At 44.4% G+C, this 144179-nt stretch overlaps 3 protein-coding genes across 10 annotated transcripts; 1 reads left to right on the top strand and 2 right to left on the bottom strand.

Annotated features, from left to right (window-relative positions):
* Window positions 1–7305: 7305 nt before the first annotated feature.
* Nek2 (NIMA related kinase 2) lies at window positions 7306–24375 on the bottom strand. 6 transcript variants are annotated; one of them, XM_021265550.2, is made up of 8 exons: window positions 24085–24375; window positions 23264–23481; window positions 22591–22831; window positions 13780–13862; window positions 12820–12946; window positions 12019–12208; window positions 10271–10396; window positions 7306–8590 (listed from the first exon to the last, which is right to left on the bottom strand). In XM_021265550.2, exons 1-8 carry the CDS (start codon window positions 24178–24180, stop codon window positions 8358–8360), a joined length of 1314 nt encoding a protein of 437 aa, XP_021121209.1. In that variant the 5' UTR covers window positions 24181–24375; the 3' UTR covers window positions 7306–8357. The 6 variants fall into 6 exon arrangements, with proteins under 6 accessions (XP_021121209.1, XP_012930790.1, XP_004853584.1 ...); XM_013075336.3 differs by having other exon boundaries at window positions 11969–12208; window positions 24085–24305; XM_004853527.3 differs by having other exon boundaries at window positions 11980–12208; window positions 24085–24305.
* A 37350-nt stretch (window positions 24376–61725) lies between these two features.
* On the bottom strand, window positions 61726–124406 carry Lpgat1 (lysophosphatidylglycerol acyltransferase 1). 3 transcript variants are annotated; one of them, XM_087194254.1, is made up of 9 exons: window positions 123999–124131; window positions 123006–123270; window positions 90469–90587; window positions 86457–86552; window positions 82977–83250; window positions 79605–79731; window positions 67892–67998; window positions 65997–66191; window positions 61726–64631 (listed from the first exon to the last, which is right to left on the bottom strand). In XM_087194254.1, the coding sequence occupies exons 2-8, from the start codon at window positions 123241–123243 to the stop codon at window positions 66040–66042; spliced, it is 1113 nt and encodes a 370-aa protein (XP_087050380.1). In that variant the 5' UTR covers window positions 123244–123270; window positions 123999–124131; the 3' UTR covers window positions 61726–64631; window positions 65997–66039. The 3 variants fall into 3 exon arrangements, with proteins under 3 accessions (XP_087050380.1, XP_004853586.2, XP_021121211.1); XM_004853529.4 differs by lacking the exon at window positions 123999–124131 and adding an exon at window positions 124273–124406 and having other exon boundaries at window positions 61726–66191; XM_021265552.2 differs by having other exon boundaries at window positions 61726–66191.
* LOC110350929 (uncharacterized) lies at window positions 123584–134193 on the top strand. The gene is made up of 5 exons (XM_087194225.1): window positions 123584–123698; window positions 123743–125225; window positions 125525–129202; window positions 133253–133318; window positions 133427–134193. Exons 1-2 carry the CDS (start codon window positions 123584–123586, stop codon window positions 124747–124749), a joined length of 1122 nt encoding a protein of 373 aa, XP_087050351.1. The 3' UTR covers window positions 124750–125225; window positions 125525–129202; window positions 133253–133318; window positions 133427–134193.
* The last annotated feature ends 9986 nt before the right edge of the window (window positions 134194–144179 follow it).

Raw genomic sequence — 144179 nt, 5'->3', positions numbered from 1 at the left:
TGCTGGGCAAGCACTCTGCCACTGGGCTGGTCCCGGCCCTGTCCCTGAGGCCCTGAGAGGTCATCAGGAAACATCCAGGTGTGAGCTCTGTCAGTAGCAACAGGACCGTCCATTGAGAGGGGAGATTTGCCCTGACACCTGCCTTTAAGAGCACTCATGGCTCCAAGTGCTGATACAAAGTCCCCTTGAGTCCCAGTCTTCATGATTCCCATTGTGCGGCAGGAGAGGCTGCCGAGGGTAAATTAACTGGCCAGCTGAGGTGAATGTTCACTGGATCCAAAGTTCACCTCTGAGGAGCCACCCACCCTCCCAGGCTCTCTAGAGAGCTGGGGAGGCCATACAGGGGGCTGGGCTCCCCCTTTCCTGTCCAAGGCCCACAGGGCACCCACCAGGAGGGCAAATTCTCCAGCCCGAGCTGGACCTGCTCATGTGGGGTCTGCATTTTGTCCAGATGCCCAGGGGACCCTGGGCACATTAAGCTCCTTCCAAGCAGCAGCACCGGCTTATATCACATCCCGGGGCTTTGTCCCTTCCTTCCCTCAGCACTGAGCTGTGCTCCTACAGGTTCCTTGGTGTAAGGATTCCAGCCTGTGTGTGGCTTATCATCTTCCTTTTATTTCTTTTCATGGTTTTTTGTTTTGTTTTTTCTTTTGAGATAAGGTCTTGCTATGTAGCCCAGGCTGGCCTGGAACTCACTGCAATCCTCCCGCTTCAGCTTCCCAAATGGAGTGCTGGGATGGCAGGCCATGTGCAACCACACCTGGCCTCCTTATTTTTAGCATATGCCTTTGGCCATGACCTGTGTGCTCCGGGAAGCCGCTTTAAATCCCTCCTGAAGTGAGGAAGAGGAAGTTCATGGGCAGGGAGTGTCCGAGGTCTGGGAATACAATGGATTCCACTCCCTCCTTTCCAGGGTCCCTGCCCAGTCTCACGGGCCAGGAATTCAAAGCTCAGAGGCTGAGCAAACAGGCCACCCCCAGGGCCCCTTTGGGGTGTCCCAGTTGGGGGTCTCAGCACCTTCAAACAGCGTCCACAGCCAGCAGGAGCCTCCTGGACACTGTCCTGGGACCAGCAGCGACCACTGTGCTGAGGGACCAGGACTCGGAACTCGGGCATCGAGGCGGGTGGGGATCCTTTCTCTCTCTCTCTCTCTCTCTCTCTCTCTTTTCCTTTTTTTTGGTACCGGAGATCGAACTTGGGACCTTCTGCTTGTGAGGCAGGTGGCGGCACCACTAAGCTAAGTCCCCGGTCTTTCTTTTTTGTCTGTTTGTCTGTCTGCCTGTGACAAGGCCTCGGGATATAAACCAACAAATGAACTCAGGCACAGACACAGACGGGCACACATAACTCTTCACACACAGACACCGCGCCCCTGTGCGCTGGAAAAGCTTCAGGTCTCCGGAACAGTGAGATATAGCTTCTAGACTGGAAATTAAAATTTTTTTGGCCCAATGATCACAAAAACATACATATCTTTATTTAGTGTGTTTATTCACCACTGTTGTACCTGGGACTGAACTCGGGTCCTTGCACTTGTGCAGCAGGTGGCGAAACCACTGAGCTAAATTCCCAGCCCTCACCATTGTTATAATTAAAACAGGACATTAGATTTCTTATTGGAAAACCAAGGAGGAGTCCGAACACTCTTAAACTACCTATTATATTTGAGTAGACACTTCAAAATACGTAGAAGTTCATATTAAAGAAAAAAGGCTTAATCCCAGCACGTGGGAAGCTGAGACAGGAGGATGCTGTAAGTTCAAGGCCAGCCTGGGCCACGTAGTGAGTTCAAGGCCAGCCCGAACTGCACACACACACATGCGCGCACACACAAAGATGGAAGGCTTGTACCAAATGCTGCCTAATTCTGTCTGAATTCAACAACTTTTTGAGTTACAAGAATTGTACTTTTGAGTTTCAGCTTCTGCTGATATAACATGGTCAGAAGATGAAGCTCATGTGTCAAAGACTCGCTAATGTCCTTGTCTTCTTTTCCCAAGTGTCACAAGATGGTGCCTCAGCAAACCACAAAGCCAACCTTCCCTTGTACCCTCTGGGTTAGGCGGGATGGCTTGGGGTCCCTCGCTGGGCAGGGTCAGTGCCCTCTCCCCTGCCCCCTCCCCTCTCCCCCCAAGCAGTATAAGAAGATGAATCGTTGGCCTTTCTGCACCCTTAAGGATAAGGGACCAAAGTCTGTGAGTGAGGTGAGTTAGGACAGAAGAAATAAAAACAGGTACAAAGGAGACAAGGAAAATCATAACTGAAAACTTGTACTTTTTTTTTTTGCGATATCAGGAATTGAACTCAGGACCTTGCACTTGCCAGGCAGGTGCAGTGCCACTGAGCCACATCCCTGGCCCCTGTATTTTTTTCTTTTGAGATAAGTTAAGATAAGTTCACTGGAAGCAAGGAGAGGAATAGTTTCTGAACATGAACTAATAAAGAAAATGATCTGAAAAAATAAAAAAGAAGAAAAATAGCTCCTGGATTTCCATAGGTGTCCTGAGTGGGTCGCCACACACGCCCTCAATCCACAGCTTTTTTTCTTTAGCAGTGGCAAAGTTTATTTGAAAAAGTAAAAGTGAAGAATGAGGGAGAAACTGGCAATGCAGAGTGAGCTTGGGCCGAGAAAAGAGGAAAAACAAAATAAGAGAACATCGTGGAGAAAGCAGGGCAGCCGCTCTGGGGCGTCCTGTAGCAAAGTGGAGCACAGGACTCTTCTCTGCTCCGGGGCCGCCTGGCAAGGTGGCTCTGGGTTTAGAATGACAGCTGGAACCCAGGCTCTCTAACACTGTTACTCGGCACACAGGGTTTAAAGGAACTTGGGACTTGAAAGAAAAACCGGTTATTTTACATTTTAAATTCTTCAAAACTTAGGAACTGAGTAGCGAGGGGCTACAATTCCCTTTAGTAGGGAAGGGATATTATTACTTTCAAGACTGCCTAGCCGGGGATGGTAGCACACACCTGAATTCCAGAACTCGGGAGGCTGAGGCAGGTGGATCGCCGTGAGTTCAAGGCCAGCCTGCACTGCATAGTGAGAGCCTGTCTCAAACAAGAAAAGACTACAACTCCGGGACACAAAGTAACCTGGTGTTACCTATATCAGTATTGCTAAGTTAGTTTATGTTTCTTTTCTTGTAGCCCCATCACACCCCAAACCCAGTAAAGACTAAATTCATAAATTACCTTAGTTGGTAAATGAGAGGGCAGAACCTGATCTTAAGCAAAAGGAACAGACTGAGACTTCAAACAATGTTTTTAGGCAAAATTTCTTAGATCACCCATCTTTAAAAAAAATGGTGGGGCTCATGCCTTTCACCTGTAAAACGGGCCATTCTCTTCCTGTGGGCGATCATCCTTTTCCTGTAGACCAAGATGGAACTTCCTATATGAGGGATTCCCAACACCACACACAACATTCCCAGCTCCAAACTGTAACGCACCTCTGTCTCGAGGGCCTGCACTCTTTCTTTGAGTGTGTACAGTGCTTTTAAATTGCTGCCTCAGCTGGGCATGGTGGCACATGCCTATAATCCCAGCACTCGGAGGCTGAGGCAGGAGGATCTCTGTGTTTGAGGCCAGCCTGGGCTACATAGAGAGTTCAAGGCCAACTTGCACTACAAAGTGAGACCCCGTTTCAAGAAACAAAACAAAACAAAAACTGCTGCCTAGGAAATCTCTGTATGCCTCTTTAAGAAAAAGGTCTGGAAAGAAATATTAAACACCAAATTGTTAACAGCTCCTTCTGAAAGAGAAAGAAAGTGGAATTATGGGTGAGGGAATGTTTACTTTTGAATTTTCATATCATATACCTCCATATTGTTAGAATTTTTACAATGATATTATCATTTCATAATTTGTTTTATCATTTCATAATTTCCCTTTTCTTATCATTTCATAATTTAAAGACTGATGCTAAAATATTTATAGTAAGTTATAAAAGACAAAATGTTTTTTGAGATAGGGTCGCTATGTAGCCCAGGCTGGCCTTGAACTCCTAGTGATCCTCCTGCCTCAGCCTCCTGAGTGCTGCGATTACAGGTGCACACCACCATGTCTGGCTAAAAAAGAGAGAAATTTTAAAGAAAAAAATATATAGTAAGTAAAACCAGGTGCCAGGAACATTTCCCGAGAACCTGTGACTGAGATTCCAGGGCACTGTGGCCAGCAGAGGGGCCGGCTTCCTGGCGGGTGGTCGCGGTGGGTCAGGCGGGGTCCGCCTGGGCCTGGGCTTGCTTTCAGGGGCCGTGAGCTCCCCGCTGTCCCTCTGGCAGGCCTGGTGCACGCCCTCCGGCGGAGAAGTCCATCCACCCGAGGGGATCTCTCTTTTCCCAACCAAAAGTCTCAGGACCGAGAAGCCTTCCCTGTCGGGAGTGCACATTCTCTTCAGTCCTTTTTTTTCTAACGCCTGGGTCGCCAGCTCAACCCCAGCTGTGCCTCCGGCCTCCGTGTAAAGGTTGACGGGAGCGCTGCCTCGGTCACAGGCGCATGGTGGCTCCGACGTCAACCAGCGCTTGCCCGAGTCTGCAAACCTTTGCGCTGCCGGCGGGCGCGGGACCACAGCGCCACCTCGCGGTCCATGTCTGTCAGAACATCTGGCGAATCCGGAGACTTCAGGCCCTGCCCGGTAGCGCTCGGTTAAACTCACAGTTCAAACTGCACATTGTCCTCCCGGCCCTGCCCCACCCCAGTCAGCCTGTCCTTTCTCCACCACCCCAATCTCCTCTTGACAGCTCCTCCTCTTCCCGCTGCACCCCTAAGCGCCACCTCTTCTAAAGTTGCAACCCCTATTCCCTGTCCCCTCTCCTGCTTTAATCTGCTCCAGAGCTCACCGCGAGGACGCCCCGTCCCTGCGGACTTGTCTCGATCTCACCCCATCTGGACCGGCAGGAATAGAGCCAGGGACTGAGTGTCTCCTAGTTGCTGTATCTGCACCCCCTTAAACAGTGTTGCCTTGGAATCGGTGCTCCTTAACTGTTTGTTGATTGGATGAAGACAGAGGCTGAAATGCAGAACACGGAATGCTATCCAGGATGCAACAGATTTCCAAAGGAAATGAACTCCGGGGGGCGGTGGTGCATTCCTATGACCCTGGCACCGAGGAGGCTGAGGCAGGAGGATCACTGTGAGTTTGAGGCCAGCATAGACTGCATAAAGAATTCAAGGCCAGAATGAACTACACAGCATGACCCCATCTGCAAAAACAAGCAAAAAAAAAGAGAAAAAAGGCATTTCCTGAAGACAAGACTGGCTCAAGGGACGAGGGACCGCTGCAGCCACACAGCCATGAGCCCAAAGGACCTGGCACTCAGAAGAGCCTGGCACAGGCTGGTGTCTGTGGCCGCTGTCCTGAAGTCTTTAATAGCTGGATCTCGGAACTTGCATTCTGCAAGGAAACCTGGTGGACAGCGCTGCTTCTGTGGGGTGTAGCACCTTAGCTCACACACAGTCCTCCTTCCTGAACCCCCCAGCCCCTGGGCTCCCCATTTTGCCTCTCAGCAGGCTCCAGGCTAGGTGCCTGGGCCACAGAGCATCTTAGGGCAGGGCATGGCGGCACCGTCCAGTGAGCAGCGGCAAGGGTCACCCAGGACCCTGGCCTAAGACAGAGTCCCTGCCTGGGGGTGTAAGGAGCAGCGGCCAAGGGGGAGAAGATGCCTGGATGGACCTCTCCAGGCCTGGGGTGAGGAAGCAGAATGGACTGAGCCATTACAGGTCCCCAGAGGCCTGAGGCTGGGTGTCTGTCCCTTCTGGCTGGCTGGAGGTACCCCCAGGGACAAGCCACAGAATAGGAATTGTGTAATTCCACACATGAGCTAAATGGTCTGGAATTTGCACTTAAACTGACATTGCACAAGATAAAGATGAACGGTAAGATTCATGCTAATAATTTAAATTTTCTTTTTTTTTTGTTTCGGTGTTTCGAAACAGTGTTGCTATGTAGTTCAGCCTTTCCTCAAACTCCTGGCAATCCTGTCTCAGCCTCCAAAGTGCTGGGAAAATAGCCATCTGCCACCATATCTAGCAATTTTTCTTTACTTAGAACATTAAATAGCAAATACCACATTAAGCAGAGAGAGACCTTAGAGGAAATTAAAAAGCTTTAGGCGTAGTTTTGTGGGTTTTTTGGTACAGGGGATCGAACTCAGGACCTTGCACTTGGGAGGCAGGCATGGCGCCACTGAGTTAAATCCCCAACTAGATGTACCTTTAATGGTACTCATTTCCAACTTTCTGAACAAGAGGCCCACATTTTCATTTTGGACTGGGCCTTGCCAGTTATATAGCTGGCCAGGATTTAAACTCAACATTTATGTCAGAATGGTCCCCTTAGGATTCATCTCTGGATACACCATCTCTGGTACTCTCCCATCGCTGATACACAAGCCTGAAACCCACAAGTTAAAAGAGAGGTTTACTTGGGCTCACAGTTTGTAGAGGTTTTAGTCCAAAGTCAGCTGGCTCCAAGGTGGGACGGCATGGTAGAGGAGAAACAGCTCATGGCAGGTCAGCAGGAGGCAGAGAGATCAAGGGAGGAGGAAGATAGACCCTTCCTGGCTATGCCCCCAGGGACCTCCTCCAACCAGGCTCTACCTCCCAACATCACATTCAGCTGTAAACTCATCAGTGGACATAGATGAGTATCCCACCACCAGAATCCAGCACCCCCCAAAGCCTCACCTGAGTGCATGAGGCTTCGGGGAACATCAAATATAAACAACATTCCCTAACGGCCTGGTCATCAGTTGCTGATTGTGTTTGGCTAGCATCATTCTTTTTCTGTTGGTGAAAACTACATTACCAACTCCACGACAGATCTGTACATGTGCAGGACAAAGTTCCTCTTGTTTATTATATACCCGTAATAATTTGGTCTTATTTCATTACACTGAAAGGATAGCACAGAACTGGGTGTGGTGACACATGCCTATAACCCCAGCATTCCGGAACTCTGGAGGATGAAGCAGGAGAATCACTGCAGGTTCAAGGCCAACCTGAACTACATGAGACCCTGTCTCAAAATAAAAAGTCAGGCACACTTGCAATCCCAGGGTTCAGGAGTCTGAGGCAGGATTGCAGAGTTCAAGGCCAACCTGAACTACACAGCAAGATCCTATCTCAAAAGAACAAACAAATGACTATCAAAAATGTCTCCAGACACTGCCAAATGTCCCCTGGGAAGCAAAGTCACCCATTTCAGGGGCACTGGCTTTCATGAATTAGTGAGGGGGGTTAAGGTGCCAGTACAGAGTAGCAGCAGGACACAGCCCTCCAACCAAGAGGCTGCAAATCAAGAGCCAGAAATACAGGAAAACTAAAGAATTCTTTTATTTAGTGGGAAAGGGGTGGGGAAATGACAGCCAGTTTAGACACGATTAAATAGAGTAACAAGGAATAAAAGAGTACAGACAACACAGTGGTGGATTCCCACCACTGTCACAGATTTGCACTGCAGTGGAGTATTTACAAACAAGAGGTCTTGGGGTGACCAATTTATATCTGAAGGACCCTAGTTAGCAAAACAGACTCCATATTGCTGAATGACCCACCTGCCAGCCCTTTAGATGAACTTAGAAGGAGGAAGCTTAGAAACCTCCTCCCCTTAGAAAGTCTTTTAGAAACAACAATTAATCAATTATTGTTTTACAAATGTTCTAACGGCAGGACTTTCCGCTTCTGTACCTTCTGCTTGCTTTGCTAGTTCTATCCCATGGGGGCGCCTAGAAACTGTTGGCCTCAAAGGTGTATAAAACATGTTTGTCTCCCTGCAGTTGGGGCTCAAGTCCGATGCTCGGCTCGGGTCTCGGCCGGTAAAAAACTCCTGCATCGATTTAATATCGGTCTCTGGTTGTTTCTCTCTCACTGGGTGTAACAATATCCAATCTGGTTTTCCAAAGAAGTTCAAGAACATTTAAAACCTCAGATTCTGACTCTAAAGCTGGACATGACAGTTGGAAACACACAACTCAGTCATTTGAAACTTCCCGGGAAGAGCTGCTCCTTTGTGAATATTTTTTCCCTAACATTTCCCCCCCAATATGTAGAATATCGGATCTCATATTCCTAGTAGTAAAAACACACAGGATTAACACCCCAACCAACCCAGAAAGCAACATTCCTTCCATAAAATATTCTTAAAAGAAGAAAAATTTAAATGTGGACATCTGCTACAACAGCTGCCAAAAATAGCAAAAGCAATTCCAAAATATCAAGCTCACTATACAGAAAGGTGAAGCACAGGAACCAGGGGTAGAAAGCCACAGCAGTTAACACCCATCTCTGAAGGACAGCTGCACTAAACGCTGTGCCCGACCCGCGGCCCCCGCGGCTCCCCAGGCGCCCCCGCGGCTCCCTGGCTAGCGCATGCCCAGGATCTGCCTGCTCTTGAGCTGGTAGTTCTTCTCCAGATCCGACAGCGCCTGCGCCCGCAGTTGCACAGCGTGGAGCCTCTTCTTCAGGTCCTTGCACTTGGCCTTGGGAGTGAGCTGACTCTCCGAGTTCTCATTCCTCACCATGTTCTCTTTGCTGTCCCTGTTGAAGTGAACTTTCTTCTTAATTGTTGAGGAGGAAGATGGCAGATCAAGAAGTTCTTTAGGGAGAAAAAGAAAAAGGGTTTTGAGTTACATGGATAGGAGTTCAACTCCTATATCCTTTTTTTCATTGGCACATTTCGGATACACATAATGATCACACGCATCATAGGGAACTTGTATCTGTACACGGTACACCTTGCTTCTTTCTTCCCATTCTCCCTTCCCTTCAATCTCTCTTCCCTTCCTTATTTATAAAAGCTGTTTCCATTTTTTCCCTCTTCTATTCTTTTTTTTCCTCATCTTTCCTTCTCATACTTAGCAAAAATAATCACTCTTTCGGTTCCCATGTGGAATCTAGGTACTAGGGGTGGGGTTGGGATGTGGGACTGGCAGAAATCAATCAGACATTTAGTCTGTACCACTGAAAACAAAGCTCTAGAGTACGCCAAACATCTGGAAACATGTTTTATTCTCTTAACAGCCAACTTTGCTCTTAAAGTTAAATGCACTGAGCACATCACCACAATGCAAGACTTCTGGAAATCAGTTCTATTATCTGTATTCTTTTTTTTTTCCTTGCAGTACTAGGGGTTGAACCCAGGGCCTTTGCACTGTGCTACTGCCAAAGCCCAATTTTTGTCTTTTGTTTTGAGACAGGGCCTTGCTAAGTCCCAAGGTTGTCCAGGCCATGCTCAAATTTGGCAATCCTCCCACCTCAGCCTCCCACAGTGCTGGGATTACAAGCGTGTGCAACCACACCCCACTTTATTCTTGAAAACAAGTATATAGGGCACTTTACTACCAGAGGGCACAGAGGCAGAGGCCCTTTCCCGTGAGCATTTACTTTTGTTCGCTTGCTCATAACACTAGAGACCTGTTTTAAGCAGAGCCTGTGTGATGCCTTGTGGGAGGGTGACTCAGGTAGGAAACGTGGATGGCTCAATTCCATTTTCTCCAGCACATACACCTCTGTTCCTGAGAATCCCTGGGTGCATTTGCGAACCAGCCCTGTCCGCTGCTGGGTGCTTCGACAGCGCATAAGCAGCATCCCTCCCGGGGTGGAGAAGAAAGTCTTACTAGGCAGACTCAGGATGGCCTTGAAGAGGCCTCAGGAGACCCAGGGCTGCCTGCCCAGACAGGGAAGGGACATCTCTGACTCTGAGATTGTGCTGTCCATTCCTGTCCTGCCCTGTGTTTGAGGTGCTCAGTACCTCAAGGCTTAGTCCTCTCACATGACTCAAGCCCAGGGAGACTGGATTCCCACTCCGTTCACAGCGAGATTCCTGTGCCGATCTCTGTCCATCCACTCAAAGCCTGAAGGCGAGGGGAACAGAACTCTGACAGAATGAATCACTACAAGGGTCTTAGAGGAGTCTCTGGGGCTGGAGGCACAAAACCCACACAAAGAAGTATTTCTCCCTGCTTTATTCATCATCCTAAACAGTATTTAAACCTATTTTGTCTTTCTGGATGGCAGTGTGGGATCTAACAAGGGTGAAATGAGTCTTATAAGAATACAGAAACTGGGGGGGGGGGGGTTGCACACCTGTAATCCTAGCACTCAGGAGGCTGAGGCAGGAGAACTGCTGGGAGGCCGAGGGCAGCCTGGGCTACATAGCGAGCTGAAGGTCAGCCTGAAGTACAGAGTGAGATCCTGTCTCAAAAAAACAGGGCAACACTGACATGCATTTTCTCAGACCTGCGACACAGCCCCTCGAAGCTCGCTGACCCTGTACCTGAAGCACTGGCCAGAGACAGCAGCCTCTGCTCCCTCAGCAGCCCGAAGCTCTTGAGCAGCCCCTCGGCTCGGGCCAGCTTGTCCTCAGCCAGCCTCTCCCGCACACACAGCTCACGTTCCTTCTCTAAAGATGAGTGGAAAAAGAAAACAATGAGCAGGCGGTGTGGGCTCTGACACGGTGACCTCGTCACTTTCCTGTCACTTGGCCCGAATGCTGACTGCAGGACAGAGATGTCCCGTGAAAGGGCTCCTTGTGGTCACCTGCTCAACTGGCTCTGCTGGGTTTTATTTACTTATTTTTGGTTTTTTGAGACAGGGTCTCGCTTTGTAGTGCAGGCTGGCCTTGAACTTGTGGTGGTCCTCCTGCCTCAGTCAACAAAGTGCTGGGATTATAGGGCGTGTGGCACCACACCCAGCTACAATGTTTCATTATCAGGAAGTAAAATATCAATGAATACACTGGATGCTTTATAAACACATTTAAATAGACAAAGTTTACTTACTATGGTTTTTGCTTTCTAGAAAAACAGTGAAAGTCCACATTGGGCATAAGGCCACAGAAGCAAAATCAAAGGAGTTGTAAGGGTGGTGGGGGACACACAACCCCTCTGGTCTCTGAATATCACCATGGCGAAAAGTCTTGCTCCTATTTCCACTCTGCACAATCCCCATCCTTGGTATCAGCTCATCCCAGTAGTGTAGACAAGCTTTTCAATGCCAAATGCTGATTAGCATGGAATCAATTACAGACAATCCTCCCTTAGTGACCTAAGACCTGTTGACCACTGTGTGGACGTGCCACAGTCTGTACATATTGTGTGTGGAGCCTCGATGCCCTTTTTATATCGTTCACCTGGTTTACACAGCTGTGGTTTCTGCTGATTGTACGGCACACCACTGTGGTTTCAGGTTCCGGTATACATTACGGCACTGCATGTAAGAGTTGGGACAAATAAAAGCAAAGTCCTCGAGTTGGAGTTTCCTTTGACCATTTCTTTGTTCTGAAAACTGGAAGGTGCATACAATGTGCAGCTCCTCATGTAGTGAGTAGGTTGCAGGAGCAGAGCCAGGTGTTGGAGGAGGAGTGTGCCCGCTCAGCCCCAGGGCACCTTTGCCGGCCACCTGCACACACCACGGACAGCATCTTAGACCTGGCCTGGGCTGCAGATGGGTTTTATGCTGGAAGACAGCACATTTGAACCCCTTCCTGTACACCAGAAACATATCATGTTCAGAATGGGAAAGGAACAAGTCACTGTACATAAAGAGTAACAGCTACTGTGTTGGGGCCAACACACTTTATGCCAATAATATATCCTGGCTGAGATCTGATTCCAGAGAAAGAATTCCAGTGTGAATTGCCAGCTTGTCTACAATGTTTTGGCTTGGCAAGTGTTTATAAGAAGGTTCTAGGCCATGGGGCCGGGGATTTATCGCAGTGGTTCTGCCACCTGCCTGGAAAGCGCAAGGACCTGAGTTCTATCCCCGGTACCAAAAATAAAAAGAAGGCTCTAGGCCAGGCACAGTGGCACACACCCATCATCCCAGCACTCAGGAGGCTGAGGCAGGAGGATTCCTTAGGGTTCAAGGCCAGCCTGGGCTACATGGTGAGTTTGAGACCTGAACTACAGAGCAAGACCCTGTGTCAAAAAAAACAAGAATGAAGGCTCTAAGGAGGACCCGAAGGGCTCCGCACCCTCGACTCACGCTCCAGCATGTCCTCCCGCGCCTTGAGGGCCTGCTCACGCTCCTGCAGCTGCAGCTCCTTCCGCCGCAGCTCGCTCAGTGCAGGGCTGGAGTCCTCTGGCTTCTCAGGCTCGCCAGCGCTGGCCCCTCTGCGCCCTCGCCGCTCCAGCTGTCCCCTCTGCTCTTCTGTGACCATGTCAGCTATCAAAGGGTTCTCAAGAATTTCCTCCACAGAGGGCCGGTGGTAATCCTGGGAGACAGACCACAAAACACAATGTGCATCCAAAGACAGAGTTACTCTACAGGGCAAGGACTCCCCCGCTGAGGAGAGGCGCCTCCATGGAGAGGTCGTAAACATCTGGGAAAATAAGTTTACTGGTCATCACCTCAGCCCCTTTTTATTTTGAGTTGCCCAGGCTGGGTTCAAACTTGAGTTCCTCCTGCCTCAGCCTCACAGAGTGCTGGGCTTACAAATGTATGCCACTGATTTTCCCTCTTTCTACTCTTCTCTGGTCTCCAGTTTCTCAATTCAAGCTAAAGGTAGGTAAAAAAAATCCTTTTGGCCCCTCCCTCGCCACCTGCCACCTGAGGTGGTGAGGACAAAGGGAAGCCGGATCTGGGTCCCTGGCCACAGCCTTCTGTGAGGATGGCAGGGAGTGGCAGGGACTGGCAGGGACATGAACAAGGCACGGAAGGTGAGGCTGGCGAAGATGAGCACCTTCCTTGTGTTAACAGAATATACTTAGCTAAGGAAATGGACTTCATGATTCTTCAGTCTCTACTGCTCTACAAGAGAACACGGTACGAGCTCCAAAATGTAATTGAGGAGAAAGAGGCGACGGAGAAGCCCATGCCCTTCACCTTTAAATGTAACATCCTCGTAATGAGGTCATTCAGCTCATCAGAGAAACGGTACGGAATCCGCCGGAATTTGCCTTCCCTGATCTTCCCAGCTAGTTCTTTCTGGTTGAAAGCTGTAAATGGAGGCCTGGGGTGAAAGGAAGAGAGAAAGAAAGAATTTTGTAATTGTAAAAATGAAAATATATAACAGGAACTGAACCTAAAGCCCCGATCTGATTTCTGGTTCCCCTTCTGGAATGTTCTTCTGTAGCTAAGTTTCAGTTTCCTGGCCCTGCTGCCATCTTGGGTTGAGCAAGTCTTGCTGCTGAGCTCCGGGTCACTGAAGGCCAGCGGCTCTCTCTAGTTGTGAAACTAACAGAATCTCCAGACACTGCTTCCTCCCCGTCCTGGGGAACCACCTGACCTCAGAAGAGAGGGGAAAGAGGTGGAAGAGAAAAGGGAAAGCCCAGGTTCCTTCCTGTTCTCAGATGCCCGTCCTTCTGGTGGCTTCACTGTCCCTCTGTGACCTCTGAACCCTTCCCTCTACCTTAGCTATAAATTCCCTTGTACACCTGGAGGGGTGAGATGTGATCTGAGGCAAATGAGGCCTCCATCTCCTCGGACTTAGTTTTGAATAAAATCTTTTTTGGGGGCACTGGGGATCAAACTTGGGACCTTGTGCTCACAAGGCAGGTGGCAGAACCACTGAGCTAAATCCCCAACCCCTTTATTGTTTTGTTTTGTTTTTTTGAGACAGGGCCTCACTACATATCTCAGGCTGGCCTTGAACTCACTGTGTGTGTCCCAGGATGGCCTCAAACTTGTGGGAATCCTCCTGCCTCAGCCTCCCAAGTGCTGGGATTATAGGCATGCGTCACCATGCCCAGCTCCATTTTCCTTTTCCCCAAAAATAAATGGCCTCCTTTGGTTTGGTCAGGGGCAAGCAAAAGGCCCCATGCTGCCGGTCACAGTCACACTTACATTAGTGCACACAGTTCATACAGCAAACAACCCAGTGACCAGATGTCTGACTTCTCATTGTAGGACATGTGATTCATTTGTTCCTAGGAGGGCGAAAGGTAAGAAAGCATGAGGTGAGTTTAAGACTTCTAAAGCTTTTAGGGCTGGAGATTTAGCTCAGTTGTGCCGCACCTGCCTGGCAAGCACAAGGTCCTAAATTCAATTCCTGGCACCAAAAAAAAAAAAACTTAAAAAGCTTCAAAAAAATTATACCTAAGATAAAAATGGAATCTCAAAGTTTAGTAATGCTTACTCGAGAAAAAGAAGAAAGAAATTTGTAACAAATCTAGATATTTTATATCGTAACAAAAATTTCAAACACAAAAGGCTAATTCTGCTTATACTGCAATAACAAAAGATGGTACTTTGTAGTTTATCTTCAAATTTATAATTAAACAGCAGGGATGTGACTCAGTGCTAGAGCACGTGCCTAGGATGAGTGAGGGGCCTGGGGTCAATGCCTAGTACTGAAAACACACACACACACACACACACATATATACAATAGAAAAAGAGCAACAATTTTGCTTCAATATACTTATCATATATAAACTCATCCGCTTATTTTTCAATCACAAATGAAAATGTTGAATGCAGGCTAGATACTGACAATTCAAAGGTGAATCTGAATTTACCCTCAGGACATTCATAATCTAGAAACTCCATTTGATTTTATTGGAGATTTTACTGGGCTAGGTTGCCCAAACTGCTTTCAAATTCCTGGGCTTAAGCAATCTTCTGCTTCAGCCTCCTGAGTAGCTAGGACTACAGGAGCATGTCACCAAATCCAAATAAAAACTTTTTTTTTTTTTGAGACAGAGTCTCACTATGTAGCTTGAGCTGCCCTTGAACTGGTGATGATCCCCCTGCCTCAGCCTCCCTAGTGCTGGGATTACAGGCATGCGGTACCACATCCGGCTATTTTAAAAAGAAAAGAGAGGGCTGGGGATTTAGCTCAGTGGTTCCGGCACCTGCCTCGAAAGCACAAGTTCCTGAGTTCAATCCCCAGTACCAAAAAAAAAAGAGAAAACTCCAGAATAACCCAAATATGCATCTGGGCCATATCTAAATGGATACAAACAGAAACAGCTAGTTAACTGGATTATGATCCACTGTAGGACCTTGGCAGTGGCTGAGATGCTCATTGCCTATGTGAACTCTTTGCCTTTATCCCTCTGCACACCTGCAGCAACTCAGTCTACTGGAGCACTTATTCTCAGAGGGGCCAGGCGAGTACCAAACCCCGCATGGAGTCTGCTTAGAAGCCTGGAGCCCAGCAGGTACGTCTGACCCCACTCCTTGGCAATCAATGCTCAGGAAAACTGAACTCATCTAATTACAAGGGCAGAGGGGAAAAGGAACAAAGAATTGCACAGATTTCAAGTTTTCCAAGAACCACTTATAAATAATTTCCCTTTATGTTAAAGGCTTTCTATTTAGAATTTGATACAGTAGAAAATGACACTGTTCTGGCCATGTCTAATCTTAGGCAAAAATAAATCGTAAATTTGCAAAGTTTTATGCTGTAGTCAGATATGTTGACATGCTTTATAAAGATCTGAAAAATCCTAGAAATGTTTGTGAACTACTAAAAAACAAACTGGGTGGTGGCACAGGCCTGTGATTCCAGCACTCTGCGCGTGGGAGCTGAGGTGGGAGGATTCCAAGTTTGTCCCCAGCCTGAGCAAGACCATCACAAAATAAAAAATTAAAAAGGCTACACAGAAATGACACAAACTAACCCATGTCTCTCCATCTGTATCTGGCCAGATATCACACACTGACACACGAGTGCTGTCCCTCATTGACCATCAGACCAGCACCTCAGGAATATCATGCCGTGATCACATGCCCTACCGAGGTCCCGAGTCACGCAGAACACGTCGAATCAGCCCACTGCAGACAGGCAGGTCTGCGGATGCCCTACCGAGGTCCTGAGTCACTTGGAACATGCCGAATCAGCCTGCGCCCAGCAACAATCCACTGGACACCCCGCCACCCTGCTCCTCTGTACAGCCACCTGGTTCCACACTACAAACATGCAGAGGACACTGGACCACCAGACCACGGTACTGAGTCCCACCGCTCCCGGCCCAGAGGTAGGGGCTTCTGAGCCACCTTCCCACTGCTCCTGGTCCAGAGGAAGGGGCTTCCCGGCCACCATCCCTCCTGCTGCTCCCAGCCCAGAGGAAAGGGCTTTTGGGTCACCATCCCTACTGCTGCTCCCGGCCCCGTCCCATCTCTCCCAGCTCAGAGGAGGTAATCCATGCAGCAGCCAACAGCACACCCACCCCCCAGTCAAAATGAGAAAACACGTAAATAAGTCTCAAAACCAGACTTCCAGATCACCTACAGCAACCCCAAAGGGAAATGAGATGGAACACTCTGATACTCAACCACCTGGAGCCACTGAACTGGCAACAAAAGGGGATCTGGGAAAAATAAAATCAGAAATAATTTCTCAGAAAACATGAGAAATTGTGCTCCTAGTGCAAGACATGATTAATAAATCTAGAGAGGAGCTGAGGAACATGATGGAATCCCAACATAGGAAACAAATGGAATCCATAAAACAGATGCAAATAGATTTCCAGGAGATAAAAAAACTCCATTGAAAGTCTACACAGCAGAATGAGCCAATGTGAGGACAGAATTTCAGATATAGAAGATAAGACTGCAATTAATGACCTGGAAAAGAAAAATTGCTTTAAAATTATAAGGGAACATGAGAAATCAATCCAGCAGCTGCTAGACGATGCAAAGAAGAATAACCTAAGACTGATCAGAGTCAATGAAGAAACAGGAGAGAGTGCAGATGACATAAAAAAACTCTTCACAGAAGTAATGGCAGAAAACTTCCCAAGCAGGGGAAAAGAATTTCACATACAGATAAGTGAGGCATATAGGACTCCAAATAACCTTGATCAAAAAAAATCTACACATAGGCATATAATTGTTAAGATTCCATAAACTCAACAGAAGAACAAAGTTCTACAAGCAGTTAGAGAAAAGAAACAAATCACATACAAAGGAAAGCCCATCAGGATCACAGCAGACTTCTCAATGCAAACCCTCAAGGCAAGAAGAGCTTGGAGTGACACATTCCAAGCCCTAAAAGAAAACAGCCTCCAACCCAGATTGAGGTACCCTGCAAAACTAGCTTTCAAAATTGATGGAGAAATAAGATACTTTCATGACAAAGAGCACCTTAGGAACTTCGTGAATACCAAACCAGCACTCTAAAGAATTTTACACAATATCCTAGGAACAGACATTGAGGATCACAACCCCGGGAAGCAAAGCAGCATGAACCCATCTGGCACGACAAGAAATTAAATGTAAAGGGGGAGAACCAAACAGAAAGAAAAAGTCACGGCAATGACAAGTCAATATGTTTCAGTTATAACCATCAACGTTAATGGTCTCAATTCAACAATCAAAAGAAATAGACTGGCAGAATGGGTCAAGAAGCAAAATCTAACAATATGCTGCATACAAAAAACACACTTAATTGAAAATGAAACTCATAGACTGAAAGTTAAAGGGTGGAAAACAATACTCCATGCGACGGGAACCCGAAAAAAAGCAGGAGTAGCTATCCTCTTTGCAGATCAAATAGATTTCAAACCAACTCTGATTAAGAGAGATGAAGAAGGACACTACATCCTTGTAAAGGGAAGAATCCAAGAGGAAGAGATGACAATCATAAATATCTATGCACCAAACACTAGTGCACCCAACTATATAAAACAAATACTAACGGACATGAAAAGTCATATATGCACTAATAAAATTGTAGTGGGGGACCTCAACACCCCACTGTCACAAATAGATAGATCAACTAGACTAAAAATAAGTAATGAAATACTAGAACTCAATCAAACTCTTGAACAAATGAACTTAACAGATGTTTACAGGGTCTTCCACCCCACAAAATCAGAATACACATTCTTCTCAGCTGCACATGGGTCATTCTCCAAAATAGACCACATACTCACACATAGAACATGTTTAAGTAAGTGCAAAGGAATTGAAGTTATCCCCTGTATATTACCAGACCATAGTGCGCTGAAACTGGAGATCCATAGCAAAAGAAACTCAAAAAATTTCATAAACACGTGGAAATTGAACAACACACTTCTGAATAACCAATGGGTCACAGAGGAAATTAAAGAAGAAATCAGACAGTTCCTTCAATTAAATGACAATGACAATACAACATATTGGAATCTATGGGACACAATGAAAGCTGTCTTACGAGGGAAATTCATAGCAGTGAATTGCATATTAGGAAAACAGAACGAGCCCAATTAAACAACCTGATGCTGAACCTCAAGCTTCTAGAAAAAGAAGAGCAGGACAACCCCAAAGCTCATACAAGGGAGGAAATTATAAAGATCAGAGGAGAAATCAATGCAATGGAGACTAAGAGAGCGATACAAAAAATCAATGAAGCCAAGAGTTGGTTCTTGGAAAGAATCAACAAAATTGACAAACCTTTAGCCAACCTTGTCAGAAAAAGGAAAGAAAAGGCCCAGATCCATGCAATTAGGAATGAAAAGGGTGAAACTACAACAGACCCAGCAGAAATACAGAGGATCATCCATACCTACTTCCAGAACCTATGCACCAATAAGATGGACAACACAGAAGAAATGGACAGATTCCTAGATACATATGAATTACCAAAGTTGAACGAAGAAGACCTAAAAATTCTGAACAACCCAATATCAACCAATGAAATTGAAAATGTAATTAAAAACGTATCAACTAAGAAAAGCCTGGGCCCTGATGGCTTCACTGCTGAATTCTACAAGACATTTAGAGAGGAACTGCTGCCACTACTGTTTAAACTCTTCAATGAAATTGAAAGGGAAGCAATATTCCCAAATTCAATTCCTGGAAGCAAGCATCATCTTGATCCCCAAAGCAGAGAAAGACCCAACCGAAAAGGAGAACTATAGGCCAATCTCACTAATGAACATAGATGCAAAAATCCTTAATAAGATACTGGCAAACAGAATGCAGAAGATCATCAAGAAGATCATACACCCTGATCAAGCAGGATTCATCCCAGGGATGCAGGGATGGTTCAATATACACAAATCAATCAATGTAATACATTATATCAATAGAGCCAAGGACAAAAAACATATGATTATCTCCATAGACACAGAAAAAGCATTTGACAAAATCCAACATGCATTTATGATAAAAACCCTACAAAAAATTGGAATACATGGTCTCTACCTCAAACTGATAGAAGCCATCTATGAAAAACCAACAGCCAATGTCATACTAAATGGTCAAAAACTGAAATCCTTCACAGTAAAATCAGGAACAAGACAAGGATGTCCACTATCACCACTCTTGTTCAATATAGTTCTGGAAACATTAGCCACGGCAATTAGACAAGAGAAAGAAATAAAAGGAATAAAGATAGGAAATGAAGAAGTCAAACTGTCATTATTTGCAGATGACATGATACTCTATATAGAAAACTCCAAGAACTCCACCAAAAGTCTTCTAGACTTAATAACCAAATTCAGTCAAGTAGCTGGTTACAAGGTCAACACACAAAAATCAATAGCTTTCCTCTACACAAATGACAGAGAATAGGGCAATGAGAGAGAAATAGGGCAAATAATTCCTTTCACAATAGCATCCAAAAAACTGAAATACCTAGGAATCAACCTAACAAAAGAAATCAAAGACCTCTTCTCTGAAAACTATGGCACTCTGAAAAGAGAGATTGAAGATGATATCAGAAAATAGACGTCCCCTGCTGCTGGGTAGGAAGGATTAATATAGTGAAAATGGCCATACTTCCAAAACCACTGTATAGATTTAATGCAATCCCAATTGCGATCCCAGCAGCATACTTCATGGACCTTGAGAAAACAATCTAAAAATTCATTTGGAACAAGCAGAGACCCAGAACATCAAAAGCAATTCTAGGTAACAGAGACATGGCAGGGGTTACCACAATCCCCAACCTGCAACTATACTACAAAGCTACTGTGATAAAAACAGCATGGTACTGGCAAAGAAACAGACTTGAGGACCAGTGGAATAGATTAGAAGATGCAGAAACAACGACAGACACACTCAGCCATCTCATCTTTGATAAAGGAGCCAAACACCCTCACTGGAGGAAAGATAGCCTCTTTAATAAATGGTGCTGGAAAAATTGGGCTTCAACTTGCCAAAGGTTAAAACTAGACCTATATCTCTCGCCATGCACTAAACTAAAATCAAAATGGATTAAAGATCTAAATATTAAAATAGAAACTCTGAACCAGTTGGAACAGAGGTTAGGTAGAACTCTTAAAGACATCGGTGTAGGAAAAGATTTTATGAACAAAACCTCAGTTGCCCGTGAACTAGCACAAACAATCAACAAGTGGGATCTCTTCTTATTAAAAAGCTTCTGCACAGCAAGAGAAACCACCAGCAGTGTGAAGGCACAACCCACAATGTGGGAAAAAATCTTCACCTGCTCTTCCTCAGACAAAGGTCTACTATCTTGAATCTATAAAGAACTTAAAAAGATCAGACCTCCCAAATTTAAAGACCCAATCCAAAAATGGGCATCTGAAATGAACAGACATTTCTCAGACAAAGAAGTAGAGATAGCAAATAAATACATGAAAAAATGTTCAACATCACTGGTCATTCAAGAGATGCAAATGAAAACAACACTGAGATTCCACCTCACTCCAGAAAGAATGGCTGCTATCATGAAATCAACCAATAACCAATGCTGGTGGGGCTGTGCGGAAAGAGGAACCCTGCTCCACTGCTGGTGGGAGTGTAGACTGGTGCAACCACTGTGGAAATCAGTATGGAGATACCTCAGAGAACTAGGACTGGAAGTCCCATTTGACCCTGCTTTTCGACTGCTAGGGATTTTCCCCAAAGAATTAAAAGTATCATACCACAGTGATATATGTGCGCCCATGTTCATAGCAGCAGTTTGTGATAGCTAAAACTTGGAAACAGCTCAAATGCCCATCAACTGGAGACTGGATAAAGAAAATGTGGGGTTTTTTAATAAAATGGAGTACTACTCAGCCATAAAAAATGAGAAATTAGAGACATTTATAGCTAAGTGGATGAACATTCAGGTGATGCTCTTAAGTGAAATAAATAGGACACACATGTGTAAATACCGAATAGTTTCTCTGGTGTGAGAAACTGAAAGTGTAAATAAGGACTCAAATGTATAATAGGTAATGTGAAATAGGAAGAAGAGGGGCAAAGGGGAAGGAAGCGGGAGGGCTAGGGGAAAGGATAGAAGGGAATGGGATTAATATAAGAAAATGGAAAAATAGGAACAAAATCTTTGTAAATAGGGAGGAATGGAGGGGTTGGAGGGCTGGGCAAGGGTGAAAAATAAGAACCAAGAGAGACTATGTAAAGGTGTAAATTTCCAATGATGAATGTCATTATATTGTATACCTAAAATGTACCAATGATTAGAATGAATAATCAATAATGCAAAATAGGAAGAAAAGGTCCAAAGGGGTAGGGGTAGTGGGAGGGGCAGGGGAAAGGAAAGAAGGGAAAGGAAAAATGCTGAGAAATGGAAAAAATGGAAATAAAGTCTTTGTAAATAGGGAAGGGTGGAGGGGGTGAAGGGAGGGGTAGGAATGGAGAAAAAATAAGAACCAAGATGCATTATGTAAAGGTCCAATTCCCAATGAGAAATGTAATTGTGTTGTATACCTACAATGTACCAATAAAAGAATTAAAAAAAAAAAAATATCATGCCGCGATTGACGCTGCAAGGAAGTAACAGAGGAAGGAAGGCTGGACAGATGTGCACAGCAGCTTCCCAGAGCAAGGAGCAGTTCTGGAAACACATCCAGCCATGAGGCAGTGGATATGCAGAGTGGGTGCATCTCAGGAGAGGGCAATCGAAAAGCAGGGACATGCATGAGAGCTAACATTGTATAAGTGCGCGTCTTTGAGTGAGTTCAGTCTCCAAGCTCAAGAGTCTAGAGAAATCCAAGTGCCAGGGAGGCAGAGGCAGGAGGATCTCTCAAATTCAAGGCCAGCCTGAACTATACAGGAAGACCCTGTCTCAAAAGATCAATAAATAAATACGCTAAGTTGCTAAGTTGCCCAGGCAGGGCTCACATTTGCACTCCTCCTGCCTTAGCCTCCCAGTGCTGGGATTACAGGGGTGCACACCATACCCAGTTAGACTGCATTTTAACCACTTAGCAGTCCAATCATTTAAATACAGGATGACCAAAAATTGCGTATTTTTAAAATTTTTATAAGATAATAGGAAATATAAAAAAAGATAATTTTATCAAATTTATTTAATACAAGAATGGACTGGTTGAAATGAACCTGCCCGAGCGACACTTGTGGTAGTCAGTATGTGAACAAATGCTCGGCCTGAGTGGCACTTGGGGTAAACTGTTAGGTGGTTAAACAAACACTCCAAGTAAGTGTGATGCTGGTGTGTCTGGGAAGCACTTGGGAAACGCTGCTGCAGTTGAAGCAGAGACAAAACCCATGTGATCCTTGTAATTCCAGAGTTTGTCACACAGTAGTCACTCAAAAGCTCGGGCTGAACTGCTGAGACAGAGGAACGTAATGAGCAGTGGTCCACTTGGAAAAATACAAACATAAAATGAAACAGTATGTATTCTTAATTCTTGACTATTGGATTTACTAACCAACAAACCAACAAAAATCCAATCCCCTCCCATTTGAATGCTTAGCGTTAAGACGCTGAGAAGTACCTGAAACACTTACAGGAGACATGTAGTAAGGTGTGCCAACAAATGTTTTCGCAAAACTTGTATCGTGGTTTAATATTCTCGCTAGCCCGAAGTCTCCGAGCTTGACATTTTGCTTGCCATCCAAGAAAACGTTGGCTGGTTTCAGGTCCCGGTGCAGCACAGTGTGGCCACTGTCGCTTCGCCTGTGACATTCCTTCAGTGCCAGCGTCAACTGAGTCATCACCCGAAGAACGAATTCTTCGTCTAAGTACTGCCTGAAGTGAGAAGCAGTCACATAGCATAAAACTTCCAAGTAAAATCCCCGGAGATATGGGATGAGGTGAACTACCCAGTTTTTCAAGTATTCAAATAGAGAATTAAATTATGTGGATATAAAATATGGGTATTGACTTACCAGTGATTTTTCTGAATGCTACTGACCCACCGAACAAATACGGCATACACTTCCACATCACTAAGAACTCATCCCTGATCCTAACACAAAATACTTAACAGGAACAAAATGACAGCCGTTTTCAGCTTACATTTAAAAGACTGCCTGTACACCTGTAATCCCAGCACTCAGGAGGCTGAGGCAGGAAGATTGCTGCGAGGACATCCCTTGATACATAGTGAATTTAGGGCCAGCCTGAACTACATCGGGAGGCCCTGTCTCAAAAGAAATAAAATAAAATGACTGCCTTTACCTTTCCCTGGTTCCCTTCGTAATTACACTAGCCAGGTCTCCGCCTTCACAATATTCCATCACAATGTACAGTGTTGTGTTGGTTCGGTCAATGATTCGATCGTAGTAGCGGACGATGTTCGGATGTTTCAGCTCACGGAGCAGATTCACTTCGGAAACAAGCATCTGTTTCTCGGCCTCTATCATGGAGCCATAGTCAAGCTCTTTCCAAACGAGTATCTGAAATAAGGTATGAGCAAACTGGTGACACTCAAAAACAAAGAATCAAAGTTCCTGAGTTTAAAAAGTTACCTCCCTTTTAAATACATAACTTAGTTCAATAAGCATCAAGAGCCCGGAGTTTATCGCCACAATCTTCCTTTAATTTTTAAGCAGTAAAGGACGCTGTGGAGGAAGGAGCAGAGGGTGCCTACTCTCAGGGTCCCCGGATGCGGGAGCTCAGTCAAGATCCCTGGTCAGCAGCCAGCAGCTTCCGCTCCACTGTTTCTTCCGTACCGGGTCCACCCGCACCCTGGGAAACAGGAATCCAAGGCTTGGGGCTCTGCTGGTCCCGCCCTCCTCGGGTGTCAGGGCTGCTAGCGTTTCCTAACAATATCTCAGCGTCTGCCCCCTGTCACCAACTGGAGACCCTAGGCGAGGAAATACAGGGGAGATGGAGGGAACGGGAAAGAAACAAATACCTCCTCGATGCCGACCTAGGAGAGGCCCGAGGCTTCAGGCACCCACACCACAGGCCTGGCGGTTCCCCGGCGGGCGCGGAGCGCTCGCCCCGGCTGAGGCCTCCCCGGTGGGGGCGGGGACAGGGGAAGGGCTAGCGCTCACCTTGCCGTCGATCTTCCTCCGGATCTTCTGGCAGCGGCCGTAGGAGCCCGTGCCGATGGTGTACAGCACTTCATAGTCCTCCACCCGGGACGGCATGGCCAGGCCGCGCCGCGCTGCCTCCGCAGAGCCGCAGCAGCCCTAGATCGGTCGCCCCAGAGCGCACTGCCTGGCCGCCGGCCTAGCAGCGTTTAACCGCCGCGCACTCTGCCCTTGCAATCTATTGGCCGACGGCGAGGCCACCTTGCTTCTCTGATTGGCTAAGAAAAACACAACACCCTAGGCATCCTGGGAAAAGCGTGTCGCTAGGCAACCTCGTCGGCGTCCGGGTCTTTGGTGCCGCTCGACCTCTAGGGAGAAGAGGGCGGAGCTAAATTAAAAATTGAGCGGGAAAGAAAGCCGTAGCGGGTGGTTCTTGTCAATTGTATCCTTAAACTGAGGTCGCCAAGGGAGCTGAGGTCAGGGGATCTGTTTTAAGACTCTTTGGTAACCGGAACCTGGGCGAGGCCTCGTGGAAGACTTGGTGAGAGAGAGCAAGGAAAAATACAGCGCTTCTCCAGGAACACTAACCTATACTGCAGGAAATAGCGTTATTGTTATTTCTCACGAGGAAATGGAAGCACAGAAAGGTTAAATCATTTATTTAGGTTCAGCAGCCAAAAAGAGCAGACTTGATGCAAAAGTAGTGGATACTCATAGCAAAGATTTAAGATTAGACATGACTTTAGAGCACAGCCGTCGGAGATTGTATTTCTGAACACCAAACTTAGAGGCCTGCTCAGAATACAAAGGCAGTGTGCAACAACCCGGAACAGAATATGGAAGTCCCTGATGTTTGAGAACATTCAGGAGAAACTGGCCCTAAGATAGGAACAGCCGTTTTTCCCTTAGGACTTCTACCAAACAAGTTATCTGTACTGCCGAGCACATCTTTCATTGATAGTACTTTATTGAAAGTGGTCTCAAAGCCAAGCGCAGGACGATTGCTGCAAGTCTGAGGCCAGTCTGGGCTACATAGTGAGTTCAAAGCCAGTCTAAACTACGTAGGGCACCCTGGCTCAAAAAACAACAACAACAACAACAAAAAGAAAGTAGCCTCTTTTAGGTGCCCACAGAAACCAACGTTTTAAGCTCACCTAGAATAGAACAGCTTCATTTTACCTGGGGGAGGGGACCCGAGCCCTTCCTCTAGGGCTCCTTGGAAGAATGTGTGGATTCTTACCAGAAAGCTAATAATTTGGCGGTGCATAAATAGATCAATTTTCTTTAAATATCTTTTCAAGTCGGGCGTGGCACACACCTGTAATCCCAGCACTCAGGAGGCTGAGGCAGCAGAATCATTGTGAATTTGAGGCTAGCTGGGCTACACAATGAGCGAGACCCCGTCTTAACCAAAAAATAAAATAAATAATAATAATTAATAAGTAAAATCTGTTCAGCAAGGGATTGAAAAGAACCTGGTTTTCTGTTAATAAGAATTACAGCTAGGCATGGTGGCACACACCTGTAATCCCAGCACTTGGAAGGATGAGGCAGAAGCTTCGCCTCGAGTTCCAGGGCAGCCTGGGCTATATAGTTCAGGGCCAGCCTGAATTACAAAGGGAGACCTTGTCTAAAAAAAATCCAAAACAAACAAAGAATTACAAACCTCTCTACATTAAAAATAATTTGTTACATGCACTGAATATAGCCTAAAATAATTTGTTTTGGTTTTGGTTTTTTTGAGACAGTTTTTTTTGGTACCTGGGATCGAACTCAGAACCTTGCACTTTCAAGGCAGGTGGCAGCACCACTGAGCTAAATCAATGGCCAGCATAAAATAATTGGAACTGCAAGCCAGGAGGATTTTTAAATTAACATTCAAGGGCACTGTTTTGTGTCAAAGGAATAGGACCAACTCAGGTTTCAGAAGTTATGGAAGGAGCCACAAAAACTCGAGACCATTGGCTACACACACACACACACACACACACACACACGTGTGTGTGTGTGTGTGTGTGTGCCTCTTGCAGATTGGTACAGTGGACCTTTGAGTTATGACCCACCTGACATACAACTTGAGTTATGACTGGAATTTTAGTTTTAACTTACAACCAAAGTCTTGAGTTATGACCAGAATGCTGGCTGCTTGTGCTGCCGGATGGTCTCCGATACAGATTTCACCCCTAAAGAGTTCTGGAAAGAACCTTACAACATCCTTTCCTGTGTGGGGTTAACTGAGAAATTCTGGGCCAGTGTCTCTCTAAGGACACTGAGATCCGCCTGTGTACAGGGAGAGACTGTGAAGGCTGTGCTGCTGTCCCCTGCTCTGCTTCCCAGGCACCATGAACTGAGCAGCTTTGCTCTGCCACACCCTCTGCCATGTTTCTGCTTGGAGCCAGCTGACCATGGACTGAAACCTCAGGAACTGTGAGCCAAATTACACCTCTCCTCCTTTAACTGGTAGGTGTTGGGTATTTGGTATCAGGGACCAGAAACCTGGCCATAGAGCCTTCAAGCACTCAGTTTTAAAATGCATCCAGCTCTGGAGTGGAGACTAAATATCTGAGCAGGAGCCATCCCAAGAATGTGGCAAGCAGTTTCTGGGCTATGTATTCATCCAGCAAATATTTACTGAGCGCTTACTAGAGCCAGGTGTAATGATAGGCATTGATGGGCTGGGTGTTCATTAAGAGAGAGACAATGGAGCTGCGATGGCCTTGATAATGAACAGAGTGGCAAAGGATGGCATAACAAACCCTAATTACTGGCCAGATGAGCCCACATGATTGGGGGAGGGTTGGGGAGGGCAGCCTGCAGAGAGCATGGGACACAGGGGCAGATAGTGGTGGCCGAAGAGCACTTGGAGTCAACTGGGGACTGGTTCCTGGAAACTCCTTCACGGCATTTCCTCCCTGCTTCCTGCAGAGCTCGTTCATTGTTTCAGACTCAGCTCCAGACCAGTTCCTTCTTTGAAAATGTCCCCGAGTAGCTGGGTGTGGTGGCACATACCTGTAATCCCAGCACTCTGGGAGGCTACGGCAGGAGGATCACAAATTTGAGGCCAGCACAGGCAACTTAGTGACTTACCAACATATTGTCTCAAAATAAAGAATAAAAAAGACCCATGGATGTGGCTCAGCATGACGGCCCTGGGTTCAGTCCTCAGAACCTCCAAATTTTTTTTTTCCCTGACTGATTTCAACCCGCTGTGATCTCCTGATTGCTCCCAAGTGTGTCTGACTGCTCTACACTTTCGTAGAATTTTCCAGAGACTGGGCTCTCACCCGACCCTCCTGTGTATCCTCCATCCAGTCTTCGTCATTAAGTCAGAATCTCAGAATCCAACAAATACACACCGAGGCCGAGCCGGGTGCTGGGTGCCCAGTGCCAAGGCCCTGGCAGTGAGGAGACGCTCAGTGCTGCAGGTGGGGGAGATGTAAGTGAGGCCAAAGAGGAGGAATCCGGCCACTAGGAATGGTGGGGAGGACTGAGAAGGAAGGAGAGCTGAGACATTGCAGTGGGGCCGGTGGACCCAGCCCTGGGGCCCTTCCATGGCTGCTCCCACACACAGCGGGGTCACCGTTCGTACATTGCTTACTACAGGCACTGCTGTTATCGGGTTTTTTCTCTTGTTTTTGTCAGTACTGAGGATTGAACCCAGGACCTTTGTACTGAGCTACATCCCCAGCCCTTTCATTATTTTTAATTTTGAGACAGGGTCTCGCTACATCACTAAGTTCCCCAGGCTGGGCTTCAACTTGCAATTCTCCTGCCTCAGCCTCTCAGAGTGTGCCACCACTCTTGTTGTTGTTGTTGAACAGAGTCTCTGTGTGTGTAGTTCAGGCTGGCCCCATTCTTATGATTCTCCTGACCCAGCCTCCTGAATGCTGGAATTACAGGTATGAGCTACCATGTCTGGCTCTTGTTTTCCGTTTTTACTGAGATTTGGTGAAATCTCAAAGGAGAGATTATTTGTGCTTTGTATTTGCTGTCCACAAGGGCTCTGCTCAGAAGACTAATGAGCATCTCAAACTTAAGAGGTCCCAAATCAAGCTTGTGATTTCTTTTTTTTTTTTCTTTTTTTGGTACCAGGGATCGAACTGGGGACCTTGTGCTTGCGAGCCAGGTGGGCTTGTGATCTTTTTTTTTTTTTGAGGCAGGTTCTCGCTAGGTAGTTCAGCCTGAACTGGAACTCACTGTGGAGCCCAGGCTGGCCTCGGACTCCCTGAGATCCTCCTGCCTCAGCTTCCTGAGGGCAGGGATTATAGGTGTGTGCCACCACGCCGGGCTCCAGTTTGTGATTTATGCTATTTGGCTTCTCTGTCTTAAGTTACTAATGTGCATGGTTTTGTTCGTGTTTGTTCTGTTCCCGTCAGTGTCCCCAGCACCTAAAGTGTGGCAGGCCCTGCGAGCATTTGCACCCTGAATGATCAGAGGCCCGTTGTTCTCAGCATCCTTTTTTACATTACACTAGAGACCCACTAGAGGGCTGCAAACCACTTGGAATCAGCCAGGAGCTCCCAAGCTTTACAGAGTCAAAGATTTAAAACAACACACCTTTCACCAAGTCTTATCTCCACAGTTTGCAGCAGATTGAAGTCAGGGAATACAGAAATTGTTTAAAATGCTTCGGAAAGAAAAATAAAAGAGATCCCTTGTAACAATCAGACCCTAGGAGATGTTTAAAAGCAAAAGGTGGCCCGGGATTTAGCTCAGTGGCACCTGGCCTGCCTCGCAAGCGCAAGGTCCTGAGCTTGATCCCCGGTACCGGAAGGAAGAAAAAAAAAAAAAAGCAAAAGATGCATGATGTAGTAGGCACTCAATAAATCTAACTGCGTTCTAGAAGGAGGAATGGGGCGCGAGGGGCACAGGTCCCAAGAGCAGCGCACCGGTGGATGGGGACAGAACAGGACGCGCGGACTGAGAGACAGCTTCCGGCAGCTGGCGGAAGAATACAGCGGAAAGACATTGATCATAGCCCGGTTACACTGATCAGGCAGAGTTTCAAAGTGGCACCCAAAGGTGCAAATTAGGGAAAAACAGATTTCCGTTCAATGCAATGACAAACCTTTAGACAAACAGCCATTCACAAGTTGTACGTGGTTTTTCGAGTTATCTGTACATTGCGGTTATTTGTTATCTCCAAGAATATTAATCACACCGCATTAGATAAGCGTGTTTTAAAGCAAACACCTCCCCAGCTGGCCTGGCTCGTCGCGTGGCTCTGAATCCTGACCTGGGTGGCTTCTCACATCCACATCTGAGGGCATTCAAGGGTGTCCTTCTTCCTCCAGCTGAACAAGACAAGTGGAGGGAGGCCGAAGCAGGAATGTTCCCTGGTAGTTTGAAATCTATTTCCCCACGGAAGAACAGGTACAAACGGCTCCCAAGTGCCGGCGTTCAGGGAGGGTGAGGCAGGAGTGTTCTCCTTCTTCCTCTCTTTCAGGAGACATCTGGAGCTCATGGTGTCGCCTCCTCCCCTGCTCTCCACCCTGCACAGCCTCCGGGGCGAACCTAGGCGCAGAGGCCCGGGGAGCACCTGGTCCTCGCGCTGGTTCCTCCTTCCTGGAATCGGAGGGTGTCGCAGTGCGCAGCCGGCGGGCCCAGGCCACTGTTCCATGCCGTGGAGGCGGCTCAGGTACCACTCCCCAGGCTTGGGGTTCAGCTGGGCGATCTCCGGGGGGGTCCCCCAGGGACCCGCGGGGGGCTGTCCCAAGCCCGTCCGGGTGCGCGCCTCACCCTGCGCGGCCCGCGTGTGCACACGCGTGTTGGTCCGCAGCGAGAGTGCGGTGCCGCCTTGACCGACGGCAAAGGCTGAGCTGGAGCGCTGGGCACTGGCTGCCCGGGGAGGGAAGCTGGATGAGCGAGGCCGCAACCATCCCGGCCGCCCCGCCAGTGCTACGCTCCCTCCCATACGCCGAGCACGGGGGAGGCCCTGGGCTCACTCCCCAGCACCCAAATGAACAAATAATCTATTAAAAGCCAAAGAAAGAAATTGCTCTCTGAACTCTCTGAACTGAGACATGTCTGTAACCAAATGCGACATCTACCGCGGCATCTTGCAGCTTCCGGTTGCTAATAACACGCTCCTGACAGTGATGTTTGGTTTGGTTTGCGGTACTGGGGGTTGAACCCTGAGCCTTCTCGCTGAGCTACACCCTCAGCCCTTTTTTATTTTGAGACAAGTTCTTGCTAAGTGGCTACATTGTCCAGGCTGAGCTCCAGGATCTGAACCCTGGAATCCTCCTGACTCAGCCTCCCAGATTGCTGGGAACTCAGGCACACCCCACCATGCCCAGCTTCAGTGGCTCTGTAATAGGAGGCCCAGAGGGCTCCTGCCTGGGGACCCTCCTCCTGCTGTTGTGAGATGTGACAGTAATGCTCATGTGGCCCCTATATTGGGCACAGCTGGCGAAGAGGAGGGCACACGTGGACAGGTGTGGACTGGCCCCTTCCTGCCCACATCACCCACAGGGCAGTGTGGACACAGGGCCCAATCCCGACCAGAGCTGTGGTCACCAGGTGAGGCCATTAGACCCGGCATCCAGGGAGAGGTGCTAGAGGCCACTGGCCAGGGAAGCCGGGGTCATCTATGCCTAGGCCCTGGGCACAAGGAACAGAGAGAGACCTAACAGGGTCAGGCTGTGCGGCTTGTGTAGAGCATTGTCTAGTGTGGGTGGCGTCCTGGGTTCATCCTCAGCCCTAGAAAAAAAAAAGTGGCCTAAAATGAATAGAAGGATTTCATACAGCCAGGTATGGAGGTGCACGCCGGTCACCCCAGCACCCAGCAGGCTGAGGCAGGAGGATTGCTGGGAGTTTGGGCCCAGCCTGGGCGACAGAGTGAGCTCAAGGTCAGGCCACTCCAATGTGCAATATAAACACACCAGCACACACTTGACTGTGATTGGAGTGGTCTGGGGAGTCCTGATGCCTCAGATGGAGCGCCCCCCGAAATCAGTGCTGACCAGAGGTAGCGAGTGCAGCAGCAGAAGCCCGGGGCTCCCGGCTTCATTTCCCTCCTGGCCACTCAAGCTCAGGAATGAGGAGCCCACTTCATGATGACCACAAGCCCCCAGGACTGCTGCACCCCTTTCTCATCAGTCCTCACAGGCCACAGAGGTGGCAGTGTGTGCGCCTCCCTGCTCATGTCCGGGAGAGCATTAAGGAGCCATTCCCGGATTTTCTCAAGACTTTACCTCAGCTCCTGGTCCAGGACGAGGCTGTGCTCAGGATGCCGGGCGGACCTGGCCGAGTCTGACCCAAGTTGCCACAGTGAACCTTTGCAAATCGGCAACCCCCGGACCGGGACCACGCAGGACAGCTGGTCACCTCAGCTGTAGAGCCTCTGCTATGCAAGTGGCCAGTCCGGTCACAGCGAGAGCAGCGTGAAAGAGAGGGGCCAGGCCTCCACAGTGGTCTCCACCCACCCTGTCCTGCCCCCACACACCGCAAGCGGAATCCGCACTGGGATCGCAGCAGCCTCCTGACCAAGGGGTTTCAGGAGGTGACTAGGAACCGATGAGGTCATCAGAATGGGGCCCCATGTGGAACCCTGGTGGCTTTATAAGAGGGAGCAATCCGAGCGCACACACACACACACACACACACACACACACACACATGCACACGCACGCACACACGTACACGCACGCACACACGTAGGCACATGCGCACTCCTGTCTTCTGCCTCTTTTGAGGCCCTGCACTCATGAGCAACTTTGCCAGCAAGAAGCCACCACCACGTGCAGCTCCTCAGCCTTGAACTAGAACTGCGAGCCAGAATTAACTCCTGCAAGAGCTTTTCCAGTCTGGTGTTGTGTGATGAGCAGCAGCAGGTGGGCTAAGAGGGTCCTTGAGTGGCTCCTCCGCTGGCCTAGGAAGCAGATTGAGGCAAGACAGATTATCAGGAGAAATACAATCCCCGATTGGAAAAAGGAAGAGGGAAAAAAGGGAGGAAGGGAGGAAAGACATTTGTATACAAGGATCCCCCTAAGAGAGCTAAGATGCAAAGAAATGGACAAAGCAGAAAGTGTTCAAACTTTTACACAGAGAATAGTAAGTTTCGAGACACAGTGGTAGACAGAAGGGACTGGGCTAGGGACAGAGCGGTCCAGGGTGTCCCTGGGAGGCATGGGGTTGTGGGGCTTCAACAGGGCGCCTCCCACTGTTGGGACGAGGGCTGGGCTTCTCCCGGGGACTTTATGGCTCACCCGCCCTCGGAGGAGGGACAGGTTCCTTAGCCCTTTCCATACTGTGGTTTCTCAGGTCCTCCCGGCTGGAAGTGACAGTACACCAATCTGTCACACTTTGGAGTGGCTTGTCCTCAACTCCTGCAGTGACACCGGAGTACCTGGGAGCTGTAGGCATCAATCCCAGGGCCCCCCACCCCCCTGATTCAGTACCTGCTCCTTGGCCTGTCCTGGGGGCTCCCCCAAAGGTCGTCTGCTCTGAGGGGTGACTTCAAGGCCAGCCCGAACCACACACTGAGACTCTGTCTCAGAAAAACCAAAACATTAAAGAAAGAATAAAATACATGAGTGATTCCCAAACTAGTGATTTTAAGAGTAGGAAAGGTGAGCCCAATTGGATTTTAATGGTTTTTAAATGCTATGATAAGCCCAACACTTGGGAGGCTGAGGCAGGAGGATCTCAGCAAGTTGGGAGCCAGCCTGGGCTCCATAGTGAGTTCAAGGCCACCCTGAACCATATAAATAAATGAATAAATGAATAAATAAAGGCAATGACAAGCACTCAAGCTAATCACCAGTAGCTGCAGTGAGTTTAGTGCACCCAGAAGGGAGAGGATGAGACCAGTGCACTTGCTATGGGTCCCCCACAGGGCCGTCACTCTGTGCCCGGAGAGTGGAATAAGGGGCTGGTGCAGGCCAAGGGGGCCCGGGCAGCACCCCCACAGGCGGGATCTTGGGGCAGGGTCTGCTTCAACTCAGTAAGAACCTCCTTTCTTTATACGGGGAATGTACCACGCCCTGGGCGCATCCCAGGCCAAGTGTATGCTGCCACCGGGCTCTTAGACGCCCCGGCCAACAGCACCAAAGGCAGGATAGACTTCTGTTCTTCAGAAATTACCTGGCCCCAGGTTAGGGTAACAGAAGACGGACTATGCAGTTTTTGAAGACAAATGAAAACCATTCTTAGAAGCTTCCAGACAAATGTCCCCTGAATCTCATTGGCCAGGATTGTATCACAACCCTTGCCTACCCCAATCACTGGTGATGGGCATGGCTGGCCTACGCCAATCAGAGCTTAGCCTGGAGTCCCATGGGGGAGGGATGGAGCCTGAAATCACATCAGAGTTCAGTTAGGGAGGAAGACGTACTAGAGGAACAGGAAAAGCCCTCGGTAGAGAACTGACACCATTTGCTACAATAACTTTCTTAATTTTTGTGTAACTTTGGTTCTTAATTTAATTTTGTGGGCTATCCTCTTCTTCCTATGGCCCCTTCCTATAGGAGATGGGGTGGGACAGACATACTTGGTCCTTGGTTAGCATCTTTCTACTTGTTTTTGTTTTCATTGTGGTAAGAAAAAAACATGTAACATAAAATGCATCATCTTACACATTTTTAAGTGTGTGCATCAGTACTACTCGGTATATTTTTACTATTGTGAAACAAATCTCCAGAACTTTCCACTATGCAAACTGAAACTCCGCCCTCATTAAACAACATTTCCTTGGTTTTCATGGCTGAATAATATTCCATTGTATGTTGACCATTGATTTTCCTTTCTCCACCTATCTGTGGACATTTGACTGGCTTCTACTTGTTGACTGTTATGAGTCATGCTATACTGAACAAGGGTGTACACCTGTGTGTGTGTGTGTCTGTGTCTGTGTCTGTCTGTCACTGGAGGGTGAACCCAGGAGATGGTGAGTTACATGCCCAGCCCCTTGCTAAATTGCCTAAGCTGATTGGAATTTAAAATCCTTCTGCCCCAGGCTCCTGAGCTACACCAGTAAGCCTGGCTGCCCATGGTTCATTGGGATCCTGCTTTTGATTTGAATATATACCCACAAACAGAATCGCTGGATCATATGGTATATTTCAAAATTTATTGTGTTATGTGGTACCAGGGATTGAACCCAGGGCCTTCACACTGAGCTAGCCATTTTTTTTATTTTTAATTTTTATTTATTTATTTTTTGGTACCGGGGATCAAACTCGGGGTCTTGCGCTTGCCAGGCAGGCGCTGGAACCACTGAGCTAAATCTCCGGCCCCATTTTTAAATTTTTTATATCAAGACAGGGTCTTACTGAGTTGGTAAGTCACCCAGGGTAGGCCCACACCTACAATCCTCCTGCCTCAGCCTCCCAGAGTGCTGACATTACAGGTATGTGTCACTGTGCCCAGCTTTATTTTTTGCAGTACTGGGGATTGAACAAACCACAGGCGCAATGCCACTGAGCTAAGTCCTCGGCCCTTGTTTGTAATTTTTTGGAAGAACCCCTATAATGTTTGTCAGAGTAGCCACCCCATTTTACATTCTCACATACAGAGCACAAGCTTTCTAATTTCTCCAGTCCTTGCCAACACCTGGCATTTCCTGTGGTGTTGATAGTGGCCGCCGGGAGTGGGTGAGGCGGTAACAGGTTGTAGTTTTGTTTTGTTTGCATTTGATTTGACTGAGCATCTTTCCAGAGGCTTTGGGCCCTTCCTATATCTCCCTTGGAGAAACGTCTGTTTAAGGCCTTTGTCATTTCCCCCAGCAATTCATAATGGTTTCTACTGAGCACAGGGGAGGAAGAATGGCTCTGAACAGTCACTCTGCTCATCCCGCTGTCTTGCAGCGGTGGTGTGTTAACTCTGCATTGGGTACCCAGTCGCACTGTGCAGGCCTTGTGTCACAGAGCATGGGGAAGGCAGGTGTATGTGCAAAATGCGGGTGGGTTATTGCCTGGATCCCAGGGACCAGTCAGCCTGGGGGGACAACCCCAACCTCGCCACCCAGGGCCAAGGCCCCACCCTAGACTCCGTCCCTGCAATATTCACAGATACAACGACTAAAAATAGGAAGGAATCTACACATGAAAATTTTAAAAATTAACCCGAAAATTTACAAAAAGCTCCTGAATACCAAATCAATATATGAAATTGCGTTTCTAGACACCAGCAATTTTCTCAAATTTTATTTTCAAAAGATATAATTTCCAACAGTACCCAAAATATGAAGGATTTTGGAAAAATCTGGTCTCCATGACATTCACTTTAAAGAGAGATTCACAGATTTCTTCTGCAGTCCCGGCTCCAGGCAGCTCTGCGGATCCTCCTGGGCTCTCTCGCAGATCTCTTTTTCTCCCGAATTTTTGTAGCTATTTCTCATAAATCTTGCAGGCCTGGTCAGACGGTGCCCCCCCCCCCCCAACATGAGCATCGCGTCTGTATTTCCCTCGGCGTTGGCCAGAGCCTCCAGGGGCGCAGATTCCCGTGCTTCCGGTGGGCGTGGCGTGGGCCTCGAAGGTCCGGGTGACCTGGAGGTGAGATCTGACCCGGCGTCCCCGGGGTGAGGACTCAGCTGGGCGGGGGTGAGGCACAGTTCGGGCCGGGGCCGGGGCCCCGGGGATTCCTGAGAGCTGCAGGGGCACCTGGCCTGGCGCAGCTTCCAGCCCGGCTACCGGGTCTAATTTGAACAGCGAGCTCATTAATAATAAAATCCCGGTTATGGAAGCTTTCAGGTACATATATGCGCAAAGGTGGACAGAACTCAAGGACTCTACATTGTTTATTGCAATAGGATTTCATCTCCAATTTAATGAAAATTTAGTATTTATTAGAATGTATAAACACTCTGTGTACGTGTAAAATGGATTACAGGCGTCGATAATGAACAGCAGTCTTTCCCCTCTCGCAAATATCTCACAGGGACAGTCAGAAGCGCTGCTCCAACTTCGCGACGCGTTCTAGGCTCTCCGTGCCTCTGCCGTCCACTAAGGCACGGTAGAAACTAAGCCCCTCGCTGCCCCACTGTGCCCCCTAGAGGTCAGCGCCACCTTGTTGGAATCTATTTTGATGGCTCCAAAGAAGACAGGGGGGCCTTTGACTTGAGTCTTTTGTCTCTCCTTGTCAGGTGTTCCAGGGCTTTTATTGGGAGAGAGAGAGGGGGGAGTTCATAACGAGATAGACAAGGAAATGTTGACGTTATTTCACCCCCTGGCCATGCTCGGCTCCCTCCCTTCCTCGCTTGTGGAAATGCCCTCACTCCCTTCAGAGCCGCTGCAGGTTTTCTGACAGAGGCGGTGGTTTCCTTGTCCAGGAGAGGAGGGACATGGCTACACTCTGCACGTTAGGAAGTTGGAGATGCAGCTTATATGTAGAAGAACAAAATCCTGATTTTTAAAGACCCCTTTTACTCTCTCAGTTACAAGAGGATGGGGCCCAACTTATCCTCCCATCAGGAGCCCACTCCCGTGACAACAGCGCTCTCCAGTCAGGACAGCGGAGCCCTCAGGACTCCGACATTGCTTCATGGGCCCCTCTTGATCCCTTCGCAGTGACGATGACTTTTCCACGTGAGCTGTGCAGGGGACGTTCAAACCATAGCACAGGCCAATTGTGTGACTGGGCTCATAGACTGCCAAGTGTTTGTCCACTGAGCACATCTCAGACTGGGGTCCCCCAACCTGGAGTTAAGCTCAGGTCCCCAAAGTTGAGGGCTCAAGCCTACAAGATGGGCTCCATTTTAGATGCCGGTCAAAAGTCTGTGCTGGGAAGGGAGCCATGCACGGAGGGAGGAGAGGGGAGATGAGAAAGAACTGAGATGTGTTATGGACAGTACCAACTGCCCAGGGAGAATCTGAACATTATGTACTGCAAACAGGTACTAATAAAATATCAGAGTTGAGAAAGAAAGTTCTTGGTAGAGCTGTAGACATGTTTTAGGATGAAAATCAGTGTGGCAGATTGTCTAATGGTCAACTTGTAACACCCAGCTGAACTGAATCAGCGTGGTCTGAGTTTGGAGGATCCGGGATCCCTAAAGATTGTTACCAATGGCCATAGAGAGAGAACTGAAGGGGAAGATCGTGGCCTGTTGATTTGCTAAGAGAACCTTGTTGCGGATGGTTTGCCTGATGCAAACTAGGCTGTTCTCATTGGAGGAGGAGCTCAGGTCCTCACTGTCGCTGGGAATGGCTGCTGTTTTCATGGGGGGAGCTCTGGTCTTCACCATGAGCATCACTTCCTGCTCCAGTGTGGATCCCTCAGCTTGGTGGCACAAATCCTTCAGCTCACCAGCACAGGTTTTCTGGCTTCCACCACTGGCCTTTGGGCCTTCCGGGTGCAGATCCTCAATACGGACAAGCATGAGACATTGCCGTGGGCTCTAGGCCACTGGCTGGACTCAAGGAGGACATGGCCTTGAACTCTAGGCCTTCAGCTGGACTGGTGTGGGAAACTGCTGGGATCTAGGCCCTCAGTTGAATCCTTTGGGCTTCTAGTGTGCGGTTAATTTCTTCCAGTCCTTTGGATTTGACTCTTTAATTATCATAAAATAACCTTATAAGTTATGTGTCCTGTATTTAATGTATTCCCTTGCCAAATCCTGCTGACTACAACACTCAGTGTTGCTGAAGTCCAGAAAGATTAAAGATTCTTTATTTTCATATGAAAGCCCATTTGGAAAATGTCTGGAAAGATTGACTGTAAAGAGATCAGTTTCTTCCCAGAGATTTTGGAAATAATTTCATTTTTAATTAACAAAATAAAATTTCCATGTGTTCCATCCTATGAATTTTAATGCATGTATAGATTTGTGTAGCCGCCACCACCATCTGGATGCAGAACAGTTCTGTTACCCATAAATCCTTCTGCATGCAACCCCTTTGCAGTTGTACCCTCCTGCCACTTTCCACCCCTGGCAACCAGTGATCAGCTGTCATTGCATTCCTGTCTTTTCTGTGTTGTTATATAAATGGAACCATACAATTAAAAAACAAAACAAAACAGTCTGATCTTCCTGTGTTTTGACCAACCCAGTATAAACTGGAAGTTCCCAGTCCCCTCCTTGGGCTTGATGGTTTGCTAGTGAGCTCACCAACCTCAAGGAAGCGCTACTTACACCTGTGGATTATCACAGGCAGGGTCAGACGGAAGAGGTGCATAGGATGAAGCCGGGGCAGGGCTGGCTGTCGGGGTGGAACAGAGCTCCCAGCCCCTGCTGGGCTGCCATCTGGTCAGCAGCCCCAACATCAGCCAAAGTGAGGTGAACAGAGGGTCACGGGCAGACAGACATCAGCCGAAAGCTCATCAGATCCCACTGCTCGATCCCATTTTATAGGCTGTAACCTTCTCTTCCCAGAGGCCTGCAGGGCTGTGGGGCAGAGAGTCCCGGCCCTGTAATCCCTGGTCTTTCTGGTTCCCAGGCCTGGCCTGAGGTCACCTGGCCCCCACCTCGTCCCCTCCTCATTAACTTAAACTCCACTGTGATCCAAAGGAGCGCTTGTGGGGAGCAGAACCCACCCCTGCTGCTCAGGAGTCTCCAAGGGTCTTGGGAGTCTCGTGCCAGGACTGCAGTAGAGACCGTGCGTATTTCTTAGATGGCACTGGGGACAGCGTCACAGCACCGAGATCTGGGGAGCCAGGGGTGTGGGAAGAAGCTACTGGAGCAAGCAGCTGACCCGGGAGAAGCCCTGGATCATCACCAAGGACATAGCGATTCATCCCGAGGAGGACAGGGAGCTGGTGAGGGGTTCTCAGCAAGGGGTGCGGCTGCGGTCAGAGGGACAAGACACGGGGACGACAGCGGTGTCCAGGGGGACAAGTGGCTAACAGTACAGTGCAACATTGTTCTTCGCGGGCAGCAGAACAGTGAGAACCTTTCCCCATGGTAGCAGATGTGGGCACAGAGGTGGATGCCATCAAGGCACAGGGAGAAGGCAGAGTACCCAGGACATGAGGAAGGAGGTGTCGGGGCTGAGGCTTGGGTTCCCTGAATGGTGGCACCCGGTATGACAGGTCTAGGAGGAGGTCTCGGTCTCCTGGAGCCCACAGGTGGCGGATCTGGAAGGAGAGACACAGAGACCTGGGGTCCCAGAAGGGAGATGGCAGAGGAGGCCACAGAGGTGGGCAGGGACGACGTGGCCGCAGGAGTGGGTGGAGGGGAGCACAGGGTGCCGGGGACGGCCAGCCCGGCAGGGTATGGGGACGGAAGCTTCTGTGTTCTCTCCCTGCCTCTGCGGGCTCCAGCCCAGAGCAGCCTCCCTTCCTTCCTGTGCCACCGGAAGGAGGGGGGGCAGCGGTTGTTGGGATTTGCACCCATGACAGAGGCTCCAGAAAGGGGAGTCTGAAAGCACAGCATGAGCCATTCCCTGGAGACAGTGCCCTGAGGTGGCCCCGGGAGACAGCGGCGCCCAGAACCTGGATCCCCAGCCGAGGGCTTCACCCCAGCTCCTCGGGCCCCAGGCCTTCTCTACCCATCCAAAGCAGCAGCTGCAAATGATCCCTGGGTTGCTGGGGTCCCCCCGAGGGTGATGTGGGCCCCTGTCCCCCATGGCCACCTGCTCAGCAGGCCGCCTCAGGGTCTTCCTTTTGCCTGGCTTCCAGCACGGTTTCCTCACCAGCTCAAAACACCTGTCAACAGATGAGCCCCACAAAAGAATGAAAAGGACCTACTTTTATGAATTGTGCCGGGAAGCATGACTGCTTATCATTCCTGTTAGACGTTGAACTGTGTCCCTGTCAGCTCCCAAAAGATATGGGAGTCCTAACCCCAGTACCTCTGAATATGACCATATTCGCAAATAAGGTCATTGCAGGTTTATTTAATGAAGACTTGGTCATTTTGAGGGGTCTCTAATCCAATATGACTAATGTCCTTAATCCCATATTACGGGAAGCTGAGGCAGGAGCATTTCAATTCAAGCCCCACCTGGGCAATGTAGTGACTTAGGGAGACCTTTTCTCTGAATGAAAAACAAAAAACGGCTGGGATGCAGCTCAGTGCTCAGGCCCTGGGTTCAATCCCCAGTACTGCAAAAAACAGAACAAAACAAAAAAATCAGGGGAGTCGGAGACAGGTGAACACACAGGGACAGCCACGTGCAGGTGAAGGTGAAGGTTGGAGGGATGTGGCCACAAGCCCTGGACGGCCAGAGGTCACCAGCACAGTGATCCCAGAAGCTCGGAGAGCAGCCAGGGCGGGTTCTCCTCACAGCTGTCATGACCCCTGCTGCCACCTCGATCCCCCAAACTGTGAGGCAGCGGGTTTCTGTTCCGTAAGCCACTTGGGTCCTTTGTGAGAGCAGCGACAGAGACCAAGGACACCTCTGTCAGATGCTCCAGGGTGGGACCTGCGTCTGCACAGAGGTGGCCGTTTCAGAGGGAGCAGGGTGGCTGCGCTGCCCGGAGCCTTTCTCCTGGTGTCTCTGCAGCCAGGTATTCTGGCTCCTCAAGTCCCAGTGTCCTGGCTCCAGGGTCTGTCCAGGATTCTGTTTGTCCATCTGTCCCTTTGGAGTGTTGTATCACCTTGCCCTGTGTTCCGGGTGCAGTTCTAGGTGCTGGGCAGTGGGGACAGGGAAGACAAGGACGGGCCTTGTCCCCGGGGAGCGGTCATCACCATGGGAGGAGACGGCATCGGCTAAGCAATGCCGAGGTCAGCGTGAAAGGGCGGCAGTGCTCAGGGCTGCTGTAACAGATGCAGGAACCGAGGGCTGCCAGCCGGGGGTCACATGGCCCTGTGAGCCCCGACACTGGCCCCAGCCTTCTCTTGTGGTTCTGCATCCCCGTCCTAAGCTGTGCATCCTGTGCACAGCTGTGGGCATCGGCGCCTCAGCAGCCCTGCTTTGCAGGGAACCAAGGCCGAGGGACACTCTGACCAAGGTGACAGAGCACGTCACTCCTTGGTAGCTGGATGACTTGGATAAAGGCAGAGAGGTGACGATGGCAGCAGGCTGTGAGTGGCCTGCAGGAAGTTTGGGGCCGTGGGCACAGTGCAGGGCCAGGCTCCTCAGAGGTGAGCTGAGAAATGCAGATTTCCAGCCAGGCCCAGCATAAGGCCTCAACATGCCCTCCAGGGGGCGCTGGTGCCCGGGGAGCTGAGGATGCTCTGAAGCACACAAGCCTGGTTTTGGGGACAGACTCTGCTCTGACACCCGGCCTCTGGTTTAAGGAGGCTTAGTTCTCTTACATTTAATAAGAGGGTAAAAAGAGCACTTAGCTTTTAATACTGACTTCTAAAGTGTGAGGATTACGTGGAGTGCCAGCACCCCAGTGCAAGTGCCGTAAACGTTAGCTCACTGTTCCTGTGTCATAAGGCGCCCCCCCTGAGGCTTTGCTCCCTGCTCCAGCCCTGCAGCACTTGCCAGACAGTTGTCTGGAGCCCTGGCGCAGCAGGAGTCCTCTCAGGGCGGCAGGCAGGCTGGCCCTGGGCTCTCTCCTGCTGGGGCTGGCCACACTGCCTGGCTCGGTGCCCCCCTGGATCTGATAGCTTGTGGGACAAAGGTTGTCAGGAATCTGGGTCTTAACTTGCTCCAGGAACTGCAGCTGTGGATCACATTACCTCTGCAAACCGTCACCCCAAGGAAGGGTGTTGGCACTGGGAACACCAGAGCTGGAGGTGATAAATAGGTGTGGGTGAAAGGGAAGGCTGCATGGTTTCCCGAAAAAGAGCCCAGTGCCAGGGCTGCCTGTGCAAGGAGAGCCGCTGAGCTATGCCAAGCACAGCGAGGGCAGGCTTGGTGCTCATGTTACTGCTTTTACTAGTTCATCCCTTCAAATGCCCTCAATTGTCCACCCTGACCAGAGGTGGCTCTAAACTGTAATAAAGCTCTTGAGTTGGAGTCAGCTCTGGTAGCACCCTGGGAGCTGCACTCTCTCAGGTCAGAAAACCTAAGAGAAAGCCAGAGTCCTAGAACTCAGGAGTCCAAGGCAGGAGGATGGCAAGGAGTTCAAAGCAAGACTGGGCTACATAGTGATTTCAAGGCCAGCCTGAACTACATAGGGAAGCCCTGTCTCAACAAAACAAAACAAAACAAGAAAGAAAGAAAGAAAGAAAGAAAGAAAGAAAGAAAGAAAGAAAGAGAAAGAAAGAAAAAGGAAGGGAGGCCAAGGGCGATCGGCAAACACTGGCTGATTTCTGAACTTGCACATCCTGCCTCTCTCCTCTGCCATGATGTTTCAGTGGGTGACAGTGGGGCCTCCCTTGTCATCAAGAGGCCCAGGGCTGGCTGTATTACAGGAGGCCAGAACCATGGCTCCTCCTTCTGGAGGAGGGAGAGGTAGGTTTTCCTCCCCTCCTTCCAAGAATTCCCCGGGAGGTGGTTGAGTCACAGGTATTGGTCAGCTTTCTGTCACTGTGACAAGATACCTGAGGGAAACAAGAAAGGGAAGGTTGATTTTGGCTCACGGTCTCAGAGGTTTCAGTCCGGCATCTCCTGGCCCCATTGTTTCTGGGCCTGTGGTGAGGCCAGAACATAATGGTGGAAGCTGTGCTGGAGAAGGCCACTCACCTCATGGCAGCCAGGAAGGAGAGTGGTGGGGTGAGGTGGGGGACAGGAGAGGGAGAAAGAGAAACTAGAGACGTGAGTTGGGCTTCTTTCTTCTGCTTTCCTTCCAGCTGCACCCTAGCCGGGCCCCCTTCAGTTTGCTGTCCCCTCACTGACGCCTCGCCCGTGTGCCTCACTAATCTCCTAGGCGTTTCTCAGTCCAGTCAAGCTGACAGCCGATATTAACCGCCCCACTGGTCAGCGCCCAAGGGGCCCCATTTCCCAGAAGTCACGGCTCTTGTCTGCTTTTCTTGTTTCTCTTCCTTCTTCTGTCCCTGCCCACAGAAAGAGGGTCATGTGCCACTTGGGGACAGTGCTCTCCCTCGGCCCCTTTGCTCCCCAGGGATCCCCCACAAAGGGAAAGATGTGGCCTTCTCCTCTTGGCACAGATCTTCACATGAGCTCTGAAACCCTCCTGGGGGCAAGGGGTCGTCCTGGGCACAGGGCCCTCGGCAGCCTCAGGCCTCTGGGCTGTCTTTCCTCTTCTAATATCTACCACAGTGTAAATGCCATGTAAACAGTCATTATACTGCATTGTTTAAGGACTAATGACAAGAAAGCTGGACATGCTCCATACCTACCTAACCACCATAGGCCCAACTATGTGGCACACACTCGCAACGGTGACATTAAACATGTTTCAGTGGAATGTTGGTTGGATCCATGGGTGTCATGGTAGGGAAGGCCCAGCCCAGCAAGGAAGATGATTGGTCCAGGAACCCACTGTTTGGGCTTGAATCTGCCACTCACTTATTGTATTTGTCTGGGGAAATCATCTCATTTGGTATTGTTGTTTTAACGTTGTGGTAAAATCCATCACACAAAATTAGCCATTTTAATTACTTTTAGGTGTTTGGTGTGGTGGTGATAAGAACACTCACAATGCTGTCAAATTGCCACTCTCCATCCAGAGAACCCTTGTCACCTTGCAAAACTGACACTCAGAAATGTTGACACACACAGACCTTGAGAAACTACATTAAAAGAGCCAGTCACAAAAAAAACTAAATTAAATTAAAAAAAAAAAAAAGAGCCAGTCACAAAAAGGCAAGTATTACAGGATACAAAATCAGCATCTAAAAAGCAATGACTTTTCTGGAAACCAATAATGAACGAGCTGAGAAAGAGATCAGGAAAACAGTTCCCGATAGCTTCAAAAAGTGAAAATCACAGAACACTGAGGAAACTGATGAAGACTCTAGAAGATGGAAAGAACTCCCCTGTTCATGGATCAGAGAATCAATATTGATAAAGGGACGTATGACTAAAAGCAACCTATGGATTCAATCACCATCAAAATTCCAATGACATTTTTCTCAGAATTAGAAAACATCTTAAAATTCATATGGAAACACAAAAGATCCAGAATAGCCAAGCAATCCTAGCCAAAAAGAGCAAAGCTGGAGGCATCGCAATACCTGACCTCAAATAATACTGTAACGCCATAGTAAGAAGAAGAGCATACTACCAGCCCATAGACATGTAGGCCAGTGGAATAGAATAGAGGACACAGAAACAAACCCATGCAACTACAGCCATCTGGAACTGGCAAAGGGGCACAAACATATGTTGGAGAAAGGACAGGCTCTTTAACAAATGGGGCTGGGGAAACTGGATATCCATATGTGCTAGACCCTTAATTGAACTAGGCCCTTACCTTACCTGTACAAAAGTTGATTCAAAATGGATTTGAAACTGCTGGAAGAAAGCACAAGGGAAATACTTGAAGCCATAGGCACAGGTGGACTTCTTGAATAGGACTCCAACATCACAGGAAATAATAGCAAGAGTCAACAAATGGGACCACATCAAACTAAAATGCTTCTGCACAGCAAGGGAAACCAACAGAGTGAAGAGGCATCCTACCAAATGGGAAAAAATCTGTGCCAGCTGTTCTCTGACAGAAGATTCACATCTAAAGTTTATAAAGAACTCGAAAAACTTAACACCAAAAAAACCAAATAGCACAATCCATAAATGGGCGAATGAATTGAACACTTTTCCACAGAAGCACAAATGGCCAATAAATACGTGAAAAAATGTGTAATATCTTTAGCCATTAGGAAAATGCAAACCAAAACTACATTAAAATTTCATTTCACCATAGTTGGAATTGCTATTATCAAGAATACAAAAACCAGGGCCGGGGGTTTAACTCAGTGGTTCCACCGCCTGCCCCGAAAGCGCAAGGACCGGAGTTCAATCCCCAGTACTAAAACAAACAAACAAACAAACAAGAACACAAAAACCAGTAAATGCTGGTGAGGGCATAGAGAAAAAGGAACCCTTCTACAGTGCTGGTGGGAATGTAAATTAATAGAGCCACTATGGAAATCAGTATGGAATTTCCTCAAAAAACTAAAAACTATGATTGTGACCTGGTTCTACCACTCCTTGGAATAACCTTGAAAATTAAAGTCAGCATATTGTAGGGATACTTGCATACCCATGTTTACCATGGCACAATTCACAATAGCCAAACCATGGAACCAGCCTAGGTGCCCATCAGCAGATGAATGGGTCCCCAAGGAACTGTGGTATATGTACACAGTGGAGTATTATTCAGCCATAAAGAAGAATGAAATTATGTCACTTGCAGGAAAACAGGTGAATCTGGAGATCATCATCATGTTGAGTGAAATAAGCAATAAACAATATCACATGTTTTCTCTAATATGTGAAATCTAAAAAAGGTGATGTGAGTGTGGAAGGGAGACTATTAACAGACAAGAGGGAGAAACTAATGGGGGAGGGGAAGGAGGTAAGGAAGGGTGATGGAGGATGATATGATTAAAATATATGCATATACTGTATGAAAATATCACTTTGAAACCCAATATTTTCTAAAAATTAATAAGCACTAATAAAAATATATATTTAAAAAGACATATATGACTCCACTTTTATGAGGTACATAGCGTCATCAAATTCATAGAAAAGGAAGAAAAATGGTGGCTGCTAGGTGTCTTAGTTACTTCCCTCATAGCTGGAACAAAATATCCAACATCCACATGAAGGAGGAGAGGTTTATTTTGGTTCATAGTTGTAGAGGTTTCAGTCCATGGTCCTCTGGCTCCAAGGCGGGTGGCATGGCGGAGGGGATGGCGGAGGAGAGCTGCTCGGGGCATGGCGGCAGGGGAAGCAGAGCCAGGGAGGTAGATGAACCCTTCTGGGCCAGGCCCACAGGGTCCAGCTCTGGAGACCAGACCAGGACTCCTAAGAGCAAGCCAGTCACCTTCCGAAAGGGCCTGCCTGTGAGCGCATCAGGCTTTCCAGGGACATCCAGATCTAAACTGTGACGCTAGGGCCTGGGCAGAGGGGCCTGGAAAGATGCTGTTTAATGGGTACAGAGTTTCTACTGGGGAAGATGAAAATATTTTGGAGACTGGATACCCAATAGTCTGAATGTAACACTACTGAATTTTACACTTAACATGATGAAGACGATAAATTGTACCATATGTGTATTTTTCCACAATTAAAAAATTTTAAGGGCTGAGGCTGTGGCTCTGTCACCGTCCTACTCTAACATGTGCAAGGCCATGGCTCCATCTCCAGCCCCACAGAAACAAAAGCCCTGATACTCCACATCCTTCCCTCAACTTCCTCCTTTGGAAAAAGGAATAGCCAGACCATTTCCCCTGCAAGGTCATAGCTCACCCTGGTGCCCGGCCGCCTCAGCAGCCTCACCCCTGCTATTATTGCTGTGAACGTCTCCTGTCACGCAGGCCAGGGCGGGGGGACAGGGTGACAGGGTCCCCCGAGGAGGAACTGTGTCCAGAAGTGTGTTCATGCTCGGCTTCTGAGTCTCTGTTCTACAGAACAGCTGCTCGGGGCCCCAGTTACTTCGACTCTAATTTTTGAATTTGTGGTCATTTGTTCACCGCAGGCTGGAGTTTCTGAGTCTTTGGCAGGGCCAAAGAGAGGAAGCTGAACTCGTATTTTAACACAAACAAGGTAGATTGAGCACAGGGGAGATTTCAAAATTTCTGAAGGGAGTAAACTGCCTCTAAGACTTTTCACAAGGGCTTCCAGGAATGCAATTGCAAATTGTTTCGCCTTCTGCTCATAGCGGTATTTTTCTTAATTCATTCCTTAATTTTTTTTTTTAATTTTCAATTTTGGTAAAATCTACATAATATAAAATTTACTCTCTTAATCATTTTAAGCATATGGTTCAGTACTGTCAAGTACATTCACAGCGTGCAATTTTTAAAAATGTACTTATAAAAGTCTCACAAAAATATGAAATATAATCACATCTTATTAAAAATATTGATAGAAAGAAAAAAAATCCCTCTTGAAAATCTGGGCAGTGAGTGCTGTGATAGAGCCGGGTTCTGGCATCCTGAAGCCCAGGCCCAGGCTCCCTGTTCCTCCCAGCCCCCTCCACGGCTGAGAGGGACAGAGGCTGAGCAGAGTCCCCACGGAGAGCTCCAGCCCTACATGGGCAGGAGAGGGAAGCTAAGCAGAGCAAGATCGCTGTGAGGGATCTGATAGCGGGACCAACAGTGTGCCGATATTTGTCCTAACTCCCTCGGGGTCATGTGCAGAGGACTCCAGCAGCCTCATTTCCCCCCAGCTGACCCTCAGGCAAACGCAGGGCTCAGTCTCCCAAGCCCTGTGGCAGGGGGTGAGGCTGGACCAGGCTGCCCCCTGCCCCATCAGCCCTGAGTGACCCTGTGGGCCAGCGCCCAGGGCTGCCTGGCACAGAGACCTGGGTCGAGAGCCGGAAGCCCCTCAGGCCACTCCCGCTGGGAACGCTGGACATTGGCTTTTCTTTCATCTTTTTTTTTTTTATAGCTTTATTGAGGTAGAATTGACATACAATATACTGCACATGGTTAAAGTACATACTTCGATTAAGTCTGGAATCTGTATAAATCTGTGAAACTGGGACAGGAGAGAAGGGCCCGTCGCTCCCCCAGATGGACTTTTTATTTCTCTTTTGCACCTGCTCCAAATCCCTGAAGCCAGCGCTGTGGCATCAGAACCCCATGGCCCAGCTGGGATATGTTTGCTCTGATGGCCATGGGCTCCGGTCTCCAATGACTCCACCCTGCATCTTGTCCAGATGACCTCCCTCCCTGTCCCGAATCAAAAAGCCTGTGCCTGGGACACCAAGCCTGTGCTGGGGCGGAGGAGCCTTTTCTCCCTAAGCAAGTAGCTCCCATGTCCTTAGCACCGCAGTCCATGAAGTGCTTGCTCCATGCTAGAGCACACGTTCTTATAAAGTCTCTTGTGGGGGCACATTTCTGCCCATTTGATTTCTATCACAAGTGGAGCATGCTGAGCTGGAACAGTAGGAGCTGGCAACCCCAAAGCCCACCGGTGCCTAGAGCAGCCAGCAGCTGAGGCTGACGTCACTGAAGGCAGCTGGCAGCAGAGAACGACAGAGAACAATGAAAAATAGCAGGCAGCCACCATCTCTGGTGCTGAGAGGATTCCCAAGGCCTGCTGGGAGCTGCCTACTCTGAGGGGCCAGGAGGGCCACTAACACCAAGAGCTGAGACCTGCGGGCCAGAGCTCAGGGCTGTGCACACTCGGGAAGCTGCACGTCGCCTGTTCCTGATTTCTACACGAATTAAGTAAAAGAACCCCTCGGGTGATGGGCGACATCTCGGTGGCTGGCCCCGGGACCCGTGCCTTTAGCGGGCCCTGAGAAGAAGGCAGATGACGATGATGGTCGTCGGCAGTGGAGAAGCAGCTGGAGACCTACCTAGCCCGTGTCTGATTTCCAGCTTACGTTTGGCCGCGGACCCTGTCAGCCAGTGACACAACTGTCACCGCAAACCGTGAACATATCTTCCCCAAAGTCTCCTCTGTAATTCTTTCCTCCTCTGTGCCTCTCATCCCCTCACTTCTACTCAAGCAACCACGTATCTGCTTTTTTTGTTTTTTCGGTACCAGGGATCAAACTCAGGACCTTGCACTTTTGGGGCGGGGTGGGGGGGTACCAGGGATCAAACTCGGGTCTTTGTGCTTGGGCAGCAGGTGGCAAAACCACTGAGCTAAATCCCCGGCCCAAGGATCTTGCACTTTTGAGGCAGGTGCAGGGCCACTGAGCTAAAACCCTGGCCTCTGCTTTTTGTCAGTGTAGATTCACTTCATTTTACAGAATTTTGTGTATATGGAATGGCACAGTGTGTGTGTGTGTGTGTGTGTGTGTGTGTGTGTGTGTGTGTAGCTGGGGATTAAACCCAAGACCTTGCACATGCTAGGCAAGCTCTCTACCCTGGAGCTCTATCCCAGCCCAGCAATTATGTACTTTTTATGGTCCGGAGTTTCTTTCACTGAGGCCTGGTTTTCCTGAGACTCACCCATTGCTGCTGTATCAAGCCCTTGCTTTTATAGACGCCGAGTATTCCACGGTATTAATTTGCCATAACGCAGGATCTCTGCCAAGGAAACTTGCTGAAGAGTGTTGAGCTGAAGAAAGTTGGGATGCTAAAGCTCTTTCTGCTCTTTTCTCTGCTTGCTTAAAGGCAGAACACAAATCCTCCTGTACAGGAGGTCGCTTAACAGCCCGCAGCAGTTGCCAGCAGACGCCAAGATGCCAAAGACAACAGCTTTCCCGCCTTTGGAAAGTGTGCGCGTCAGCCTGGTGTGGTGGCACACACTTGCACTCCCAGAACTCTCGGAGGCCGAGGCAGGAGATTGCCAGTTGGAGCCCGACCTGGGCCATTTACCAAGCTTCTGTCTCCAAACAAGGAAAAGGCTGGGGATGTAGCTCATTGCAAAGGCCCTGGATTCTGTCTGACAGTCTCGGCTTCATCTTACCGTTCCTCGAAAATCCGTGCTTCTTTGTTAAATACTGATTGAGCAAGGCTGCCGAGTCTCTGTGAGGGAGAATTACTTCCCTCAGGATGGGCACTGTGTGTGGGTAACAAAGGAGCAAACTCGTTCCCCCCATGGACCCATCTCCTCGGCTGGTGCTGTCCATCTAAGAAACTGCCCCCTTGTTCTCCAGAGTCTTTGCGCCACTCCACGTGGCCACAGCGGTGGGCGGCCTAGGCTCTAGCACCCTGCCAGCCTGTGGCAGTGCCAGCCTTCACTTTAGACCTTCTCACTGGGTTGCCGTATCTTACTGTGGCTTTGATTTGCATTTCCCTAACGACTAGTAATTTTGAGCCTCTTTTTGGGGTGTCTTTGCCATGTAACCCGTGACTTGTCCTTTTGTTCTCTTAATAGTATCTCATGAAAAGCAGAAGCGTTTTAAGAAGTCCAGTTTGTCTTTTTTATTGTATTGATCATGCTCATGTCTAAGAAATCTTTGCTTAACATAAGAGCATCAAGGTTTTTTCTTTTTCCTTCTTCCTTCCTTCCTTCCCTTCCTTCCTTCCTCCCCCCCTTTCTTTCTTTCTTTCTTTCTTTCTTCCTTTCTCTCTCTCTCTCTCTCTCTCTCTCTCTCTCTCTCTCTCTCTCTCTCTCTCTCTCTTTCTTTCTTTCAGACAAGGCCTCACTGGATACTTTAGACTGGCCCTGAACTCACTATGTAGTTTAGGCTGGCCTGGAACTTGAGGTGATCCTCCTGCCTCAGCCTCCCAAGTGCTGGGATTACAGGTGTGCATTACCATGCCCAGATCAAGGTTTTTTCTTTTTTTTTTGGTACCAGGGATCGAACTCGGGTCCTTGCGCTTGCAAGGCAGGCGGCGGAACCACTGAGCTAAATCCCTGGCCCCTTCAAGGTTTTTTCTTATGAATTCTAATGGACTTTGAGTTAATTTTTGCATATGCTAAAACGTGTACATAAAATTTATTTATTTGCACATGTATATCTAATTACTCAACATCATTTTTCAAAAAGGCTTTCTTCTCCACTGAATTGCTTTATACTTTTGTCAACAGTCAGTTTTGCATTGTCCTCTTTCCTAGGGACACCATAACAAGTGAGCAGAAACTCAAACTTAGTGGCTTAAGACAAGAGGAATTTATTAGGCTGGGGGCACAAACCCACTGACTAGTGCTCCTGTCCATGGTATTCTGAACTCTTTTTACCGTACCCTTGATCCGATTGTCCGATTTGCAGCACCACATTGTCTCGGTTCCCATAGCTTTCTATTAAGTCTTGAATCAGGTAGTACAGATCCCATCATTGTTCTTTTTCAAAGTTGCTAGGTCCTTTGTATTTCTGTCAAATACAACAATCAGTGTGTCAATTTCCAAAAAGAGACTTGGATTCGTGTCGAATGTACTCGGGGAGAATGAACAAATTAACATGGTAACAATACAGAGTGGAGGCTGCCTCTGCTTTTATAAGGCCGCTCCTAGTCCATGTTCAGTCGCTTCTCCTGTTTTTTGAATCCCACCTTAGCTCTTTTCCTCCTTTGGTGAAAGTGTGAGATTTATAGGATTTAAAGAGAAACCAGAGTACCGTTCCCTCCCTTTGGGACTTGGTGTCCTGCAGAGTGAGGCTGCAGTGTGGACCCGAGGGAACAGTCTGGCCCCTCCTCACTCTCCCAGGGGATGGAAGCTGTTCCACGGCTCACCTGTCACAGTTCTATGCCGCCTTCCAGGCCGGGCAAATAGGCCCCACTGATGTCTTCCTGATTGGACAGCCAGGCATGCAGAGGAAGCTGTGAGGTACACACACACACACACACACACACACACACACACACACACACGCGCGCGCGCGCTGGCTCAGCAGCCTCTGTGGTCCAAGGAACACAACCTAATGCAACAGCAGGTGTGAAAGGGCCTAGGCCAGAGCCTGGGGGAACCCTCCAGCCGCCTCCTGGTGACCAGAGTCAGGGCCCCGAGAGGTTTCCTGGCTGATGGTGACCCTGCAGTGGACTCAGGGCAGCAGACAAGCGAGGGCCTCGCTGCCACGGCCTCCAGCTCAGACCTGCGTGACCCGCGAGGGAGCCCCGCAGTGGAACTCTGCGGGTCCCAGGCCTTGTTCTGTTGCGACAATGAGTGGGTTCTCCCGCCTCCCCCGCCCCCCACCGGGAAGCCCCGCTGCACAGGGCGCCCCTCACTGCTCTGGGACCTAGGGCTCGGGTTTCAATCCCCAGGCCCAGGGCTCGCTGTGCAATCCCAGCCTGCAGCCCCGGGGGTTGAGCCTCTTGGGTTTCTTGCTTACGGGAATTGTGAGGAAATTGTGGAGAATCTGAGATTTCCTCACTAATTTACACCCACGGCTCCCCTTGCAGGATCGCATGGCCCTGAACAAAGGCAGGGAACCTAACCGTGGGAACCCGATCCCTGAGGTCCGGTGACACCACACCGAGGAACAAACAGCACCGAGGTCACCGAGAGCTGCTCCCAGCGAGGAGGAGGAAGCTGAAGGCTTTGAGCGGAGGCCCAAGCCGCGCAGCCGGTGGGGGCCTGGGGTTGCCAACACCTGGGAGCACCTTTGCAGTCCCCTCCCTGGAGCTGTCTACTCCGGTTTCTTTTCCTCCCACTGCTTTCCAGCCCCATCCCCGGCTGCCCAGGCTCCCTGTTAGTTCTCCGCCTTTTCACCCTTGCTCCCCGCTGGCTCCTTCCCTCAACCTAGAAACACTCAGGTCTTTGCAATTGTATGATAAAGCCTCCTTCTGCCCCTCTGGTCATTGGTCTACTTCTATTTTGTTTGTTTGGTTTTGGTTTTTTTGGAGACAAGGTCTCGCTCTATAGTCCAGGCTGGCCTTGAATTCATGGCAATCCTCCTGCCTCAGCCTCCTGTGTGCTAGAATTCTAGGTGTGTACCACCACGCCCAGCTCCCCAGCTTCTGGATTTTCACATCCCCTGTTATCATTCCCATTTTCCCAGGAAACCTTCATTCCCTCGAATCCCACCGCAGGCCTGGCACCCTCTGTCCCCACCCCTCGGAAGACTCTGTCCAGGTCCTCAACCAGCAGCTTGTTTCTTCTCCTTTTTTTTCTTTTTATTTTTTTGAGACAGGGTCTCACTATGTAGTTCACACTGGTCTTTAACTCACTATGTAGCTCAGGCTGGCCTCGGACTTGGGGCGATCCTCCTGCCTCAGCCTCCCGAGTACTGGGGTTACAGGGGTGTGGCACCACACCTGGCTGCCTGCTTCTTGTAATCCAAGTTTCGGCTCAGGTGTCACCTCCTCAGAGAGACCCCTTGATCACTCCCCTTCCAGTCACACTCCCATCCTTCTGTTTCCCTGTTTGATTCCTCCATGGCCATCATCGAAAAATCAGTCATTATTTGCAGTGGTTAGGTTCCATAGTCACCCGGATTTGTTTCACTAGCATATGGTCTCAAGACGCATCGATTTTCCTATGAATGACACCAGTGTATCCTTCTTTATAGCACAGTAGTACTCCACTGTGTATAAATTATCAGATACACAAGATTAATTACACATGGCATGGACTCTCTTACAAGAGAATACGAGAAGCCCAAAGTAATAAAGAGCAAAGTATAAAGACTTGTTCTGTGAGTTTCTGCTTGCAGACGCCGCACTGAATACCTACAGCTGCCTCGGCCCACAGCGCTGCGGCTCCTGCGGGAGCTTAGGGAGCGGCGTTCGCGGGGCCTTCACAGCCTCCTGGGCATCTGACGGGGGAGGGCGCGAGGGGGCGCTGCAAGCGGCGAAATCCCTGACACAAAGCACAGAAACGCTAGAAACGCAAGACCCTCGCCCGGCTCCGCGGCCCTGCCCCCCAGGTCCTCCCGCTGGGGTCTGGGCCTCCAGGAGGCCCCGCCCTGCGGGCCACAGGCTGCTTCCGGCCCTCAGGCTCCCGCCCTGCCCTGCACCCTCCCGCTCCACCTGATGCCGCCCCAACTGGGCCCCCAGCCCAGAGCCTGCAGCCTGCAGTCCTCACAGCAGGGCGCTGTCTGGCTTTCCATTTCTGGCCAGGAGAATTTGCTGCTGGGATCCTGTCTCTCCCTGACTGGGAGGTGCACTGGGCCCAGCACCGCCGGAAACCCTGACTATGGCAGAGGATCCACCACCACGTAGCTGTGTGGCCTCGGTTTCCTCATCGGTTCTAAAAAGAGAAGGCCCGGGCGTGGTGGTGCACGCCTGTGATCCCAGCACTCGGGAGGCAGAGGCAGGAGGATCGCTGAGAGTTCCAGGACAGCCTGGGCTCCATAGTGAGTTCAAGGCCAGCCTGAACCACATAGCGAGGTCCTGTCTCCAAAAAACCAAAAATAAATAAGAAGAGGGTAAGATCACTGTCTTCTATTATGTTGTCAAACAATGGAATATAAAAGTGCTTTGCAAACTGTACAGTTCTCTTCCAAGGCAGTTGTTATTTTATTCCCGGTTCCCTTGGGAATGGAGTAGTACCTGTGTCACGGCTCACACCCTGCGGCCTTCCTTTGGCAGCGTGACGGAAGTCTAGACTCTGCTTTAGCGTTCCCAAGCCACTCTGGGCTTTATGTACTAATTTGTTACTTATTTGCAGTCCTAAGGACTGAACCCAGGGCCTTTGCACTGAGCTACGTCCCCAGGCTTTTTTGAGACAGGATCTTGCTAAGTCACTAAGTTGCCCGGCTTGGGACTGAATTTGTGATCCTCCCGGCTCAGCCTCCCAGGGTTGTGGGCTCACAGGGGTGAGCCATCTTCTGTTCCTCCGGATGGCTGCAGCTGCTCCAGGGCCCAGCTTCACAGCTGAGCTTTAATTGAAACGGGAAGGTGTCGGAGGTGGGGCGCTGGTTAGCAGGGTGCACCTGGGGGAGCAGCTGATGCCCACAAGGAACTTTTCCCCAGAAGCTATTGGTTGGTTGACTCTCCCTGGATTCTATTGGCCAGGCTGCATCACTGATCCGCCAATCACTGGCTCAGGAGAGCGAGTGTAGGCCAATCAGGGTTCATCTGTGGTTGAGCACTGAGCAAAACTGGGGCTCTGGCACCAAGGCAGGCAGGACCACAAGGCCACCGCCCTCCTGCTGCTGTGTCCCCACCCCTGGCCCCGCGGCCCCTGCCCCCCATGATAATACCTCACGTTTGGGAGACGGGTCCCCATGCCGCTGCCTGCCTGCTAGCCGGGGCGCAGACGGGGCGGGCTCGGGAGAGTCCAGGCCCTTGGCCCGAGCCAGGGTGCGCCCGACTCGGCTGGAGGGAGGATTTCTGGCTCGCGCCCCGGATCCGGTGGCCCTCGCAGCCCTGACCCGACTTGCAACCGGCTAGTTTCGGTGCCAGACAAGCAAGGGTTTGCCAAGCTTGCAAGTTCCAAAGACGAAGCCCTCGCGTGTGCCAGGAGGCAAGCGGAGGAGCCAGGTGCCCGGCCACGGCCGAGCCCGGGTGTGCTGGCCCCCTCGCAGCATCCTGTGTCTCGTGTCTCGGCGGCCCTGCAAACTGGGGAAACTGAGGAAAGGGCAACAGCATCCTGGGCCGGGTGACACGCGGCCCCCACGAGCTTCTCCTCTGCTGGCTGCAGGTTCCGGCTGCACCGCTGGAGAAACCGGAACCCCGTGGGGCAGCTAGGCCAGGAGAGCAGTTCCCGGGAAGGGCATCGAGCGGGCCCTGGGGCCAGAGGGCTTGGCCCGAGGCCCGGAGCAGCCCGCAGCACCCGCACAGGGAGAGGCCCCGCCCCGCAGGGGATCTGAGGGATCGATCGCATCTCCTCCCTGCCCCCTCCCACCCACTCAGCAAACAGCCCGCCATCCTGGTTCTGTGGCCGAGGTGCAGCTCACAGGATGGACAACTGTGGGCCACGAGGGAGGTAGGAGACAGGAGCTCACAGAACGGGCGAAAGATGTTTGAATTTTTGATGGGTTTCTTTTTGGGGGGTGCACCAGGGATCGAACTCAGGTCCTTACACCTGTGGTGGAACCACTGAGCTAAATCCCCAGCCCTGTTCTTTTAATTTTTGAAGCAGGGTCTCGCTATGTAGTTTTCCTTGAATTCACTATCTAGTTCAGGCTGGCCTTGAACTCACGGCAATCCCCCTGCCTCAGCCTCCCAAGTGCTAGGTCCGAATTTTCATTTTGCACCAGGTCTCACTAGTGACACAGCCGTCCTGCCGGGTGTTTTACTGCAATGCCAGGGAAATGAAGCCAGTCCTCTGGCCTGGCCCAGCTCCTTGCTTCTTCCTCCTTGGAGCCCAGCAGACCATGCAGGGCAGCAGGTGCTTGTGTCAGGGGTCAGGGTCCCTGTGACAAGGGCTAGGGGCCCAGCACCCCTGGCCCAGGCTGGCCGAGACTGTCCTCATGTGGGGACTGAGTGCTGTGTCGCTGTGAATTCTGTATCCTGCCCTTCACTGGGCCACCTCCTGACGATGTGATGCTGTTTGCTGCTTTTTAGGTGCACTTCACTTTCAATAATAGTCCCAACGTGGCTGAGCCCAAGTAGCTTTTTTTCTTGCATGTGGTTCAGGCTAGCCTTAAGCTCACTGTGTGGCCCAGGCTGGCCTCGAATCTGCAGTGATCCTCCTGCCTCAGCCTCCTGAGTGCTGGGATCACAGGGGTGCACCACCTCGTGGGGCCAGAGCGGCTTTTTCATACATTCATTTTAAATGTCTTAAGTGTATTCAACCTCTGCTTATAGGGGCCAGAATAAAGCAGTTACCTCAAAACCTCCCTTCCCTATTCAAAGCAATAAGCATTAATTTACAGAAGCAGCAAAACCGCTTCCAGCAGCCAGTCACCAGTTCATCACCCTGTGAGACTCCCCAGACCAGGAAACCTCGATAGTGGCCTCTCACCCCAGAGCAAAATGTCCACTGCAGCAGCCCCAGGCCGGTCCCTCCGCTGCCCTCCAGGTCCTAGGTGAGTGCAGGTCCCCGGACTGCTGGGGAAGGCAGCCCTGGCCTGCTGCTTGCCAGGTGGGAAGCGGGGTGGGCACTGCTTCTCTGACCTCAAAGATTTTGCTTGCTGCTAAGATATATCAGATAAGGTCTTAGCAGGGTGTGCTTGTCTGCAATCTCCAACACTTCAGGAGGCTGAGGCAGGAGGATTGCAAGTTCAAGCCCAGTCTGGGCAATTTAGTGACTTAGTGAGACTCTGTTTTTAAATTAAAAAAAAAAAAGGTCTAAGAAAGTAGCCCACTGCAAAGGCCTCAGTTCAATCTCCAGTACCTAAAAGAAAACAGCGGGATGAACCTGATGGTGTGGGTTCAGGAGCTTGGCTATGCACTGGCAGGCAGCAGGCAAGGCAGGGGCGGCTCATCACGCGGAAGCCGTGGGCACAGGGCCCTGGCTGAGGCAGCTGCCCAGCTCCTCAGCGCACACCCGGCTCTGCAAACCCGCAGCGGTGCAGGCCCTGGTTTCCTTCCGGTCCGTGAGGCTGCTGTGTGGTGTCTGCCCTGGAGAGGAGGCCCTGTCACAAGGTCCTTGGAGAGCAAGTCAGAGTCTTGAGCTGCAGCACCGAGCTGGCGGCTGCTCCACCTCTGCCTCCCAGAAAAACTTACAAACCCACAGCTGAGAACTGGCCTGTCCCTGGGCCCTGTCCAGTGCCCTCAGGGCAGATAAGCCAGGGCCTCCTCCCTGGAAGCCAGCCCGGGATGCCCTTGGTCGTGGTGCCCAGCAGACGCCTGCGTCTGGAGCGGCCACTCCTGTCCCCATGGGGGTGGTTGAGGTCCTCCCAGACCCTGCACACCCTCGCCTCTCGCTCCGCGCTTTCCTGCCCTCTGCCCCATTACTCTGCCAAAGTTCTGTGAAGGACCGGCTGGGCAGCTTGTGTGGCATCAGGGTGACAAATCTTAAGAGGCTTGGAAACATATTGTCCTCATCTGTCCCCTCCCACCCCCCAGCACACCTGCCAACCCAGCTCTGCCTTTGCAGTCTAGCATGACACTTCAGTACCCACAAGCAGGCTTTGACTCTCTGGTACCCCAACTCATAAGAGTTGAGCACCCAGCATTTATCACAGGAAGAAAAAATGTCAATTCTCAAAATATGAACTTTAAAGCCAGGCACAGTGGCACACATACCCGTAATCCCAGCACTCAGGAGGCTGAAGCAGGAGGATTGCTGGGAGCTTGAGGCCAGCCTGGGATATATGGTGAGTTTAAGTGTAAGCTACACAGCAAGAGTTTGTGTCAAAGAAAACCAAAACAAAAATCTAAAACAAAACAAAAAGATAAAGACTTTGGAGATTTCTATAACTAGCAAGGAAAAACCTTTGGAGTATTACTTTCACCTTCCTGAGTGCTTTCAATGCCAAGTTTTATATTTAGAATCACATGAATTATGCAGAGCCATGCACTGGTGGACAGCTTCCAAACGCTAGAAATTACATTTCCCTCCCTTTGGATAACGAAGTTCAAGGTCTTCCCCACAAGTGACATCATGTCTCAGAAGCAGAAACCAGTCCCCACAGAGGCCGTCTCGGTCTCTTCAGGGCCCCTCGCCTCACCCTCCTAGCCGCTTCTCCTTGCTGCATCTGTCCGATTCTGAGACTCAGAGGCCCCGGGCAGGTGAACGCTGGTGGGGCTGACAGCACCGGATGCAGTTTGATTCAGGGAACGGGTGCTGGAGTTCAGGCCGAGGATGAGGACTGGGAGAGTTTCCACTGCCTGTTACACTGGCGGGAGTGGGAGTGGGAAGAAAGCAATGAGCTCTTACTCGTCTTAAGTGCCTCACCTCCCGAGTTAGCTTACTCAGTACTGTCACGGCAGAGTAGAGTGAGGTTGAGAGGCTGAGGAATCTGCCAAAGGGCAGAGTTGAGATTCAAGCTCAGGGGCTTCACCTCGGGCTCCACTGTGGGCTCCTAGTTGGACAAAACCTTGACAGCCTCCCCCGCCCTTGGTGCTGGGGATGGAGCCCAGGGCCTCAGGCAAGATAGACAAGCTCCCACCACCTTGGACTGTGTTTTTGAGGCAGCATCTTGCTGAAGTGCCCAGGCTGGCCTCCAACTTGGGGTGATCTTCCTGCCTCAGCCTCCTGAGTAGCTGGGATTATAGGTGGTACCATCATGTCAGCCAAGACCTCGAATTTAATGGTGCCATGATGGAAGGATACTTGGGCACTAGATGTAATCATAGCCTAGGATTTTAGCCGCTCCCAGTTTCCTATCTGGGACTCGGGAAAAAAAGAAACATGATTGAAATCTTGACTCTCTCCAATCTGAAATGAAAGCATTCTCTTCATCTACTACCGCCTAGGGCAGAACAAAATGTATTTCACTTCTCTATCCAAAAAGATTTTTAAAAATCATGGATTTTAGATTTTCAGTGGTTAACTATCTCCCCAACAACCAAGAGGAACACACAAAAGTGCCTTTTAGTGTTGGGATTATTGTGTTTACTTTAAAAGAGGAAGAGGACATCGGGGCAACTTTAACCCTTTAACAAGTGTATTTAATCCTTGATATTTAACTCTTATTTACCCAAAACAAAAACCTGAACAGAGGGAGTTTGCTGGTTTGGGGAAACACTGAATGGGAACCAAGAGCTGCTTTTAGTCCTTGTAATTCTATGGAGCAGCACAGCTGTCATCCCAGCACTCAGGAGGCTGAGACAGGAGGATCACCCCAAGCTGAAGGCCAGCCTGGGCCAGTGTATTCAAGGCCAGCCTGAACTACATAGTAAGACCCTGTCTCACCACCCCAATCCCCAATAATAATACAGAGACCACTGCAAACAAAACTTGTTTTTAGGTAGGTGACCTACATGAGTGACAGTATGAGATCCAATCCTCTTAAAGTATTGGGAAACTCAAAACATTTCCAATTAGTAGGAATTGTGGGCAAACTTGTTAAAGCGCGAGGGCTCTTCTGGACCTAACTCGGGGACTGTCTCGCTGTGACAGCTCCTAACCAGCCACACCTGTTGAGACCACATGCGGGATCCAGACTGGCCCTGTGACTCGCTGTAACCAAACCAACACAGCACCACAGTGGCCTGTGCCAGGCCAGGCCACTGCCGAGTCTTGTTTAACTCAGACTCCTGTGCTGTGGGAGGCCCTCACTGTTTCACACAACATCTAAGAATCAGTGGATCCTCCACCATCCTGTCCTGCCTGGAACAGGTGTGGAAAGGCAAAAGCCCTACCGTGGTCTACAGACACCTGGATCAGAAGCAGCACTGGGGCCATGTCCCAGCTGGGCATCCTGGAGGAGGCCCCCTGGTGGCTGAGAGGTGTCCCCTTTCTCCTGCCTTAAATGGGGGTCCTCACGGGGTATTCAGGGTGGCTCTTGGGACAGTGCACATGACAGTCTCGGCGAAGGCTGCAGACAGGGGCGTCTGCACCGGTTTTGCTCCTGTCTCCCGCCACTCCCTCCCCAGCGCTCAGGCTCCTCTCCCTCAGCTGTCCAGCCATGAGCTAGCCCTATACTCTGCTGCTGTGGAAAGCTGCAGCTAAGGCTCTTCAGAGACTCTGATCAGAAATGAACCAAAGGGATGAAGACAGCACTACAGGTTGTAGGCCTGGTGTCACCAGGATGACTGTGCCCTCTTTCAGAAGGTGGTCAGCAGCAGGACAGTCACCATCTCCGTGTCCTGGGTCCATCCCAAGCCTGACAGGGAGCCAGGACCCCTGAGGGGAGGTCACATCTGGGCCAGGCTCCTCACCTGACAGCAGAAGCTGGGGTTCTGGGTCTTCTGATTGCAAAACGGGTCTGTCTCATTCCAGGCTCCTCCCGAGTTCCCTGTGTCTGTTCCCGCGAGACCACTGTGGAGATTTAGTTTGCTTCTCAAGCCTCTAAGAGTTAAGAACAAGGTGACCCAAATCCTGAGAGGTAAAAATGTATTGATTTTTATCACATCAGCATGTTATGATATGGTCACACCTGCTCATATAGCTGACTTCTGAGAGCCAAAAGATGATTTTCTTTTTTCTTTAAAAATACAGTTTTCAGTAGGAAGAGACATTTTAAAAACATACATTTTCACACTGAGGGGGAATTATAAACAGTGGCTTCCCCCAACTCATGAGGAGCAGGGCTGGTCAGCAACAGATCTCTGAGGGCTTCGATTTGTTTTCCGGCCTTGGCCCCATCTGTTCTGTCCTCCACAGAAAGTACTTCCGGGGAACAGAGCCTCACTACCACAGCAGCCTACATCCAGGGAGAGAAAGAGGTAGACTGAACTGGAATGAGTTAAATTATTTGGCAGAGTGTGCAAGGTAAATTAACACATTTAAAAATTTCCATGGGATCAAACATACTTGACAATCAGGTAACTAAACACTCAATGCTTGAAATTCGTAAAACAAAATCTTAGTGATGCTTAGACCATGGTTGCTTAGCTTTGAAAGATGAAAACATAAAAGCCAACTTTAGAAACCATAATCTTCCCTTGTACTTTAGGAAAGCTTGTTCTTGTCAGATTTCTTCAAAATCAAAAGATCACTCGGTAGGTAGGATGGATCTTAATCCTTTTCCCACCCCTTAAAGTTCCCACCAACGTCAATAATAGAGGTTTTCGCAGACCTATGGCTAAACTGTGAGTTTATTCAACATTAATAATTAAACAGCTTAAAACAAAATAAAAAGAACCAGGGCAGTGGTATGCTGGAGACAGCTACTCCTGGCTCCTAGGAGCCAGTCATTCATTTTGTAATTTTCCAGCAGCTGTCAAACAATTGTTATTAAATTATATTAACTTGAATTACTGCTGAAGCTAAAAAGTGGTTTTGTTTTGTTTTTGGTACCGGGGATCAAACTCAGGACCTTGTGCTTGCGAGGCAGGTGCCGGAACCACTGAGCTAAATCCCCAGCCCTAAAAAGTGGTTTTGTACAAGAGTAAGAAGAGCTTGGGACTGGGGACATAGCTCAGTGGTAGAGCTAGTGTACGTGAAGCCCCAGGTACAATCCCCAGCCCCAAGAAACACAGCTTAAAAGATCATGTATTAGACTGACAGTGAGTTCACCGGGAGATGAGTGAGTGGATTAGGAGGTGACACCGTCATTCAAATCATGGTTGAAATACAACCAAAGGTCAGCTGTAAGGTTCAGAAAAAAGAATCAGGTATCTGAGGAGAATCAACTGGCTATGTGGAATTTACAATAAAATATTTATATTTTATTATTGTTAATTGTGTTACACAACCTTATCAGGAAGATTTGTAACAACCTCATGTGCATGTGTACACACAGCTTCTTCCAGGCCAGCGGACGGCTAAGCGCTGCACACCGCGGGCAGGGAGGGTGAGGGCGGGGAGGAAACCCTTCTGCACACAGAGCCCGAGTTTCTGCCCCTGCAGCACCCGCCGCTTGGCAACCCACTGCTCGGGGCCGAACCGCGTGCTCCCAGCTGTTGACGTCCAAAGAGCTCCATACAACACAGACACCCTGGCCCCTTAAGGAGAAGTAAAAGCACTGTACTTGAAAAAAATCAACTTTATTTTCTCAAGGTTAAAAAAAAATAGAACCAGCTATCTATTTTTTGCTTTTGGTTCACATCTAAATATCTGAAAAGGTGATCTTGGTTTCCTAAAACCATCCCAAATGCATCCACAAACCAGACCACATGTAACCAGCCCTTTACAACATCAGTTACAGTTCCACAGCCTTTACACGCGCCCCTACCACACATTACAACATGCAGATACACAGAAAGGTCAGCAAGCAGAAGTAAACATTACAGCATCAGGAACATGAACATCCATCTGTATAAAATAAATACAACCTTGTAATAACTGTAAAGAAAATGAAAGCACTTAATAAAAATAATGGCAATTGAATGTCTAACTGTGTCATTACCTAATCGTAAAACAAGTTCTTGTAAAATGCATAGACTCTTTACATGGAAAGAATTTGTGCACCATAGTCATGTGTCAACAGTTTTACACATAAAATAAAGCAATTCAAAACATGTGCATATTCTGCAACTAGAATACACTGAAAAATTTTTTGCTCTTTAAAGCATTTAAAAAATATTCAATGTAAAAATCCTCAGATGGAAATTTTGCAGAAAACCCCACATTTTCTCTTCCATATGGCTACAGTCGCCCTTCCCCAACAGGTCGGCACCCTCAGCCTATTGCAGGTCCAGCTTCTAACTGCTGGGGACTGGTACAAAATGATTCCAATAAAGCACCAACCAACGACTGCTGCAAAGTATGCTCGGCCCTTCTGTGATCGAGAAATTTCCAACTTAGGTGGTTTTGGTCCCAAACATATTAGTCTCTACTTCCCATAAAATGAACCATTCGCCTGCTGCCCAGTGCTCCCCTGGACTCTGGCCTGCATGTTGACAGGGGGAAGGCCCACAGCACTGCGGTCCAGATGCACACATATGGTCTACCATTTCTATCCAGCCCCTGTGGACCAGAGCTGAACCTACATGCAATGGTAACTCTGGGGTGAGTCCTGGGTAGTGACCTCAAAACAAGAACAAAGAAAACAGTTAACTCTCCCTATTCAGTAGTGCAAATAAAACATTTTCCTTTTAAATATAAAAGAATACAAGAAGACTACCCATTATTAAAGACTACTATGATTATAGCCAGGACCAACTAGCTCAGAAGAGTCTTTAGCGAAGTGATTGTCAAGAACATCACCCAGACAAATCTGCAAGAGGTGAGCATTGTGAGCGAAGACCGAGTGGCTTCTCCACACCTGTCCAGACAGAGGACACCAGAGTGACCTTTTAGGCGACAGTGGGGGACCTAAGGTGTCAATTCCTGATGATCCAGGGATGCCTTTTCCAGCCATGGACTGCTCGGCTGTGTTTCCATGCCCTTTTTCTACTCAATAACACAATCATAAATACACAGGCAAAGGAAATTAATGAACAAGTCATATCAGTTTTTAAAATTAGTAAGCATCCTAGAAGGAAAAGAAGTCTGATGAGAGAAGAAATTCAAACTCCTACATACTACTGAATTTTTGGCTTCCCTATGATTTAGCCTCCATTTGCCAAGTAGATAATTATGCCATAATTAAGAAACTGGAAAAATAAGGACTGATTGTAATATTAATAACTACTTAATAATATGACAAATATGAACTCACAGCTACCTTTAAAAATCTATTTAAATTCTCAACTGACTCGTTTGTCCTCCAAGCCTCATTTTCCACTGTGGTTTTTCCTCCATTGCTTGTCGGTATCCCTGTGACATGTGTATCTCAACACCAGCAACTCTTTCTGAAGCTAAGGGCGAGTCACCGGGCCTGCTGGGGCCAGGCAAGTGCTCAGACACAGTCACTCATTGACACCAGGATGCCAACAGCAGGTGCGCGACCCAGGCTGCCCGCTGGGCCCAGAAGCCTGAGACCCTAGCCGGCCACCTCCGTGAACTGGGAACTGTTTTCTCTTCTTTCGCCCTGACAAGATGTAACACCCCCTTTATAAAGAAAGTGCAGGTAGGAATCTTACTCAGCTCTGCACAGTGCCATCGTGCTGCTTCCCTGAAGGCCATAAAAGATCACCGATTCTCTCCACATTCCCAGTGCAAGAGGATGAACTCCAGTGAATCAGGAAAGCACAACCAATGTTCTCAAATAATGTTTTGAGAACGGGAGAGACAGGACATGTTCAGAAAGAATGGAAGAGGGTTAGGGCGGATCCAATACACACCTGTTCACAACTCACAGATCTATGTTCAAAAATCGGCTCACACAGGTGTAGGTGTTTGTCACTACGGAAATGACACTGCACTGGAAGAGCAAAGCGTCTTACAGGAGAGTTTAATGCATACAGTGTATAACAAAGTCATGGTTCTTTGGAGCACAGCAATGACAAAGTAGCCCAGGCCACCTGTACCTGTGCATGGATGCAGCTTGGGGACAAGACTGGCCACTCTGCCTGTGGCTGGCTTTGCACTGAGGACAGGTCTGGTAGCTAGGACCGTGCACGCTTGCATGTCAGGGAGCAAATTCTCCGCTGAGGGCCAACTGATGCCTCCAATGAACAATTCCAGTTCATCCTGAAACTGACTGGTATTTGCTGGGCCTCAAACAGAAGTGTCGGACAGCTTCTCTTTGGCTTTCTGCCATTTGGTGAGACTGGCTTCACCTACTGTCACTGCAGAACACAATGCATTACTTGAGTTTTGAAAACACTGCCTTCTATAACAACTGTTACCAGGCCATTCATCTTAACACTGTCGCCTGCAGTTTAGCAGCAGTAAATATTCCATGAGGTATTTCAGTTAACACATCCTGCTCTTCTATGTATGCTCCAAGTTACCCTAAAGACGAAGCTGCTGTGGGGTTTTATTTGGTGTTGCTCCACCTTTCCCATGTAACTGGGCAAAATTCACATCCTTTCAGTTTTTTTGGTTTACCTGAAAACAGAAAGCATTAGCCTTTATTTTTGTTTTACAGCCTACTTCTCAGGATTATTATCTGTGAAATTAGTGACAAGGGGAGTCTACAGTGCTCTTATCACAGAAAACTACCACCAACAGACAGATCTCGACAGCTTCACAGTCCTCAGCCAAAAGACATCTTCGATCTCCACTCTACTGCAGTGCCAGCACTTTCTAGGAGTTTGGTTCTCCAGTGAGGTAAAGCAGATGAATATAGTGACAAATAAAGTAAAAGTTTCCTGGAAAGAACTGAAACTTGACTTTATCCTCTTCAACAGCAGCTGGCAGAGGCCAGAAGCCCCTGCACTGCTCTCTCCAGGCTGTGCCTGCGTGGAGGGGCGGGCACAGATGCAGTGACTGACACATGGGATTGGCCAGGGCCAGTGGCTGTGGCTTGAGAACTCGTCACAGCTCCAGGCCAATGCTTGGTGCTAGCTCAGTTTCCTAATAAACTAATCTTTTCTCCATAAGCTGACCAGTAAATGTTTTGCATTAATTTGTGTCAACCATCCCCAAATGCATCTGGTGCTACATCAAAATGGGGAGGGCTCTCACTACGACTGGTGTTGTAGCAGGAAGGGTGCGGGTCAGGGCGGCAATGGACAGGCCTGTGGGCGAGTGGGCAGTGGCAGGGGAGCCTCCAGGAGCCAGCTCGCTGCTGAGGCTCACTTGTGTTTTCAGGGTTCATTACTATCCTCGGCTACATCTGCATCTGATAAAAGTGCATTCTGTAAAATACAATGATCCATCTACGATATGCCTTCTACCCAGGAGAAAACAAAGGGAAAGCACGAGCACATGTAAACATGGCACTGGGCTGCACTGGTTCCGGAGCACAGCCCGTGCCAGGAGGTGCGTGGTGGACACTGCTGCCCGCCAGGGAAGGGGCTGGGCCGGGACTTTGTCTCTGCCAACGGCAGGGAAGCTGCTCTTCTGCAGGTGGCCCAGCTCTGCGCACTGTGACAGCGATGGCCACAGGTGGGTGTGGGCCAGGCCCTGCGAGCCCAGCTCTAGAGAATGTGACCCGGGAGGGGCAGACACAACCCCTGAGCTGGAGCCCAATGACCAAGGGTATCTGGTGGCAACAGAGTTTCTTTCCATCTTCGAGGATGGTTTTATGATTTCCACTTCTCCAGATGTGATGTTTGCTTAAATATGTGGTACAGCATATCGCTTTAAAACAAGAAAAGTTCTTAAAATATATTAGCAGGTCATTCTATTACTGATCCTCATTTTAGTAGAGTTTTAAAATATCCCAAAGGGGGATACATATTCATCCATCCATTGAATTTCCTTTGTTTTATATATTCTGATTTGCACGTGTAAATAATGTACACTTACGAAAGTGTGAACTCCTATGGTGACCTTAAGTCCAAGTCAATATCTAAAACAGGCAATGGTAAAAATACTGAATGATGCTGTACCACAGATAGCCTGACAAAAATGCCCAACACTGGATGAGGAATATCCACACGTTGCTGAGGGTCATCTCCCGGGAAACAGCTTCCTTATGGCCCTTGGGAGGTGGAAAGGCTCCTGCAAGACAAGACAGAAATATTTCCCTGTGGGGACAGGTCTCCTGGAATACAAGGTGGATTTTAATGTAACTAGTGTTACAGTTTCAAAGGCCTCTCTTTGTGGCTTCCCAATGCTCCTGATGAGGTCTCCTGTGGAACACGGTTTCTAGTGCCCAGCCTCCGCCTTCTCCCCAGAGCAGGCTTATTTCCTCCCCTCTTCACACTTATTTCCTTCCCAGAACTTTCCCCACTCCTCACTCTGCCATCCTCCTGCTGAGCCACCCTGCTGCTCACGGATGCTCTAGCAGTTTCCACAGGGCCCGACCTGCGATGGGTGACAGACACCAAACCCCTTCTGAAATAGCAGAATTTATAGTAATTCCTTTACTGACAAGTTGCTTTTTTGCCACAGAAAGTGGTCATGTTATACTGACATTACTTTCAAAAGGCAGAACGGTTATGAAATATATCAACAATAAAAAGAGAAATACAAAGTAAACAGATGCCTCCACATTTTCTCCTAAAAAGCCAGCTTCCAAGCAATACTGCCCGAGGTCATCTCTACTCTCTCTGCAGTCCCTGCCCTCTGCATAATCCCGGGTAATCTGCTCCAGAGGGGATTTGCTACTCACAGGCATCCAGAGTGCACTTTCAAGTTTCAAGGTCTAACATGCAAATAGCTTTCTTAAAAAGAGGTTTCTGTTATTGTTGCTACAATGCAGGCCAAACAGCCTGAGTGAGAGAGGAGGTAGGAAAGGAGAGGGTTGGTGTGGGCCTCTTGGCCCTGAGTCTTCTCAGCCTTTGCTTAGTCTAAAACCCCACAGCCACCCTCGGACCCAGGCTGCTGGTGTTTACACCTCTTCTCCCTGTTTAGGTGCCAAAAAACAGCAATTCATGAAAGCACTTTGACCGTGCCAGTCATTCTACCAATATGTTAGCTTCCTTCTTCCCTCTCTCCTCTTTCCCTTTCTTTATTTTTCTTGCTGCATTATAGAAATTTTGTTTTGTTTTGTGGTATGGGGGATTGATCCCAGGATTCCACCTCCCCAGCCCTTTATATCAAAATTTTGAGACAAGGTCTCACTATGCAGCCCAGGCTAACTTCCGATATGTCATCCTCCTGCGCCAGCTTCCCAAGTAGCTGGGATGACAGGTGTGTACCACCACGCCTGGGGCATTTTATAGAATTTTTATTTTTTATAGAATGTAGATAATATTAAAAACAGAAGGGAGCTTAGGAAATAGACTTTTTTATTCAAAGGAGAAAAGACTAAGTTTCTATCCATGAAAACTTAAAAAGTGAACACTCACATAAAGAAAAGAATACACCTGTAAAAACGTAGTTTAAAAAGACCTCAAATGACTAATATATTATTAAAACAATCAAGCGCAATGTCAAAACATGAATGTTCCTTGCTATTTCCTAAAAATTCCCACAGTTGTACACGCGTGACTGTGGTCATTCACAGACTGGGCCATGGACTCTCCAGCCGCATCACTCCTGTGGTCTCCTATTGTCCTGCGATCCTTGTAACAGGATGACTCGGGAGTCAATGCTTCTAACACACACTGGTCGTTAGAAGCATTCTAAACTGAAATTCTTAGATACAGAGATGCTCATTTCTTTAGGTTACCAAAAATAACGGTTCTCTTCCCTAAAGCAAGCCTTTGGAATTTCCAGTAAATTCAGAAGTGCATACAACAGAAGAGACTGTGTACCTGTTTCATAAAAATGGGCTAAGAGGTCTTCTTTTTCAATAAATCGTTGATAGAGCCAGTTGGTAAGATCATCAGTCTCCAGGGGCACATCCTTAATTGGAAAAATCCTATTAAGAGTTAGGGAAAAAAAAAGACAAACACAACTTTAATTTAGCAGTGAATGTCACTAGGATCACAACATAGCTTTGGTGATGAAAAGCCAAATAAACTTACCAAACAACCTTTTGCTTTTGGAAGAATTGGCTTGGTTTTTAAAAAGGCCTGTTGGCTTTTTTAAACTGTTGATTATGCAGTAGAATTCATTTATGCACTCATTCAAACATTCACTAGCTTATTATGTGTTAGGTCCTGTTTTAGATGCTAAAGATAAACTTTGTTTTTTTGTTTTTTCCTGTACTGGGATTGAACTCGGGACCTTGTGCTTGCGAGGCAGGTGTGGCGCCCCTGAGCTAAATCCCCAGCCCCTGAAGATAAACTTTGAAACTGTTCTGTATAAGTGAATAATTACTGAGAAAAATTATGTCTTTCTATGTTCATGGGTTTAAGTGGGAACAGTGAATGTGTGGAACATCCGGATGAAGTTTAAAATGTAGCTAAATCAGAACCCGTTCAGTCGTTTAGTCAAATGCTAGGCAGTATAATGTACCTTCACAATGTTCTCTGGTGGGAAAGTCCGGGAGCTGGACCGAATCTGCCAACATCGGTGGCTTTTCACTAGTCAGATCAGACACTCGTTTCATGAGCAGGGGCAACTTTAACTGAAGAGGCTACAGGATGGCTATTCTAACATGCAGGGTCCACGTCTGAGCCAACAGGAAATGAAACTGGCATGACTGGTGACACCCATGGAGGTGAGAGAGAAAGGGCAGCATAAAGACTGTGTTGGGCGCTTTTCTCTCCTTGCTGAGACAAAATACCCGACACTCAAAGTTAAAGGAGGAAAGGTTTATTTGGCTTATAGTTTGTAGAGGTTTCAGTCCATAATCTGGCTCCAAGGTAGGGTGGCAGAGGGGCAAAAGCAACAAGGGAAACATTTCTGCTCTTTTTACCTTATTCAGACTACCAAGGGCAGGCAGCACACACAGCCTTAATCCTAGTGCCCTCGGGGCTAGCACTGCACCTTGAATCACACGCTCCAGATGCAGTCACCTCTGAAAAAGCCCCACCTAAGACCACATGAGGCTTGGGTGAACATCTAGACCCAAGCCATAATAAAGACTACGACCTTGAAAAGTGTCTACAGATTTCCAGTGTATTTCTTTGTCAAAGGTGTAAAAGGTACACAGCTTAAATCCTACGCTAGGTTTGTATAAAATTGTCAGCCCTGTCTCTCTCCCTTTGTTTCTCCCTCCCCACAGGCATCAATGTTCATCTCTAGTAGCCAATCACTTGGCATTTATCACTGAGTTTCTTCTTCAGTTGCAGCCTTAGCTATTGTCTTCCTGTTCGCACCACACACGCACACCCTTCCCACCGTTCCAATGGAGGTATACAGTACACTCAATGCTATACTATAATCCCGTCTGCCCATGTGGTAAATCGTGGCTACTTTTCCCTTCTTGCTCCATTTTTATTAACCAATTACACTGCTGTTCATCTGCCTAATGTTCTGTGTATATGTACCTAATTCAAGCTCTTGGCCAACTGTCTAGATCAACTCTTCAGACTGTCTCACATCTTTTTGTAAAAGGCCAGGTAGAAAGTATTCTAGGTGTGGTAGGTTAACTGGTCTCTGCCCCAGCTACTCAGTTGGGCCTTACAGTGTGCAAGCCGCCAGAAACAGACACAAGCGTGCAGAGCCATGTTCAAACAAAACTTCATTTAAAACTTCACCCAGACTCTAGCTTTGACAGCTGTAATTCTCATTCTATGAAGTCCCTTCTCTGTCATCCTCGTGATGGCCTGGACTCCTAAACTGGAGTTGTGATCCTCACACGGCCCGTCCTTCCTTCTTACTTTCATGGAGCACGACTCCAGCAGCTTCCTGAGAAAGGCTGCTGGAAATCTCACACGCCTGCCACTGTCTTCTCTCTGCCTTGCTGCGGTTGGGATCTTAAGTGCCTCCAAAGAGGATGAGGCTTGGTGCCCAGGGGGTGCTGTCTGGGGTCCTTCACTCTCTGGGGATGGCCTCAAGGGAACTGTGGGGCCTTGGCTGCCTCCTCTGCTTTCCTTTGCTTCCTGGCCATGAGGTGACTGGCTTGGCTTTGCCGAGTGTTCCTGCCAGGGTGTGGGCCCCAAAGCAATGGAGCCAACCAATCCTGGACCAGAACCCTCAAGTCAGTGAGCCAAAATAACCCTGAGGTGATCGCCTCAGCTCAGGTATTCAGTTCTGGTGTTGAAAGCTCACAAACACATGCTTCAAACTTGGCTGATAATTTGATTAGACAGAAGACTCATCTGAGCTTAGAAACCAACTTCTCATCTATCCTCCTTTCTAGGAATTTCTTTTTTTTGGTACCGGAGATCGAACTTGGGACCTTGAGGCTTGTGAGGCAGGCGCCAGAACCACTGGGCTAAATCCCCGGCCCCTCTAGGAATCTCTTATACTGAGTTTTTATTTATTTTATTGTACTTTTAATTTCTAGAGCTCTTATATTGGTCTGTGTTCCTTTTTTATTATGTTATTGTTGCAACATCTTATTGTTGTAAGAAGTTCAAAACATTATAATGAAAAATTTTATTCATGAAAGTTAATATTTAAATATCAAAGTGGGGATATGCAACACCCAAATTAATTGCTAATGAGAAAAAAGGAAACAAGGAAGGGGTGTATCTTGGTTCCTTGGCTACAAAAAGCCAAACTCTGTATCACCTCCAAGTGAAGGGGATTTGGAGGAGAAATGATTGAAGACTAGAAAGACAGTTTTGAGAAGCTCCCTTTCTTAGGGTCTTTGCTTCTCTAAGGAGCCTGTTGATCTAGATGTCTTCGTTCATATATAAGAGGCTGTTTAAGTCAGGGAATGGGTGAGTCTGTACCTGCCAAGTAACAGTAGAGCCTCACTTTGAAAGTAGGAAGACAAACTAACACAACTGTAGTCAAACCTGTTTTCACCTTTCCTGTGTATACACTTTGTTTTTTCTTGCCTACAGCCCCAATCAGGTCCCTTCACACAATGCTGAAGAGCAGCAGCAATAAGCAGCATCTTCACCACTCATTCTTAATCCTTTGGGGGAAACATCAAATAGTTCACTAGTATGGTATCTGCTGGAGATTTTTTTTTATGCACCGTTAATCAGATTAAATAAATCCCTTTCTACTCCCAGTTTGCTAAAAGTGTTTTTTTTAATCATGAGTTTCATTTGGTCAAAAAAAATTTCCACCCATTGAAATGCATAAGTTTCCTTTTTAATTCTGTTAATAAGATCAATTACACTGATTTTAAATTTTAAACCGAAATTTCATTCCTGGAATGTATTCTTTTGCTATATAACATGTATTTTTATATAATGCTGGGCTTAGTTTTATATCTATAATCACATAAGAGGTTTGCTTGTAAAATGGTTCAGATTTTGGTATTAACATCATGCTGGCCTCGTGAAACAAGGTAGGAAATATTCCTCCTTTTGGAAGAGCTGCACTTCATGTCTTTTTATTGCTTTTTAATAACGATAGAAGCTGCAATGGAATCCCTTTTCATTCCCTATACTGGTAATACAGGCTTTCTTCTTTTGTTGATCAAAATGACAAAGGTGATCTATTTCATTGTTTTCAAAAACTAATTTTTGGTATTATTATTTTATTATCTGTTTTCTGTCTCATTAAGTTATTTTTCCTGCTTTATATCTTAAAATTTAATTTGTTTTCTAACTTTTTGAGATGAATATTTAGATCACAAATTTTCATTCTTCTTCTTAATATAGGCATATAAATTTATAAAGTATGCATCTTGTATGGACAGACTAAATTATCTCTCACAAGATTTGACAAATATTTTCATTATCATTCTGTTAAAAATAATTTCTAATTTTCATTGTAATCTTTTACTACATGGTAAACATTAAATTCTGTAATACATGGCAAACACCAATATACGGTAAACATTATATAGTTTTTCATCTATTATTATTATAAGCACTGTGGCAATGGAAAATATCAAATAAATGCCCACTTATGTGTGTATAAATTTATATATGGAATAAATTCTAAAGGTGAAAGCATGACTCAAAAGGTAAATGCATTAGGGCTGGTCGGGGATTTAGCTCAGTGGTTCCGCCACCTGCTTCTAAAGCACAAGGTCCTGAGTTCGATCCCCGGTACCAAAAAAAAAGGTAAATGCATTAGTAATTTTGAAAGATACTGCTATATTATCTCCATAAAAATTTTACCAATGGTTATTTTCAAAACTGGCTAAGAGAGCTTCTCAACTAGGTTATGCCATTTGGAGACCATATTCTTGGGGTTCCATCCATGAGTCCTCCTCATTCTCTTTTAAGAATAAAGCTATGTTAGACTGGGGATGGTGGTACATGCCTGTAATCCCAGCTATTCTGGAGGCAGTGGCAAGACAATCTGCAAGTTCCAGCCTGGTCAATTTAGCAAGACTCTGCCTCAAAATAAAATTTAAAGGGCTGGAAGTTTTGCTCAGTGGTACAGTGTTTGAACCCCGGGTTCAATCCCCAGCATCACAAGGAGAAAAAAAGCATATAACCAACTTATGTTTTCACTCTAATATTAGTCTTAATTTAATAAAAAAAAAACCCTCTGAATCATAAACATCTTGCAATTAAGCACTGCAAGGTGATTCTGGTGCCTGTGCCTGCACCATTTCGGCACAGTGCAGCGCGCCACCCTCAGGGTACAGCCTGAAGTCAGAGACTGAGCTGTACTTGACTTCTGATTCCGTTACAATAAATCCAGACCAGTTCTGCCTTGAGGGATGGCACAGGGGTTCCCAGGTAACAATTAGGGGATGTGGAAAAGCCGGCTGAGCCTGGAGGAGTCAACCTCGGGAGGTGGGATGGCACACAGCTTTTCATCTGAAACTCATCCCAGTTAGTGCCACGCAGGGACGCTAAAACCGACACAAAAATACACGTAAATATCACAGGTTGAAGGATCAGAAGACAGAGATCAGGGTGCCCAAGCAGCTGGACGGTGTGGCGTTCCCAAAGGAGCGTGGGGGCCCCAGCCCAACTGTAAGCCCCGAGACTTCCGCTGGCTTGGGGTGCACGGGCATCGGGCAGAACCTGGGTGGGAGCCCCTGGGTCCTCAGCCCTACTGGGCGTGCAGCACATCTCACCCAGCGCATCTCACCCGCGGTTCCCTTTTCTTTCCCTTGGTTTAACTTTTGCTCTAAATGTCCTTAAAAAGTCAGCTAACTTCATTCTGATACGAAAGGGATGTCTTAGAACTAGAAGGTTAAAACTGAAAAATCAGACTATTTTTAAAGAGAGTGGCATAAAAAATTCCTGAGTTCTTACTTTCAGGTACTTTTTTTCCCTTAAATTCTTTTACTAATACATTTTAGGTATTCAATACGTTTACATTTATCATTGGGTGCTTGTACCTGTACATGATGTATCTTGGTTCTTATTTTTTCCTCATTACCTATGCACCTTTCACCCCCTCCACTCTTTCCTATTTACAAAGACTTCGTTTCCATTTTGTTTCTTTTCTCATAATTTTTCCTTTCCCTTCCTTCCTTTCCCCCTTCCCCTCCTACCACCCCTACCCCTTTGGACCTTTTCTTCCTATTTCAAATTATCAATTATTCATTTTAATCATTTTAATCCTTATTTACACTTTCAGTTTCTCATACTAGAGAAACTATTCAGTATTTACATGTGTGTCCTATTTATTCCACTTAAGAGTATGGCCTCAATATGCATCCATTTAGTTATAACTGTCTCTAGTTTCTCATTCTTTATGGCTGAGTAGTACTCCATTTTATAAAAAAACCACATCTTCTTTATCCAGTTTCCAGTTGATGGGCACTTGGGCTGTTTCCAAGCTTTAGCTATTACAAACTGTGCCGCTATGAACATGGGTGCACATGTATCACTGTGGTATGATTCTTTTAATTCTTTTGGGAAGATACCCAGCAGGACAATAGCTGGGTCAAATGGGACCTCTAGCCCTAGTTCTTTGAGGTATCTCCATACTGATTTCCACAGTGGTTGCACCAGTCTACACTCCCACCAACAATGGAGAAAGGTTCCTTTCACTCCATTTTTTTTTTTTGGTACCGGGGATTGAACTTGGGTCCTTGCGCTTGCCCAGCAGGCGGTGAAACCACTGAGCTAAATCCCCGGCAACAACAGCCATTCTTTCTGGAGTGAGGTGGAATCTCAGTGTTGTTTTCATCTGCATCTCTCAAATGACCACTGATGTTGAACATTTTTTCATATATTTATTTGCTGCTTTTACTTCTTTGTCTGAGAAATGTCTGTTCATTTTCTGAATTGGGTCTTTGAATTTGGGGGGGTCTGATTGTTTTCAGTTCTTTATATATTCTAGTAGCCCTTTGTCTGAGGTCCAGCTGCTAGAATTTTTTTCCCACATTGTAGGTTGTCTCTTAGCTCTGTTGGTGGTTTCTCTTGCAGTGTAGAAGCTTTTTAATAATCTGATGCTATTCAATCATACATGAATTAGCAAAGAAATCTAGATCTGGATTTTCTACATTGGCTTAGGCCTGCCTCTATATTAAAATATTTTAATTATCCTAAGTTTTGATATCTGGTAGGAAGAATTCCTCTGTTTTGTTCATCTTCAAAACTATTTTAGCTTTTCATTTATCTTTACTCTCAAATGAATTTTAGAACTATTTCATCAAGTTTCCTGTAAATCCCGGATTCTGACTAGAATTACATTTACAGATTTATTTGAAAGAAATATTATCTTTATAATTTTGAGTTTTTCCCTCTATGAACACAGTACCTCTTTCCAAGTCTTTTATGCTTTTTCATTCTAGAGAATATACCATGAAATTTTCATAAATGAAATGAGAAATGCTTCCAGAGTATCTATTAAGGTCTAGGAAAAAATAATATTGACCACAATTGATAATTGTTGGAGGGGTGTTAAGGGCACATGGGGTTCTATTTATAGGTTTGAAATTTTTTGTGAAAAAAGTTTTGGAGAGAATAACTATTTCTGAAATTATAGCCACTACAACTTTTATTGTAATCTTAAAATTTTGTTATTTTGTGGAATAAAGGTAAAAGCAGAAGGGAAAACCAAAATGATATATTAATCATACACACACACACACACACACACACACACAGATTTAGGCATATAATTATATGTATCTTATTATAAGATATATATAGGTCTAGACATAGGATTACTAAATCTTATACTGCTTTTGAATATTGTAATTTTTCTCATAACAAGGTTTTCCCTCATCCTTTTGATAATAACTCTCACTATTCAGATATAATTTTAATAATGCTCTCCAAATTAAGATAGGGAACTGCTAAATCATAATAAAGTCTGTGCTTTTCCTACATGTATGTCAAAGTCTTCATCTAATTTTTGCAAATCTGACTGGATTAAATGGCACATAATTTCTTTTGTTAATTAAAAAGCCCTGAAGCAAATATGACAGAATATCAATATCTGTATACTCTTGCTAGTGAGCATTTTTGTCTTAAAATCAGAAGTATCCATTTTCTGAATTAATCTACCCCAAACTGAAAATCTTACCCAAAGTCCCGAATTGAATGCCTCTCCAAAGTACCCAATGCCCTAGTCAGATGAAACACAAAAGCAACATACCTCTGCTTCTAATAACCTATGCCACTACATGTGGGTTACATTTTTCAAGATTTTAAAAATGAAGCATATGCTACTTCTGCACAAGAGGATCATCACCTCTAACTCACTGTCCTAATCTGGAGTGAAGCAGACAATTAATTACATCATCCCATAAAAGCTCTATGCCTGTAACTGAAGTCCAATCATGCTTACTTTCCCTGCTATCCATCAGACAGTGCTGTGCTCACTATGTGTTCAATAGGAATAAGCAGCCTTCTAGTCTGACAAGAAAATGGAGGGGGGGATTTTTAACCTCAAATATTTCCCAGAGTTAAACCTTAGTTGTTGTTGTTTTTTTAAAGCTTTACTTTTGTAAAAGTTCAATAATACAGATGTAAGCCAAATAATAAAATATAAGTAACACTGGGAAGGAATAAATAAGAAAAGACATCTTTTGTAAGTAGCTGAGATCCAACATATTGAATGTTGATTGATAAAGGCTGGATTATCAATAATCTCTAGAAACTTACATATCGTAGTAAGACTTCATATCTGTTACAGTGATTTGTAGTTTAAAACACTCTTTTCCCCAGAATATCAGTCGGTGCTCACAACAATGTCTTCATGCAAGTCAGGGCAACCTCTAGGCACCAAAGTCCAAGACAGGTGCTGAGGAGCCCCGTACACACAGCTGGTTCACATGGAGCCCGGTGCTTAGTCCCCATTTGCCCCAAGTTTTCCACAGACTAAGCTCCAAATACCCGCCTAGAGTTCAAATTTTAAAAGATTATACTACCAACTATTTGTAAGATAGGATCTAGTTTGTAATTCTGCCACAAATGTTTACACTTGTCTATGTAGTATTTTAATATTTGTATTTTATATATAACATGTATGTTCAGGGTTCAACTCTCCCAGAAATCCTAAAAGATAGGCCAAAGAAGCAAAAAAATGAATTTATGCAGTAAACTGCTACTGGAAGAACGGTTTATTTCAAAGCAGTCGAAAGAACCAATTACATTATTGTGCTTTTTCCTAAGCACCAGTACAGGCATCTAGAGTCTGCAAAAACATTCTTTTGCACAGGCTGGCAATCTAGATGCAGTATTCTTTCTCTTGCTTTAAAAGAAAAATGTTTTTTATAAGAACTTATTAACAAAGGCACTCGCTCTGCAGATGAAATGTCATCTTTGCTCAGGGACCCCCATAACTTGTTTCATTATGTTTGTTCCAGTGAGGAGGGATGGAGCAGGCGGTGGGACTTATTCTGTAACTCTGACTATAACTTATAAGAAGAGAAAAGAAAGGTATTATGGAAATTTAAAACCCTCCAACCCCTCATGAATGTGGAATAAATGATGCCAGCTGTACTGCTTCCTGGATGAACCCTAATGGGAAGAACAGGACACCAGCCACCCCAGGTGGGTCTGAGGCTCTCAGCAGGCACCAAGATGTCCTACCAGACAGGAAAGCATTGTTCCCATACAACTTACCTAAAATATAACCCAAGCCCATCAAATACACAGAAACTTACTACTAGAGACTCAATGGTCAGGAACTGTTAAACTTCCTAACCTGTTTGTACCTTCAGCTAGGAGTTTCTCTTAGAATTAATTACTACCCTCCAAAGATGCTCTGATTTGATGTAAAAGGACTGCCTTTAAACAGCATGGGTGTTCTAGGATGTATGTAGTTTAGGGTTTTTTTTTTGGTACCGGGGATCGAACTCCGGTCCTTGTGCTTGCAGGGCAGGTGGTGGAACAACTGAGCTAAATCCCCAGCTAGTTTAGTTCTTGATAACTTTCCACTAACTGTATTTTTTAATGGAGAAATTAAAATACATGACATATTCTAAGTGCAGTCTTAGGCTGAACAGATTGGAATAATTACTTAATGACCCTCATACGTCATATTCTTCAAGGTTAGACTGAGAAACCTAGCGACAGTACTAAGCCTTCTATCTACATCATAGTAGGGATCACTTCAGTTCAATTCCCTATAAATGAGAGCTGGTTTACTTTTTAAAAGTTGGCCATGGTTCTTAAGAATAACACAGTAATTAACAGTGATTAACTGCAGGGAAAAAATTTATTCATAAATAGTTTTGACAATTTGCCTATAGGGGAAGATAAGTAAGGCAACAAGGTAAGCAAAGGTAAAGTAAGTAAAAACTGCTCTCCAAAAACTTTATATTTCCAGATAATCTTTTCCTACCTTTCTGAGAGCACCCATTCCCACTTGAAGCAGCCAATGCTATTCAGCTTTCTTGCCAGCTCCTCACATTAAGAGTGAAAGGAATCTGACTCTAGTTATTTATACTATTCCCACACACATATACACACACTTATTATTTCTAATGTGTCTTAAAACTTCTATTTTCACTGGAAACATCCTTGTTTAAAATTTTAAAAATACAAACAAAGTCAGAACTAGGGCCAAGCTTTCCTTCCCTGTCCCCAGTGTCCGGATCTCTGCGGCGGTGCCCGAGGGGCAGTCCATGGCTGACACAGCCTGTCCCCGAGTGCTGCTAGGGACACACATGGCCCAAATTCCTTCCCAGCTCTTGTTCTGGGTCACCTCTGCACTCTTGTGCTCTCCCTTTCCTACCTGAACACAGGTCCTTCATGTCCCCTAACACTGGCCAGACAATGATCTGTGTTGTAAACTCCTGGGAAGGAAAGGAAAGTGCATCTCCTCCCACTTCCCCGTCTCCTGGGGAATGGATATGTGTGAGTGCCTATGAATAATCAGGCACAATGTGTACTTTACTGACTATTTTGGATTATGATTCTAAATCATAATTTAATCTCCACTAAAAACCCAATGAACTTTTCTTTGTTATTGTTTGGTAATAAAGTTTCTATAAAGAAATATATTTCTGAAAAGCTTAATTTTAATGAATAGAAGTCCTTTTTGAATCAAACTGACCATTTCTCATCTATAATGTGTTTTTGATTTCTAAGTTAGTTCTTTTTTTTAAAGTCAGAAGTTCTTAATCTTTTCTTCTCATGGATATTTTGAGAGTGAATGCAATGAACTTCTCTGTAAAAAGTGTAACATACACAAAAATTTGCATATAGATTTGGATAAAAATTCTCTTCAGGTCCATCCATGACCTTCATGGTTAAGAACCTCTGCTTCAAGTTGAATTTAAGAGCCTTATTTTTGTTCCTGTTAAAGTAATTCTGCCAAAAATTGACTAATTCTTCAATTTCTAAGATCATTTATGACTACATTCATTTTTTTCTGATTAGCTATAAGCTATCGGCTAAATACAAAAAATGAGAAATTGGACTAATTCCTCACATTTCTTAGTTAATTGTCATGGTTTGAAGTCTTTTGTTAGGAAACAGAGTAAATGGCTTACAATGTGATAAATCTATACAGGCTTAACCAGTGTCATGTTTTGATATAAATATATTCAGATATTTACATGATATTCTCCCCCAAAAGTTTACCTTAAAAAATCTCCCACCTGCCTTGTAAGCACAAGGTCCCGAGTTCGATCCCCAGTACCACAAAAAAAAAAAAAAAATCTCAAGGACCTAGCATAGAACAGATATTCAATAAATATTTTTGCTGTTGTTTATGCAAGACAGGGATATTAAAATACTAAAAATTTCTAACTTACCAATCTAATCACTCAAAATTCTTAGGTGGATTCATAATTATCAAAGCAAATTCTATTTCTATTAATATACATCTTCTTACCCCAAGTGAGCATATATTTCTCTTTGATGTTTGCCCTTTAGTTACTTTTATTCAATGTGTCAGGCAAACGAATAATCATAGTGCCTCTAGAATGTTTTTAGAGATCTTTATTTCTCAGTGACAACAACTACTGTAAAAGATATTTTCATACTAAAAATTCTGCGCAAGAATGATTTTTATTCCCTGTAAATAGAAACCATGTCAATTATGTTCACTGTCAGACTAAAAATTAAATATTAAAACACACACACTGTCCTGAGGCAGGCTGCTGGGCACGTGTAAGTATTAATGTAGACCTCTCACCTGTAATGTACATGCGTGACTGTTGGTTTCCTGTATCCAAGGATCCAGGTTTGAATATCTAACAGCTCACCTTTGGGATAAGCTATGGTTGCATCTATTATCCACTGGAGGCCTTTTGATTTGCTCTCTGAGAATGAAGAACACAATGGCTTAAGGTTGGATCAATTCTTATTTGCAACAAATAACACAGTACAGATGACCGGAATAGTATAAAGTTTATCAATATACCTGCACTCAGAAGGAAACTGGATGAACTGTGGTGCTAGTGCTCCATAATGTACTTAGGATGAGATCAACAGTTTCTCACTATGTCATAGAACGGATGGAGGATTTCAGATTGAATGACAAAGCACTATTATCTACTGCAAACACAGCACTCAGAATTAAGTGGAACTGTGCACTATCAAGGTCTAATTTATATTTTATCACTCCTATAAAAGTTGGCCTATGAAAAGATCAACAGCTAAATGTCACATCAGAAGAATGAAAAACAAGGGCTGGGGATTTAGCTCAGCGGTTCCGCTGCCTGCCTCACAAGCGCCAGGTCCCGAGTTCGATCCCCAGTACCAAAAAAAAAAGAATGAAAAACAAACTTCTAAACAAAACCGCACCTTTCACTAAATATAACACAAACACAAAGGTCTGCAATATTTGGGAGACATTAATAAATACTGGATCCTGGAAGTAAAATTAAGCATCTTTAGACAAACATTTTTTTCACTTGCTTCTCTTGTTTGAAAATCAAAAAACTCCCAGTTCCTACAAGCTCCACACAAGTGAGGCAATAAACCTTCCTGTCCTTTGGAAGGCAACACAGGTAACCACTGTTGTGGAGCGGGGAGGGTGCATTTATTTAGTTTCACCCTCTGTGCACTGGTTTCGTTCCTAGCACACAGGAAAGCGCTGAGCAAGAACTGAAAAGTGAACCCTCATGGAGACTGATGACAGCCACACTTGAAAGAATAATGCTCTTCTGTTTCCAGTAGCTCAGAGATCCCTAAGAACACGTAATTCATGTTCAAGCCTAAGTCAAATTCCACAATAGAAATCAACGATAAAATACCTTTTCTTGTCATATACTTAAAAATTAGCCTTAATTTCTTTAAGGATTTTAGAATACCATTCTGAAGGGAAGAAAAAGTATGTGTTCCAGCTTGAACCCACTATGTGGTCCAAGCTGGCCTGGAATGCATGGTGATCCTCTTGCCTCAGCCTCCCAACTACTGAAATCACAAGCATGCACCACCACATCCGGCTTTAAAAAAAATCACTTTAAAATAACACAGTAGTGCTAAAGGAACAGAGTTTATGTAAAGAAATACATTTTAACAAGCTACCAGTGATACATATGCTGAAATGTTTAGGGGTAGAGTATACTATTTTGAGATGCATTAAAAAAACAAGGAAGATGGACCAGTGGATAGATCTTCCACAGAAGAGAAATATGATAATATAAGTAAATATAGTATAAAATGTTACAGAATTTAGTTGTTCAGCTCATGGATATCCGCTGTAAAATTCTTTCAACTTTCACATATGCTTGAAAAGTTTTGTAATGAAATGACGGGGAAAACCACCACAGTTCACTTTAGTACCATTATATATCATAAAACAAACATACAAAAGACACAAATCCTGGTTTTTTTGGTACCAGGAATTGAACTCAGGACCTTGCACTTAACAGACAGGGGGGTGCCACTAAGCTATATCCCCGGCCCCAAACCCTTGCAAGGTTAATTAAACAAAACTTAATTTTTTGGGCTGGGGATGTAGCTCAGTGGCACAGCACCTGCCTGGCATCTCGGGGTCCTGAGTTCGATCCCAGGTACCCCAAAACCTTAATTTGTATATGTGAATGCATCACAAAACAAACACAAAGGAATGGCTTGTGTTTATAGGGGATAAATGCTAGTGAGTATGAATACTCAGGGAAATGAAATGCAAAATACCAAAGCATAGAGAAGAAGATAGTAAAGTACAGGATAAACTAGTTTTCAGGTATGCTGATGATCTCCCGACACAGCTAAAACAATAAGACAGGACGAACACAGGCTACTTCCGCCACTGCTTCTCTCCACGCGGAAGCCCGCATCCTTCCAGCAGCCATGCACGGCGCCCTCGCTGTGGCCTGCGCACCGCACGCACCGGGTCGTCCTGCATCCTTCTGGGGTGACTGCCCCCGTCTGCCAGGCTCTCTTTCGGCTTCGCTCGGCTGGCGTTGCACTGGTGTCTTTCTAACACTGGAGCTATTCTGAACTTTCCTTTTCTATTCAAAGACTCATCTTTTTAATAAATGATGAAAGATTATGAAAGCTGACTGCCGAGGAGCTGCTTGAAAAAAACAATCAAAGGAGTACGTGGTGCAGTCTCACGGGCATCATTTCTCCATCTGCTCTTTATCATCATTTAAAAGCAGATTTTGGAGAGCTATTCATATCCATTTTTCTTAATTTAAAAAATACTAAAATGGCAAAATGTGACTAAGGAAACAGGCCTAGTGAAACTTTCATCTTTTCACAAGGCTATCTCCAGGAAAGTTGCATCTCTGAGCGTGGCTGACTTTTTCCTGGCTCTAAAGGTAATACTTACTCATTATTTAAAGGGTTGGAAACTCAGAAAAGTACCAAGAAATGGGGACAGTCGTCCACGTTACAACTCAGAGACACCGCCACTGCTCACACTGTGGCATCTCTCCACCACTCATTCCTGCTGCTCACTGTGCACAGACTTGCACTCACACTGCTTTCCCGAGTGCTGGAGGGTTCTACCCTACAGACGTTACAGCACAAGCACTCTGCCACACTCAGAGAAGACCTCCGAAATACCACTTGTCATAGCTGTGTCACACACTGTTGTTTGGATATTTTTATAATTACTTGTCCATTCTCCCTTCCGGGTTTTTCCAATTTTTTGCTGTTATAAATAATGCTGCAATAAATTTCTTTGCATATATTTCAGATTATTTCCTTTTGACAAGTATTATTTGTAATGGAATAACTGGGTCATTTATTAACACGTTAAGAGTTTTAGTAAATACAGCCAAACTACATTAAATTTATGATCTGTGTTAAAAGCAAACAAAAACTGGCCGACCATGGTGGCACACACCTATAATCCCAGTACTTGGGAGGCTGAGACAAGACTGTCCCGAGTTTGAGGCCAGCCTGGGCTACATAGTGAGTTCAAGGCTAGTCTGAACTACATAGTGAGACCCTGTCTCAAAAAAAAAGCAAACAAAAACTTTCTAAATTTGATAAATGAAGAATTAAAAATTTTAGTTTCATCTTCTGGCTAAATGTTAGTTCTAATAAAAGGTATAAAAAAAGAACAACAATTACACCTTTCAAGTATGAAATGCTAAAAACATCATACCTAGTTCTTTAGCATCTCCTCCTGCTGGGCTCCCATTTTCCTGTCGTGCTACAAGTGCATTCAAAATAATCTGTGTTGCCCCGACCCTTGGCAAGGTAACATGTGTAAGAAATGGCAAGTTATTTTTCTTGGCAAATGTCTGACTTGTTTCTCTCCTCTTCCTGAGGAAGCCCCCTTCTGGAAACAAAACAATCCATTTTCGATTTCTGCTTCTGTAATTATTTTCCAGGTGCTTCTTCAGAAGCAGCAGCTGTTGGTCACGATGAGATTTTCCCTAGAAAGTAGACACATAGTCAGGACAGGTACACAGGAAATAAAAATACAACAGTAATATCATGAGTAGTAGCTGGGTATGGTGGCACATGCCTGTAATCCTGTACTAGGGAGGCTAAGGCAGGAGGATCGCTGTGAGTTCAAGGCCAGCCTGAACTAAAAAATGAGACCTTGTCTCAAAAAAAAAAAAAGAAAAAATATATATATATACACACACACATACAGTAACAGCCACTTCTAAATTAAAGTCCAATCACAGAACAGTGCATTCCCCTCACTCATTTCCCTTTTTGACCTCTGGTAAAAGAGATGTGATTAGCACTCAGACAAACGAACCTTTCTTTCTGAAGGAGGAGTGCAGCCATTTCAGCTCAATGACTACACACAGGAAGACTACCACTATGGAGCACTGTCCCACACTCTGGGACAGCACAGCGACAGGTCCTCAGAGAACTGCCACCCCAGTTTGGGAAGTGGTAAATATGGAGCACAAACTCAACTGGTGCTATGTGTTAGGGAGAAGAGAGTAAGAGGACAGAGAGGCTCAAGAAGGTCAGGGAAGTGGTAGTCCCAGCACATGCGTGTTATTTCAGCACTCTGGGAGGCTGAGGCAGGAGGACTCTAAGTTCAGGCCCAGTTGGGGCAATGTGACAAAAAGCTGTCTCAAAATAAAAATATGCAAAGAGCCAGGGATGGCGAGGCCCTGGGTGCAGTCCTCTAAGCTGCTCTGACAAGGTGACATCTGTGAGGGAAAAGCCACATGAAGATGAGGCCAGCACATTCCAAGTAACAGGAGCAACAGAGCAAAGGTTCAGAGGTGGGAACAAGCTGGCACGGTCAAAGAACAGTAGGAGGCCAGCGTGGCAGGTGGCAGTGGTTGGAGAGGACAGAGCAGAGGGAGGCGGAGGCCACATCCAAAGGACTTTGTGCACAGGTAAACAGACAAGAAATCACTGGATAGTTTGCAAAAAGAAAGTCTTATGATATTCACATCTGAAAAATCTGCCGGCTCCTATGACAGGAGGACGAGAGAAGTTAGGGGACCACTGAAATGGCCCACAGGGAGCTGGATGAGCTGGGCTTGGGTCCTCAGGGCAAGATGTGAAAGCTGAAGTAAGAGACAGGGCGACAGGCTGCATCCAGGCTGGGAGGGAAGAGAGGAAGCAGGATGACCTGGAGACTGGAAACCAGCACCCAGAAAAGCTGCAGGAAGGCCCTAAACCTACAACTAAAAATACATAAAGGTTCTTCCTCTCAGAAGAATTTCTCAATAATTCCCAACCAACACAATTACAGAAGCTCCTCAAAATAATTAATATGCTTCCATTTTTCAGATTAAATGTATCCCAAATGCAAAACAAGGAAGCTAGTTCACTGAATTCAAATGATTAAGATAGCTTTTAAGTTCTCAAGGCCACACGTGAAATACTTTAAACTATTCTTGGAAGATCTTTTCAAAAATGGTCTAGCAGCAAAGTGCCAGGAGATTTTTTAAAGACATTAATACTTTTTCTATTCCACCCTTGCCTTGCCCCATGTTACAGATTTTTACTACTCATCTCCGAGGGAAAATGCTGTTCTTTAGAAAATAATTTGCAAATCTCCCAGGTACAAAAAAACCAGTATTTACGTATGCAAAATTTACATTGCAATAACAAGAAAAATATATCAGAGCACAGTTTTCCACTGCTCTCCCTACAAAGCACACCGGCCTCACCCTAATGTGTGAGGGTCATCACTAGGATCAACTGTCCCATGCACTGGAAACCAGACCTCACGCTGCAGGCAGGGGCTCAGCTCATTTCTGCTCTGGATCCTTCTCGGCTGCTAAGCTTTCTAATTGTGGGTTCCGCAGTCTTCTTTGAGGTGGTGGGCTCAGGTCTCACTAAGGTGTCTGCTCACTGTTTACTTCGTCTTGACCTCGTGGCCAATCCCTATCACCACTTCTTCCTAGGGGCCCAGCCCATGCTTCTACCCCTCTCTCTGCTCAGGAGATCAGCAATTGTTTCCAGAAGAAACCAGAGAATTGCAGAGCATGTAAACAAAAGCATGTACATAAAACTGTGCATCAAGGTGGATGTGCTTGTGATAACTAACTTCACATAGCTTAGAGCTTTTCTAATCAATTACAGCTTATTTCCGAATTTGTGCTTCTTAGAAGAGGTTTCATTTGATTTGCCAGGTATTCACTAAGTACTTATGTGAAAAGCACTATATAATGCAGGTTAAAACTGCTAATATATAAACACCAAATACGTTGGCATTAAACATAAAACTCTTCTATACCGTATTTTGGGTTTCCACTTAGGAGAAAATGAAGTAGGTGATACTGTTAGTGTACTAGAGAAATACTGTCATGCAAGGCTGACTGGAAGAGGTTATGATTTTTCTTTCCACGCTAAATTATACCTTATGCTTTGGACCCTTCCCAATGCACCTTCATCCATCAAATCCATACCTACTCTAAAATTTAGGTCAAAATACTGTTTTCTCTGCTAACGTCTTTCTCGTTTTGCAGAGATCCAATGTACTCACTTTTCCTGTGAATTCCCACATTTCCTATTATTAATTAATAATTAATCTCCCTACTGGTAACTGAGGTATTTTTGGTATCACTGTGGTTTTTTTTTTTTTGGTACCAGGGATTGAACTCAGGACCTTGTGCTTGCAAGGCAGGCGTGCTGCCACTAAGCTAAATCCCTGGCCCTATTTTCTGTATCATATAACAGGGCCCTATAAATAAAAATAATAGTGATAATATAGTTAGTGATAGTGGTGATCATAATAAAAATGATGATAAGTGTCACAGGTACTGCTCTGAGTGCTTCATGTGTATTACTTTACTTAATCCCTACAACTATCTGAGGGATTACAATTATTTTCATCTGAAAAATGAGGAACTTTGAGCATGTCCGTAATTTGCCCAATTCACATAGCTAAGAAGCTGAAGAGCAAAAGAATGTGGTAGATTCCTGCTAAATGTTTACAAACTGAACTGTACTCTGGATAAGAGGGGAGATTATAAGCACCTTTCTGCTGAGGCATACTCAAATTGAGACTGAAATTAATGTTTACGGAATGAAGACTCAGAGGAAGAGCTACTCTACACTCTGGAACTGGATCTACTTACTACAGCTGGTTTTGTTACACCCACTGAAGGGTCAGTTTGACTAGGCTATCACTGTGAAAAAGACGCTCACCACTTACCTGCCTTATAAAGAAGTCTCCATGAATTAAAGAAACAATTCCAAAGTTTGTATACTTAAAAATATGATCCATCAACCACATCATTTGAGCGACAACCTATAATATTTAAAAGCAAGAGATAAGTAAAGTCACCTGACTACAGTCTAGCCAAGTCTCTCGAGTTTTAAATATAATCATCCAAGTATATTTTAACTAACCTCAATATTTTAAATCTAATGCTCTTTCTACATTTACAGTACGGTTACTAATAGCGTACAGGTCTTAATTTCCAGTGTTGGAATCCTAAGTCATATATATATAGATATCTATATACACACACACACACACACACACATATGTTTATGTATATATGTAAAGATATAGATATGTTTATGTATATATGTAAAGATACAGATAGGTATATGTATATATGTAAAGATATAGATATGTATATGTATATATATAAAGATACAGATATGTGATATGTCTGTATATACACACATATACGATATAAATATACACATATAGGACCAGGGATTTAGCTCAGCAGCACAGCACCTGCCTGGCAAGCGCAAGATCCTGAGTTCAATCCCCAGTGCCAAAAAACAAATAAACAAACATATCAGATATATCGTTGTATAATAAATGAAGCTGAATTAATGTCTTAAATTTGGAATTAATGATTTCAAATCTGTTCTACCTTAAACATGTTCTCTGTCAATTAATTATTTTGAATCAGTGCTATAAAATGGTTAAGGACCAGGGATTCAGCTCAGTGGTTCTTCCACCTGCCTCGCAAGCGCAAGGTCCTGAGTTCGATCCCTGATACCAAAAAAAGTTAATAAAATGGTTAAAGTTAACAAATTAGGACAATGCATGTAATTATAAGCATTAAAACTTTATAAAATGTGAGCATATATTAATGTCTAAAATAAATGGGCCAGGGATTTAGCTCAGTGGTTCTACCATCTGCCTCGCCAAGCGCAAGGTCCCGATTTCAATCCCTGGTACCAAAAAAATAAAATAATAAAATAAAATAAAAAGTTAATGTCCAAAAGAAGAACATTTTAAAAACAATTTAATACAGTGACTTATGTATTCTATTGTTATGAAAAACACTCACTAGGGTCATCAAGGTCATACTCTCTGCCAGCATAAAAATATTTCTAACCCAGTTGTTAATCATTAAAATATTATCCTTTGCTGACAAGAGTTAATTCCCATACTGAGAGCTGAAGACTTCATTTCCAGCAAATTTAAAAGTGAAAAGTAAGCATAAACAGGATCTAATTAAGGATCTGGTTAACTGTTCTTTTCCTGCTGAGGAAACAGCATCCCTTGTTAGAAGCCTTAACTAAAGCAAAAGCTACAACCTCAGTGAGAATGCAGTGAGCTCTGCTTTGGTTTCCTGTGAGAATCATAACGTAAACACTCCCTGCAAGAACCAAATTGTGTCAAAAACAGCACTGACACTCACGGGCTGCTTTTACTAAAGCACTGTAAACGCCCATCTGTACATAATACTGCAGCTTCTGCCTCAAGTTTTCAGTGAAGCAACTTCATCAGGTATTAAATCACTTTTTAAAATTAAAAAACTATGAAGAAAGATCCATGCCCAGTGAAGAACTGAGTCACCACATCAGTTAGTACAGAGTAGTTAGCTGCATGCCCCTTCCTTTTTGTTTTGTAATGATGACAACTTTGTTTAAATTAATCAAGATGTGAGCGGGCCAGGGATTTAGCTCAGTGGTTCCGGCGCCTGCCTCGCAAGTGCAAGGTCCCGAGTTCGATCCCCGGTACCAAAAAAAAAAAAAAAAAAAGACGTGAGCAAAGAGAATTTGCTGAAAAGTGACCAATAAACAAAAAACCAGATTCAAGCCATAAAACATTTCAACTTTATATACAGTATGAAGTGTAACTGCAATTTATTGGTCTCGGGGTTTCAAATACCAACACCAAATCAATGCCTTTTATGTCTGATCTTCTATGTATAGCATATTTACCTCTTCACTTACAAGGGTCACCTACAACAAATAATAAATTCAGGAAGACAGCCAAGCTATATTCTGAGAGTTGTACGAATAATTCTGTCCTAACTTATTTTACGGGAAATGTTTTAAGTCAGTAAGTGTTAAACATTTAATAAAATTCTCTTGAAATAAACATTCTTAGTTTTATCACGAGCTGTCAAAAAAGGACAAAACTCCTTACTTCACAGATACTTATTAAAAAAGATATCAGCACCGTTAGAAAACATCAATTTATCCTATGTTTCATATTCCTGAAAAAAAGGATCAACTCAATCAAGTTCAGTGAATCAACTGAATCCATTCAAGGACACTGTATGCCCTCAGAATAATCACTATAAATGCAAATATCACATCAACCAGAATAAAAATGTTAGCTAATTGGTGACTCCTTTTTACAAGAAGTCAAAGTAGTTTTTACAAAAGGTTGACATCATGAACTTAAGGACCAAGCAGTGTTATCATAAATGGAATACATTTTACACAGCAGTATTTTTCTAACAGTTTGAGATTCTGAATATCAAGGTTTAAATTTATTTCACATTCTGGAAAGATTACATTTCTGCTTTTCAGATAAATAAGAAAAACAGATTCTACAATAACTAAATGTATTTTTATTTATTTACTTACCCTTGTGGTGCTGGGGAAGGAATCTATGGCCTTCCACATACGAGGCAAAGCCTCTAGCTCTGAGTCACATTCCGAGTCCCCACCGTTCCCTTTAATCTCACTTCATTTTCTGACGCTACCCTGACCTAGTAAGTCAAAGCCTCTAGGACCTAATAAATAAAATAGGCGTACTGGCACCTCTGTGTTTTTGCCAAGGGAGTTTCACTAAGAAAGAAGGCCCCTCCTCCACCTTCCACCTCACTAAACTCTCCTCGTCCTTTATGTTTAGGGCCAAGTTTATGTTCTTCCCCTCTGCAGTTTCCTGTGTCTGTCAGGTATGTCGAAAGCGTGTGGCACCCTCCCGTAAAGCCCTCCCTCCTGTAGGAAAGCTCTGCTTGTGGCCCCCTCCCTCCACTGGCCCTGGCCTGCCAGATCTGTGAGAAGGGGGGTGTCCACACTTCCTGCAGTCATTGACTCCAGCGATAAACACTCATCCAACTGACTTGTTTACTTACTACTGGGACAAATATGACCCTCCACTACTTTTAAACACTATTCATTTAGTTTTTTATGAAGAAACCTCATTAACTTCTAAGGTAGCAACTTTTTAATGATAAAGATCATATTTTTTTGTTTTTTAAATTTCAGTATGTCCTGCAATTAATTGGATTATTGTTCAGAAGTCTCTTTTCATACAAAAGCACTGTGTGCCCATGACACAGTTGAGAAAGCTCGATGACCTGTCCCGCAGGAGAGACTCAGCACTCCCAGGGCTGACACAAGAGCTGGCCTTGTGCCTGCCACTCGGGCTCTCCAGGGCCAGCTTGCCTGCCACCCGCGACGGGCATCAAAGACCAAATTTATTTTTTAAATCTACCTTATGTAGTGATATATTTTAATTTTTGATATAAATAATGTAAAGTCAACAGTTCAGACATAGTTTTGGTAACACTGGATAAAACAAGCCTAGTATCTTTTCTTTCAATTGACTTATGAACAAAATCCAAATTAACTCGGACCTTGCTTTCTTTTGGCCAAAGATTTGCCAAACTGCCCAATTCACTGATTAATTTCACTCTCCTATCTTCAACAATAGTTTTGTTTGTGTATTTATACTTCTCAAACAGGCAACCTACCACTTCACCTCGCAAGAGCCTTTAATTTGAACTATATTAACTTTGCTTTCATCCCAGTTGTGATTTTTAAAAACAGTTTAATCAGATATAATTCACACTGTGCCAGCTACTTATTTTTTTAAGTCTCTAAATCCCCCTCCTGGAGGGCCTTAGAATTATACATTTTTTGTTTCACATTTTCTAACTTCGGGAGAGGTGTACACATGGAGTCTCAGCCCAGCCTCCCCGCTGTCGCTGTCCAGGGGCCGGCAGTGGGCTCACCAGTCCTTTGTCCTGCAGGCACATCATCAGCGTGCACACGTCTCCTGTGGACTGATGGTTCACCAACACCACGGCTTCATCTCTCCAGATTGCTTTAACATCTTCCCCCCATTCCATCACTGTAAGAGTAAAAAGTTTCAAAGTATCATTTTAAAGATTTTTACAGCACCAGAAAATTTCTATTAGGAAAAAATGAATACATTACTGTCTGTCACCCAGCTAAAACTTCCGAAGGTTCAGAACTTGGACTATTTCCTATAAAAACCAGAATGTTGATATATTTTATAGAGTTTCAAATGACTGTTAAAATATAAAATGTTCATACCGTTGATCTACAGGTTCCACTTCCTAGAATTTATCCTACAGAATCCAAATAGGATTGGCCAAATAGGCAGATATAAGAATAAAGAATATTTATTACAATTTAAATGTTTACCAACAAGAAAAACAGACAAGAAAATTGTAGTAGAAGAGAATAAATCCATTAAAAGAATGACATTAATTCCCATAAAACCTTACTAGCCACTCTAATATATATTTTGGGGGCAATCGCTTCTCGGCCTTTTGGCTAAGATCAAGTGTATTTTGGGGGTTTTGTCTAAGGGTCCTGGCTCATAACTTCCTCACCGTAGTGGGCCATAGAAACTAGAATTATCTTCCCTCTAATCTTCCCAGCCTTTTTCTGACCTATTGTGTCTGACAGTAGAGGGTAAGATTCCCATTTCTGAAGGGGTTCTGACTCATCCAGGAGGGAGAAATGCTGAACAGGGAGGCCTCGCTGGGTTTCCCCACCCACCTACCAGCATCAGATACACAGTGAAGTCCCCACAACAACCTGGGGTTCTGGGAGCTGGACATGAGGTTTCTGGAGGGCAGCCTCTGAGAAGCCATGCAGGCTCCGAGCCCTTGCCTTATACCTTGCCCCATGCGTCTATTTGCCTGAATTCTTTGTGCCATTCTTGTAAGAGTGAAATATTTCCCTGGGTTCTGCGAGCTGCTCTAGCACATTAAGAGAACCCAAGGTGTGAGTGTGGGGCCGGCTGTACAGTCAGCTGGCCAGAAGCACAGGTGAAATAACTCGAGCCTGATGTCTAAGCCCTCCGCCTGAGGGATCAGATGGAATCTCCAAGTTGATGGTGTCAGAGTTGGATTAGAGGGCAGCTGGCTGGCATCCGCTGCACAAGTGACTGCTTGTGTGGTTTGGGGGGGGGGGTGGCCCTATGTCTAGTGTCAGAAATGATCTGTGCATTTCCTCTCAGGATTAGTGTGAAGAGTAATCCTGATTGTCGTCCTGACATTCATATATAGGGAAGTGATTAGTTCTATCGCTCTGTTTTCCTCAGCACTGAAATGACTTAATAGAACCCTTGTGACCTGCTTCAAATTTTTTCCTCTCAAGAAAAGGTTTATGGTGGCAAATGACATTTATTTTATTTTTTTAAAAAGAAAAAAGTGATTTTGAGCACAGTAGGGAAAACGAGTTTTGTTTTTCTTTGGATCAAAAAAAAGAAAGGAAACTCACAAAACTGTATTTAATATGGCTAATCTTGTTAAAGAACAAGTAAAATTTATGTGCTACTGTTTGGGTTTGAATCTCAAAAGAGCTCCTAAAGGCCCATGCAATAAGGCATGGTCTCCAGCCTATGGTGCTCATGGGACATGGTGGAACCTTTAAGAGGCAGGGCCTTGTGGAAGGAGAGCAGGTCACGGGGGCTGCCCCTCAGGGATTATTAGGACCCCTATCACTTCCTCTCTCTCCTTCCCAGCTGCCAAGAGGTGAGTAGTTTTACTCCACCAACTGTTCCCACCACAGACACAAAGCCACAGAGCCAAGTGATCATGGACTGAAAGCTCTAAAAGTATGAGCCAAAATAAGCCTCTCCTCCTTACAAGTTGTTTATCTGAGGTATTTTGCCACAGTAACCGAAATCTGATTAAGCCAGTTACCCAATGTATTGAAAAGTCTCGGAGAAGTAGCGCAAAACTATTATTATTGATCATCATTGGGAAGAACAGATGAATTACAATATATCTGCTTAATGGGCTACTACGAAACAACAGCATTTATGTACTATCAGTAATAAAAACAAAGTCTAAAGCAGTGTGAAGGATACTACCAGCTGCGTTTTTAAAAAGAAGGGAGAATATATTTACTATATAAAGACTCTCCATATCATGGTCTTGTTGACAACCTGTTACAGCCTATATCTAAATGTCCTCCCAAAGCCTCACGTAGTCATAAGTGGGGCTTTTCGTAGGTGGCTGGATCTACAGTGTGTGATGCTGAGATCAAGGCTGTGTGATTACTAAATTAGTCCACTGACTGGTTTGCCATAGTTCTGGGTAGGATTAAGGATGCCCACCCTGGGTGTGAGTGCTACCCACCCTCAGGGTGGGTAGGCTGGATGGGATATAAGGAACCAAAAGAGGGTCTCTGCTTGTTGTTTGCCACTTGTCCCTTGCTGCTGCTGCTGTTTGCCTTTTGTTTTCTGCCTGCCATGGACTGTTTCTCCTCTGCGATGCCACCCTGCCTTGGAGCCAGCCGATTATAGACTGAAACCTCTACAAACTGTGAGTCAAAATAAATTTTTCCTCCGTTAACTTTGGGTATTGGGTAAACACAACTTTTCAATCGAGACAGAAAAACACGCACACCATTCTTCCATTCATTGGTTTTTCTTTCTGTAACTGGGATTGAACCCAGGGCCTTTGTATTGAGCTACACCCTAGACTATTTTTTATTTTTTTTAAGACAGAGTCTTGCTAAGTCACTAAGTTGCCAGGCTGGCTGAGCTCAAACTTGCAAACCTCCTGCATCAGCTTCCAGAGTGCGGGGGCCAAACTGTCTTTTAATACAGCCTCTGCTAAATGAATGAGAACAGAACAGAGCTAGGCCTGTGCGGTGGAAAACATGTATGTGTTAACTGCAAATAAAAATAATTTAACACAAAATGTATCTTATTTGTTTTATATAATGTAGATAAATCTAACAAGTGTGAATGGTTTAAATATAAAAATATAAATGAGGGGCCGGAGATTTAGCTCAGTGGCACTGCACCTGCCTTGCAAGCGCAAGGTCCTGAGTTCGATCTCCAGTACCAAAAAAAAAAAAGAAAAGAAAAAGAAAAATATAAATGAATTTGGATCTCTCTTTACTGGGTTGACTAGCATATCTCCTCCAATCCACATGCACCTAGAATCTACCAATCAGGTTAAGGTGAGGTCATGTGGCCCTGACTCTAAATACAACTGGACTGGCATCCTTTCGTTTCTGTTTTTCGTGAGACAGGGTCTCCCCTACCCCTGGCTGGCCTCATACTAGTGATCCTCCTGCCTCAGCCTCCCAAGGGCTGCGATTACAGGCATGTGCCACCACACCCAGCTGACTGGCACACTTTTGAGAGAGAGATCTGGACACACATGCACGGAGGAAGATGGCAGTGATGACAGAGGCAGACAGTGGAGTGGCTCACGGATAAGCCAAGGACCAAGCACCCAGTGGCAGCTGGGGAGAGACAAGGGTGTGCCCTGCAGAGAGCACAGCCCTGCTAATGACCTGATTTCTGACTTCCGACCTGCAGAACTGTGAAGAATAAGGACCTGTTGTTTAAGCCACCCAGTTCATAGGTACTGTTATGGTACTCTTAAGAAATCAATATGATTCCCCACGCTCAACTTCCCATCCTCTCCCCTTTTCATGCTATTTGCCTCCAATTATACTTTTTTTTTATCAAGTACAGGTAAAGAACTGCATTATACTTTTCATATATAGAAAATGTTAATATATAACATTAAATATTATGTAAGGTTCTCAATGTTTGTTTGTAAATACTTTCACAGTACAGTAATACAATCATTAAGAGTTGGTCCAACACATGTTTTCTCTCAACCAGAACTTACCCAAGACTAAATTTCAGATTAAATTTCAATTTAACAAGACTCATATACCATAAATATCAAAGTGAAGGTCAATTTTTAAATCAAGAAATTATACTGATACAGCAATAAAGTCATGTTGAATTTGGTAATAATCCAAATGTTATTCAACAGAAAATTAATTTCTAATATATGTGGCATTCTTCTCTTAGAATATACTTTAACAATCACTGTTGAAAAGTTGAATCACTAACAACAATAAGAGAAAAGTGGGCCTGGGGATTTAGCTCAGTGGTTCCGCCGCCTGCCTTGCAAGTGGGAAGTCCCGAGTTCGATCCCCGGTACCAAAAAAAAAAAAAAAAGAGAAAAGTTGTAGAGGAAGAATAATTTATTTTATGATAACATCCTTATATCCCAGGTCCACTAAATATAATAATAAAGGTAAATCTTAACCAAGGGACAGGATTATTCTCACATTAAAGAACAGAAGCTATGGATGCTTGCCAGTTCGTAAACTTGACTTGATTAGAAGAACAAAAATATTCTAACAAACTGTTCTTTGAGATGAATTCCCAAAAAAGAACTGGGTCAGGTTCACTATTTTCAAAGGGAATGGAAGGACTCCTGAATCAAAACTTAGTCTTCTAGTTGTAATGAATTTAAAATTCTTATCAAAGAACAAAGGTAAAGATTATCACCTACTACACACACACACACACACACACACACACACACACAGACACACACACTCTAACATATGTATCCAAAAGCTACAGATTAGAAATGAGCACATTCCAGAAAGAAAACAGAAACGATATCCCATGAAAACGTCCTTAAAAACTGAGCTGCTAAAACCATTATGTTGACCTATAAAATAGAATGTAAAGAAAGTTTGCTTCATATAAACCCATAATTTTCTTTTCAAAGGCTCTAAAAAAATTATGCCTGCCAACTACTTCATCATTTTGTGCCTTAGTTTTCTCATTTATAAAACATTACTGATGAGGGGGAAATGGAATAAAATAAAATTTTTAAAAATTAAAAAATAAAACATTATTAACATCATTAATACCACTCAAACATTGTGAAAGTGAATGAGGTACAACTGATAGTACCCTAGAGATCCTTCATAATTGAATTACAAGATGGCAAAGTTCCTTTTGGAACTCTTATTGACTGAAAGAGCCATATGCCTTCTGTGTCATGCAGGGTCAGCCTTCTAATGTGAATAGTGAAGATGTAAGAGCCAAAATACTCCATGAATGAACCCCACCTTGCTAAAAAACTACAGCTTTCAGCAGCCCAGGTCAGAGGTGGACTGGACTGGATTCCCCAAGGTTAGGGATTTCCAGAGCTAATGGGGGGGGTGGGGGTGGGAAGAGAGGGCTGAGAGAGCAGCTTAGCAGGAAGCCTGGGGAGGGAAAGCCCAGCAAGGGGGTGATTAAGAGGAAAGGGGAGGTGGAAGGACAATTACACAACAGACACCTGCGGCCACCAAAGGTGGTCATCATAGCACTCTATTCAAACTTCCAGAAGGCGGCCCCTGGGCAAATCTGATGTATACTTCTAACTAAGAACCACTGTAATTGAAAGACTCTTAATGTTTTATTTTATTCTTTTTAAATGAAGTATACTGAACCACTAGGAAATCAAGGTATGTATTCAGTTTGTGGCACTTGAAATTTAAGAGTTGGGGAGGTAAGCCTCAAGGTGTTGCTTAACTGTAATAGTAGCATATATTATTAAGTAGATATTTATGTAAATAATAATAATCTTAATAGCTGACATTTATAGAATGCTTACTCTATGCCAGGCATTAGTAATGAGTAATCACTGTTTGCTTAATCTTCACAAAACCACAAATGTACATATAGTATTATCCCCAGTTTACAAATGAAGAAAACAAAACATAAAAGGTTAAGCACTGTGTTCAAATTACATGGTTAGGAAGCACAGAACTAGGATTTAATACCACTGCACCATACAGTCACTGCTGACAGGCCAAAAGCCTCAAGGACAAGAACTTGGATAAACAGCCCTGCAGCCCCCCAAGTTGTATAAGATTATGCCAGGGAGTGGAGGGGGCAAGTCACACCCCAAACTCCTCAGCAAATAAGGTTGGTGGGTGGCAGCAATATGAGGGGTACAGAGGGACACAGCTAAAGAATCCATGTTTTCTCAATAACAGCTGATTAATACTCAAGCCTAAAGAAACAATGGATATTTAAGAAAGTTCAACATTATCTCTGGGCCCAGATACAGATATCTTAAATTTAATATACTTAATGTAGACTTGGCTCTTTTCCCTAACCTCCATCTTGGCAAATGGCTTGTTCACTGAGTTATTTCAAAACAAAACTTCAGACCACCCTGAATATTCCCTTTCCTTAATCCTTCATATTTAATCCATTTCTGAGTCCTATAAACTCTTCTTGCAAAACACATTCTGCATCCTGTTTCTCTCTGTTGAAATGATCACTCTAGTCTGAGCCACTACTAACTCTTGCCTGGACTTCTGCAGTGACCTCCTAACTAGTCTTCTTACTTAAAAAAATCTTTCCAATTCGAGGGTCAAATATTAAAATTAGAATAATCTGAACATGAATTAAGGAAGAACAGTAAAGTAAGGAATAATAACTGGTAATTAGCATTAAATGATACTGAAATTTGCTTTAAGTTATACCGGTACCTTTTCCAAAAAGGGGAGCTATTGATATTTTGGATGAAGTAACTCTTACTCCTACAGCCACTGCACTGCAAAATTTTTGGTATCCCTAGCCAACAGTCTGTTTCAACCCAAGAGGCAATTCCAAACATTCTGTTTCTACTCCTGTCCTATATGAAAACCACAAGCTAAGGGGATCAAAATAAAATAGGTCAATATAAGCCTGAGGTAAAATCAGGGCGAGATTAAACAACAACTGAGAATCATCCTGAGTAAACTTGGCCTTGAGATCCACATCTCCAGTCCCCAGCCTTTACCCACTCAGCTCCCAAGAAATGGCAGCCAGGAGTAAGGCCACATCTTCTCTAGGAAACCTGACGAGCTCAGGAAAGACCTGATGACAACTTGGATCCCCTCAATGAATTAATACTGTTCTAACAATATCATCCTATGATGAGACTCACTGTCAACAAGTCTCAGCCACTTGCATGGCTACCAATCAACTTTTTAGTCCCTTACTCTTAAAACAACAATAGACAGTTGAAGGGGAGCGTAACATGCTACTCCAAAATATGTCACTTTGGCATACTGGTTATTTTGAGCTGAAGGCAACTAAGAAACAGCAGATGTGGGGAGGGCTCTCTGTCTTCGCCCTTTCTGCCTAGAAGCAAGAAATAAATTCCCCTTAAGACAGGTACCCCCTGGTGCCAGAAAAGAACATCCCTATCACCAGAAACAGGGCATCAATATGCAGCTAAGTTTGCATGAACAAACCTTAATAAAATAACCCTCATCTCCCATTGGGTTCCCCACATATTTCCTAGTAACTTTCCCACAGCTTACTGCTCCTAGAGGTCCAGGTCCCTTTCTTGTCTGATCATGTCCCTACAACTGACTGGCCTTTATGAAAGTGGTATATGTAAGACCTTGGGGCTTATGGCATCTTTGGAGTTTTCACTTCTTTTCTATGAACCCCTCAAACCATATAAAAAGAACTGATACCAGATAACATGTGTATGCTTTTCTAATGTCAATCTGTCTTTTGGGGGCCTAATTTACAAAATCTGAGAGGGACAGAAGAAAAGTTCTTCCTTCCCTACAAAGTCATATATTACCAGATACCTGAAAAGAAGTCTTCAGTGTATAAAAGGCAAAGAACAAAGGAAACAGAAAAATAAAGAGCTTGGGAGAACCAGAGGTAAGGGCGAAGAAAACCTGCAGAGATCAGAATCATGTCTGTTGTGGGCTGGGGCACAGCTCAGTGTACAGAACCTCTCTAGCACAGAAGGCCATGGTTCAACCTCCAGCTCTACATTAAAATAAAAAACCTTTCAGGGAATCAGATAAAATGATGATAATGTGGCCATGAAACACGAACATTATGTTTTGAAACAAAGACCTGGTAGAAATTAACATGATAGTGCAAAAACAACAACAAAAAGTTTCAACAGAAGGACTGGTAGACAAAAGTTGGAAAAATCTTCCATACAATAGACAAAAAGATATAAAACAGCAGAAAAGACCTGATCAGAGTCCAACATTCAAATAACAATAGTTCCAGAAAAAAGAACAGAGAAAAAGAAATCACGAAAGAAATCTGCAGTAAGGAGTGAGGTGGTACACAGCTATGGTTCCAGCCCACTTGGGAGGCCGAAGCAGGACAATCACTTATGTCAGGAGTTTGAGGCCAGCCTGGGAAACACAGTGAAATAGTGTCTAAAAAACAAAACAGAACAAAATAGGAAAGAATGTCTGCTATGGTTGAGTATCACTAGTTGAAAACTGCATCTGCACTGCAATGGAGCTGGGAGATGGGGCCTAACGAGAAGCAGTTACTGTTACCGTCAGGTGGGACCAGCATTATCCCAGAAGTGGGCTCCTTAACCGAGACTGGCTGTTACAAAAATGACGTTAGTGCCCTCTCAGACTCGCCTCCCCTGCAGCCATCTGTCACAGAAGGAGGCAGCATGAGGGCCTCTCCAGGTGCCAGCACCAGCCGGGAGCTTCCCAGCTTCCACAATCATGAGCCAAGTCAACTTCCACTGCTCAGCAACTGCCCACTCTGTGCTTTCTGTTAGAGCAGCAGAAAACAGACCAAGATGATATTGGAGGACAGGGGTTTCCAGACTGACACAGGCATCCAGTAAGCAGCACTGCATCTTCATGAAATTTCAGACAACGGGAATCAGAGAAAATCCTACAAACTCAGAAAGGAAAAGCAGGCCACATACAAATGCTAAGGAATCAGACTGACTTAAGCTTCTTATAGAAAGAAGCACTGTTGAGCACTGGATGTGGTGGTACATGCCTGTGATTCCAGCACTTAGGTGGCCGAAGCAGGAGAGTCCTTATAAGTTCAAGGCCAGCCTGGGCTACATAGCAAGACCCTGTCTCAAAACAAGACAATTGTTGAGTTTTATCTTCAAAATCCTGGAGAAAAACTATTTCCAACCTAGTATTCTCTACCCAACCAAACTATCACTCAGGTGTGGGGGTAGAAAAATATCAAGTGTGTAATATTTTTTAAAAACTAACCTCTTACTCTCAGGAAGAGCGTAGATTATGTTCTTCACTAAAATGAGGGAATAAGGCAAGAAAAGACAAACATATAACACAAGAAACTGGGGCTATAACCCAGGAGAGAGACAAAAAGAACTCGCAGGATAACAGGAAAGGAAGACCAATGGGGCATTAGCCGTAGGCCAGGCTTAGAGGCAACCCGGAAGTCTCCCACCAACACTTCCCCAAAAGATGAAACTACCTGAAGGGAGATCTAAAACTGAGAAAGAGCCTGAGGTAAATTAATGATCATGTCACAGAAAAGCAAGCAATGGAAAAAAAAATTAAATCTAGGAGAAATTCTGTGCAAAAAAGTAAAAGCAAGCAGTTTTACAAAAGGCTCATATATGAATAGATTCATAGATTCGTAATAAAAAAAATTCCAAGTATTTAAATAAACCAAATTATAATAAAATTCAGATACAAATAAGAACATCTACCTTTAAAATATTATTTAAAAATAAGGCAAGAGCTAATTTTTTTCTGAAAAGGTATGGCACTCTGAATACTATAATAATATATGTTCACTGTAGTAAATCAGAACAATACAAAACAGTGCAAAGAAGAAAATTACCCCAAACCTTAATATTCAGGGATAAGAAAACACTATTAAATTTTTATAGTATATCTTGCAGTGATTTCTCTATGTGTATAAAGATAATTTTTAAACCAAAAATTACTAATTCTTAACATACTGTTTTATGCACTTGAAAAACTTCAGCTGTCATTAACTATTCTTCCATAGCATAATTTTTATGTCTATATAATAATTCATTACATGAAAGTCTTAATAGATGAGTTAATTTTCTAATGCTAAGAACTGGCTATTGATTATAATAAAGTACAACATAAATAAGTACATTGTATAAAGCAAAGAACTGTGGAATTTCTGCTCTAAAAAGTTCTGTGACTTTCTTAAAGATTAAAAATGTTCCTTCTTGCCGGGGATGTAACTCAGTGGCACCATGCCTACCTGACAAGTGCAAGATCCTGAGTTCAACTCTGGAACCAAAAAAAAAAAAAAAAGTTCCATCCTACAAATGTTAAGTCACGAAAAAAAATAAAATCAAACCCATAAAAGTTTATTTTGAGAGGTAATGAAACTATTCTCTATCTTGATAGTGGTAGTGATTATATAACTGCACATGTCTGTCAAAATTCAGAGTATACATTAAAATTTATGGTTATGAATTACAAGGCTATAAACTTCACACACACAGACACAAATTTTCAGTAGGCACAAAGACTTTTTAACATGTTTTTGAGCCAGTCAGTAGATAAATTCATATAGAAACTGAAAATGATTGTGAATGTAAATAAATTTTATACTGATAAACTACCAAAGAGTACAAACAATTAAAAAGAGGCAGGGGGGAATGGGATAAAATTAAATTAAATTTAAAAAATAAAAAGGGCAGAGACCAATGATATGGAAAACAGAAAAACAGAGAAAACCATTAAAACTAAAAGTGACTCACTGTAAAGGTCAATGAAATTTATAAAATTTATTTCTAACAAAACTAACAAAAAGAAAAATCCAATGTCAGGAATGAAAAAGAAGATATAACTACAGACACAGAATATTTAAACACATACAAAAAGGGAAATACTTAGGAACAACTTTATAAATTTGACAGCTTAGGTGAAATGGACCAATTCCTTGAAGTACTACCAAAACTTATCCAAGATGAGACAACCTGAATAGTCTATTCTATTAAATAAATTGACTTTGTAGTAAAAAATCTTTTAAAAAATAATTTATCTGGCCCAGATAGTTTCACTAGAACAGTCTAAGAAACATTTCAAAACAAAACAACAACAACAACGTAACACCAATTCTATATTGTCTTTTGGAGAAAATAGGAAAGGAACATTCTCAAGCTTATTTTACGAGATCAACATTATCCAGATACCAAAACCAGAAAATGAAAAACAAAAATAAAACATAGTACTATTATTCACCATGAATAAAGGCAAAAACACCAAGAGTATTAACAATGGAATACAATATTTACCGTGACCAAGTTAGGTTTATCCTAGGAATGTAAGGTTGGTTGAGTAATCCATCACATTAGCAGTCTAAAGAAGAAAACCCTCACAATCATATGATTGATGTAGTAAAAACGTTTAACAAATTTCAACATCCATGCATTATGAAATTACCCAGCAAACTTGGAGTAGGGATTTCCCCAGTGTGAGAAAGTATTTCTACATGAAACTTATAGCTAACATAATATTTACTAGTGTTTAAGATGCTCTCCCTAAGACTGTAAACAGGCAAAGACAACCACTTCTACCAAACACTGTACCAGAAGTCCTAACCAGTTTAATGATGTAATAAAAAGAAATAAAGGCACATGGGCTAAAAAGAGATAAGATTCTTATTCACAAATGATACGACTGGCTAGGTAGAATATTCCAATTAATCTACAAAAAGCTCCAATAACTAATAAGTGAGAACACACAAATGACATATTTATACTAGGAATGAAAACAAGAAACTGAAATTTAAAACAACACTTATAAAAATTCATGACCCATTGTTTACAGCAGCACAATTCACAACAGCTAAATCTTGGAAGCAGCCTATATGTCCACTAAAAGATGAATGGATAAAGAAGACATGGTATATATACACAATATAGTACCACTTGTCTATAAAGAATACATTTGAATCATTTGTAGGAAAATGGATGCACCTTGAGACTATAATGCTTAAGAAATAATTGAGACACAAAAACTTAAATATCACATGGTTTCTCTTATATGAGAAACCCAAAGTATAAATAATTCAAAGACCAAAATAAAAGAAAATAGGAAATGGGGAGATAGACCTTTTGGAAATAGGAAGGGGATCTAGAGATGAAGAAGTAAAGGGGAGGGCAAAGGGAAGTAAGAAGGATTAAAATGTGGTATGTACATGAAGCAACTCCTGAAGATGAATGTTTTCATTCTATATTGCCAACCTGAACTAATAAAAAGTTCACCCCTCCAAATAAAGTACTTAGCAATAAATCTAAAACCCTGAAATACTAAAATACCATAATCTAAAACACTGAAAACTACCACTGATTAAAGAAATGGAATGAACGTCATATACAGGTACAAGTACCCAATGATAAATGTAAGCGCATTTTATACCTAAGATGTACCAATAAAAGAATTTAAGCAAAAAAGAAAAAGAAAGAAATGGAATGAACTCAAATGAAGAGACATACCATGTTCATGGAATAAGACTCAACAAAGCAAAGACATCTATTCTACCCCAAATTCATTTACAAAAATATAACACAGCTCCAGTCAAAACCCTGGTAAGGACTTTCACATATAAGTGGCTTCTAAAATTTACACAGAAAGACCAATAAATTCAAACAGCCAAAATAACTTTGAAAATAGAAAAATCACACTACTTGATTTTAAAACTTCCTGTAAAAGCTACAATAATGAAGGTGATGTGATACTAGTAAAACACACTTAAATCAACAGAACAGAAAAGAGCCCAGAAATAAATCACACAAATATGGTGAAAGTTGGACGTGGGGGTACTAGGGATTGAACAAAGGGAGGACTGACCTACATTCCCAGCCCTTTTTAATTTCAGAGAGAATCTCAATAAGTTGTCCATGCTGGCCTCAAACTTATAATCCTCCTGCCTCAGCCTCTATCCAGAGTAGATGGAGTCACAAGTATGCACCATCATGCTCAACCACAGAAAAATGATTTTTGACAAAAGTGCAAAATAAGTTGAATAGAAAAAAAACCAGTTGTTTTTCAGCAGTGGTGCAAAAATATGAACCTGTACTCAAACCTCATACCTTATAGAACAATTAATTCAAAATTGATCACAGAGCTATTTGTAAAATGCCAAAGTATAAAACTTCTAGAAGAAAACACAGGAGAAAAATCTCCAGGACCTGGGTTTCTGCACCGGGTTTTTAGATATTACAAAAACAAAACAAATCCACAAAATAAAATCAGTAAATTGTACTTACTTAAAATGTAAACATTTTGTTCAGGAAAAGACACTATTAAGAGAATAAAATCGGAGAAAATATATGCAACCACATAGCCAACAAAGAATTTGTATCTAGAATATACGAAGAATTCTCAAAACAGCATTAAGATAATAAACCAATCAATTAAAAAATGGGCAAAAGACTTGGGACACCACCAAGGAGGATACAGTATACAGACAGAAAATGACTACATACATAAAAGATGCTCACCATCATTAGCCACCAGAGAAATGAAAAGAAAACCTTGATGAGCTACCTCTATACACTTATTAAAGTGACTAAAATGTTTAAATACTAACAATACTGAGATCTGGCACGGATGCAAAACAATTAGAACATTGCTGATGGAGTACAAAATGATACAACCACTCTAAAAAAAATGTCCAACTCTTTTCCAAAGCTTAATCCACTGCTGGGTATTTACCCCAGAGCAAGGGACAGCAAACATTTTCCATACAGCAAATATTCTTTTCCTCCAAATCAAAATAATTAATGGAATATATTACTAAATGGACTACACCCCTTGTTTCTTAAATGTTTAATTTCTTCCTTTTTTTTTTTTTTTGTACCAGGGATCAAACTCAGGTCCTTGCGCTTTCAAGGCAGGTGGTGGTACTACTGTCAAATGTTTAATTTCTTATACTCACTGTCTAACAACCTCTCCCCCAAAGCAGCCTGGCTCAAGTTTACTTCGTTCAATCACTCAGAGTTGAGGTAGCTGAGACAGGACATCTTCCATTCATTTCTACAGTATATCCCAATAGCAGTACTTCATCCTTGTGCAAAAGTCTCAACTTGCTCAAAGGTTTTTCTTCTCAACTTTTTAAGGAGTTCCTTTCATTTATCTATAGTTGGTCCACAAAACACTATACTGAATGCAAAAATTTGAATTTAAATCAAGGGTGCTTTAATTTTAGTAAATTGGGAAAACTAAGTAATGGAATTAAGTAGTATCTGCCTTAGATTCCTAAAAGGAGTAACTGGAAAAGGGAAATTCTGCCTTCTCTGAAAGGTGGAGAACTGACACCAAATTGCCAGGAACTAAGCACACTGTGTGGGTAACTGTATGCTGAGAGCTCCCTGACTACGATATACAGTAGGAATTTGGATCTAAATGAAATGTAGAGCTAGAAAAGAACTCAGAGATATTTTCATCCAAACCTTTACTTCACACGTATTTTATACCAACCAAGAGAACCCTGTGGCTGCTCCTTGCCTGACAGAAGAGCTGCAAAGAGAAAACCAGATGGTGACTATAATTAATCTGTACCACCTCCTGATCACTACCCTCTGAAGCACTCACCGATGCATTCATTCATGCATCACAGGAGTTTATTCTCTTCATAGAGACATAAGGTTCCACCACTGTGGGAGATGCAAGGTATGCTGCAATCCTATCATGAAGTGATTAACTTACGAAATTCAACTATTTGAGCTTAGCAAAAAGGAAAAGAAGACAGAGTAGAAGGTGCAGAAGGAGAGGGTGGAGGGAAAGAAGAAAAAGCCACAGCTAAGCATTTTGGACAGCACGCAGTCTGCCTGCCTTACGGTCACAGCTGTGCGCCCTGAGGTAGGCACGAGACTGCAGTCATGTGTCTTCTGCCCCCTGCTGTTTCCAGCTCTCGTGTGCCCGTCATCACGCCTCAGCCAGCTGCAGGAATTGAATTCTTGCCAGGCGTGCCTGTCATCCCAGCACTCGGGAGGCTGAGGCAGGAGGGCCACTGGGAATTCTAGGCCAGCCTAGGCTACACAGTGAGTTAAGGATAGCCTGAACTACACAGCAAGACCCTGTCTCAAACAGAACACCCCCAACCCCTCCCCCGCAAAAGAATTTAATTCTTTCAAAATACATCTCCTTCCATATAGAACTAGCCAACTTTTTTTTTCTCTTTGGTACCAAGGATTGAATGCAAGGCCTTCACACTGAGCTACCTCCCTTCTTCTTCCTTCTTCCACCTCCTTCTCCTTCTCCTTCTCCTCCTCCTTCTTCTTTTTTTTTTTTAATGACAGGGTGTCCCTAAATTGCCCAGGCTGGGCTTGAATTTGGGACCACCCTGCCTCAGCCTCCCAGAGTCCTGGGATTACAGATGTGCACCACCACATCCTACTAAGCCAACTTTTTAATAAGGTAATACGATCTCTGTCCTCAAGGAGTTTGCTCACTTATTGGGAGTAAAAGCCAAACTGGGGAATAAAATGTCTGAGAAAATATGTACCACGGGGGCTAGGAAAGAAGAAACTCCTGGGAGCTGAAACATGAAGGGAAGAGACACCGATGATGCTGGGAACAAGCTGGGGGAGAGGCCTTCTGAAGCAGATGCTAGATAGAACCTGTGAACACAGGCTCAGTTTAGGGAAGGACTTTCAGGCCAGATGCCTGAGCTCCGGGCGGGAATATAAGGTTCCTTAAGTCACCCTGCTGGCGTCAGTGGGAAAAGCAGGCTTCGGTCATGGCAGAAGGAAGCAGGGTACCACGAGGGAGGGCAGCCCCTCCTCAGCCTCAGTCTCAAGCTGGCTATGGCAGATGGAATGAAGGCTGTGACGTGGGGTTTTTTTGGAGGGGAGAAGTAGAGGTTGAGCCTAGAGCTTTTACACTGAGGTACATCTCCAGCCCTTTTGTAATTTTAATTTTTTTTTGAGACAGTGTCTTACTAAGTTGCCTAGGCTAGGCTTGAACTTGGGACCCTCCTGCCTCAGCTTCCCAGAGTATTGAGATCACCTGAGTAAATTGGGATGATAGGTATGCACCACCATGACAGCTACATTTTGTTTTAAAGATAAGAATGCCATTAGTATTTTTATATCTTGGAAGAGCAAAGACAGAAGGAGATGTAATTATCAAGATGAAGCAAGAAACATGAGATATTATCCTTGGATAAGAGACTCTCCATAGGTGAATGAGGGGGTGAATAAATTAGGAGAGTGGTAAGATAGAAGGGAAAGATGTAGCACAGTACCAGCCAAATCCAGGGCAGAGAGAAGCGCTAAGAACTGCCCTAGGAAGAAGAACTGCTCACAAAGCTTTCACAAGCACGGAGATCCTCAGTGAAGCTGCACGAGACAAAGTGGGGGAGCCCATTAAAACCGCAGAGCAGAAAACACAACACAAGCATTCATGCCAGCCAACTGCCCAGGAGGCCTTAAGCAAAGAAATTCACAGTTGGGGTTAAAGTAGCCTCTGGCTGAGGGTTGGCCCCAGTCCCAAAATGTGAAATCTAAAAGAGAAGAAAGTACTAAGAATATGATCAAATGAGAAAATAATTAGTTATACTATATAGTAGTACAATTTTCCCACTGGGAAGGGCTTTCTTTCATTCACAGTCTCCCTGTGTCTGCAAGATTCCTAAAGGACACTGAAACCAGGTATCAGTCTCAAAGCTCAGTATTGGACAAGAGGCTCATGCAAGGTAATACTCTAAGTAAGGATGCAAAGTTGACTAGAATCCAAGTCCCACAATCCTGGAGACCGAAGCATAGATTGTCCTCACCACATGAGACTCCTAACCATCCTGGGTTCTCACGGTGTAATGTGCTCAAAGCAGAACTACAATCACAGACAGCCCTTGCTAGCTGTTAGCCACACACAGCAAAGAATTTGACATCCACCAGTCCTCTTGTGCTCTCTATTGGGCTGATGTCCTCCTCTCAGGACTGCTTTCAGCATTAAACAAGAAGCCATGTGAAAGCTCGGCTAAAAGCCCTGGCACACCAGGTACTCAACATGGCTTCTCTTCTCAATGGAAGCATTACCAGTTATCTACTGTTTGCATGAAAGTTACTCACCTGACCGCATAACAAAGTAAATAGGTAAACACTTTTTTCAAACATGTCTTATCAGAGGATTAACAGTTAAAGGAATCAGAGAAATGAGAAACTGACTTAAAAGGATATTGCATAGGTACTCATAACATTTTCTAACATTTTACAAAATTTTTATTGATGAAACAAAATATAAAAATAATTGACTATAACTCTTTGTAATACAGATTTACTAATAAGAAAAATGAAATTCTTGGAAGAGATAATACCTTGCTTAACTGGAGTTTGAAATTAGTGTTTTTATATCACCAGACTGCAAATGTTCAGCTGTATAAACCCTTCTTAGCTTGAGGGGATTGACAACACTGGAAGTGAGCTGGATTTAGCCTAAGTGCTACAGTTTGCCAACCTCTCCCGTAAAGTATTATAAGAAGGAAGAACCACAACTCCTGCCCTTAAGCAACTGATAAAGAGACAAGAACAGCAAAGGTACAATGAAGAACATGAAGCAAAACTCTGTAGAGCAGTGATTCCTAACCTTTTCAAGTATGAACATTCTTTTTAAGGCCAAAAATGTGGCAGACCTCTATACAGTAATGCCTCTAGCACCAAGTGAAAGCAAGTCAAGTCTACAAGGCCTTTAAAGGGTTTCTTTTAACCAAAACAGAAGCTATACACAATAGGAAACTATTAGCTCATATTTAAAAGACACATCATAGATTCATTCACAGATGGCTCTTAATCTGTGTATGGATTCCTGACCCTGACATGACTCCCAGCACTGTGGGAAATCTCACCCCAATGGTTTGGCAGGACAGAGAGGAGATATGAAAGAGGTGCAGAGAAAAAGGAGCCAGTGGGAAGTGGAGCAGTGGGGAGGAGTGTTGTGGGGCTAGACAGGCACGCAGGAGTCGTCAAACAACGAGAACAGATTTTGGGGAAAGGAAGAATGTACATGAGAAAGTGCAGGGTGCTGTAGGAGAGGGGCTTTACCACGGAACAGAGTTGGGAACAGACCAGATCATGGAGGCTCTGGACCTCTCTGCCTGTCTTTGCCACCAGAGCCAACGTTTCGGTGCTTTCCACATACTGAGCGGTGCTAGACATTCTCTCCTTCGATCCTCACCAAGAAATTTCCTGAATCCATTAGTTCTGTAAGTATCTCTGTTCTACCAGGTATAACCCTAAGTGTGTCAGGATCTAGACTTTTCCATCTTAAAAAGGAAATGTTCAAGAGACTTCTCTTGATCCTGTATCCTTCCTGCAACCATGGCCCTCTATTCCCTCACGGACAGACTTCTGTAGAGTTAGGCAGCCTTGTTTCCCCTCCCACTCATCACTCACCTCTACTCCTCTCCAATCTCACTTCCAGTTCTTCACCTCAAGGAAGGTGCTCTTGCCAAACCCAATGAATGATGCTAAGTACTCATCTCTAAAGGGACACTCACCAGGTTCCGAAGCTCCTCCTCCCTCCATGCACACAGGGGTTGGGCCAGGCGCTCCCCTCTTGAGGCATTCCTTCCTCTCCAGTTGCTCCTCCATTGTCTCCAAATGCTGCCACTCTCTGTGGGCAACCCTGGGCCTCAGTCTCCCGAGGTCATCAACCCATCTCCACAGCTTTAAATATCACTGAAATTTCCCAACTTCTCTCTCCAGCACAGTTGTGGACTTCCACTTGGATGTTTCTCTGCTACCCTGTAACAGAGTCTGAAAACCTTTCCTCCCAATTTATTGCTCCTGGGCCAGGGATTTAGCTCAGTGGCACAGCGCCTGCCTGGCAAGGGCAAGGTATTGAGTTCGATCCCTGGTACAAAAAACAAAATGAAATAAACAAAAATATACTGTTCCTTCTCTGGACTCCCCCACCCACCTAGAGCTCCCACCAGAAACCTCAGGGGCATCCCTGTCACCTGTCCCATTGCTGCATCCTCCATGTCCAATCTCTCAGCAAATCTGATTTTCCTGCCTATAAAACTCTCCAATTAGTTCACTTATTTCCATCTCCACTGCATTACTGCTAAAGCAATCAAGTATGACCTTCATCTGAATAAGGCGAGAATCTTCCAGAGGCCCCCCATGCACATACCCACACCCCCCACACCCCACACATGCTTACTTCTAACCCATTCCCACACACCCAGCAAAGTATAGAACTGCAAGAAACAATCTGATTTCATCATTCCCTTGCTTAAAATCCTTCCGGTTTCTTCCTAAGACAAACTTCAAACCCCTTACCACGCACACACAAGGCCCTGCTCCTCACTGCTCATGGATCTAGGCCAAAGCCAAGCTTCTCCTCCCTTTGTCCTTGAACACAACAAACCCTTTTCTGCCTTTGTACATGTTGTCTCTCCTACTGGCTTCACCTGGGCAGCTCCTTTTCCTGGAGTTTCAGCTCAGTGTCTCTTTCTCAAGGAAGCCGCTCCTCCCTATTAAGACTACTAAGCCTGAGCTCCACTGTCACACCCCCACGCACCTGTGGCACTGTGACGCCAGGTTATTACCGGCCCCTGCATCTTCTCCCACGCTGATAGGAAAACACTTAAGAACAGGAGCTTGATGCAAGTGTCTTCCGAAGTAGAACAGCTAAGTTTGCACATCTTCAAATACATTTTAACAGCTGCAGGCACTAGACAAGCCTTTCCACAAAAGGTGAGCACAGCTGTTTTCCTATGCATTAGTATAATAATAATAATAATAATAATAATAGAGCTATTTATAGAATGCCAAAGACCAAGCTATTCACATGAGATACACATCCAATTTCACAAGAGACAAATATCACGCAATGTTCATTTCACAGACAATGAAAAGTGAGGCTCAGAGAAATTAAGCAGTCTATGGCCATACCACCCTAAATACGCCAGATCTCATCTGATCTCGGAAGCTAAGCAGGGTCGGGCCTGGTTAGTACTTGGATGGGAGAGAAATTAAGCAACCAGCTCAAAGTTATACAACTGCAGGGGGGTGGGGGGGTGGCAGGATCCCAACTGAGAAGACAATGTTTGATTCCCATACATTGTTATCCCTAATATCTTACTTATTTAGTAATATCTATTATTTTTTGAACATACATCTATATACAAGTATTTGAGGCTTAAAGCAGCTTAAAGTGATTATTTCTCTCACATTCTTACACATTCTAAGTCTATCCCACCCATATAAAATAACCTGTGACAATAATTGCAAACAGCACTCTTGTTCTTTATCCATGTAATCTATCCCTCATTTTACAAAATAAATTTACTCCAAGTTAACTTTGTTCTCTACAAGGACTTCAATTTACTTGTGGAATGTGTACACCAATCTTTTTATATCAGAAAACTTTTTCCTGGTACATTTTGAACACAGAATACCAAATTCAACTATTCCCAAAATCATCCATCAGAATAAAAACTATGAAAAAAATCCCTGTGGTAAAAATTAAGCCACACTCAGGCCAGGGATTTGGCTCAGTGGTGCTGCTGGCTGCCTCGCAAGCACCAGGTCCTGAGTTCGATCCCCAGTACAAAAAAAAAAATTAAACCACACTCTCCAGCCTAGTATTCTGCAAATCATTAACTTTGCTAACTGGCAGCAGGTGCTCAGTAAGAGGTGACTGATCAATCATACAACCAGATACATCTACCAGTGAGGTCCTGTTTTTCTGAGAGTTAATAAAATTTCTAGACAACTCCTAGTAAAACACATAACTAGAGTGTTTTCCCAATATGAAGATAGGAAGCAGTCATTTAACTCAACTATGTCTATTAGTTCAGAAAACACTGTTCTAACTCAGTAAACATTTTAAAATCAAAAATGGTTTTAAGATTTCTGAGTAGTGAACTATCCTAGTTATTAAGGTCACAATATATAACAAAAAGAATCTTGAATTTTTAAAGAATTAAAATACAGCAAAAATGTATTTAACACTCAAGATTTATTACAAAGCTACAGTAATCAAGACAGCATTGTATGGGCACAAGGAGAGACATACAGATCAATGGAAAAGGAAATAAAGAGTCCAGAAATAAATCCATACCTGTGTGGTCAACTGAGTTTTAACAATGATGGCAAGATCATTCAGTGTGGAAAAACTAACTTCTTAATAAATGACACTAGGACAACTGGATATCCACATGTAAAAAAATGAGGTTTGGACCCTTACCTCACTCCATGTAGAAAAATTAACTCAAAATCGACCACAGAACTAAATATAAAAGCCAAACCTTTAACAAACACATATGTATAAACCTCATGGATTTGGCAATGCTTTATGATACTAAGAGTACAGGCAACCAATGAAAAATAAGGTCTAGTATAGGATTTAGAAAGAATTCTTACAGGGCCAGGGATTTAGCTCAGTGGTACGCTGCCTGCCTCATAAGCGCAAGGTCCCGAGTTCAATCCCTGGCACCAAAAAAAAAAAAAAGAAAGAAAGAATTCCTATCATTTGTTATTAATCAGTTTTACATTACTATAACAAAATACTTGAGACAGATTAATCTTATAAAGAAAAGAGGTTTATTTAGCTCACAGTTTTAAAGGCTGAAATCCAAACACAGGGTGAACACGTAGGCAAGCCCCTCCCCCTTAGTTGTGTCACCTTATAGCAGACTGCAATGGTGTGAGCAAGATGATCACATCACCAAACAGGAAGTCGGAGTGGGGCTGGGCTCAGGCTTTTACATCAATCGTCCAAAGAGAACTACCAGAGTCACCTTTGCAAGGGCTGCCCCGACTAAGGGCTCCCATTAGGCTCTCTCTTAAATGTCCGTACCACGTCCCAGTGCTGCCATCCTGGGACCAAGATCCCAAAACATGAACTTCTGGAAGGACAAACAACATTCAAACCTTAGGGTAACTCAACAACAGAAAGACAACCAGTCCATTTCTCCAAGATGTACAGATGGCTAGTAAATACATGGTCATTAGCCATTAAGGAAACACAAATCTAAATCACAATGAGGTATTATTTTGCATACATTTGGAAGACTAGAATTTTAAAAGAAGAAAGAAAGTATTTATGAGGATGTAGAGAAACTGAAATCCTCCTACATTGCTGGTAGGAATGTACCACAGTGCAGCTGTTATGGAAAACAGTTTGGCCGGCCCTCAAAAGTTAAACATAGAATTATCAAATGAGCCAGCAATTTGACTCCTAGGTCTAAGAGAATTGAAAACATATGTCCATATGAAACATGTACATGACTGAGCACAGCAGCATTATTCATAATAACCAAAACTGAAAACAATCCAAATGTTTAACTGATGAACATATAAAAGATGTGAGCTGCTCACACAGTGGAATATTACTCAGCCATACAAAGGGATGAAATACTGACACATGTCATAAACTGGAAAACATTATGCTAAGTGAAAGAAGCCAAACACAAAAGATCACATATCATATGATTCCATTTATATAAACAGTCCAGAATAGGAAAATCCATAGAGATGAAACCTAGTTTAGTGGTTGCCAGGGGCTGAGAGGAGGAGGGAATGGGGAGTGAGGGCTAAGAGGTTTGGAATTTCATTTGCGAGCGATGAAATGTTCTGAAATTAGTGGTGATGGATGCATAGTCACGTAAAATGCTAAAATACACTTAGTTATACACTTTTAAAATGTGACTATTATATGAATAGTATATGAAGGTATATGAATTAAACTCCAATTGAGAAATATATGTGTGTATATATATGCTTAACACTAAAGCTTTACTGAACATAGTTTTGCTTTTAGAAGATTTAGAAACATCTTGATATATTTAAATTACATGCTTTTTCACTTAAAGTGTCAAATGCAAACTTCTAATAGCATATGCAAAATGCATATTATATACATGATTCATTTGGCTTCCTAATGCTTAGTGAACTTTAAAAAGTTTGGCAAAGTGTTTTGCTAGCAAAATTTGATCAAATGTACTAAACCTTAAGAAAAAGTATAAATGTACAACTAATCATTTTATGAATTTTTAGTTAACCATACTATAATTTACCATAAGAAACAAATCAACCAGGCTTGCTTTCATTTTAATATTCAAAAATATGAAACAATAAAGAGAAATAACACAGTTTTAATGATCTAGATTTTACATAATTATATTCCTGAGAAATGAGACATCCTACTAACTAATGAGTGCACAAACAGCAGGAATCACACTTCCCCAGGTCGGTGGTGCGGTACTTGGAACTGAAAAAAGCTTGCTAACGACACTTCACACTTCAGTTCCCAATGAATGCCTCTGCTTCCTGAAATCAGTAACTGAGACCACTAACAAACTTATAGTTTTTAATGAGTTCTTAAGATTGAGGTACTACTAAAGAATGTAACTGCAAAACAACCATCATATGCCCACCAGAAACAGACTAGTATTATAATTTGGTTTTTAATCACCCAAGTCTCTGAGGTGCACACAGGTAATGTAATGATCAAAGCAGCCTCAAGGGAAGGGAAGGAAGAAGCCGTAGCAGGGGGAGCTGGAGAACACGGGCCCCACCTAAAGGTGGCAACCACCTTACAACTCCAGGAAGTCGCTGCCCGCAGAAGTGATGCTCAGCATAGCCAATTTCTAATCTCCCCAGAGTAGCTGGAAATACATATTTTTTTCATGGAATCTCAATAATTTAAAAATGCTGGCAACCAGGTTTTTTTTAAGTTTAAATATTGCAAAGCCAATAAACACATCAGCTGCTGAATATGGCCATTAGTTTACAAACTGAAAAGAAACCCTTAAAACAAAGGCCAATTACTTAGTAAAGCCTAATTTTAGATGAGGAATGGCAAACACAGGAAACTAATTTTTAGTAACTTTTATCAAAGTTTTGGAGACACTGGTGAGCCTTAAAGTTTTCAAAGTGGTCCACAGACCAGACCCTAGAAAATGGTTCCAGTGTTACATTTCATTCCTATTCCTCACTAAGTATCAGAGGTAACTAATTTCTTCCATTCACTCTGATTAAACTTTCTTACTGAAGCCAAGCAGAGAAAGAGTGGATGCCTTAACCATAGGCAGTGGTAAACAGTCCAAGAATCAAACAGTTTGGGAACCACTGGGAAGGGAGAAGAAAACCCCATACATTTTGGAATTTTCTTCTAGCTTTTGTGCAGATGTCAAAGAAAGTTCGCTGGATGATAAAACTGGTCTCCATTTTATAACAACCAACTACAGCAGAGTAAAATGACGACAGTGCTATCTCAATTACAACTGCACAGTGGAACAAGAGTCTGGTGTTGCACTTCCTGGTATGAACATGATAGCATTGATAGATATGTTTCCCTAGAAAATCCACAACAAACAAGGAGAAAGGGAAAAAAAGAAAAGAAAAATTCCTTTTCAGCAAATCTAGGAGAACCAACAAAAGTATGAAAACTCCAAAGTATGAGAGCAGGGCAGAGCCATGACATTCAGTGTGGCATGAGGAGCAGGGCAGCAGTGGCAGACCTCCGAAAGCAACAGAAACAGCCAACCTCCCTGAGGAGAGGGGTTCTGCTGACACGTGGGGGTGGTGTCTCTCGTCAGAGATGCAAAGGAGTGGGACATACAGAACTGGCCACAAAAGGCCTCCCAGACTGGGTCTCCCTCGGAGGGGAGGACATGTGGCCACCCAGAGAAACAAACCCAAGTGCCCTAAGTGAAAAAGACCATCTCTGAGGCAAAAACCTTGAAATTAAGATGGCCCCATTCTTCCTAAAAAGAACTCAGGAAAATTCAATTCACTTGAACTATAAGGAATGAAAAGGTAACTGGCACGGCACTGTTCAAGAGGTACTATAAGAAAAGTGGTAGAAATGAGAAGCCAAAGGTACCAACAACCACAGAACTATACTACAATGGAGAAGGTAAAAATTATAACAAAGTATTCTTGCATGAACTTAAGAAAATCAAGTTCAAAGGAGAAATGTTTAGGTAACATGAACAGAGAAGCATGAGCTGGCAAAAGTCCACAAGATAGGGAATGAAACCATCACAGAAATGAAAAAGAGACTGAAAAGAGAAGAGAGACACTGCAGAAAACACAGTAAGAGGCATTAAAGAAATGAAAAAGTGGGCCGGGGATTTAGCTCAGTGGTTCCGCTGCCTGCCGCGCAAGCGCAAGGACCCGAGTTCGATCCCCGGTACCAAAAAAAACAAACAAAAAACAACGAAATGAAAAAGTGAAAAAAATACCCTTGAGAAGTAGGCTCATTGGCAACCCATTCCGGACCCCTCTTGTCTCTCAGGAGCTATCCTCAGTCCCCATTCTTATTCCCCATTCCTATTCGCCAGTAAATTTTCCTACTCTTAAAAAAAAAATTTTAAAGTCTATAAAAAGATTAAAGGGAAAATAATTGATATAAAAGATACACAAAGGGGGATTCAACATATACAAAGAGTCTGCCAAAAAAAAATATACAGTAGGAAAAGAAAACTTTGTATAAACATTTTAATATTAAATTTATTGAGACATGAAATTAATACAAATTACCTTTGTCCTTTACAATTACAAGAGTGCTCAAAGTGGTGGCCAGTGGCTTCCAGACATTGATTAGTATGGCAAACTGCTGAAGTGCAGATACATTTTTTTGATGGATTCTATATAACTAGGGTCTCCAAAAAGAAAATCAAAATAATACAATTAAAGAAACTGTCTTGAAATAAAAAGACTTGAATCTATGTATTAGAAGAACATGTATGTACCAGGAAAAATTCAGCTAACCATTTAACAACAACATATTTGAGTACAGTTACTAAATATCAAAGATAAAGAGAAAATCCTTTGGAAAGATAGGCACAAAAGATCAAGTAACTAATGAGAAAAAAATTCAAGCTGGCTTCACACATCTCCACAGCAACATTCAATGCTAGAAGACATCTGGACAATGCTGTCAGATACTCCAGCTAAGAAAGTATGAGTTAAAGATTTTATAACCTGCTAAACTAGCCTTCCAGTGCAAAGCAACAAAACTGAAGTTCTGAAAATGTTGTAAGAAAATATCCCCATCTTGTACCCATGAGCCCTTCTTGGAAAACTAGAATTTAAACCTTCTTACTTGAAATTATTTGGACTGCAAGTGTATGAATTTCAGATTTTTTTCAGGGGGGTATTTTGAAATATTTGCATATACATAATGAGATTTCTTAGAGATGAAATCCAAGTCTAAATATGAAGGTCATTTAAGTTCATCTGCACCTTACACACATACCATGGAAGCAACTATATGCAAATTTTCCATGCACCTACATTCTGACCAAGATCCATAGCCACATGGGGTCAGGTGTGGAGGTTTCCTCCTGTGGTGTCATGTCCACCCTCAAAAATTGTCGGATTTTGGAGCATTTCAGATTTTGGGTTTCTGGATTAGGAAAACTCAATCTGTACTACAAGACAGACTTTAGCCAATCAAAGGTTGACTGGGAAAAACTCCACAAAAATACTTGGCTATCACTATATTTAACTGAAGAATTATAAAAACAGATGAATATAAGGGAAATAATTGTGATGAAATGGAATATAAGTATGAGTCATAACAAGATATAAAAGCAAATAACATACATTGGAGAAGGGAGAAAGCAAGGGGAAAGGATAAACTTACTTACTACCTTGATGCAACGGCTGGGAGCTAATCAACAGCCTTAAAGCTCACAAATCGAGGGGAAGTATAAACACACACAGTAGCATAAATGCATATACTACTGTGAATAAATACTAGTAAAACTGGGCAATGGAAAAAAGAAGGAGAAAGAAGAATTAAAAAGAATTTTACCTTTGTTATGGAAGATTTACTATCAATAGAGACCTAAGGATATTATATAAAGTAATTAATAAGACAAAAGCACAAAGCTTCCTAAATACCTGACCAAAACAAAGCAAAGAAAAATAGACTACACAGTGAAAGACCTAAAATTTATATATCTATAAAAATATAAAACATGAGATGGATTTTACAAAACTTCCAGTATAACTGTACCACAAATATTTTCATCGAAGCAACAATTTTTCTTTCTTCTCTTTTCTTTTTCTTTTTTTTGACACAGGGTCTCAGTATATATTCCAGACTGGCCTTGAACTTGCTATGTAGCCCAGGCTGGCCTCAAATACACAACTGTGACTCAGCCTTCCGAGAGCTGGGGTTACAGGCACGTGCAATTTTTTAACCTATTGCAGAAATCCATAGTTGTGATATTGCTTTCAGCTGCAGCTTCAGAAAGAGATTTCAAGCATTGAAAACAAAATGGCATGTGGGATAGTAAAAGAAACACTCCAGGAACATTATCTGAAGATCAATATTGGCTCTTTAAATAGAAAAATAAACTTGGGGCAACATTAGTCAATGCTCAGGAGAAAGTAACTGTGAAACCTCTTTCAATTTCAACATCAATAACAAAAGGAGAAGAGATAATAATAGGGAACTGATATAATTGTGAGCATTAAATGGCTAGTAAAGTGACAAAGTGAAATCATAGATTCATTAATATGCACTATTACTGAACACTGCTTGGCTTATATTTCAATAACTGATAGCTAATATTGTCACAAAGATATAAATTTCAAATTGACACATTAATCTTTTAACTATATTACAATTAGTGATGGTAGAGTTAGATAAGACACAATAGAAAAATATTTTCCTAATGGGATTTTTAAAAATACAAAAGTCAGGAATTTGAAGCCTCCTGTTCGTTCCCTGCTGCACCTGCTGCAGACTCTGGATGAGGAGCCCCTCCTCACCCCACAGTGCAGCTCTGTCAAAGAGTCACTCAGTGTATGTGCACCACTGTCTCCCGCCATTGCACTCTGGGCTACCAACAGTCAGCCTGAAACTGAGCACCTCTGCACTTCTACTAGGTGTCTCCAAACATGACAGAAGTTCAACAAAAGGTGTGTTAATGAACAAGCATGTCTTTTATATGTTCTGGTTCAGGGTTTATACTTTATGGACTGACCTTTTAGGAAAATAAATAGCTTAGAATCAGGAAAGAAAGAATCATTCAAGACGGAGACATTTGGGCTGGGAGCGTAGTTCAGTGGTAAAGCGCTTATGTGAGTGAGGCCCTGGGTTCATTCTGGCACCACAAACAAACAAACAAGCAAAACTAGGAGCACTCTGTGAGCTTCAGGAGAGGGTTAGAAAGAAGATCCAGTGGCACAGGCCAAGCGAGCATCTCGTCCATACTAGTGAGCAGAGAAGTTCAAGTTCAAGCCGGCCCTCAGAGCTCTCCCAGGCTGCAGTGCCCTTTCCACCAGAACATCCCTTTCAAATGTCACAGCACTCCTAGGAAAAAGCACATTCTGCAGCACCACTCAGTACGACACACACATTTCTCATCTTTTCTATTTAATTCTATTCAAGTTCACTTTTTTTTTTTTTTTTTTGAAATGAGCATCTTCTACAGTGCCCAGGCTGGACTCGAACTCCAGAGCCTGCTGCCTCGGCCTCCTCAGTAAGCTGGGATTACAGGCATGGGCCACCATGCCCCACGCAATTTTACTTTTTAGAAATGTTCATCTTGACATACTAAACTGGTTCTGTGGCTCCAAAGTTAAAATACTGCTCTAGAATACACATTTTTAAAACTTTCTCTAAAATTTTAAGGTCAGGGGCTAGGAATATAGCTCAGTGGCAGAATGCTGCCTAGCACGCACCAGGCCTTGGGTTAAAGCCCCAGTACCACACACACACACACACACACACACACACACACACACACACACACACACACACACACAATTTCAAAGTCACATCTTTCTTATACAACAAATCTGCATCCCAACAAAAAAAGCAGACTAAATAGTAAAATAATTGACAAAAATGAACATAGAGCCATGGCAACCGGGGAGTGGGAGAAAGCTAAGCCTAATCTGCCATCAGCTTTCCCTAAAGCCATCCCAAGAAAATAATCTAAGGAAAACAGCATTTGCTGACCAAAAACAGCTTAGCGGCATCCGCTAGCACCCCAAATGTCCACCAGCCAGACTAGGGACCCTGGACTCTCATTCTATATAGAAATTCTAGAGCTTCCACTTACAGTAACTGCCTTAAACTATTATAGGTACAAAGACTAGTCAAATGGGTTTGGATGATACAACTTTATTAAAATAAGTGAAAATCAAAATAAACATTTAAAATAAACATTTTAAATGAAGCAGGCAGAAGTGAGTCACTAGTTAAGCTGCTGTCTCTTCAGGTCTTGTGCTCTCCATCAGCACAAGGCAGCCTGAAACTGATCCTTGACACGAGCTATCTGGACAGCACTTTCTGCTAAAGGAGAAGTTACCATCTGGCTACCTTGTACTAGGAGCGATCTAAAGGTGAACAAACCCCACTGTCTTCAGAGTACTTTCAAGAAACGTCCCCCAGAAAAGAGAAAGTCAGAAACGGACAGAAAGAGCAGAACATCCCTCTTCCCTCTTTTGCATCCTTGGGCAATTCTCCAGCTCCGAGAATGCACACCAAATACAAGAACGGCCATCCGGGTTCTTGCACTTGCCGGAATGTTCCACATTCAAGAGCCATGTCTATCTTTAAGGGACTCTTTCTATTTTCTCCAGTCCTGGAGACTGAGCCCAGGGATCACTGAGCAACATCTCCAGACTGTTTCTTTTTCTTTTCTCTTCTTTTTGAGAAAAAGTCCTACTAAGTTGCCCATGGTGGCCTTGAATTTGCAATTCCTACCTCAGTCTCCTGAGTAGCTGGGATTACAGGTGTGCTCCACCACACAAGGCAAAAGGACTGATTTTTTGTGATGTCTGCCTCAAGCTAAAAGGCAATTTCACAAACTTTAATAAATCTTTTTGTATCCCCCAAAGAAATTAGTTAGCTGAGGTGCTAGGAAATTAAACCCAGGGTGTTATACATGCCAGGCAAGTGCTCTACCACTGAACTACACACCCAGTGTGGAAATCTGTTTAAAACTAGAAAAAGATGTTCCTTTTATAAAGAGAAAATGTGATTTTCCTAAGAAAATGGAGAAAGCCCAAATTACTATCTATTAGCTCTGTCCAATAGAACTTTGTGATGATGAAAGTGTTCTCTATCTGCACTGATCCAGTGGTCACTAAGCCACCTGGTACTGAGTATTTGAATTTGACTGGTGTGACTGAGCTGAATTTTCATGTCTTATTTAAATGTACAGGCCCGGCATCTAGCCGCTTCCCTGTGGGGCAGTGTAGGTGAGATAATCACCAGTCCTCACCAGCAGGGATGAGTGACCACCTTGTCCTACACTGAATGTCGCAACTTGAAAAATGACTGTTCTATACCAATATTCAATCTTCAGCTTTAAAATGAGTCTTCCTCAGAAGTAGTTTCTCAACAAAGTTTTGGTAAGTTTTATTGTAAAGCATGAACATACTAGATCTGCAAGCGAAACTCCCTTGGCGATGTTCAATTTTCCATCTGTGACACTCCATCATAAAAAGGGGGAAAATAGGTAACAAGAACACGGTCCTCTTGACTCAAAGGGAAGAAATAAAATACATAATCCAAAGAAAGGCTGACCTAGCCTGAGACATTTTATGGCTATACCTGCTCATCAATTCCTGCTGAGGTCTGCTGTTTTAAACACAGCTGTGGCTTTCAACAAAATCCATTCCGTTTGTTTGACCTTCTGCCTATATTCTATTCTCATCACACTATGACCATACCCTCTGAAATCAAGCGTTCCAACTATGGGAAACCATTTAAAGTATACATACTGAAATCTGTATTTAAGTGAGAAACTGATTAAACTGTTAAAATGCAATACCCTGAAGAACACTACAATATGCAAAACCACTTTCCAAGCAAGTGGCAAAAGAAAACACACAGTTCTACAGTGGCAAGAAAGAACTACCCCAAGGCAGTATGTTTAAACGTACACTGCAGCCAGGCTACAGTCATAGGACAACTAACTTCAAGCAGCAACACTGCAGTTCTTATAATACCAAGGTCAATGGCAAATTAATTTTTTCACCATTTTATCATGGTGACACACAAATATTTTACACACACATAAACACAAACATTTCGGTAATTTCATTATGTTTAAGTGCAACAAACTTCTAAAATCTGTTTCTGGCTGGGGATTTAGTTCAGTGGTTTCACCGCCTGCTGCACAAGCTCAAGGACCCGAGTTTGATCTGCGGTACCAAAAAAAACAGAAAAACAAAAACAAAAACAAAAAAATAAAATAAAACCTGTTTCTAAAGACTATGAGCTCATTTTCAACAAGCAAACTTTACAAAGAACAAATCCACTGGTATCACACAGCACATTTGGGAAAACTCAAGCTGTATCAAGCAAAGCCATTCCAAGACAGCAGTGCAATTCAGATAAAAAAAATTCAGCATCACTGGCTACAACTTCATTTCTTTCCTCCACCACGGCTGCTGCTACCACCAGGCTCACCTAACATATCCAAAGAGCACTGGGATCTCTACATGTCTCAGGACAAGGAAGGAGGGCATGCACTAGCCCAGGAGCTCCCACACCTGCAGAGTGATCAGGGCATAAGGGGAAAGGCTTCCTTGGGGCATCTGAGGGCATTCTGACAGAGCTACGGTCTGCCAGGCTCCAGACAAGCTGTGTACTATCAGTCCTTGCTCCTGGGCATGGATAAAACCTGCACATGCAGCCCGGGCAGGAGCGAGGGAGACAGGATTTAAAATGGAGAACTGCCGCACTGCCTGACCCTTAGTGTGTGTACCCTTCAATCTTCCCAGCTATGAAGAGCAGACCAGAGCCAGACCCCAGAATCTGCAGCATAACCTGTAGCTAGGGAACCTGCTGCCTACAGCCTAATCTCCGTGGTGACAGCCTCCACATCCGACAAGCTAGGAACCTCAAGGTTTCCTTCACTGTCCCAATTCTTAGCGGACAAAAACCCCCAATGAATCTAATAAAGGATGCTGCATTTTCACATGAGAAGCATCAAAGTACACGAGGTTTATAACCAGAAAATAAACACCACTTCTCATTTAGTTCTATAAAAGTCCAATTCAGAACTGTGTTACTCCTGCTCCCCAAAATGCTATTGAAAAGCAGAATTAGAAATGTAAAGACACTCAAGAGATAAATTAGCTTAACACAGATAACTTAATTTTTTTAAATTTAATACTTTCATGAGATAAAATATAGATTCTAAAAAACAGAACAGAGAGCCCTTTTTTGGGTGGCTTATAATGTTAGCAATACACTATTATATTAAGTGAAAAAACTAAACTCTCAGTACAAATACAGTGCAGTCACTGGTCTAAAGTACCAATGCTGTGGGCTAAACACCTTATATCTTCACTTTATATGCCCTCAAGTCCTGTGTAATGTACTCCCATTCCTCTATGAGAGCTTTTGGAGCCCAGTTCTAATAAATAAACGTCAACCATATTAAAAACATTATTTAAGGGCTGGGGATTTAGCTCAGTGGCACCGCGCCTGTCTCACAAGCGCAAGGTCTTAAGTTCGATCCCCGATACCAAAAGAAAAAAAAATTACTTAAGGAATTTATCAATTTTTAATTACACAATTATACCTCTGAAAACACGCTTCCTCGATGTCAATCTGACAGAAAACCCGACAAGACTGTTTTCTATTAATTTTTTTCAACAGTGAAAGCAGAAAAGCATCTCCAACTCAAAGCCTAAAATCTATTCAATCATGGCTCCTGACTTAAGCATAACAATTTCTTTTTGTAAGCATTAAACAAAAGTGCTCTCGCTCTTACCAGTGTATCCAGCGTGCCATCCCCAGGAAGCCACCATTCCCAAAAGCCATTTGTACATGATTCCTTCAATACACCAGAACCGCTTACTGTCCAGCACGCGAAGCGGCTGCAGCAGAATTACATAGCAGATGTAGGACGGAATAGCGACCAGGTTATTGGCGACCATGAAGGCGAATCTCAACAGGGCTTTCACCAGGATCCAGCCCAGCCTCGGCGCTCCTTCCAAAGTCACAGCCATTCTCACACTAGAGTCCGAGCCGTCAGTCTGGGAGATAAGAGGAGAACTCATTTACAAAAGAAAACGGAAGAAACACACGTAAATAAACAGTCACCTGCCCAGAAACTGCCTGCTGCACACACAGAAAAGAAACGGCGAGGTTGGTCCGAGCGGGCCGCGTGTAGTATCTCGGTGACCGGTCGGGTAAATTCCAGAGGGGGACAGAGGGCCGGCAGCAGGCACCGCGCAAGGTCAATGGAGCGGTGCAGGAGGCGCGCGGGTCACCATCTACCCCGCAAAGGATAACGCGGTGCCCACCGCGGCTCCCTGCGCTCGTGGATCTGCACTTCAGCGCAGAAAAATGGACCCACTTGCTTCTGACACCCTCACTGTCCCCAAACGGAGAACACCGGAGACACGAGGGAAACGACGGAGACAGGGACCTCTCGATGCGGTCGCCCACGCCGAGGACCTCGGTGTCCTGGCCGCCACCATTCTCGCACATCATTCATCCTTTAAGAGGTCCCTCGCCCTAGCGAGGCGCCAAGCTCCTTCCGAGCCGTGGGGGTTTTGTTGAAAAAAGGGGGTGAGGAAAGAGGGGGCAGAGGGGAGAGGAAGAAAGCGGGCGCCGCGAGCCAGCGCAGAGGAGCGGGGGAGGGGCGCCGCGCCGGGAGGCCGGGCCGGGATGAGGGGCGCCGGGCGGGGGCGCGCCGCGAGGAGACCGGGACGGGACGGCGAAGACGGGGGCTCCGCGGGCAGGGGCGCGGCGGCCTCACCTCACTCGGCGCGGGCGGCGGCGGGCGGCGGCGCCTACTCCGCTCGCGACTGCCTGCGGACACAGGGACGGCGCGCGGAGGCCGACCTGTCACCGGGGCGGGTCCCGGGGAGGCGGGCGGACGCCCCGCGCCCCCGCCTCCTCCCCGGGGCCTACCGCGCCCTCGTCCCTCCGCCACGCGCGGCCGACAGCCTCCCCGCCCCCAGGCCGCGCCGCGCCGCGCCCGGGCCTGTCCGCCTGGTCGAGCCGGGCCGAGCCGGGCCGACCGGGGTTACCTCGGGCTGGGGGCCACCCGCCGGGGGCCGCAGGGGCCGGCGGCGCCGGAAGAATGCATGGCCGGCAGCGGGGCCGGCGGAAACAGCGCGGCGGGGCCGGGCGGAGGCGCTGGGAGACGCGGTCCCCGGGGCTGGTGGCGCTCGCTGGCAGGCGGGGCGGCGGAGGAAGCAGCCGGGCCCGGCGAGGCGGAGACCGCCCCAGAGCGCCCCCTAATGAGCAAGGCGCCGCTGCCGCCGCACGCTGGCCCGCTCGTCCGCTCGTTTGCTCGTCCGCGGGCCGCTAGGCCGGGACCTCGAGAGCCGGAGGCCGGGGAGCGAGCGGAGGCCACGCCGCCCTCACGCCGCGAGAGCCCCTCGGCGGCCCGCCTGGCCGCCTGTCACAGTCAGACTCCCTGCTGCCCGGCCCGGAAGCTCCCCTTGAAGCTGCCCTTTCACCGCGCCCCCGACCCGCACTCGCTCCCGAGGCTTTCCTTCTGATCCTCCCGGGGTGCTAAGGTCTAGAGTTTTCAATCTGTTCCTTTAAGGCTGGAAGTCTTGTTTTCGGAAAGCACTGCATCCGTAATGGCAATTCCACCCCTCACCCGCTCAAAGGAATCTAGTGGGAATCCAGTGATCCACACAGACAGGCTGAAATTTGGTCAAGGAGGGAAAAGCACTTAGCCAAGTCCCTGGCATTGAAGAAGTGCTCAAAAAACCGGCTGCAGGAGCCCCTGGCCAGCCCTGGCCACCACGGAGGCATGGTGACCGCGTTCTGGTTGAAACACAGAGAGAGTCTAATGTCCTCAGCATTTTCACAGGACCTGTCTAAATTTTAGTTTTAAAACCCTAATTTATAAAATCTTATGTTCCTTAATAAAGTTTGTAAATCTGAGGACAGCTTTTACCTGTCCTTTGGGAACTGCCGTATTTGAATGGGTGCCATCTCTTCTGCCTACTTTGAAACTGCATCACTGGTAGGTCTGCCTGTCTCTCTTTCCCTCTCCCTGTTTCTCAATTCGCTCCACTCCCCTTGGTGATGATATAAATGGAAGTGCAGAGCCTGTCGGAAGTATTTGTTAGTCTTTCCCAGTTATTATTAGCGTATTTCATTTATGCGTTGTCTATTTCACTGTTGTATTTTAACCGTGCAGGGCATTAGAAGGCTCAGGCTGGGATGGTGGTGTGACTCAGTAGGCAGGCTGTGGGCCTCCTGTGTGGGAAGCCCTGGGTTCCACCCTGAGGACTCCATTTGTTCCATCTCATTCTCCTTCAGCTTTCCCACATGCTGAGCGAACACCGATGACACCTGGAGAGAGAAAACCTTCCCGGCAGATGTACACTTGGTTCCCGCATGGTAGGACATCTGGCCCAGCACCAGGCACACCAGCCCTTGATGAGGTGGAATTAGTACCTGCCAGCCACGCCCAGACGTCAGACAGGAGCTCAAGCCCTGAGTCTCAAGCCTTGCAAGGCAAAAGCATCCCTCATCGCTTTGTCTACCGAAGCCACCCCCAGATTCTTGGGCCTTGTTTCAAAACATTTTAACACTGAATCCTGTGAGCTTAAGAACTTGGACTTTAAGAAGTATCATAGGTAAGCACACACTTGTAATCCTAGCACTATTGGAGGCTGACACAGGAGGATTGCAAGTTTGAGGCCAGCCTGGGCAACCTGGCAATTTAGGGAGACCCTGTCTCAAAATAAACAATAAAAGAGCCAGAGATTTAGCTCAGTGGTGCTGCACCTGCCTGACAAGTGCAAGGTACTGAGTTTGATTCCCGGTAACAAAAACAAATAAATAAAAATAAACAATAAAATTTTAAAAGGGCTGAGGATGTAGCTCAATGTGAAAGCCCTGGATTCAATCCCCAGTACTGCAAAATAAATAGTATCATAGGTGATTTTGATCTAGGTAGTATGTATATAGACTTTGCTTTAAGACACCTTAAAGACATCTTTGCTCGCAGTACCCTGAGATGACCATATCCTTTTCTAGGCCCTTTATCACTTAAGTCATTTCATATCTGTCATCATCTGTATTATCTGCTGGGGCTACCATAACAAACTATCCCAGGCTGGGTGACCCCACAGTTTTTTCTCACAGCAGAGATTAAAGTGCAGGCAGGTTTGGTTTCTTGTGAGGCCTGTCTCTTGGACAGCAGCTGGCCACCTCCTCACGGAGTGAGGACATTTCTCTGTGCATGCACCTGTCCAAATCTCTTCTTCTTGGGGGTGCTCTACCACTGAGATTCATCCCCAGCCCTTTGTAGATTAAAATTTTATTTATTTAAGACAGTCTTAAAATGCCTAGGTGGGATTTGAACTTATGACCATTCTGCCTCAGCCTCTCTTGTTGCTGGAATTACAGGTGTGTGCCACTGTGCCCTGCTCCAAATCTCTTGTTAATAGGATGGTAGTCAGATCAGATTAGGGCCCATACTAATGGCTACATTTTAATCAAGCCCCCTGTCTCCAGACACAGCCATATTCTGAGAAAGTAAGGGTTAGGGCTTCAGAAGTTGAACTTCAGGGGTACTCTGCAGCCCTAACTCGTCCTGCTTTTTACACTGCAGAATTCTCTATTTTCACTGGCTCCTCACAGAAGGGACGTGGAGGCCCTGCTCTCCTTAATCATTTCACGTGTTTATTGACTGCTCCAACCTCATTTGACTGTTCTTTGGGGGCCTCTGTGTGCTGGAGATAGTGCCCAGGATAAAAGCCATGCCTCCTAAGTTCATGCCTAAGCCCTGAACTACATTCCCAGCCTGTCCTTAGACTTTTCTTCAGGCTCAGCCAACACACAGTGTTCTAGGTACAGATCTGCCCTCGTTCTGTGCCAAGGCTTCAGGAAGAGAGGTTATCTCAGCTTTCTGGCCACACCAACCGATTCAGTTTCAAGATAACTCAGCACCTGTAAAGCATGAGAGGCCACTTTTGTCCTGCGTTCAGGGAACATTACAGACTCTGCTTATATTTCTTTCTTATACGTCAAAGTTCATTTCAGTGATATATGTTTTGTATTCTTTCATAACACGCTTTTCTTCCCTACATTTTTCTCCCTGTCACCCTTAGGCAATCTGCTGGGAGATTTTTGTGTGCCTGTTTCCACTGTACTGTGAGCAGGCCAGAGTATCAAAGCTCTAACTAACTGGGAGGTTGCAACAGCCAGTTCCTTAGAGCAGACACATCTGTAGCAAACAAGGAAGTTCTTCAACAACTAATTCCCTTTCCTATCTCCTTCCAGCCAGATTTTTTATTTGTTTGTAGTACAGGCTTGCCTAAAACTTGTGGTAATCCTCCTGCCTCGGTCTCCGACTATGCCACCACACCCGGCTGAGCTAGCTTTATTAAAACCCAAACCTGAGGTCTCAATTTCAGACCCTTCTTGTACACACCCAGTGGTGGGGAAAAGGGGACAGGCCGCACCCTAAAAACACAGGTGTTTGAGTTCTGTTTCTAGAGAGGACGGTCCTCTGAAGAGAAGGAAGACTTCTCACATTTCTGGAGTCTCCAGACATTTGAAAACAATCTAAGAACACCTTAGGTTTAATTCCACCCATCTGGTCCAGGTACACACAGCATATTAGCTTATAACCAGGGAGGGGTTCTCTGGGGCAGAAGAATCTCCACTGGGGCCTTTTCATTTTCCTAGTGGCAATTATAAAAACATTTTGCCTATGGGCAACAGTTTCTGCCCTGAAGCTCCAATGAACTATTTCCTCTCTCGGGAAAATGCTAGCAGCAGTTTTATAGATGTGCAGTGACTTGGCACAAGCCTCGCCTCGCTAGGAAACGGTGGGAAGCTGCAAACAGCAGCCCAAGGGAATTGGGTATTCTAACTGGTGTCAGCTTTAACCTCAAACAAAAAAGAGAAATACAGATATGGAGGTCTTCTGTATTAGCATTAATAATAATTGTATATAAAATGTACTGGGCTTAGTGGGATATGGTGGTACATACCTGTAATCCTAGCACTCTGGGAAGTAGAGGCAGGAGGACTGCCAAATTCAATCCCAGCCTGCCATCTTAGGGACTTAGTCAGATCTTGTCTCAAAATAATAAAAACGGAGTAGGGATGTAGCTCAGTGCAAAGGGCCCTGGTACTGGGAGGTAAAAAAAGTACTGAGTATATAACCTTAAAATCTTTTAGATGAAGTGGGTCAAATCCTCAAATCTTGACCTCAGCTTTAAACCATTGCAGCAACTCTTTTGGATTAGTCCACTGATGAGTTTACAATAGTTTACAATATACCCCTCGAAGTCACAGTTCAGAGTTCCCAGCCTCAGTCATTTGGGTTTTTTCCTTAGAACCTAACTAACGGAGAAAATCCCACAATATTGTAGAAACTGCAAATATTCTCCACAATTATTTCTTTGTCAAGGTTTGCAAGTAGCCAATCTGAGCGCATTATTCAGTTCTCCTTGGCTGCTGATTGGCTGCTGCTCTGTAATGCAGATGCACCTGCCTTCTCGCATCATAACAGGTTGCTGTACCACTTACAGCTACCTCGAGTGTTCTCAGTTTTGTTCTTCTTTAAGCCCTAAGATCCCTAAGACACTGCCAAAATACCCCGTACCTTCTAAGGCTTTATTAATAATCCAGCATTTTATTCAATTAAATTACATAACTGCAGGAGGCATAGCATAGTTAGGGTTCAAAGTCTAAAAATAGGCATTCCATACCTGAAATTTGCGGTTTTTCATAATTCACAGGTGCTCTAGGAGCATACTCCCAGTGAATTTTGGGGACTTTGTATAGCTAAATGTGATGTTGAGAGATGGAGCCTGGTTGGAGAAGGTGGGTCACTGGGGTGTGGCATGGAAGGGTCTATCTCCCTCCTCCCCCCTTGATCACTCTCAAGTTCCTGCTGCCCTGCCATGAGCTGTTTCTCCTGTCTGGTGCTGCCCTGCCTTGGAGCCTGCTGACTGTAGACTGAAACCTCTACAAAGTGTGAGTCAAAATAAATCTTTGCTCCTCAAACTTGTGGGCGTTGGGTATTGTGTCTCAGTAAAGAGGAAGTAACTAAGACACCTACCTTCTCTGTGCCCTCTTGTTCAGCTAGTTTCCCTTTTCCCCTCTTGACATAAAGCTATCCTTAGTTTCCAAAGGGCCCTGAAGACTCCATGTAGGGAAAACTGATTCTCCAAACTCCCTCTACTCCTTGCCAAGAGTCAACACTCTGAGCTAGAACTAACCTGAATTCTAGCTTGGCAGTGTACCTGGACTCTGCCCACAGAATTTTCCAGAACAGATTTCTTTCTGGAAACACTGCCTTGTCTAGCTCTGAGCTAGGTTATACATTGTGACTTCCACCCTCATCTCCATGCTCTGGAGACCACTGAATCTCACAAGTCAAGCTTTCTTGGATAACTTCATGTCTTAGCACAATAAGCTCCTAACTACTTCTGAAAGCTTTTCTCTCACAAATACCCTGTGTTCCTGAGTTTTCCAACAAATTAAAAATAAAAGTAAAAAGCTATTGCAACATCTTTGTCCTGGTATTGGGGTGGTGGAATTTAGTGTTTGATGAAGAAGATATAAAAATTCTAAACACCCCAATTACAATAAGTGAAATTGAAAACATAATTAAAAATTTACTAACAAAGCAAAGCCCAGGTCCTGATGCTTCACTGATGAATTTTACAAGACATTTAGAGAAGAACTATTGCAATTACTCTTTAAACTCTTCAGTGAAATTGAAAGGAAAACAACACTTCCAAATTAATTCCTGGAAGCAAGTATTACATTGATTCCAAAACCAGGGAAAGACCCAACCAAAAAAGAGAACTACAGGCCAGTTTCCCTAATGAACATAGATACAAAAATCCTCAACAAGATACTGGCAAACAGAACACAGACATACACCCTGACCAAGTCGATTTATCCCAGGGATGCAAGGATGATTCAACATACGTAAATCAATAAATGTAATACACTATATTAACAGAGCCAAGGATGAAAACCATATGATCATTTCAATAAATGCAGAAAAAGCATTCAACAAAATCCAACACCCATTCATGATAAAAACCCTACAGAAAATTGGAATAGAAATACTTTATCTCAACCTGATTAAGGCTATCTATGAAAAACCAACAGCCAACATCATACTAAATGGTAAAAAACTGAAAAGTTTCATGCTAAAATCAGGAACAAGACAAGGATGTCCACTATCACCACTCCTGTTCAATATAGTTCTAGAAACATTAGCCACAGCAATTAGAAAAGAGAAATAAAATGAATAAAGATAGGAAAGGAAGAAGTGAAACTGTCATTATTTGCTGATGATATGATAATCTACATAGAAGACCCAAAAAACTCCACCAAAAGACTTCTAGACTTAATTGACAGATTCAGCTGAGTAACTGGGTACAAGATCAACACTCAAAAATCAATAGCCTTATTGTACACAAATAACAGACTCACTGAGAGAGAAATTAGGGAAACAATTCCTTTCACAATAGTATCCAAAAAAATGAAATATCTAGGAATCAATCTAACAAAGGAAGCAAAAGACCTCTACACTGAAAACTACCACACTCTGGAAAAAGAGATCGAGGAGGATGTAAGAAAATGGAAAGACATCCCTTACTCCTGGGTAGGAAGAACCAAAATAGTGAAAATGGCCATACTTCCAAAACTGCTACATAGATTTAATGCAATGCTGATTGAAATCCCAACAACATATTTCACAGAGCTAGAGAAAACAATCCAAAAATTCATTTGGAACCAGAAGAGACCTAGAATAGCAAAAGCAATTCTAGGCAGCAGAGACATGGCAGGGGGTTATTACAATCCTCAACTTGAAACTATACTACAGAGCCACTGTGATAAAAGCAGCATGGTACTGGCAAAGAAACAGAACCAAGGATCAGTGGAATAGACTAGAAGATACAGAAACAACTCCAGACATACTCAGCTACCTCATGTTTGACAAAGGAGCCAACCATTCTCACTGGAGGAAAGATAGCCTATTTAATAAATGGTGTTGGAAAAACTGGATTTCAACCTCCCAAAGATTAAAACTAGACCCATACCTATCACTATGCACTAAACTAAGATTGAAGTGGATTAAAGATCTAAATATTAAAACAGAAACACTAAACTTGCTGGAAGATAAGTTAGGTGGAACTCTTGAAGACATTGGCATAGGAAAAGACTTTATGAACAAAACTTCAGTAGTACAGGAACTAGCAGAAAGAATCAACCACTGGGATCTCATCTTATTAAAAAGCTTCTGCACTGCAAGAGAAACCACCAACAGAGCTAAGAGACAACCTGCAATGTGGGAAGAAGTTTTTAGCATCTGTACCTCAAACAAAGGACTACAATGTAGAATATATAAAGAACTTAAAAAAATCAGACCCCCCAAATTTAAAGACCCAATTCAAAAATGGGCATCTGAAATGAACAGACATTTCTCAGGCAAAGAAGTAAAAGCAGTAAATAAACGTATGGAAAAAATGCTCAACATCACTTGAGAGATACAGATGAAAACAACACTGAGATTCCACCTCACTCCAGAGAGAATGGCTACTATCAAGAAATCAACCAATAACAAATGTTGGCGGGGTTGTGGGGAGAAAAGAACCCTTCTCATTATTGGTGGGAGTGCAGACTGGTGCAACCACTGTGGAAATCAGTATGGAGATACCTCAAAGAACTAGGGCTAGAGGGCTGGGGATTTAGCTCAGTGGTTTCACCGCCTGCTGCGCAAGCACAAGGACCCGAGTTTGATCCCCAGTACCAAAAAAAAAAAAAAAGAACTAGGGCTAGAGGTCCCATTTGACCCAGCTATTGCCCTGCTGGGTATCTTCCAAAAGAATTGAAAGAATCATACCACAGTGATATATGTGCACCCATGTTTATAGCGGCACAGTTTGTAATAGCTAAAGCTTGGAAACAGCCCAAGTGCCCATCAACTGGAAACTGGATAAAGAAGATGTGGTTTTTTTATAAAATGGAGTACTACTCAGCCATAAAGAACTAGAAACTAGAGTCATTTATAGCTAAATGGATGCATATCGAGGCCATACTCTTAAGTGAAATAAACAGGACACACACGTGTAAATACCGAATAGTTTCTCTAGTGTGAGAAACTGAAAGTGTAAATAAGGACTAAAAGGTATAATAGATAATGTGAAATAGGAAAAAAAGGTGCAAAGGAGTGGGGGAAGTGGGAGGGGGAGGGGAACGGAAAGAAGGGAAAGGAAAAATTACGAGAAAAGGAAAAATGGAAACAAAGTCTTTGTAAATAGGGAAGGGTAGAGGGGGTGAAGGGAGGGCAGGGAATGGGGGAAAAATAAGAACCAAGATACATCATGTAGAGGTACAAGTTCCCAGTGATATGTGTAAATGTATTGTATACCTAAAATGTACCAATAAAAGAATTTAAGGAAAGGGAAAAAAAAGAATTTAGTGTTTGACAAGACAGAGGAATTCTATAGAAAAGGAATGTAGGATAATTGCATTTGTGAACGAGGGACATAAGGTGTGACTTGCTCATTACAGGGTAGATCAGAAATTGAGGACCCACTCATGCTGGTTTACCAGGACTTTCGTAGTTTTAGCATTGAAATTCCTCAGTCTCGGCACATGGTTGGTGACCCTATGTGGTTACCTGAGTCCTAGGTCCCCATGCTGTCCCCTAGCCAGGTTACAGAGGCCCAGCTTCCCTCTCCCATTTGCTCTGCTGTGTCTGCTCCCTGGTCATCTGAGACAGCAGAAGCTAACAAGCCACCCGGGCTGATAGTGGTGCTTAATGTTTCCTTAATTACCTGTTGTTACCTGGGTTAAATTTCTCCCTCTTATCCAAGCTGTCTACAGTGCAGCTTAGTTCTGTGATTCTTATCAGCTAAAATTGTAAGAGGTTTGAGCAGAACTTTTCACTCTACTCGTACCTGAACTTTGTTTACGGTTAATTTATCATCGAGGGGGGGATTTAGACTGTTGGCTGAGGTGTCGCTGAAAAGAAAACCGTGCCACCTTGCATTTTTCCAGCAAGACAACAGAGCTCTTCTGCACACAGACAGTCTTGCTGGATGGTAACAGAACGCTCTAAAATAGGTAAGTGCCTACTGGTTAAACACGGTAAGAGGAAGGGTAAGGAGAAATAACTTCTTTATGAACATTTTTTTCTTGAAATGTCTTGTTTCTCTTAAACTTTGTCTTCAGAGCATAAACTAACGTGAAGATCTAAATTATTTGAAATCAGCGACTGGCAACCAAGCAGCTCAAGAACCCCAAGCAGAGGTGCAGGATCGTGGACCAGCTCCCACTTTAAGTGCCATGAATTAGACAAAAGTATAGGTACATGAGGAATGCTAATATGCTGCATCTTCAAGGGTGGGATTTTTCAAGTTGAGCTCAATTAGACTTAAATTAATACATAGTTTAGACCCATTGGAGTTAAATGTAATAAATAAAGTTCTTGCACTAAGTGTTGGTAGTGTCATTTACTCCATATTATGCTGAATTAAATTATCTTCCCCAAACTACCTACTCTACTTTAGTACTTATTAGACATGTGTCATCATAGGATGAATCTGGGGCTGTTTTGAAACTGAGACTTAGTGTTTATAAGAATCTCCAGGAGAGCTCATTAAATGCTGATTCTGGGGTTCTAGTCCAGAGATTCTGGTTCAGGGGCCGAGATGGGACCCAGGGATCTTTGGCATTAGAAGGAATCAGCCTCTGGTCTGGGGTGGATGATCTGAGGGTTTGCTGTTTACATCTGCTATTGGGTTACCATCTGTGATGTTTTAGAAATGCAGGATTTCAGGCTGTACCCCAGGTCTCCTGCATCAGGATCTATAATTTGATAAGATCCCGAGGTGATCCATGTATGCATTAAGATCTGAGGTGCATGATTCAACAAACATCGTGTTCAATTCAGAAATTGGAACCAAGTGAGAGCTATATGTGAATGGAAACCTAGAGCAAGCTTTCTTTCATGGGAGCTTCTAACATGTACTCAACATGTATTTGTTAGAAAAATGTATTTTTGTGAGAAAGGGACTACAGTTCTATCGTGTAGGCTAACTTGCATTGACAGAAGCTCCTGAATAAGCCAGAGGTCTAGGTAAGTGTTAGAGTAGATAAATAAAGCAGTTTTATACATCAGTCAATAAGTATTTATTAGGCATTTACTGTGTACCCAGTCTGCTTCTCTTGTTCTGTTAGGGGAAAGAAAGTTAATATAAAGGAGACCTTTAAAGGATAATGAAATGCCCCGATGTTATGTGGTCATTTGGTGTTTGTAACCAGAGTTAAAAGAAGGGGAAGCAGACTAGAAGGGTCAGAGGAACTCCGTGTAGAAGGGGTGAGCTGATCAGGAAAGTGTAGGTGGGATTTAGCTAGACTGACAGGAAGCCTTCCCAGAAGGGAGCGCGCCGCGCGCCGAGTCAAACTGAAAACGGGTTTGATTTGTCTGTGAGATGGAGAGGTGAATGGGCCTCCTGTGATGAGGGTCTAAACCGAGCTGGAGCAGGAAACTAAAAGGTTATGCAGAATGAAACTAAACCAGAGATCATTTTGAAAGTCAGAAGTAGAAGTTGCTCTGCATGTATTTAGTAGATGCTAATTATTTCCCTTAGTATCTGCTCTTTTTTTTTCTTGTAAGAGGTCATTGTTTTGTTTTTTAACTTGGCCCCATGGCTGACAAAAACGTAGATAACATTTGCCAAGCTCCTTTGCAGGAGGTGTGATCACATGACTATGTTTGTACTGATGAGACATGAACAGAAATGTCAGCTGTGACTTCTCTTTAAAGATGATGGGGGCTCATCCTTCTTTCCATCTCTCCCTTCTTGTTAACTAAGTGGTGATGAGGAACTGGAGTTCAGGCAGTCATTTTGGACCTGAACATGGAAGTCACAAGCTAAGGTGACCCTGCCATGTGACCTGGACTGCTTTCTGTGGTCTTTAACCTGACAGAGACTATGAATGAGATGTGATTTTCTTAAGCCACTATTACTGTACTTGGGCTTTACTGCCATGAACAGAGAAACAAGGTCTGAGTAAAACATGCAATTCAAAGTAAAAAAAGGCAAGGTGTTATGCAATCATGGTTTGGACAAGTGTCTCCTGAAGGCCATGTGTTTAAAGGCTTGGTTCCCAGCCAAAGCTGCTCTTGGGAGGTTGGTGGAACCTTTCAGAGATGGCCCCTAGAGAGGAAGTTAGGTCGCTGGGATTTGTCCTTGCAGGGGATGCTGGGACCACAGCCCCTTCCTCTTCCTCTCTATAGCGTCCTGGCCATGGGCAAATGGCTCAATCCCACCACGCTCTCCCATCACACTGTGCTGCCACAAATCCAGATCAACAGGACCATCAGTCATTGACTGACACCTCCAAAACTGTGAGCCAAGACAAACCTTTTCACTTTATGAGTTGATTTATTTGGGGCATTTGCTCCAGTGGTAGAAAGCTGACTAACATAGACACCACCCCGGTTCTGTCTCTCAAAAGCCCTATGACCCTAAGACACTAACTATCTAATTAATCTCTTTCAACCTTTGTCTCCCAACCTGTAAAATAAGGCAGATGTTTCTCATGGGCAGTTGTGAAAAGCAAATGCTATTAAATATATAAGGTATCTAGCACAGTGCTGATGCACAGTACATCTTAATAAATGTACCCTAACTGTATGTGGGGCAGATCAGCAGACCAATTTGAAACACAAGGGCAGCTGTGGAAGTTGCAAGGGCATTCACATCTAAAACCGGAAGCCATGGACACCATGGTTTGGAAAGCAAAGAGATCAGAAGCAGGGAGGGTCTTCAGAAACTTCAAACCTGGCTTATGGCACTAGCAGAGAACCAAAGTAGATATTTATTGAGCCCCATGTACATGCCAGGTACTTCTGGGAATTAAATCCACAATAATAAGCAAAAGCACTCATGCTTCTACTCAGAATTTTCAGCCTGGTAAGGAAGCCAGGCATTTAACTCCTAACGAGCGATTCTCTAATGACAGCCTACAGTGAGGGCCCTGAAGGAGAGGGACAGAATGTTCTGTGAGGTTGTAACAGAGGGATCTACCCTAGCTTTCGGATGAAGCTAGGATTTGAAGGTCCAACCTGGGATAACAAAGTGAAGGGAACCAGAAAGTACATTCCCCTTAGGGAAAAGAAGAGCAAAGACCTTGAGAAAAAATAGCACAATGCGTTCTTCAAATGAAGACAGAGCCTGAGGGTAGTGAGCCCAGGGAGCCTGATCTCCCAGGGCTGGAGAGGTGGGCAGGAGCCAGTGCTGTGAGGCCTCGAAGCCCAGCAGGAAGAGATTAACCTGTGGATAGCCAGAAGCTGCTGGCATGGCCAAAGATGCCAGATCACCTGGGACAGATGGCAGGACTTTCAGTGCTAAAACTGGGGTGGCCTCTGCAAATCAGGGGGCTGGTGGCCCCAGGAGTTATAGGATCTGATTCCTTTTTCCTTAAAGGTCACACTCTGGCTGCTGGGTAGAAAATTAAGTGTAAGAAGGCAGGAGCAGGACTGATAGCACCAGTTAGGAGATTGTGGGAGAATCCAGGGGAGAGAGAGTGGTAGCTTCTGTTGGGGTGGTGACAATGGAACTGAGAACAAAAGGATGGATTTGAGAGAGAGTTAGGAGGTAAAATTGGCAGGAGCTGGTGAGAAGTGGGAAAAGCTACCTCTAAGACCACATGGACTCACTGAAATAGAAAAGTGAAATCTGGATTCAAATCCCACAGGGTTCTACTCTGTATTATTCTGAGCACTGAAACAGGAGGGTGGATCCAAGGGGTTGCTGCCTTGGCCAAAGTGTAAACTATCTGATCTGGACCTTAGTTTTAAGAATCAAAGGCTACAAAGAGGCAAAGCATTGCTCTTTCGCTGCTACCTTTAGGCAAGGGCCTTTTAAACCACCTCGGATCAATATTTTCCCAAGGTAAACCGACCTTCTCTGCAGCTTAACAGCTATTCTTAACCCCAAACAGAGCCCTCATGGAGAAAGTCAAGAGCTCTTTCACTGGATATGTTCTAAATGTTTTTCTTCCCACTAGAAAGTCTCTTGATAGTTTCCACAAGTTCTTATCTAGGTTTCATTGGCTAAGATCTCTGCTCCTGGTAGTGCTTTCCACTAATCACTTGCTTCTGCCATACTTGGAAACTTATGTACTAAAGATACTTCAGGAAATTATTGTTTACTTATGATTGTCATTGTGGTTTGTGAGAATTGTAACACTTTTTGCAAGGTATAAACAAACAATCTATATAACCTTTGAATTGCAGTACTCTATTTTTGCACCACAAAACTGATTGGTGGCTTTAGAAATAAGAGACTTTAGACTTGTGAGCCAGGCCAACGACAGTGAAAAAGCTTACAGAATCAAAGTTTATGTGTAATTATTTTTCTGCTTTGTTTTTCTCTAGTTGTATTTAAAGTCTCTGATAACCCTGCCGGTCCTTTTGGTGTATTTGTGCATTAATAAAGTACGTACAAGTTTTCTTTCCAAAAATATTTAGCATGTAAAATTATTAAGTTTTATTATAAAAGAGCCCAATGATACCCCGTAGCACCTAGTGATTTTTAACTTGCATTAATGGATTTCACTAACTATACTGTTAAGGAGATAATTCTGAAAATCTCCTGATTGTGACTAGGGTAAGTTTAGATGATTTGGTGGTCAAATGCATATGGGGCAGGGGCAGACATGTTTCTTTTTACCTTTTAAAGGTAGCAATGAATCCTGCCTCCATCTCTGAGGCTAATTCATTCTATCAAAAAAGCTAAAAGGTCCCAGTACCAAAAAAAAAAAAAAAAAGCTAAAAGGTGGCTCAATACCTAGAATCTCCAAGGAAGTAGATTTGGAGATTATGTAGCACCCACCCAGGAGCACCCCACTGTCAGGGTCTTCTTGGACCTCCTCAGCACCCACAGGTTCTCCGTAATGTGATCTCAGGCTCCATCATTCCGGCCTCTGACCACAGATTCCTGTTCACCCAGCTTGGCTCTGGGCCTCTGCCCCTTGGACCCTCCCATTTCCTCCTTCCTCCTCTCCCCATCACTTCTGACACTCCCTCTGTTCCCCCAAACTGGCCCTCCCCTTGGTCTTTGTGCTCCACATGCCCAGCAAAACTAGGTTGGGCTCTGAATGCATTTTTTGCCACACCCATTTTGCGGCTGTTGGGCTTAGATGAAAAAAGAAAAGAATCACACAGCTCTGTACGGAAAGGTAATGCAAAACATATGACCTCCAGCCCTCTGAGTCACTGGAAATCCCATCTTAGCTCCCTGAGCAGTTCCTTATCCCCTTTGCTTCATTTCAAATACATTGTCTTCTTTACACATAAGCCATGAATTACACTGAGTTCACTCACACTTTTTTGGCAGTATAGCGGCGCAGAAGTGATGTGCTCTGCAGTCAATAGAAAGCACACTTCTAGTTTTCAGTTTGAGTCTCTTCCTGGCCCCAAAACATGCAGTAGGGTGCTCTCTTATGATGCTGGGCAGCAGCACAGAGCCCTTGTGTCTGATTAGCCAAGACCACAAGGACAACAGCAGAATCCCATGTGGCTAAAGCTATACTGTTGGGGAGGTTAGGTGTATTACATGTAGTTTTCACTTTAAATGACATTTTCAACTTATGATGGCTTTATTGGCATCTGTCTTCCAATGTCATCCTAAGTCCTCTCCCCTTGGTCTCATCAGAAGTCTTTGCCTTCTGCCAAGTGGAAAGCTATCTGCAGCTGTCTTTATATGCTTTTCATCAACTAGAGAAGTTTTAAGACTCATTGTTGTGGTCAGGGTTTGCAAGGGAATAGATTTAATACAGGACACATAATTTACAAGATTATTTTTTAATATTCACCCAAAAGGTCAAATGCAGAGGAGTGCAAGAGATCTGTCCACACACTAGAGACTGGAAGAATCCAGCTGAGGGCCTGGATTCCATGGCAATGTCCTCCAGGAGGCCAGCCAGAGGCCTGGAGCTCCCAGCAATGGCTCATGCAAGTCCATATCAGGGATCTGCACCAAGAAAGCCCAAAGGCCAGTGGTGGAGGCTAGAAAGTCTGTCCCACCAGGCTGAGGGACCTGCACTGGAGCCAGGAAGTGATGCTCAAGGTGAAGACCAGAGCTCCTTTGAAAAGAACAGCAGCCATCTCCAGCGACAATGACACCCCAGTGTCATTATTCTGACAAGAACAGCCAAGTTTGAGTTCGTATCAGGAAAATCAGCTGTAGCGAGCTTCTCCAGGAAAATCAACAGTGTGCTATCTTCCCCTCCTGTTCTCTTTTTATGCCATTGGCAAAAATTCTCAGGTGGGTCTTACCCTGACTCAGTTCAGTTGGGTGTTCCAAGTTGACCATTAGTTAATCTACCACACTCATTAAGCAAAAAGTTACTAGGAATTTCTCAATTTGTGTTGCTATTTAAAAACCATCAAATTATTAGGTAGTGAACAGTACCTAGTGAGCAACTGAGAGGGAAGGAGGAAAAGACATAGACCTGAATATTCTTTTTTTTTGGTACTGGGGATTGAACTCAGGACCTTGAGCTTGTGAGGCAGGCGCCGAACCACTGAGCTAAATCCCTGGCTTTTTGTGTGTGTTTGTTTTTTGTTTTGTTTTGTTCTTGTGAATATTCTTTATATATGTGTAAATATAGTCATGTAAACATATAACTAAACATAGATGGTGATATAAAGAAATGTGTATATATAGTTATATATCAGCTTTCTTGAGAGATAATTCACATACCACGTAATTCACCCATTTAAAGTGCACAATGCGTTGGGGTTTTAGAGTTGTGCAACTATCACTGAAATCAATTTTAGAACATTTTCATCAACCTTAAGAAATCATGTATCCATTAATAGTCATTCCCCTCAAATTCCCTAGCCCTAGAAAATTGCTATTCTATTTTCTGACTATAGATTTGCCCTTTCTAGACATTTCACATAAATGAACACTTAATATGTAGATTTTTGTGTTTGGCTTCTTTTAGTTAGTAAGTTTTCAAGGTTCATCCATGTTGTAGAATATCAGGACTTCTTTTGTTGTCAAATAATATTCCATTCTCTGGATATTTCACATTTTATTTATCAATTTATCAACTGATATATGTTTGGGTCATTTCTACTTTTTAGCCATTATGAATAATGTTGCTGTGAACATTCATGTATGTACAAGTTTTTATATGACATATATTTTCAGTTCTTCTGCATGTGTACATAGGTGTGAAATAGCTAGGTCACATGATAATTCCATGTCTAACCTTTTGAGGAGCTGCCAGACTATTTTACAAAACTGCTACATCATTTTAAATTCCCATCAGCAACATATGAAGGTCTCAACCTCTCCACATTCTTGCCAAGACTTGCTATTTCTCCTCTCTTTGATCATAGCCATCCTAGTGTATATGAAATGATAGTTTATTGTGGTTTTGATCTGCATTTCTCTGATAGTTAATGATGAATATCTTTTTGTGTGCCTACTGGCTACTTGGATAGTTTCTTTGGAGAAATATCTATTCAGATGTGTTGTCTATTTTTAATTAGGTGGTCTTTTGGTTGAGTGGTAATAGTTTATACATTCTAAATGCCAGTTATCAATGTATATTGCAAATAATGTTTTCCTGTCTGCCAGTTTCCTTTTCACTTCCTTGATGGTAAAACAAAAAACTTATTTTGATGATATTCAACTTATGTATTTTTTCTTTTGTTGGTTGTATTTTGGTGTCATATATAAGAAACCATTGTGAAATTCATTGTGTAATCAAAGATTAACACCAATGTTTTTTTCTAAGAGTTTGAGTTCTACATTTCAAGTTAATTTGTGAATATAGTACAAGATAGGAGCTCAACTTTATTATTTTGTTTATGGCTATCCAATTGTCCCAGAACCACCTGTTATAAAAAGATAATATTCTTTCTTCATTCTTAGTAGCTTGTCTGAATCAACTGACCATAAATGTGAGGGCTTGTTTCTATTTTTTTGTTTTGTTTTGGTTTGGTTTTTTGGTACCAGCGATCGAACTCTTCACCTTGTGCTTGTGAGGCAGGTGGTGGAACCACTGAGCTAAATCCCCAGCCCCAAGGGCTTGTTTCTGGATTCTCAATTCTATCCTTGATCTCTATGTCTCACCTTATGCCAGTACCATGCTGTCTTGATTGCTGTAGTTTTGTAATAAGTTTTGAAATTGGGATATGTGAGTCATCTAACTTTATTTTTATTTTTTTATTTTTGGTACTGGGGATCAAACTCCGGACCGCGTGCTTGCGAGGCAGGCGGTGGCACCACTGAGCTAAATCCCCGGCCCCTGTTTTGACTATTCTGAGCCCCTTGAATTTCACATGGATTTTATGACCAACTTGTCAATTTCTGCAAAGACACCAGATAGAATTATGATAAAGATTGTGTTGTGTCCATAAATGCCCCAGAGAATACTGCTATCTTAATGATATTAAATCTTTTCATTTGTTTAGGTCTTCTTTAATTTCAATAATATTTTCATGGTTTTTCAGAGTAAAGGTTTTTCACTTTTTAAAAAAATTTATTCCTCCAGCACCCGGAAGGAAGGTCTCCCGCCGCCATCCCATGCTCCTAGGGCAGAGAAGGTGAGCCGAGAAGGTGCCAGAAGCATCCCCCCGCCCCCGCCGTGGAAATGAGAAGACACATAAACAAGCCTCAAAAACAGACTTCCAGATCACGTACAGCAACCCCAAAGGGAAATGAGATGGAACAATCTGATACTCAACCACCTGCACTCTCTGAACTGGCAACAAAAGAGGATCTGGGAAAAATGAAATCAGAAATAATTTCTCAGATAACAGCAAAGATTTTGCTCATGGTGCAAGACATGATTAATAAATCTAGAGAGGACACAGATAAAAAAATAGAGGATCTGAGGAACATGATGGAATCCCAACATAGGAAACAAATGGAATCCATGAAACAGAAGCAAACAGATTTCCAGGAGATTAAAAACTCCATCAAAAGTCTACACAGCAGAATGAACCAGTGTGAGGATAGAATTTCAGATACAGAAGATAAGATTGCAATTAGTGACCAGGAAAAGAAAAATTGCTTTAAAATTGTAAAGGAACATGAGAAATCAATCCAGTAGCTGCTAGATGATGCAAAGAAGAATAACATAAGACTGATTGGAGTCAATGAAGAAAGAGGAGAGAGTGCGGATGACATAAAAAAACTGTTCACAAAAGTGTTGGCAGAAAACTTCCCAAGCAGGGGAAAAGAACTTGACATACAGATAAGTGAGGCATATAGGACTCCAAATAACCTTGATAAAAAAAAATCTACACATAGGCATGTAATAGTTAGGATTCCAGAAATCCAACAGAAGAATAGAATTCTACAAGCAGTGAAAGAAAAAAACAAATTACATACAAAGGAAAGCCCATCAGAATCACAGCAGATTTCTCAATGCAAACCCTCAAGGCAAGAAGAGCTTGGAGTGATGTATTTCAAGCCCTAAAGGAAAAAAATTTATTCCTAAGCATTTTATTTTTCTCAATGCTATTGTAAATAGAATTGGTTTCCTCATTTTAAAATGTTTCATAGCAAGTATATAAAACTATAACTGATTTTTGAATACTATCAATATTGTATCCTCCAACTTTGCTGAACTCCTTTATTAGTTCTAATAGTTTTTCTTTAGGTCAATTCCTTGGTGTTTTCTATGTATAAAATCATGATGAGCTGGGGTTATCAGTGATTATCAAGCATGTGCAAGGGCCTGGGTTCAGCACTGCAGAAGAAACAGAAACAAAACCCCAAACCCCGTCACCTTCAACCTGAGTCGTCTTGAGAACTACAACAATGCACTGTGGTGGGGTGCATTGAACAATCTGGGATGGTCCTTCATTCCTTTCAAAATGGTGATTTTTTTTTTCCCCTGGCCTTTCATTTTTCTCATTAGCATAGATGAATCTTAGAACTGAGGGTATAATTCAGTATGCATGTTTGGCATGGGTGAGGCCCTGGATTTGATTCCCAGCATATCTCTCTCTCGCTGTCTCTCTCTCTCTCGCTCGCTCTCTCTTTCAGAAGATGATTCTCTCAACAAAAATCATTACTAATTCTTTCCATTTCAATTGGGCACAGCTGAAGCACATTTTGATTTCTCTTTAATTAAAGTGTTGCACTTATCAATCTGCATAAATATGTGAGGCCAAGATTCCAGCAAACTGCCAGCATTGATTTCCTTCCTTCAGGAGGCAGTGTGGCTTAATGTCAAGAGTTTGGGCTCTGGAATTGGAAAGCTGGTTTCCAGTCCCACTGTGTCCTTGTCAGCAGTGAGACGGACACCTGCCTAACTCACCTCACAGGGTTATTGTCCGAGGGTCCCGTGAGCATCTGTCTTCTGTAGACTATCTTCCATCTCCTCTTCAGGCTGGCTGAGCTGTTTCCTTGGACATTGCTTCCGGTTTCATTCTAGACGTTTCCTTGGTGTTGTCACAGATAACTCCATTCCTAGTAACAATGTTACAACCTCGCATGCAAAGAGCAGGTCTAATTTGCTAATGATGTAGCCAGATGTCACTGTGCTTGGTACCTGCAGGCTGAAGAGGATCTGGAGATCCGTGATGGGAAAATCATAGTGGTGCTCAGGAGGAAAACACAGGCTGTAGCCTTATCTCAGTCACAGAGCCACGGCCTTGTCACCGGGAGGGAGATGAGCAGGGGCAACTCCATGACACCATGATAGTACATTAGCTGCACCATTGCCTCTTCCTAATTATCCAGCTAAAGTCTATTCTTAAAAGCTATAAACAGCATGTCAGTTTTATGGTAGCCAGAACAAATAATATTAATCTGTGGTTTCCTAGCTAGATTCAACAGCATAGAGGTGGCTCTAGCAGTAGATTGTCCTTGGAGTCAAATCCCGGCTCTATCCTTTAATAGCTGCATGACTTTGGCAATTCATACAGTCGCTCTTCTATGCT

This window comes from Heterocephalus glaber, unplaced genomic scaffold (genome assembly GCF_053883595.1).
Source record: "Heterocephalus glaber isolate CG9 unplaced genomic scaffold, H.glaber_assembly_v1.0 deba00001600, whole genome shotgun sequence".
NCBI classification, from domain to species: domain Eukaryota; kingdom Metazoa; phylum Chordata; class Mammalia; order Rodentia; family Bathyergidae; genus Heterocephalus; species Heterocephalus glaber.
The sequence above is the reverse complement of the archived record's forward strand: the minus strand, read 5'-3'. Positions and strand labels throughout refer to the sequence as shown.

Excerpts from the sequence above, each read along its gene's own strand:
- LOC110350929 (XM_087194225.1), top strand. The coding sequence starts at position 123,584 with ATGGACCCACTTGCTTCTGACACCCTCACTGTCCCCAAACGGAGAACA. Across the intron at positions 123,699-123,742 it reads CGCCCACGCCGAGGACCTCG|AGGTCCCTCGCCCTAGCGAG; the intron begins GTGTCCTGGCCG and ends TCATCCTTTAAG.
- Nek2 (XM_004853527.3), bottom strand. The coding sequence starts at position 24,180 with ATGCCGTCCCGGGTGGAGGACTATGAAGTGCTGTACACCATCGGCACG. Across the intron at positions 23,482-24,084 it reads GGAGGAAGATCGACGGCAAG|ATACTCGTTTGGAAAGAGCT; the intron begins GTGAGCGCTAGC and ends ACCTTATTTCAG. Across the intron at positions 12,209-12,819 it reads CGAGGATGTTACATTTAAAG|GATTACCACCGGCCCTCTGT; the intron begins GTGAAGGGCATG and ends TCTGTCTCCCAG.
- Lpgat1 (XM_004853529.4), bottom strand. The coding sequence starts at position 123,243 with ATGGCTGTGACTTTGGAAGGAGCGCCGAGGCTGGGCTGGATCCTGGTG. Across the intron at positions 83,251-86,456 it reads GAGACTTCTTTATAAGGCAG|GGAAAATCTCATCGTGACCA; the intron begins GTAAGTGGTGAG and ends TCTACTTTCTAG. Across the intron at positions 67,999-79,604 it reads GTCACGCATGTACATTACAG|GATTTTTCCAATTAAGGATG; the intron begins GTGAGAGGTCTA and ends AACTCTTAATAG.